Source organism: Henckelia pumila, chromosome 4 (genome assembly GCF_033568475.1).
Source record: "Henckelia pumila isolate YLH828 chromosome 4, ASM3356847v2, whole genome shotgun sequence".
In the NCBI taxonomy this organism is placed as follows: domain Eukaryota; kingdom Viridiplantae; phylum Streptophyta; class Magnoliopsida; order Lamiales; family Gesneriaceae; genus Henckelia; species Henckelia pumila.
The window spans coordinates 197,777,238-197,921,416 of record NC_133123.1 but is presented as its reverse complement, the minus strand read 5'-3'; the positions used below and the strand labels follow the sequence as shown (position 1 = coordinate 197,921,416).

Genomic DNA, 144,179 nt, shown 5'->3' with positions numbered 1-144,179 from the left:
TGAATGATATCACCACATGTGTTCATTTAATAATGAGCAATGCATTCATCTTTTACATTTTTCAAAGTAGTGCAAATGACATAAGATGACCAACACCAATGTAATTGGGTGACAATTTATACGATAATGAAAACTTATCATAAGCATTATAACGTGTGTTATGTACCAAATCATAACATTTCTGTGTATGTGCAGAGCCTCTTTCATACCCAATCGCTTCTTTGTTTATGTCGTATCGAGATTGTTTGAATTTAATATGGAATGATTCAGAATCCGGGACAATTTGAACCTAATTTATTTTTACTTGGCAAGGTTGGTCTTAGTAGCCTAAAATTTTATCCCGATAATTAGAATAATTTGTGCTAACTTAGGTCTCATTGGCATGATTATTGTTCATATGTTGTGTCAGACATCATGATCAGGCAGACTCTTTTAATAGTGAAGTTCAAATATAAGTGTTGTCTTACAAATTGGCCTAATTAATGCTTAAATATCATATTCAATAATTTTTTAAGTTTATAATTACATCAAGTTACACAATTGTAGATATTGGACATTGAATTATATCACCGCATGTGATCTCATTCATTAATGAGTAATACATTCTTCTTTTACATATGCCAAAATAGTGCACATGACATTAGATAACTAACATCAATATAATTGAGTGACAATTCATACAACAATAAAAAAATCAACATAAGCATCATAATATGTGTTATGCACCAAAGCATAACATCTTCGTGCGTGTGTAGAGAATGAGTCTCTCTCATACCTAGTTGTTCTCTGTTTGTACCGCAAACGTATGAGATTGTTAAAAATTAATATGGAATGGTTCCGAATCCGGGATAATTTGAACCTAATTTACTTTCACTTGGAAAGGTTGGTCATAGTGGCCTAAAATTTTATCCCAGTAAGTAGAACAATTGATGCTGAATTAGGTCGCATTTGTACTCTTATTGTTCATGTGTTGTGCCAGACACCATGATCAGACATGCTCTTTTAATAGTGGAGTTCAAATATAGGTTTCGTCTTATAAATTGGACTAATTGATTCCTAAATATCATATTCAACAATTTTTTATTTATAAGAATATCTAGTTACGCAATTGTAGACATTGGACAATGAATGAGATCACCACATATGATCTTATTTAATAATAAGTAATGCATTCCTCTTTTACATTTTTCAAAGTGGTGAACATGATATTAGATGACTAACACAAATATAATTGAGTGACAATTCATACAACAATGAAAACTCAATATAAGCAACATTGATGTCACCCTGGAAAATCACGTAGTCGGGGTGGGTGATTTTCCCGTTAATGGGTGGAAGCTTCGACTGGATTGAAGGAAAGAGTAGTGTAATCAAGGTCCTGTCCTCTCGAGCCCTGCACACACTCGAACAAGAAAGGGTTAGTGAGACGCCAGAATATTTTCTAACCACTCTGATGCTTAAGTCAGCAAAGTGTACACACACAAAATGAGAATAGAATTAATGTAGATAGTATTTTAAAAGCTAAAGTGAATTCCATGTTTACCTTTGCTTGAGGTATTTATAGGGCCTTAGAGTCAATGGTTCTTCCTAGATTCTCGGGTAGTGGTCATGATGCTGAGTCATGGACCATGTTTTTATTCATGCCCAAGAGGGTGGTCATGGAAGGGAACGTGTCCCTGAATTATCGTTGGATATGATCCACGACATCTTGACCCAGTCTCCTCACCAGGGTAGATTAATCCAGAGCTACCACACCACCCTTATCTCACCCCTTAAGCCCAACTCATTCCCGATTCAAGATTCTCGAGGCTTCCTCTTCGGGATAAATTTCTGCCCAGGTTATCCTGCCCTTCTCACTAAGGCTCTTTGTACCCGTTCCAGGACCGGTGATTGCCTAAGAACCTCCTGGGGTATCGCCACTCCCTTCTAAAATAGTCAGGATAAAGCATTGCTCACTGTCCTGATTGATTAACCTAGGACCTGGGCGGGAAACGTCTCTGTTTTTTTATTTTTTGGCGGGCTAGGGCTGACATAAACAAGACGTCGGTCCTAGAAGTTGAAGAGGTACATCCTTGTCAAAGGTGTTGTTAGATGTCCTTTTGCCTGCTTGACTCATCATTTCGCCTACCCAGCCTGCCCAGTTCAAGTTTCGAGGATCATCTCTTCCGTCCATTTAACCCGCATTGGATGGCCCTGATCATTTCTCTGCGCCTATAAATATCCGCCCCAACCATTCCACACTTTTGCTTCCTTCTATTCCTTATCATGTAACTTCCGTGCTTCCAACGTTCTTTCTCCTGCGATTTGCGGCTACCTTTTTCCTACGCATCTCTTTTTTTCCGATTCAATTGTAAGTTTCTCATTCCCTTTCTTACAATATGTCACTCTACTTCTTCAAATTATGGTGCCAATGCGCGTGGCTCGTGTGGATACGAGTCTCCCGCCCTACGCTCTGATTCTCCTCCCCTAGTCTCCTCCGTCACCCGTGTTGTTATTTTTAAAAAACCTCCCCTCAGCCCAAAAACACTCAACCGTATTTAGTCAAACCCTATGGAGCCCGAGGCAAGGGCAAGGGAAAATAGAAAGTACCCTCGACCTTAGCCCTCACTCCTACTAAGAAAACCAAAACCCTGGATGGGCATTGGTTTTCTGAGGTAAGGAACACCCTCCATCCGGAGTCCACAGAGGATCTTTGGTCTTTAGGCTCCATACCTCCCTCCTAATCCATTATTATATATGGCCCTTTGAACTGAGTTGATCAGCCCCGGAGGCTTCTATACATTTTTCTGGGACCAAGTTAAGAGTTGTCTCTGTTTCCCGATCCCTCCTTTCTATTCAAAGGTGGCCCGATACCTCCTGGTTACCCTTAACCACCTTCACCCAAACTTCATGTGTGCGTGAAAAGAATGAGACTCTCACACTCAATTGCTTCTTTATTTGTGCTGCAAATATATAAGATTGTTCTAAATTAATATGGAATAATTCTGAAGATGGGATAATTTGAACCTAATTTATTTTCACTTTGCAAAGGTCGATCTTAGTTCCCAAAATATAATCCCAATATTTAGAACACTTTATGCTGAATTAGGCCGCATGTGTACTATTATTGTTCACATGTTGTATCTTATTAATTCGAAATTATTTCGCATTATTTACCATTTGATATTAATTTATTTTAAGAAATGAATATCACAATTTAACAATGAATAATGAGATTACACATATAAAAAAATTTGACGATGAGATTATATGTATATATATATATATATATATATATATATATATATATTTACTTACAAGACTGGAATATATATATATATATATATATATATATATATAGTTTCTATCACATGGGCAATCACCATTGGCAACTACGTGAGCAACAGCTGACGTGACAATTACTCATTGGATGTACAAGGTGTCACATCAGCTGTTGCTCACGTAATTGCCCATGGTGGTTGTTCATGTGATCATAACTATATATATATATATATATATATATATATATATATATATATATATATATATAGAGAGAGTTTTGTTATGCTGCCCACCTAGCTATCGTGCCCACCTCATGGTCTTCATCACATCCAATTAATGAATGTCACCTCATGGTGGGCACATTAGATGGGCAGCATAACAAAACTCTATAAAATATATATATATATATATATATATATATATATAAATATATATATATATATATTAGACCAAACCATAACTATTTGTGCAGTGAATGTCAAATGTTGTATATTTTTAATTTGAAATTATTTCGAATTGTTTACCATTCGATCTTAAATTATTTTTGTTGGAATATTCAATCTTAGTAAGACTAATTTCTTAACCTGCAAAAACTTATGCTCAATTATGCAAAAAAAAAAAAAAAAAAAAAAAAAAACTACTATTATCTAGCATTAGCTTGGTTTCACTGAAGCTTAAATAACATATCTTGACTACTTGAGTTTACCAAATTTCTTCGTATTAATTAATTATTATCGTACTTACATCAATCATAACACTCTTTTCCTTTTAAAATTCTTCAACACTAACATATTTCCCTTAAATATTTCACCATCACAAACATTTTTTCTTTCAACAAATCATCGATAGAACTATGCACAAACACATCAACAAAATCATCAAAATGACCTCCTACATCACCTGATAGATTAAAAAGTCCTCTTCTTCAGTGGTGTTATATCGACCTCATCAACATCTTCACCAAAACTCGGATAATTATTGATAATAACACCCCTTCCCTTACCTTTTCATGAAACTTCTGTCTCCAATTCGATATTTCTATCTCACGAATCAGCTTCCTCTTCGCTCAAAGTCTTTTAATTTCATGTTGAAATTGAGCACAAATTCGTTTCAACATTTTTTTTTCATTCATTTGTTCTTTCACAATATTTTCCAGTTCACAAGCATCTGAAGTGCCTTCTTGTTGCTTCAAAACCCATCGCACAAACTACAATGTTATGTAATTAATAAAGTCTGCATTTTAAAAAAAATTAGAAGAAAATATGGACGCTGCTCGAATTACCTTCAATTTCAAAAATATATAAAAATATATTAACCTTATCACAATATAAAATATACAATAACAAAAACAAATATATAAAATTTGGGAACAATATAATAATAATTGAGCACTATATCAAAATTTATAATCTTAAATTGCATTCATGCATTTCGAAAAATTGATCAAATACAACCACGAAATACATTAACAAGCAGTTTTAGAAAATTTTCTAGAATCAAAATAAATTTTGGCAAGATGGATTTACCATATTCGTTCAAACATTTCAAATCAATAATATTTTCATTGAAAAAGCCAAGAATATAAACAAAAACCACATAACAAATTCAATAACAGCAACATAAAAATTTTAGATAAACACATGAAAACAAAGAAATAAAAAATAATTTGTGAACCTTAAGTTAATATCGAAGGATTTCGAGTAAATACTTCACTGCGACAACTGAATAAATAAATAATTAAGTTTTTATCAAATTAAAAAACAAAACCCAAGAAATTGGGATGACCAAATTAATGTCAAGCGTTATAACAAAAAATTATGAACTTTAGCATAATTATTCAACAATTCGAATAAGTAATCAAAGAAACAAACAAATAATTTGGACAATAAAAATACAAAACAATCAACTAAAAACCCTAATATTTTGGGAGAAAGAACACAATCGGGAGAAATAAATAAATAAAAATAACACAAATATGATAAAACCATTAAAACTAGTAAAAAAACAACGAAATTTTGGTCAATTTCCAAGATGAAAAAATATTTTAATATAAAAAACTTCGAACGTTTTTTAGACTTTACATTTGACGATTTTTTGTCCTTCGTAGTGTTCACCACTTTATTCTCTTGAAAGTTTTTTTCGTGATGATAGTGTGTGTATTAAAAGCTTTTAGCTCGTGATTGTTGTTTTTCCTTCTCAAAGATGAATATATTATGAGAGAGGAAAATAACAAGATTCTTTAGTCTCTTTTATTAATTTATTCAGAAAATGAATAAAATATATTGGGTTTCAATTAAAATGGAGGGCAATTTTGTATGTTAACTTAAACTAGGAGAGTCCAAATAAATGACAGACTTTTGTCAAGAAATTGGAACAAATAAACAGTTACCTAGAGAGTGACAGCAAAGTTAAAGTTGTAGTTAGGGTTTTATTGCTCATTTTTTTCCTAATAATAATGACAATAATAATAAAATATCTATTCTTTCTTGTAAAATTCAATGTAACCGTTGGCGGCTTTGCTTAACTGTCTCATTCGAAAGCAATCATAACGGTCCACAGAAAGGTTGAAAAATTCAAAACACGCTTTCAAACTAAAATTGCCTACTCAACTACCAACAGAACCTTTCAAATTGGATGAACATTTAAATGTCGTTATCAAATCAGTTTCCGGATCATTCAAGTGTTGTACACTATCTTGGCTTTTGGGCATCTCATATCCGTTCTTGATGTAAATTTCATGAGCCGATAGATGCAAAATCAATGCTTTTAAAAAAAGTTTTATATACATTACTACTTCAAATACATATCTATAACCATCATTATTGTTAACTTATCTGACATCAAGATCTTAAATGTGAAACAATTGAAGATCTAATTGTAACAAAAATCTCTCATCCCCAACTCAAAAAAAATAACAATAATTATTGATTATTCTACCATGAGAGGCCAACAATTTTACAGAGAACATATCGACCGTCACTTTTCTTAACCATATATCTAAATATATCAATCTTATGACCGTCACTTTTCTTAACCCTATATCAAAATATATCAATCGAAAATTTTTTTTATTATCTTATTCAATATGATATCACACTATGACACTAACAATTGATTTAGGTGATCGAATTTTAGCATTATAATTCTCTTTTCATTATTAGATTTTGATATCGAGAATTTGCGAAGGATTTTTTTTAAAAAAAAAAAAAATTCATGATTATGTTCTTGTTTTGTTTTGGATTTATGTCCAACAAATGATAATAATTTTAACAAAAATTTCTGCATTTTATTTATATTTGATAATCACTCAATAATTATTCAAAGAACGAATAATCTCCTTTTGGTTAGTTTCATTAACGAACAGAATATTAAATTATACGAGTGGAATATATATATATGCACTATTGGGATGCAATAATTGTTCATGCTGGTATAGTGATGGAACCATGGTTCTTGAGTTGCTTTGCGGTTTAAGAGATTTGAGTTGCACCAATATCACCAACTATAGTTTTTGGTAAAACGGCAAGCACTCGATCCTACCATGTTAATTTACAGATACATTGAAATTATAAGTTATACAATAGATAGAATTTATTTATTTGTAGATATAATCAATGATACCAAAACATTTTTTAGATAACAGAAAATATCGAAGAAACAACGAAAAATAGTATTAATTCAGATCGAAAACCATACGTATAGATAAATATTTTAGTGTCATAAATAAAATAATGAGGAAAAAATTGGTAATTTGACGGACGTGGACGAGAAAGTCAAAGCAATAATAATGTTAAAGAATTTGATTCATCTATAATTTATACATGATAACAATAATGATATAAAAAAAAAAGAATTATTCAAATTAACTCTCACATAACGAACTGAAGATGATAATATTAATATCATCGAAGATGTTCAACATAAAAATGTAAATTAACATAGTTATTTTGTCTCTATATATTCATAACCATATAGGTAGGAAGAAATGTGAATTGGGATTAATCTCACGAATGGGGAAAAGAGTAATAAGACTTGTGTCCAATCCGTGCCAAAAATAATTAAAAATATCAACTTATCATCGTTAACCTTTCACTTCAGAATTTCCATTCTACATAATTTTTGTTTTATTGAATTTTGTATCGGGTCGATAAATTTTATTTTATTTTTAAAAAATATCTTTATTATACTTATATTTTTCAAGAGTAAGTTTTTTACGAAACGGTTTAACCAATTTATATAGACGGATCAACATTTCTTGTATTTATAATAATAATTAATACTCTTGGGTAAAAATCAATATTTTTTTATGGACTTATCCAAATAAGAGATCTGTTGGATAAAATTGATTTATGAGACCGTTTCATTATGAGTTTTAGTTTGTGGTTTTTCTAAAATCTTTAAAAATCACAAAATTCTAGCTTTTGAATAAAAAAGAAATTACTCGGATTTCTAGCTTTTGGTAGTTCGATCGTGGAATTTATTTCTTTCTGTATTTCCGGAATATGAGTGTGTGACTTGTTATAATGGATAGGGGTGGATTTTCGGTATCCGTATTAAAAATATCGGTATGAACAAAATTCATATCGGTACTGATACTGAAATTTTAAAATTTTGATATAGAAAAAATTCATATTGATACCGTATAGATATCAAAAAAAATTCTGTATACTGAAAAAATGTCTGTATATCGAAAAAATTTCGGTACGGTATGTCGAAAACTCGGTATTTTGGGTTCGGTATGTCATCCCTAATAATGGATTCTATTGATAGTACAGAAAATTGGTCTGTCACCTTGATAGAGATGGTTCTACTTCGTCGGATATTTATCCGAGTATCTGGAACACGGACTATATGAACTAGATTAAGAAATATTTGAACTATGATTCATACTTAATATTATTTATTATATTTGACCTCGGTACGGACTCCAAAAAGAATTTCAAATAGTTTAAAAAAAGATTTTTCTTTTTTTTAGTCATTCTATCTAATTCATGGAATACATGATGATCCCCATGGTTCTTACTAAAAGAATCCTTGACATAGCTTATGATTTATTAATGAATTAAATCATCGTGGACCCGTGGTTCTTGCATGAATATGAGGTTTTAATTTATTTTATAGAGGCTTAACAAGAGAATTCCTCTTATTTGGTGAAGTTAAAACTTAAAAAAAAATCTAGATTACGATTTAGGATAGTTGGAGAATAGCATTGGTGACAACAATTGATTCACTTTACAAAATTCAAAATTTCAAATATTAAAAATTTAATTTAATTTTTTGTTCAATTAAATATAACTTACGGATCGGAATTCTCAAGTTACCTATAAATCTCAATGAAAATAAAACCTGAAATAGTTTTTAAAAATTATTTTCCAATTTACGACGGTTTAATAAAAAAAAACGTCTCAAAGTTAGCGACAATTAGTCAAAAAATCCGTCGCAAACAGAGACAGTTTGTTAAATAGTTTCGTTGCTATTAGCGATGGTTTTCGGGTATAATTTCGTCGCTAATACTGACGATTTCATGTATTATTTCGTCGCTATAAGCGACGATTAGTTTCATATATAATTACGTTGGTAATAGTGACGGTTAATTCAAATAATTAGTTGTTAATAGCTACAAATTATATAATTCGTCGTTAATTATCAACGACAAAGAAAATACAGACGCTTTTGAAATTAGCCGCAAAATCGTCGCTAATTTGAAAATAGCGACGATTTTTTACATTAAAAACCGTCGCTAAACATCGATTTTTTTTGTAGTATATATAGAAATTGAAATAGCGTAATTCGGTTTTACATTTATGATTTTGTGATTTTTCTATCTTTTTCTTTGATAATTTTAATTGTTTTTTCTATGTGACGTTGATCTGATGTTTATGTGTGAGGTAATATATATATTGTTACGATGGAAAAAAAATATTAAAATCGAATAATAAATAATAGAATAAAGCTCAATTTCGACAGCGCAAAAGATTAAAACTAGAAATCATCAAAAACAAAAATACATGAATGATCCAAAAAAAATTACATGAAGAAATTAGCAATTCTCCCAATAGAAACTCATGGTCTCTTTGGTTTGTTTTAAAGTCACTTGACCAAAATGCTTTTATAGTTAATATTGATATAATGAGATACTGTTCAACTTTATCTCCAGTTTTGACAGTTGACTCTGGACAAAGAAAAAGTCCTCGATGTTTAATTTACAAAAATTATATTACTGATTTCCCTTTACCTTAACACTTAACATTATCATCCAAGATTATATGATTAACGATATAATTATGACTTATTATGACTTCATTTAGACAAGTAATTTTAAAAAAAAATTAATACTTAATAAATAAAAAAATTAAATTAATTTGGACAAGATTTTGTAAAAAGTTTTCGAAATTCTTTTTAAAATATTTTTCTCCAATTATAATTTTAAAAAAAAAAGAGTAGGTATCTTGTGATACGGTCTCACGGATCTTTATGCGTGAGACGGATAAACCCTACTCATATTTACAATAAAATAATAATAATTTTTAGAAAAAAAAAACTCCTATGAGACGGTATCAAGGGTCATTTTTTTTAGACGAGTCTCTTATATGAGTTATCTATTAAAAAATATTACATTTTATGTCAAAAGTATTACTTATTATTATAAATATGGGTAAGGTTGACCCATCTCACGGATGAGACCGTCTCACATGAGTGTTACTCAATTTTTAATGAGTGACCCAAATAAGTGATCCGTCTCACAAAATTGACTCGTGAAACCATATCACAAGTGTTTTGTGTATAAATGAATTAGAGTTATGCAAGTATGCTACAGATACAAAAAAATTTATACACCAAATTTTACAATACAAAAAATTTAATACAAAAATTTAAGTTATCAAAATCTCGCGATATATTAAATATAAAATCTCACTATATTATTATTATTGTTGTAAACATGTGTTTACTTGTGAATCGAAGTCCTAATTTATTATCCGGTCCACTAATCTTTCATAAAATGATTATATGTTGGCCCAATAAGAAGGTACAACACCAGTGAACATTTCCCCAGTTCTTGTTGTACTCAAGGCGAGGGTTTAATCAATTTCAATCTAAACCCTAGAATTCAATTTCAGAGAAGAGGGATCGAAGATGGATGGCGTCTCGTACCAGAGATTCCCAAAGATAAAGATTCGTACGGTGAGAGATGACTACATGAAGTTCGAGCTCCGCGAAACTGACGCCAGCATCGCCAACGCGCTGCGGCGTGTGATGATCGCGGAGGTGCCGACCATCGCCATCGACCTGGTTGAGATCGAGGTGAATTCTTCCGTGCTCAACGATGAGTTCATTTCGCACCGCCTAGGTCTGATTCCGCTCACCAGCGACCGGGCAATGGCCATGCGCTTCTCCCGAGACTGCGATGCTTGCGACGGTGATGGGCAGTGCGAGTACTGTTCCGTTGAGTTTCATCTGCGTGCTAAGTGCATTAACGACCAGACGCTTGATGTGACCTCGAAGGATCTTATTAGCTCTGACCACACCGTTGTCCCTGTTGATTTCTCCGATTCCTCCGCGGGTTTTGACAGCTCAGAAAACAGGTGTTTGTTTTTCTTACGTTGAGAGTGTTCCTGCATGTTGGGTATGTTGTCCGATTTGATTTGTGGTTTTTTAGTTCCATGATTGTTTGAATTGGAATTCAATTTTGAGAGCCTAAGAGTACAATTGTGGCGATTCCATTTGTTCTGCAGAAAGAGATTTTGTTTGTGTTGTTCTGGTTTTAAGGGTAGATGATTTGAGAATGATCGGAGATTGTAATTCTCTTAGCTATCAATTATTGGTGGAACGATATTGAGGCTGAAGTAATTAACTTGACTTCACTGCGCCCTTTTAATATTTTGATACTTGTCATGCAGATAGGGATAGGGGAAAATATGATTTGGGACGTCCAGTTTACCTTATTACCTTACGTAACAAACTGGCGGTGGTAGATATGATGTAGGAGGTGGTTTGAGAGTTGAGATAATTGTGCTGTGGTCATTAAGAAATATCTGTGAATTCATATTTTGCACGTGGAAGAAGAATCCCGAGGAAAACAAATGGTACAAACCTAAGTGTCAGGGGATACCGCTGCATAGAGCTGCTAGAGAAAACAAGAAGTAGAGAGAAATTGAAAATAGATCGGCAAAGGATTACTTCAGGAATTTTATTTAGAACCTCTAATTTAAACTTTACATTTAATTGCGAATTTTATCCGGCTAGTCTTCATTTATAGATTTTTGGGATCTTTCCTTATGTTTCAGCTAAGCTCAACAATTTTCCCATGTTTAATCTAATACATTGAGAAATGGGGAGCCATACTATTGTGGTGCCATCTGTAAGACATCATCTTTGAGTTGGATGATGATGGGAAAAAGAAAAGAAATGGTTTGCATTTACTGGATTTGTTCCTGAATTCAAGTGTGTGTGAGAGTTTATTTAACTTTGAAATTAGTGGAGGATGAAGCTGACGTAGGCTAGACATTTGCATTAGAGTTTTACGGTGTACCTTACAGTATATTTTGTTTGTAGCATTCAAATAAGATAATAATCTAGGTCTATACTTGATTTAAGTTAGTTTAAGTTATCATCTTTTTGTTTACATAAGTAAAACAATTACCATTTTTGGCCTGTTATTGAGTTTTGTGAACGTACGTAAAAATATCCGGAATGAATTATGTGATTATCTCTTTGTATAGGGGAATCATTATTGTGAAGCTTCGTCGCGGTCAGGAGCTGATTTTAAGAGCCATTGCTCGTAAAGGAATTGGTAAAGATCATGCTAAATGGTCACCTGCGGCAACTGTGACTTTCATGTATGAACCTGACATTTATATCAATGAAGAGTTGATGGAGACCTTAACCCTCGAGGAGAAAAGGGAGTTTATTGAAAGCAGCCCTACAAAAGTGTTTGAGATTAATCCTCAGACACAACAGGTAGCTCATAAGATCATATTAGCTTGCTAGGCTTGTAACCTTGTCATTGTCACCGTGAGTGTTTTTTAACCACTTCAGTCTTTATTCGTGGTGCTTTAAAATAGTATAAATTGGTGGTCTTAGCTAGTAGCGTCATCATGCTGCTTAACGGTGATATCTACTGGTGGGGAATGACCTTCAATGTTCCAAAAGTTGTATGAATAAATATTTTTATTGCAGATGGTGGGAGCAAAGTGTATTTTATTCAAGATAAGTCCTGATTTTACGCACGCCTCTTGATTACCCAGTGGATTTTCATTTTTCTTTTGGGTGAGAAACAAAGTCAAGGGATGTTCACTATTATAACTTAAATCAGTTAATAGTATTCCAGCTCAAGAAGTTTGCTCAAAGACAAACATTTAGGTGGATTTATATTGGGGAATTGACCTTGAACTCATAAAATTTATTGGTTCTTGAAAGATGACATTTTGTTGTGAAGGGTTGGGATTCATTACAGTTCAACTTTTAAATGCCTCTGGATATATTAGTTGGTAAATTTTTATTGTGGGGGATGGATTACAAGTAATATACGTAGGATATACTCGTTTTTTAAGGATTAAAGTTTATGGTTTTCTTTCGATTTTCCAAAGAATTTGTCTCATCTTCTTTTTTGGATACAAGAATTGGTCTCATCTTGTAACCACTTTTTAAGTTTAACATTTTAGGTTTATGTTCATGATGCTGAGGCATATACATATGATGATGAGGTGATCAAGAAAGCGGAAGCTATGGGGAAATCAGGGCTAGTGGAGATTCATGCGAAGGAAGATAGTTTCATTTTCACCGTAGAGTCTACTGGCGCAATAAAAGCTTCGCAGTTAGTTTTCAATGCTATTGAAGTTCTGAAACAGAAGTTAGATGCAGTTCGCTTGTCTGCAGACACTGTGGAAGCTGATGAGCAGTTTGGGGAGTTGGGTGCACATATGCGTGGAGGATGAGTTGTGTACTTGGATTACAAATCTGGCATCTAACTCGTAGGTATGAGTTCAGGTCTGACTCGTATAATTATTTCAATTTTGGAATCTCTCTACCTCCTCCCTGCAGTGGTGCATTATCGTAATATTGCCTGGCCTATATTAGCACCTTCCCTAAAGTAGTGGAATGTATGGATTTCCCAGAATGAATGAAACATTATTGCCCCTTGTCAAATCTTGTTTCTGGTCTGTTGACACATTTAAGACTTTGGTTCCTTATTTCTTTCATCGCACGTTCGTTAAGGCTGAGTGCTGAAAATGGTTGATTTTAGTTTCGTATCATGTTCAATCGGTAGACTGGAGCTGGAATACGAGTAGTTAATTAGTAATGCACAAGCAATGTTCTATAAATTACTGTTTCCTCCTATTCGTGCAGTATTTCCTTCTACGCTCATGTAGAATTTGTTTGGCTTGTAACAATTTTCTTTTGTAAATGGCAAAAGTGGACAGCAGAAATTTTTGTACATGATTAAAATTTTTATGGCAAAATAAACAAGAAGCAAAGGATTTCATTTCGGTCATTGGGGTCATGGTCATATAATTGGACGCAGTAGGGTTTTATTGGGGTCTCTTTGTTGATATGTGGAGAATGTGCTGTGTTTTACGTTTTTCAAGGGTCTGAGAGGGATTAATAAACTTAAATTCTTAATGGTTTTGGGCTTTGGGAATCAGTAATCAGTATTACTCTCATGTTAGTATTCTTGTACCAAATTTTATCAACATGTTATCGAGTGTATCGTATCTTGTCGAGCACCAAACCCGATAAATTTTGTCGTTTATTATTTTGTTTTGATTGATATTTGTTTTCGGATTGTTTTGGACAACACTACTCCAAAACACTACAGAGAAGGAAGACTATATAATCGTTTTATATATTTAGGTATGGTTAGTTGACATTGAAATTAAATGGATTTGACCCTAGGTGTCTTGTCGAGCCCGATTCATATTCCAAGATTAGATCAAGGCTTGAAAATCTAAAAAACAATCATCATTTGGTTATTTCATTCTCATACGGCACACTAAATTCATTCTCATATGCACGCTCATTTGACGAACTTTTAGGTTCCATCCTGTGTAAGATTTATGATAATATAAAGATCATAAATTAATGTTTGTGGAAAATTAGTTAGATTTATAACTTTAATCTTTGGTGGAATTTGATTAATTTCAAAATATATTAAAAAAGTGGAGTAAAATTTTATTGTGAGTCATTACAACACCAAAAAAAGGGTAGGTTCTGGTCTGTTTTTGGCATTGGCCCACCTGATATAAGAGAAGACGTCCTATAGATACCCAGATCTTTGTCTGACCCGACCCACCACCAACCAACTTTCACAGTTTAATTATTATATGGGCCTCAGTCCATGTGGTCCCTATATCCAAATATGCAACATTCTGAATCGCTACTTTCCATAAATAATCTTTTCAAAAAAAAAAAAAAAACGGGTATAAAAATTTTATAGATCACAAAAGATATGCATATACAAACTTGAAACTACAAAGTGTTCTGGCTATACACACATTAGAGGTGCGAATGATCCGGTTCGAGCTCTCGGCTCGATTTAAATTTTGTAAACTCGAACTTGATCGCTCATTCAATTCGTGAAATAATCAAGTTACTTGAGCTTGTGCTTAAAAATGTTTATAGCTTAATTTTAAGGTTTAAATATTGTAATATATGAACAAAAATATTTTTAGCTTATATATCTTCTTTAAAAAAAAATTACTAATATATAGTCATTTGCGTAGCTTATTGAGTCAAGTTACTCAAGCTTCAGTCGAATTTTGATCGAGTCACGTATGAGCTACTCACAAATAGCTCGGCTAATTTGCATTCCCTAATACAAATAAATACAATTAAATTTGGGTAAAAGATTATGAATTAAAATACGTCTATCAAATGTATTAATTTTTTTATCTCTCAATTGTATCACAAATACCATATTTAAATTTTAAACTCCAAATCAAGTAAATATGGAAGTTATCTCATTTATTGAAATCTTAATTGATTTTTAGAAACAAATTGGACCACTTCCACCCATAACACTGGACTCCCCATTATTACACATTCAATGCTTCTCGTCTTCGTCTTCTAATTTTACATGAACTTCGACAAAATATTTATGGATAATTCATAATGTTTCATCCAATTGTGGGCACACTTTATATTTTCTAAGGTCCCATTGGATCTATTGATTATATATGGGAAATGCGTATCCAAATTTTTTTTCCGTCAAATATTTTTATTTGTAGAAAATTAAATAAATTTATGTGCAATTTTATTTTTTTAAAAATATAATATAGATTTAATAAAGTTCACAGTATTTATGTCAGGGAGGTAGTTTTGGGAAACAAAACTATCATTGAAGCTTAAATGATATAGATAAGTATTACGTGTAAATTTCAACCATTTCGTGATGTGTTATCTGCACAAATTCGAAGTTTATCCCGTGCACATAATATTACAACCAACCACGCGCGAAATATTTATCAAAAATCATAAACTTCAGACAATTTTATTGTGATTTTTATATATAAAAAAAATTGTGACGAGAACTTATTGAAAAAGAATCGATTTTTCACGGGGAAAAAAAATAAAAAAAAACTAGTATCTGTATAGAATTCAATTTCAGGGCTTTTAAGCAATTATTCCACGAACTTTCTAATTTCTATCACGGAGAATATGGGAAATAATTAAATGGTCTCTGAATATATTCTATTACGATGCTTTTTTATTTTATTGTTTCATGCATTTATTGAAGTTTTGAAGCAGCGTTGTGTAGCGCCAAGCTGCAATTTGTTCTATATTTTTTCAATTTTTTTGAAATTTTAAGTATTTAATAATGTTAATTATTAATTTAATAAATAATTTTAATTTCTTATATACAAACAATTATTACTATCAGTTTGTGTTAGTAGTCAATAATTGTTTTTTGTAAGAATAACGTGCAAATAATTTTTTTTTTTTGGTTTTAAATAAACATAAAAGTAAGTAAATGAAATGTTTGAATAAATTAAATTATTTATTTAATTAAGTAATTAAATTGATAAATACATTAAATATTTATCAATAGATACTTGATAGAATGAAAGATTTGTATCAATAAAACAATAAATAATATGAGGATATTTTTCTAAAGTAAATTTAATAAGATAGATAGGTCGACTCAGTTTATATTTATAATAAAAAATTAAAATTTTAACCTAAAAAATAATAATTTTTTATGTGTTGAGTCATAAGAGATATTCTCATAAAATTGACCTGTTATACTATCTCATAAGAATTTTTGAGTAAGAGTATATTCTTATTAAAAAATTAAATTGTTGAATACGGATTCGTGATTTACGAAAAATCGCACTAGTTATGTCAAATTTTTCATCAAATGTGGAACTCCTAGACTCGTGGAAGGAGATAATAAATTTAAAAACAAAGATACCTAGTTGTTTTATTTAAACTTTAATTATAATAATTTAAGCCAAATATGAAATGATTTTAAAATACTTCGCGCAAGCAATGGCTAATATTGGTAGGAGATAATCTAAGGTAATTTTGGAATTGCTTTTGAAAAATACTTTTGAGTACAGGTGTCAAAATGAGTTAGAGGGTGGGTCGGCCGACCCACAACCTTTCGTAACTCAACATTAGGCAGGACGGGGCGAGTTGTTTTACCTTTTAGGCGGGTTAAAAAAATACCAACCCGACTATCTTAGGTAGCGGGAAGGGCCAAACAGGCGAGCTTACGTGTGATTTGGTAGATTTTGACGGACCGATCCGCAACCCATCATTATGTAGGGTGGAACGGAACGACCAACCTTTTAGACGGACTGAGAAATTGTCAATCCAACCCACCTTATTGATATCAACCATTCTTGTTACTCAATTGACTCCATTATAAAGACACAACATTTGTCCAACGGGTAATTTGCAAGTGGTTAATATAACGAGTTTTCAGCAATCTCATGATTTTATAGGGATGATGTATGTAATTATTCGTCTGAACATTATTTAAAAAAAATTAATTTACATTCACTTCTTCTATACTTTTTTTCCCTTTTTTTCATTCACCCCCTTTACTTTTAATAATTAAAACTTTTCATACTTGTTTAAAATTGAATCTAGTCATCAAAATTGGGATTGGTAATGATTCGAGCTAAATGGCACAGATACACACACATATTTCTATAAATATAGATACAGTAAAAATAATAATAATAAATGTAAAATAAATAAAAGAATAGAAACAATAAGTTGAATCACAAGGGGAGTGTGTGGGCATATGAGAATGTAAATGAGGTCAGTTTCAGATCCGTGTAGGCCCGCTGAGTCAGATGTTGCTCTCACCAGCCCACCTGGATCGATCCTGGGCCCATTTAGATTTCTAAATTCAAACATTTATTTTTATTATTATTATTATATATTTTGATTTTTTTTATAGTATTATATATTTTCCTTCTAATAAAATAAGAGATAGAAATTCATTTTTCCTTGAAAAAAAATCTCGAATTTTAATAAACGTCTTCTATAATCATCCGGACATGCCTAATTACAAAACGATATAAGATCTTATAATGTTGTTGTTAGCACACAAAATTTGGCGAGTGAGAAATGTTGCAGGCGTGCAATGCACATGATGTGCCAAAATACGAAAAAAGTGAAAAAAAAAAAAACAATCTAACTTTTAAATCAAATGAATATAAAGCACCGGTTCAACCGTCGGTCTCAGTTTTTCCGGTTAAGCTCAAAAACTAAGGACAATAATTTGTAAAAGTGGTGAAAATAAAGTTGAAAGATTCAATAATGACAATCGAATTAACTTAGCCATTGATTGAACGAAAATATGCATAAAATTCATAATAAGAGAAATTGAAATAAGCTGTTGAAAAGCATGAGGAACTACGAAAATAACAGTAGAAAATATGTATTGAAAATTCAAAAAATAAAAGATGAAAACTCGGAAACTTGAAATCTGCATAATTTTGTTGTGAAATTGAGAGCAAATTGAGTGATTGTTCATTGTTGAATGAGTGTGTCTTGTATTTGCCTTTGTTTCTTTCTTTTAATATGTCGTTTTATTCTAACTGTCATCCCACAAAATCAAAAACATGAGTCATGTCACCTCTCCACTTTCTCCACTTTTGTTTGACTTGATCTACTATTGTAACTAGGGATGGCAAGTTTTATATAAATCCCGACCTGTCCCGATTCCCAACCCGATCCCGTTCCGAAATTTTCCCGACCCAAGTGGTCGGGATTTTTTCCGACCCGATTAATTTCGGGATCGGGATCGGGATAGGCTACTCTTTCCGACGGGATTCCCGACCCGATCCGAATATAAAAATAATATTTTTTTAATAATATTTTTTAATTAAAAAATAATTTTTTTTTAAATTTTATGTTTTAATATTAATATTTTTATAATTATATACCATATATTTTTTTATATTTATCTTTTTTAATATTAACATTGAGTTATAAATTTTTATTTTGTTTTTTTATTATTATGAATAATTATATGTTTTTTTTATTAATTAAGTAGTTGTTTTAGTTTATTTGTAATGTACTAAAAAAAATTTTTAGTTTTTTAATGGTTATATATAAATAAATTTTAATTTATTTGTAATGTATTAAAAAATTGTTTGATTTTTTTCATAATTTTTTTTAAAAAAATATTTTCATAGAATTTTTTTTTAAAATATTATTCGGGATTACCCTCTCCCGACCCGACGGGATCCCGAATATTCGGGTCCCGACACTTCTCGGGTGCGGGATCGGGAGAAAAAAAAATCTCAATTTCTATCGGGACAGAAAATCGGGTAAGGGTGTTACGGGACGGGTCCCGACCCGATTCCACCCCTAATTGTAACTTCTAATTATGGCCTATATTCAACGAGGATAAAATTGATTGAACGAAAATATGCATAAAATTCATAATAAGAGAAATTGAAATAAGTTGTTAAAAAGCATGAGGAACTACGAAAATAACAGTAGAAAATATATACTGAAAATTCAAAAAATAAAAGATGAAAATTCGGAAACTTGAAATCTGCATAATTTTTGTTGTGAAATTGAGAGAAAATTGAGTGATTGTTCATTGTGGAATGAGTGTGTCTTGTATTTGCCTTTGTTTCTTTCTTTTAATATGTCGTTTCATTCTAACTGTCATCCCACAAATCAAAAACATGAGCCATGCCACCTCTCCACTTTCTCCACTTTTGTTTGACTTGATCTACTATTGTAACTTCTAATTATGGCCTATATTCAAAATTTTTCTGAAGTCTTGCTTTAATTGTCAAGTTCCTTGAGCTGATGCACCAATCCACATGCTCCACTAACTGTCCCACTAACTTCAACATGCCCCACTTTCTTGAAACTGTTTTGACCTAGTCTTGTTTTTTTTTTTTGTCTCTGATTAGTTCCTCAACATGGTTCTCCGAGTGCTCGACTTCACTCCGCTAACTTGTAATTATTTTGATCTGGTCTTCTCCTTTGTGCCTACTTAGTTCCTCAAGCTGGTTTCTCACGCACCCAAGGTTCCTCGAGTTGGTTCCTTGACTTTTCGGCCTGAATTAGGATTGGAACTGCATAATACTATAATTCAAATAAATAATTTAGACATTAATTAGTTGGCCTCTAAAATAATTAAATAATCTATTTTCTGGTCAAACAGTTGTTTATTCAACGACAGAGGTGTGAATAATACTCAAATCATTCATTCAAATGTCCACATCTCAACACATATGCATAATTAATATTATAAGATCGACATGACAAATCATGAGTTGTTAGATCTCCTATTAGGGTAATACCCTTAAGGTATGTTGAACTAAACCGTGTTGGTTTGACATATTGTTTGCTTGGTAGAGTTCAACCTAGCATATGAGTATTACATCAATGATAGATCTAATGTCTCATGATTTGTCACGTCAACAATATATCATTAATTAAGCTTATGTGTAAAAATACGAACTATTGGGTGCATGATTTGAGTATTATCCTTAGTGTAGGATCTCATTAACCCGTTTGCTTCTATTGTTAATCAAATTTCGACACAAAACAATTTTTATGGTTCATTAAATAACATACCAAATTACATGAATTATATATATATATATATATATATCATCAAACTAAACCTCAATACTTTTCGATTTAGTTTAGTTTTGATGATATTCTCGATCAAGCCTACCGACATGACTTGCTTAGTGTTATTTACCTAGTTAATATGGTTTACATGTTAATACATTAATTAGCCCAAAGATTTTATCTAGTACTCACGGAAATGTACATGTAAGACGGAAAATTTTGACATCATCAAATAATAATAATAATAATTAATAATTAATCTGATGGTGCTATATATCACCATTAAATGCCTTATTAAATTATAATTATTATTCTTAATTACCAATATACACCATGCCGACGTTGGGTATGCTATTTGCCTAGCTCCTTATGGTAGTTAAATTAAATTACATGGTTGGTTCATCACCTAGTAACCTATTATAGTTTTCCAAAAGAGTATGTTGCACTTGATAACAAAAGCGCCATTAGCTTTTTGACCTAAATGGTTGCCTGCTGTTAGGTTTCGGGTCTTCTATTGGAATGATTGATCCATTAATTAACGCCAAATAATATATATATATATATATATAAATTTTTTTATGTCGATTTTAGTGTACTAAAATCATCGGGTTAAGGTATATAGATATTGGTGAAACTGAAATAAAGTAGGAAATTTTTTCAGTTTTGAAATGGAACGAGGATACGAAGACTAATCCCAATATTCCCACAAAAACAATTAAGAATTAATTTCAACTCCGTGTATACCAATTATATATGTACGTAGTTAAACAATCAAATTTTGTATTTAACCCTATCAAATAATCCTTAGAAAAACAATTAAGTGAAAATAAAATTTATTTCATATCACGTGATTAGAAACCTAATTTGATAGATATAAAATAGTGGGGGAAAAAAAATTCTTCATGATAATAAAAGCAAAAGGGTTGTTAATCCTTCCATTGGAAAGTCAAAAGAAACAATAATATGTTGTCCACAGTACTCGATGAAGGGCATGAAAGGTATTGACTTATGAAGTACTTCCAAACAAATTTTGGTCAAGTGATCAGTGTAAAATCAATACAAATAAATTGAGGGACCAAAACCTAGATTATATTTTTTTTACATTTTTAAAAGGGTGAGACATAATTTTTTCTGTCTCATGCAGCTTTACAGCTGTGGGCATTGCCCAAAAAAAATAAAAAAAAATAAAAAAAATTAAAGAAGTTGAAAAAGAAAAGGTAAAAATTCCATGCAAGGGGTTTTACTTTTACTTTTACTTTTCATCATAAAATAAATTATTGCGCTTTATTAATTATAATAATAAGCAAAAAGGGGAAGAATATAGAAAGAAAGAAGAAGGTAAACTCCGTAAGCAAAAAGTATTGCGTGGAGTTTATCACTGCTTAGACTTTTTAGCTAGGAAGGCATTGGTAATCATCATTTGAGCTACAAGAATTGGTCTAATATTTGTCCTCCCTCAAATTTTTGTCACCAAATATATATATTTATATATTGTTCGTCTTTGAATATTTTTTCCATTTTTCTTATTCATGAAAATTTTGAAATTAGAAGCTTTCTCAAACATTATATAAGTACACGATCGAAATTGTATGCAAAGTGGTTTTATTTTAATTCCATCTTCTATTTGAATCGGAACCATTGGTTCCGGAATCAAAAAATCGTGGCTTTAGAACCGTGGTCAGATCTGTGTACATATATATAAAAGGGGTCGAAGCACATATGTTACATGTGTAAAAATTAATGATAAATCCGATGCTAGAGATTTGGGGGTGATTATTTTTATTGTTATATATAATATTAAAGATATAAATAAATCTAAATCAAAATTTTGAGAGTAGAAAAAAATTAAGTTACTTTCATATAAAACTTTTAAAACCATTAGATCTGCTACATCTGACTAATGCTTCGACTATTGCTTTAAAATTATAGATTATTTGTCCTTCTGTGATCAAATGATCCACAAGATCTTTGATCAATCACAAGGGAAAATCATTGCCAAGATTTATTGAAATAATTTAATCAATTATCTTGGAATTATCCCGCAAATATATATGTTGTTCTCCTGAAAGGAACTAGAAAAAAAATGACGAAGAAAATGATATGCCCTTAATAAATTCCAAATTATACATGTATTATTTACTTGATAAACCACAAAATTAAGCAGATGTAATATTTAATTTGTAGATTTTGGAAAAAAAATTAAACCACAATTATCTTTAATTATTTTAAATTAGATCGAACATGGAATTGTGTCCTCCTATTGAAGGCTCGATAAAATTAGAAAATTGAATAATCGATCTATATCATAATTCATATTTCATTTTTTCAATAATAATTTTATCATCCAAAGTCCAAGTGCAACATAGAGATTTGATTAATTTAATGGTTTCAAGAGAATATATTAAATCTTTGAATTATAGAAAACTCTAGTCTAAATGAAGCTATTATTAGTGTAGTGGAAGTGTATTCCGAGTTTTTTTTATAGAGTAAATATTTATATATAAATAAATAATATTTCAATGTCCGAATATAAGTTTTTTTATTGAGATAATCAACATTTATAGTTTTATTATAGTAATTTTTGTAAAAAGAAAAACCAGCATATATAGTGTGTGTGATATAAGTTTGAAACCTTAATACTTTTATCATAGAGAAAATGAATAAATTAAAAGGGAAATAATAATAATAATAATAATAATAATAATAATAATAATAATAATAATAATAATAATAATAATAATAATAATAATAATAATAATAATAATAATAATAATAATAATAATAATAATAATAATAATAATAATAATAATAATATGAAGAAACAGTCAAACAGTTATATATAGAATGGTCTACAACTCTACATCCTGCTTGCTTGCTTTCTTTATGCAAGCAAATCACTATTGTGATAATTTTGTCTACCAATAGAGGCATTAATTATTAACTAATTAGAGAGATAGAATATATTTTTTAAAAAAAAAATGAAAGCGAGCACTTATATTATATATTAAAAAAAATATTTCTTAATATGTCACCTTAATTTAATTCTGCATCAGAATTATTAAGGAATTTTTTAGACTAGAATTATTAAGGAATTAAAACTAATAATGTGTGCGTATTTTTGGGGTTTTTATTTAAAAAAAAAACGTTTCTATATTGTCTATTGTGTGATATACAGACCGAAGATATACATATTTAGAGTTAATAAAATAGTAAAGATATAACAAAAATATGATGGTCACGCATTAATTATGTAGTACAGATCTTCCACTCGAACTGATTCACAACAAAATATTACATTTTATGTCAAAAGTATTACTTTTCATTCTAAATATTGGTCGGTTAATACGTCCCATTGATATAAATCCGTATGACAATTTCACCAAATATCTACTCGATAATATTATTTTTAAGAATGTTAATTTAATGTAACAAATACTAACAATAAATGGGATTATACCCTTTTTCATTCCCGTTATCTAGAATTTATCTTCGGTACATATATAAGATAGAAAAATTTCTAAACCGACATAGCTGAATAATTTTTTGTTATATGCTTTTGTTTTTAAGAATAAAATTATTACTCCATATGTACCAAATATATACCATTGTTTGATTTTTCACACAGATTAAGATCATCTTTATAAAAATAATTTTTTTTAAAAAAACTCAATTTATATTTATTAAATTTATTTGAAGAAAATAACGGCATGTTTTCCAATACTTTGTTAATATGTCGATACTGGTAAAAAAAAAAACAAAAAACAAAAACAAAAACAAAAACAAAAAACGTTACTAAAGTCTAATAAAATATAAAAAGTAGATTATATATTTATTTCAACAGAAAAACGAAAAAAAAAATATATGTAAGTGGAACAGATTAAATGTAATATTTTATATTCAAAGTAAAGTGTGAGTACGTAATATAAAAGGGAGTAAATATATGATGATACAATAATTATTTGTGCAGATTTTTATTATTAGGCGGAGTTGCAAACTCCAAAAAATCTTAGATATAATAGATGATTTATTTATTATGGGTTAATAAAGTGTCGAATCAGACATACTTTATTATAAGGATTTCGAATGTGCATGGAGAACTGGCATGCACAATCTATTTCATCGTGTGTTACATTCAATTGGTATACAATAATATAACATAAAACATTCGGGAAAAATAATCTTGCAAGAAGATCACTCTCAGTGTGTTTGGTTAGAAAAGCCAACGAACTACAACACTATTAAAAAGATAAATTTTTTTAATTAGAAAAATCTAGTGTTTGGTAACAAAAACTGTTTAAAAAACATTTAAGTGTTTTTTAGAACTAGAATTTTAGTTTTTTTTTTTGAAAAAAAAATCTGGTTCTACTTCTATTAAAAAATAAAATAAAAGTATTTGTCAACATTTATCTAATTGTTAAAACTCCTTCTTATTTTTTAATTAATAAAATCACTTTTTAAAAACTGGACTTGTTTATGTATTTTTTTCCCAAAAAAATAGATTTTATATATCCAAACTCACCGTATATCTGATATTATTGTCGAACTTTAGATTTTAATCTAATTCACACAACAATAAACTTCATAAATTATTTTTTAAAGAAAAGTTACAATCCACCATTCTGAATTTGCCCAATGAATTGGCAGGCTCAAGTCAAACCCAAGATTATATATCATGTAAAAGAGAAAATATGGGAATGCATGCATAGTTCAGAAAAGCAAATAAAAGAACAAATTATACAAATGAATGTTAAACAAGACAAAATAACACCGGCAAATAAATCATGGATAATTATGTTATTACCATCTTTGTGATTTCAATCTACTGCCAAAATTAGTTATTAGTCATACATAGAGGTGCAAACGAACTGAACCCGTTCGTGAGCTTTACGAGTTCGCTCGATAAATATTTGATTCGTATTCGAGCTTATCGAACTCGAGACAAATTCGAACATGTTCGAACTTTTTTTCGAGCCGAGCTCGAGCCGAAATTATTCTGTTCGATAGTTCGCGAATAGTTCGCGAGCCTTAATATTTTAATTAATTTAATATAATTATATAATAAATATATATATATTTCGAACTTTTTCGAACCATAATATCTGAATAGTTCACGAATAGGTTCGAATATTTCGAGCCGAACTCGAACTTCATTTCGAGTCGAACTCGAGCTAAAATATTTGAAATTATCGAACTTCGAATCGAGCTCGAGCTCGAACTCGAATATACTCTTATCGAGCCGAATTCGAACCTTAAAATTTTACCATTATTCGGCTCGATTCGATTCGTTTGCACCCCTAGTCATACACCTTCCACTTTTGAGAATTTCGGTAATTTATTTTATAATTTTAGTCATTATTTTTTCTATGGAAGTGTTATAAAACAATATGAAAAAGCCAAAAAGCTGGGACTAGGATGGGAAAAAAACAAACACACACAAATATATATAGTTTACGAAAAGTGAAACTTAATAACATTTAGAAAAAATTAACAAAAAACTAATATAAAATATCGAAAGAACAAATTTTGACAGTGTATTATTATATATAACTATAGTATAGAAAATATTTCGTAAACTATTATTACTTAGACTAAATATCATGAAAAAAAAGCAGCATGGCACCAAGATCTATCTCTCGACTTGCAGAATATCGAGAATATATATATATATATACTAAAACACCATAAATAGAGCAACAGTTGTGCAGATATTCTTCAATGTTTCTCTCATATATGTTTTTTTTTTTTTTTTTTAACTTAAAAATTTGACTGTAAACAAAATGCCAGCTCTTTCTGCCACCACCAACTCTGTTTGTTTTTTTCCTCCTCTTCTAGTGCAACAAATAGGCAGAGTTTTAATGAAAGCAGATTTAACTTTACTCAACCATTCAGAATATTGCAGAATAATTGTAAGTTAATAACTATAAAGGAATATATATGGAGATATGAATAATGTTTCTTGGAAGAGGTAAAAAAAAAAAAAGCAGAGTTCTTTTTTCTTTTTCTTTTTTTTTTTTAATTAATGAGGGCTGCTCCATACGGCATCTACAAAAACTCTGCTGCTCAATGATCCCTGCAGCTTCATGTGCTGTTCTTGAACCCTCATTTTCTTGAGAACTGGCTGGCTAGGGGACGAAGAAGATGAAGCTTCCCATTGATCGTTTGAGCCATTTGGGATATTGATGCTTGAAGCTTGGCTGGATTTGCGCTTTGGGGGGCTGTTTAATATGTGTGAGATAAGATTGTAACAATCATCCACTTGTTCCTGCCAAAAAGAGGACAGTTTTTTAAAGAAAATGTTTTGGTTTTTATGGAACTGATTAGCATGAAAAATGGGAGAAAATATGGCTGTTTATACAAACCTTTCTGGTTTTGAGGACAAGAAGAAGCTGGTTTTCATAGTCAATGGAATCATCACAAGGCTCCAACCCATGAATCACTTGAAGCATAGTGGCAGTGGCCAACACAGATGGCAGATAGTGTGCGATTCTTGAATCTGTTGAATCCAAATCTTTGGTCAATAAACTGCTCATTTAATTAAACATCAATCATTCTGTCTCAAAACTAATTACCAGATATTACTGAGAGCAGAAGATTTTCACAGCTCCTGAGAAATTCCCAGTGGATATAGTTATAGCCCTTCATCCCAAGCCTCCTCACAATGTGATCGAGAAACGAAAGTGGGGTCACTGGATTCATCCTCCATTGGAGTGATGAAAGAACCAGAAGCTCCATTTTCTGAATGGTTTTGGCATCAAACACACACTCTGAACACTCCACCTAAAGTTGATCAAACAGAGAATTAACAGCAGATTAAAGACTACAAACAAAAACCCACAAAGAATAATAAGATCCAACTGAAAAAATGCTGGTTTCGAAACATACCTGAAGATCTAAGAGAAGGGGGGCATCGGTTTCTTCAACTTTAGCAGCCAAGGAGAGACAAGTAACAACAGCAAGCTGCATCATCCATGGTTTACTATCTGTCCGTAAATTTGAGCTCCAAAGAAACCTGTCGAAATAATTAACAGCAAGAATAGCAGTGGTGGGTGAGAATCCATAATAAGCATTGACTCTCAGTATCCACTCCACAGATTCTTTTCTTGCTAGTGAAAGGGGACAAATGGTTTCGACACTGCTGTCGGATTTAGGACAAGATTCTTTCTCTTTTCGGAAAAGGGATTCAAGTTCTTCATCTTCCGAGAACAAATCTTGTTCCAATACATGGAACAAGGGGGGAAAGGATGGATTTTTGGGATCGGGACTGTTCTTGTTTAAGGTAACTTGGCTTTCTTGTTCTTCTCCTTCAAATTCAACCCATTTTTCTTCTTCACAATAAAGGAAATCGAAGCAGGAAAATGGAGCATTTTGTTGTATATTCATCCTCTTCTGAGAAGAAGGGCTATTTCTCCTGCGTTCATTATACTCGAAAAGGGGAGAAAATTAAAGGTGAAACCATTCGCTCTCTCTCTCTCTCTCAATCTGAGCGGTGACCGAAGTACTCAGTTCTCAAAAAACAGAGATATAAAAAGGGAGAGAAATTTTATTTAAACAGAGTGGGTGTCACGCTTGTCTTTTCTTTATGCATATGGATAAATGGTAATCAAAATATTTGTTTTTTATATTGGATAATTGCAATTTTTTTACCTTCCCTCAAAGAAATTACAATATTTAGTGGATTTTTATTATTCAATTAGGTTTGACGATTCTTTTCATGTCACGCTTTGAAATCGAGACATGTCATCGGCATTATTTAACGCATCATAACGTGAAACAACAAGCCACGTGGTATATACAAAATAACCAACAACAGTCTTTTGCATAAACCATAAATTGTCTTTATAATGTAAAAACACAATTGCGACATTGTGGAAGCGAACTAAAATTTAAAGTAACAAAATCTAGACATGATTTATCTTGAGCTGATTCGTCCTCACCAGCACCAAAACATATTTTGTTCCTCGTCATCTAACTCATCTTCATCCTTATCTGGGGAGGAAAAGAAGGGGTGAGTGTTTTGGAAAACACTCAGGAAGTGGGGGCCGATCGAGCATGATAAACACCAAAATATATTTACATATACACATGTACATTTCATAATCTCGAAATGAAATAAGCATGTTGAATCTAACTCAAATACAAAACAAACTTAGCACTGAAAATCATCTCATTTTTTCATGGTTTACTGATAAGTCCCCTATATGTTACTCTTCTAAGGGTCGAGGCCAAATGAACGGTTATTATATCTCACCGCATCAGGACCAAATCAAATCAAATCATCGAAAATTTCCTTAGCCACTTCTAATTCGAATCTTAACAGTGCATTTCAAATAATTCAAACATGCTTCGAATATTTTATATAATATCGAACAACCAACGAATTCAATGTAGTATATCAAGTCAAACAAATATATATCATGCCGATCGAGTTTTCAAAATCATATGTAATTTATTTTGTAAAACTTAACTCACACAAAAATAAATATAAGTATAAAGACTTATATCAAGAATATAGGTATAAAAGCCCACTTACTGTATTCAATTTCTATGAAAAAAATCGTGTAGGAGTAGACGTTGTTTAAAAACCTTGAACTTGAGCAAATCTCGAATTTGGTGAAGGCCAGAATCTGCTCAACCTTAGGGGAACTAAACTGCTCGGTTTTGGACAAAAAAAGACAGCTTCTTCGGTTGAATCCCAGGCTTCTTCTTTCGACTTTTGGACAGACTTTTGGCTTAATATCCGCTGCTAAAAACTCCGATGATTGCTGCAGGTGCTAGCTTCGAAACTTGGACAGATTCCAAGGCTTCAAGGACAGAATCTTGCTCTCAAAATGTTGCTCAAAGGTTTTGAAAATGGCCAGAAGCTCTTTTCGAAACGATGCCGAGTTTTTTGAGTTTTCTTGACAGCACTTGTGCTCGAAACTGAAAAGAATTCTCTCAACTTTTGCAGCGCTTTGCTCACTTGAAATTGACAGAAGTTGCTGCTCGAAAATATGTGTTGCTGGTGCTTTCATTGGTGTGATTTTTCTTTCAGAATCTGCCATTATTTATAGGATATAAGTAGCAGCTGAAGAGCCTCCCATTTATGGTCAATAACTCTCATTAACAGCCATTATTCCTCATCATTTACAATTCTTGGCTGCTAATTTCGAAATCTGTAGCATATTCCATCAGTTTCAACCTCTTGATTGCTGATATAGGCTGTTACAACTCCTCATATTCAGCTGATTATTGTTTCCTTGTAATGCTGTTGAAAATTGAATCTCCACATTTCGTCTCACAAAATGAATCCATTTTAGAATTGCAATATTTATGGGATTTTTGTTAAGGGTGAGGCCCATATTAAAATCTCACATCTGAAGATTATCAAAACTGAATGAGAAGACCTCCTATAAATAGAGCTCCCTTATTTCAGTTATTGTATCCCATTCTTCTCTTTTGTATTGACATTAGAGAAGAAAATAAAGAAAGAAAAAAAAAGATTTGTTTTTTTTTTCGGTGATCTCTTGTGTGAGTTAGAGAAATATTTTCTCGGTAATACTCGAGGCTTGAGTGTGGAGAGATATAATGTTTTGTATACACTTGTAATATTTTTCCGGTAATAAAGATTTGCAGCAGCTCCGTGGACGTAGCCTATATTGGGTGAACCACGTAAATCTTTGGTGTTTTTGTTGATTATTTTATTCCGTAATTTCTATTATCGTCATGTTCGCTTCGGTATAATCCATAACAACTGGTATCAGAGCTGTTACGGTGTTCGAGAGCCTTGGTGAAAAATTTCTTAAAATTATGAGTATGCTCCGTGGTTGCAGCTTTGTCTGATTTTCCACATCAAAAAAGATTTTTTTGAAATTTTATTAAGGCAGGAGAAGCGATGGCCGGAAATGACGGATCGGGACCTGGAATCAATAAGTTCGACGGTACAGATTTCACGTTCTGGCGGTTACAGATTAAAGATTATTTGTATAGCAAGAAGCTACATCAACCTCTATCCGGGGTGAAGCCAGAAAAGATGGAGGATGATGAGTGGGAGCTCCTTGATCGACAGGTGTTAGCGGTAATATGATTGACCCTAAAAAAGAACGTGGCACACAACGTGGCGGAGGCAAAAACCACGGAGGAGATGATGTCCATTTTGTCGGACATGTACGAGAAGCCATCAGCAAATAATAAAGTGTTCCTCATGAAAAAGTTATTAAACTTGAAGATGGAGGAAGGTGCTTCGGTGGCGGCACACATCAATGAATTCAACATGATTGTTTTCCAGTTAACATCGGTGGAAATCAAGTTTGATGATGAGATCCGTGCACTTATTCTTTTGGCATCTTTACCAAATGTTTGGGAGCCAATGCGGGCAGCGGTTAGCAATTCTGCTAGAAAAGGAAAGTTACAATTCAATGATGTCAGAGATCGAATCCTTGGTGAAGAAGTTCGCAGGATGGATTCGGGAGAAGCAACATCATCGAGATCTGCTCTAAATCTGAAAAATAGAAGTAGGGGCAGGAGTAGCAAAAAAGGTTCTAACCGATGGCATGACAGATCCAAATCAAGAAGTGGAAAAGACAAAAATACATTTGAAAAGAAATTGAAGTGCTGGAGCTGTGGTGAAACCGGTCATATGAGAAAGGACTGCAAATCACCCAAGAATAATGCAAATGTTGTTACTGAGAATGCACATGATGCCTTAGTACTATCCATGGAAAGCCCGGTTGATTCTTGGGTTATGGATTCGGGAGCTTCGTTTCATACCACTGGTGATCGTGAGCTATTCAGTAATTACACTGTTGGTAATTACGGAAAAGTTTTCCTGGTTGATGGAAAACCTTTGGAAATAGCTGGTATGGGTGATGTCAATTTGAAAATGTCAAACGGATCTATCTGGAAGCTCAAAAAAGTGAGGCATGTACCAAAGTTGACCTGGAATCTGATCTCAGTGGGACAGCTTGATGACGAAGGCCATAAAGTGACCTTTGGTAATGGCTCTTGGAAAGTGAGCAAAGGAGCCATGATTGTTGCTCGAGGAACGAAAACTGAAACTCTTTATATGAATTCCAGTTGCAGAGACATGTTAGTAGCTGTGGATGCTGGAGCCAACTCAAGTCTATGGCATTGTAGACTTGGACATATGAGTGAGAAGAGAATGAAGATGCTGATGTCAAAAGTTAAGCTGCCGGAGTTAAAAACTGTCGAACACAAACTGTGTGAAAGTTGTGTTCTTGGAAAACAGAAAAGGTGAGCTTTTCGAAAGGCGGTAGAGAACCAAAAGCAGCAAAGTTGGAGTTGATTCATATTGATGTATGGGAACAATCTCCTGTGACATCCCTTGGCGGCTCACGATATTATGTCACATTTATTGATGATTCGAGCAGGAAAGTTTGGGTTTATTTTTTGAAAAATAAATCTGATGTTTACGAAACATTTAAGAAGTGGAAAGCCATGGTGGAGAATGAGACCAACTTGAAGGTGAAGTGTTTACGGTCTGATAACGGAGGAGAATATGAAGATTTTGAGTTCAAGAAGTATTGTACACAAAACGGGATCAAGATGGAGAAAACCATTACTGGTACACCTCAACAGAATGGTGTGGCTGAAAGAATGAACAGAACCCTGAATGAACGTGCCAGGAGCATGAGATTGCACGCTGGACTGCCGAAATCATTCTGGGCTGATGCAGTTAACACTGCAGCGTATCTGATCAACAAAGGACCTTCGGTACCACTTGATTGCAGAATACCAGAGGAGGTCTGGAACGGCAAAGGAGTAAACCTTTCGTTCTTGAAAGTATTTGGTTGTCTCTCATATGTTCACATCGATTCAGCCAGTAGAACGAAACTTGATCCGAAATCAAAGAAATGTTTCTTTATTGGTTATGGAGATAATGATTTTGGTTATCGGTTCTGGGATGACCAAAATCGAAAGATCATTCGGAGCAGAGATGCCATTTTCAATGAGCAAGTTTTGTACAAAAACAAATCAGACATTCCAGCTGGAGATAAATGTCCTGAAGTCAAGAAAACAAATGAAGTGCCATTAATAGATATTCCTATGAATGAATCGGAGGATAGTAACCAGGAAGAAGAAACTGCACAAGAAGCTGATCCACAAACTCCGGTGATTGAACTGAGGAGATCTTCAAGAACAATAAGACCACCTGATAAGTACTCCCCTGCACTTCATTATATTTTGCTGACAGATAAAGGTGAACCAGAGACCTTTGATGAAGCGATGCAAAATGATGATTCAATCAAGTGGGAGTTAGCCATGAAAGACGAGATGGATTCACTATCATCCAATCAGACTTGGGAGTTAACAAAAATTCCGGAAGACAAAAAGGCATTACACAACAAGTGGGTGTACCAGATCAAAAAAGAAGTTGATGGTAGCAAGCGGTACAAGGCGAGACTTGTTGTGAAAGGTTTTCAACAGCGGGAAGGCGTTGATTATACCGAGATTTTCTCTCCAGTGGTAAAGTTAACCACTATCAGAATTGTACTTGGACTAGTGGCTAAGAAAGACTTACATCTGGAGCAGTTGGATGTAAAGACGACGTTTCTTTATGGTGACTTGGATGAAGAAATTTATATGAAGCAGCCACAGGGATTTGAAGTACGAGGGAAGGAGAAAATGGTATGCAAACTTCAGAAGAGCTTGTACGGTCTCAAACAAGCTCCAAGACAGTGGTACAAAAAGTTTGATGAATTCATGAATAACAACGGTTTCCTGAGGTGTCAGGCGGATCACTGTTGTTATATGAAGAAGATTGATGGTTCTTATATCATTCTACTGCTATATGTGGATGACATGTTGATAGCAGGATCGTGTCTGGAGGAGATTGATAAACTCAAGAGAGAGTTATCAAAAGAATTTGCAATGAAGGATTTGGGAGCTTCAAAGCAAATCCTTGGAATAAGGATCTCAAGAGATCGGGTGAACGGAGTCTTGAAGTTATCTCAGACAGAGTACGTGAAAAAGGTGCTTAGCAGATTCAACATGGATGAAGCTAAACCAGTGAGTACTCCTTTGGCTAGTCATTTCAAACTAACCAAAGTCCAATTACCATCGACGGAGCAGGAGCATGCTTATATGAATAAAATTCCTTATGCCTCTGCTGTCGGAAGCCTCATGTATGCAATGGTGTGCACCAGACTAGACATAGCACATGCAGTGGGAGTTGTGAGCAGGTTTATTAGCAATCCGGGAAAACAACACTGAGAAGCAGTGAAGTGGATTATCAGATACTTGAAAGGTACTGCTGGTTTATCTCTATGCTTCAGGAGGACTAATCAGGACTTACAAGGATATGTCGATGCCGACATGGGTGGTGACCTAGATGGCAGAAAGAGTACTACTGGATATGTGTTCACATTGAGTGGTACGACAGTAAGTTGGGTGTCCAAGTTGCAAAAGATTGTTGCACTTTCGACTACTGAAGCTGAGTACGTTGCAGTCACGGAAGCGAGCAAAGAGATGATTTGGTTGAGATCATTCCTTGAGGAATTGGGTCTGAAGCTTGAGGATAGTACATTACACTGTGACAGTCAGAATGCTATTCATTTGGCAAAGAATCCTGTTTATCATGCTAGGACGAAGCATATACATGTTCGATACCATTTCATCAGATTAGTTTTGGAATATAGAATCTTGATGCTTGAAAAGATTCCTGGAAGTAAAAATCCAGCTGATATGTTCACAAAAGGCGGTGACCACTGACAAACTGAAGTTATGTTCGACTTCAGTTGGATTGCAAGTATAAGCGAGGAGGCATGAGCTGCTGTGTAGTAGCCCGTAACCAAAATCAGTAATTAAGGAATTAATCATAATTACTTGGGTAGAGTTCGGAAGCTCCGAAGATGAGTTCGGAAGCTCCGATCAGGATCGGAAGCTCCGAACAGGATCGGAAGCTCCGATCGATATTACGTCAGGCATGACATGTGGCAAGATCGGAAGCTCCGATCAGGACCGGAAGCTCCGATCACCCCTATCCGGAATCAACAAGTGATATTTTGACACGTGGCAGATCAGGATCTTCGGAAGCTCCGATGGCAGGATCGGACGTTCCGATCGAGGTTCGGACGTTCCGATCGAGAATCGGAAGTTCCGATCGTTGTCTATAAATAGAAGGCCGAGGCTTCACTTTCATTTGCCAATTCCGAGTTCTCCTTTCCATTCTAGTCCTTTTGGAGCTGTTCTAGTCTTCTTAGGCTTGGTCCGGAGGTCGGCGAGGCATTCGGTAGTCGTAGCGGAGTTGTGCCCAAGTTCTGGAGGCATCGACATCAAAGGGCTAACGACGGACGAAGGTATAGCTTTTGCTTCCTATAAATATTTGGGAGTATGCAATAGCTTAGTTAAGGCTTTTAGAGCACTTTAATGATAGTAGTATCATTTGGCAGTGTAGAGCAGACTATAGGCGTGGACCTAGAGTTGGTAGAGCTTGCACTGTTTTGAGGTACGAAAGTACTGTTCGAGATATCCTGACTGAGTATGCATGTATTATGTGACTGCATGATTTATATGCCATGATATTATGCTGCATTCATTTGCATCTTGCTGTATCTCTTTCGAGATGTCTGTTAGTAGGGTTGTACCCTATCCTGTTAGTGGATGGACTTCCATCGATTTGGGTCCGGCGTATCCACGGTTATCTCGGTATGGGAGCCACCTCCTGAAGCGACGGCACAGCGTGCTACATACCAGGGCCCGGTCTGTCTCTGTTATCTGATCCTTGACCTCGAGTCTATAGGGAGTTCACTTTGCATGCATGTATACTCATACTCTCGTACTGAGCGTTTTATGATCACGTCTCGTACTCTGTATTTTCTGGACACCCTATTCCATAGGGCAGGTTTGCGATTGGAGGAGGAGGGTGGATCCAGGAGGGGCTAGTCAGTGGTTGGCCAGCTGGAGCTTCGCTTAGGTTTTATTACTGTTGTTTTGGGTTTATACAGCTATTCGATTTGGTTGTATATTATTGGATAAATTACAGATTTCTTTACTTGGGATTGTATATTATTTATGGTTTTTGCAGTTTTATTCTGATATCTGTTTAATTAAGTTAATTGCATGCTTAAGTTCTGTTTAGTAGGTGATCCGGGTAAGGGTCACTACATTTATGGTATCAGAGCATGCAAAAGAATTCTTGGGATTTAGTCTCATCTTGAGGTATTTTTGTAGATGTCAAATCGTGACGACCGGAGTTCTCATGGCAGTGTTGGTGGGCGTTGGGGTGATGCCGACCGGGAGCCTCGTCGAGAACGGCGTCATCGTCACCATGACGACGAGCGTTTCACTATGCGTCGATTCTTAGCTATGGGTCCTAAGCCCTTAGTTGGAGGTGAGTCTCCGGAGGATGCGGAGAACTGGTTAGACCGCATGGAGATGACTTTTCAGACTTTCTAATGCACAGAAGAGCAGAAGGTGGAGACCCTTGGCTATCTTCTGGATGGGCGTGCGCGCAGGTGGTGGAGGTTTACTTCTGCACCTTTTGTTGCTGCGAGAGGAGTGGCCACCTGGGCCGAGTTCCGCACAGCTTTCCAAAAGCGGTATTTTCCTCCTGCACTCCGTCAGTCGGAGGCAGGCGAGCTACTGAGTCTGCGATAGGGAGCCATGTCTATCGATGAGTATCAGCAGAGGTTCTTTGATCTGCTATCCTATTGCCCCGAGATTGCTGATAGCTCAGAGATGAAGTATAATCTGTTCCTTCAGGGCCTTAACCCTGAGATCCATGATCGTGTGGCGGTTGGCGACGACATGTCCTACGAGGGTTTGGTGAGCCGTTGTCACCAGGCGGAGGACAACATTCGGCGGAACAGGTCTTTCCCTCAGTCGAGGCCTGCTAGTTCTTTGGGTCCCCGTGCCCAAACTTTCAAGAAGTCTGGATCTTCTTCTCCCTCTGGTTCTGGAAGTGTTGTCCGTTACGGTAAGAAGGACAAGTGTGATCACTGTGGGAAGAACCATCCATCCGACAAGTGCCGTAGAGCTTCTGGAGCTTGTTTCCGTTGTGGGGAGACTGGTCATATCCGGAGGGATTGTCCACTGTCTGGGGGAGGCGGTTCTGGTTCTGGTTCAGGATCAGGTTCTCAGGCCACCGTTCAGCAGAGGTCGCAGGGACAGTCTGCTGGGAGTTCTCATTTGAGGCCACGAGCTTCTGGCCAGGTGTTTGCCCTGAGACATGATCAGGCAGTGGAGGAGAATGAGAAAGTCATCGCAGGTACATTTCTGCTTTATGGTATACCTGCTCTTGTACTTATAGACACTGGTGCATCTCATTCCTTCATTTCTGCACGTTTTGTTAAGAGGCATAAGTTACCATGCATTGCACTAGACGTAGTGATGTCTGTTTCTACTCCGACGGGCCGATCTGCTTTGGCTAAGCGTCTAGTGATGGGTTGCCCCTTAGAGTTTGAGGGTAACATTTTGATTGCGAATCTCATGGTCCTGGCGATGGACGACTTTGATTGCATTCTGGGAATAGATATGTTGACTACCTATCGAGCTTCAGTGGACTGCTATCAGAGATTAGTACGCTTTCATCCAGAGGGGAATGAGAGTTGGTTTTTCTATGGTGAGGGAGCGCGACCTCCGATGCCTTTGGTATCAGCTTTGAGAGCCTGTCGAGCTCTAGAGTCTGGCGGAGAAGGCTACCTTATCTATGCAGTTGATTTGTTCGCTGAGAGTATTGGGATAGAGAGCATTCCTGTTGTGGATGAATTTCCAGATGTGTTTCCTGATGGGATTCCGGGTTTTTCTCCTGCTAGGGAAGTTGAGTTTGGCATAGAGTTGATGCCGGGTACTTCGCCTATTTCTAGAGCACCGTATCGTCTGGCTCCGTCAGAGATGCGTGAGTTGAAGAATCAGCTACAGGATATTTTGGAAAAGGGGTACATTCGTCCTAGTGTATCTCCTTGGGGAGCTCCTGTTCTCTTCGTGAAGAAGAAGGATGGGTCGATGCGGCTGTGCATTGACTATCGGCAGCTGAATCGAGTCACTGTGAAGAACAAGTATCCGTTGCCTCGTATTGATGACTTGTTCGATCAGCTGCAGGGCACGTCAGTTTACTCCAAGATTGACTTGAGATCTGGGTATCATCAGTTGAGAGTTCGTGATCAGGACGTAGCCAAGACTGCATTCCGTACTCGCTATGGGCATTACGAGTTCCTAGTTATGCCATTTGGTTTGACCAATGCGCCGGCTATATTCATGGATCTGATGAACCGTGTCTTCAGGAAGTATTTGGACAAGTTTGTTGTGGTCTTCATTGACGACATCTTGGTTTATTCGCGTAATACGAAAGAGCATGTTTCTCACTTGCGGTTGGTACTACAGACTCTTCGAGATGAGCAGTTGTACGCCAAGCTGAGCAAGTGTGAGTTTTGGATGGATAGAGTGGTTTTTCTTGGCCATATCATATCCAGGGAAGGGATTTCTGTTGATCCAAGCAAGATTGAAGCGGTACTTAATTGGTCGCGTCCGACGACAGTTGCTGAGATCCGTAGTTTTTTGGGTCTAGCAGGGTATTATCGTCGATTCATTCTGAACTTCTCTCAGTTAGCTCGACCTTTGACGCAGCTTACCCGCAAGGGTGTGGATTTCGAGTGGTCCTCCGAGTGTGAGGAGAATTTTTGTGAGCATCGACGGCGGTTGACTTCTGCGCCGGTGTTGGCATTATCGTCCGGATCTGGAGGGTATGTGGTTTACACGGATGCTTCTCTTCAGGGGTTAGGTTGTGTCCTGACTCAGAATGGGCATGTGATCGCATACGCTTCGAGACAGCTGAAGCTTCACGAGGACAACTACCCAGTCCATGATTTGGAGTTAGTAGCCATTGTGTTCGCTTTGAAGATCTGGCGTCATTATCTGTATGGCGAGAAATTTGAGATCTTCTCCGACCATAAGAGTCTCAAGTATTTGTTCACTCAGGAGGAGTTGAACATGAGGCAGAGACGTTGGATGGACTTGCTTAAGGACTATGATTGCGAGATTAAGTACCATCCGGGAGCTGCTAATCTCACCGCTGATGCTTTGAGTCGCAAAGTGCGACTATCCGCACTTCAGACTTGTTCGATATCTAGTACGATTAGTGACTGTTGTACTTCAGGTTATACCTTCAAGCATAAGAAAGGTATGCAGAGTATCCAGATGTTTGCGATATTATCTGAACCAGCCTTGTATTCGCGGATTCGAGATGCTCAGATGTCTGATTCAAAGACCCAGCGTTTAGCTCGTCTAGCTAACGAGGGTAGCTCGTCTGGATTTCATTATCAGTCAGATGACTTTCTGTGTTTGTCTGGTAGGCTTGTGGTTCCGCAGGATGAAGAGTTGCGAGAGGAGATTTTGTCTCAGGCGCATCGCACTAAGTTGAGTATTCATCCTGGGAGCAACAAGATGTACAAGGATCTACGTACTCGTTTCTGGTGGAAGGGAATGAAACGCAGTGTTTATCAGTTTGTTTCGAGATGTTTGGTGTCTCAACAGATCAAGGCAGAGCACCGACGACCTGGAGGATTGCTTCACAGTCTGCCTATTCCTGAATGGAAATGGGAGTTTATCACAATGAACTTTGTGACCCATTTGCCGGTATCCCCGAGGAACTGTGATGCTATCTGGGTTGTGGTGGACCGACTCACCAAGTCAGCGCATTTCATTGCCTATAGCCGAGAGTACTCTGTGGATCGCATGGCACGGATGTACATTCAGGAGATCGTCCGACTTCATGGAGTGCCTGTGAGCATTGTCAGCGATCGAGACCCCAGGTTTACTTCTAGATTCTGGGGGAGTGTTCAGCGTGCGATGGGTACTACTCTTAGTTTGAGTACAGCCTATCATCCGGAGACTGATGGTCAGTCAGAGCGCACTATCCGTACGTTAGAGGATATGCTTAGAGCGTGCGTCATGGATTTTGGTTCAGCATGGCAGGATCATTTGCCGTTGATCGAGTTCGCTTACAACAACAGCTATCACACTAGTATTGGGATGGCACCTTTTGAGGCGTTGTATGGGCGACGTTGTCGTACTCCACTCTTCTGGGAAGAAGTGGGGGAGAGACAGGCTGAGGGGCCGGAGTTTATCCAGCAAGCGATAGACATTGTTGATCAAATCAAGAAACGAATTAAGACTGCACAGGATCGTCAGGCCAGCTATGCTAATATCAAGCGTAGGCCTTTGCAGTTCGAGGTTGGGGAGAAAGTGTTTCTAAGAGTGTCACCTTTCCGCAAGATTCTCAGATTTGGCCTTAAGGGCAAGTTGTCTCCCAGATTTATCGGTCCGTTTGAGATCTTGGAGAGCATTGGCGATTTGGCTTATCGACTAGCTTTGCCACCGCATCTATCCAGTATTCACAACGTGTTCCACGTATCTCTGTTGCGACGGTATGTGGCGGATGAATCTCATATTCTGCAGCGGTCTGAGGTTCAGGTAGACAAGGATTTGACTTATGTTGAGAAACCTCTTCGTATCCTGGATTATAAGGATAAGGTTTTACGGAACAAAGTCATTCCTTTGGTTTTAGTTCAGTGGCAGCGCCGAGGCACTGAGGAAGCTACTTGGGAGCTTGAGGACAGGATGCGTAAAGACCATCCTGAGTTGTTTTGATTTCATTCTTTAAAGTTGTATTCAGTTGCAAACTCTGTAAACGTTTGATTTGAATAAAGAATGTTTCTGATTTCTGTTTTTGCATTCGGTACTTAAGATCTGATTTCGAGGACGAAATATCTTAAGTGGGGGAGAATGTAGTAGCCCGTAACCAAAATCAGTAATTAAGAAATTAATCATAATTACTTGGGTAGAGTTTGGAAGCTCCGAAGATGAGTTCGGAAGCTCCGATCAGGATCGGAAGCTCCGATCGATATTACGTCAGGCATGACGTGTGGCAAGATCGGAAGCTCCGATCAGGACCGGAAGCTCCGATCACCCCTATCCGGAATCAACAAGTGATATTTTGACACGTGGCAGATCAGGATCTTCGGAAGCTCCAATGGCAGGATCAGACGTTCCGATCGAGGTTCGGACGTTCCGATCGAGAATCGGAAGTTCCGATCGTTGTCTATAAATAGAAGGCCGAGGCTTCACTTTCATTTGCCAATTCCGAGTTCTCCTTTCCATTCTAGTCCTTTTGGAGCTGTTCTAGTCTTCTTAGGCTTGTTCCGGAGGTCGGCGAGGCATTCGGTAGTCGTAGCGGAGTTGTGCCCAAGTTCTGGAGGCATCGACATCAAAGGGCTAACGACGGACGAAGGTATAGCTTTTACTTCCTATAAATATTTGGGAGTATGCAATAGCTTAGTTAAGGCTTTTAGAGCACTTTAATGATAGTAGTATCATTTGGCAGTGTAGAGCAGACTATAGGCGTGGACCTAGAGTTGGTAGAGCTTGCACTGTTTTGAGGTACGAAAGTACTGTTCGAGATATCCTGACTGAGTATGCATGTATTATGTGACTGCATGATTTATATGCCATGATATTATGCTGCATTCATTTGCATCTTGCTGTATCTCTTTCGAGATGTCTGTTAGTAGGGTTGTACCCTATCCTGTTAGTGGATGGACTTCCATCGATTTGGGTCCGGCGTATCCACGGTTATCTCGGTATGGGAGCCACCTCCTGAAGCGACGGCACAGCGTGCTACATATCAGGGCCCGGTCTGTCTCTGTTATCTGATCCTTGACCTCGAGTCTATAGGGAGTTCACTTTGCATGCATGTATACTCATACTCTCGTACTGAGCGTTTTATGCTCACGTCTCGTACTCTGTATTTTCTGGACACCCTATTCCATGGGGCAAGTTTGCGATTGGACGAGGAGGGAGGATCCAGGAGGGGCTAGTCAGTGGTTGGCCAGCTGGAGCTTCGCTTAGGTTTTATTACTGTTGTTTTGGGTTTATACAGCTATTCGATTTGGTTGTATATTATTGGATAAATTACATATTTCTTTACTTGGGATTGTATATTATTTATGGTTTCCGCAGTTTTATTCTGATATCTGTTTAATTAAGTTAATTGCATGCTTAAGTTCTGTTTAGTAGGTGATCTGGGTAAGGGTCACTACATGCTGCATTGACTCTGTGAAGCCATGATTGAAATCAAGTCTTCAAGTGGGAGAATTGTTAAGGGTGAGGCCCATATTAAAATCCCACATCGGAAGATTATCAAAACTGAATGAGAATACCTCCTATAAATAGAGCTCCCTTATTTCAGTTATTGTGAGACCTCGGTTCTAAACAGCTAATCTCGGGATTAGACAACACTAAGACATACAATAACCAAAGGTTAAAGAAATAAAAGAATTTTTTTTTAAAAAGAGAACAGTGTCGCGCTCGATCCGGCAAAAAGCCAGGATCGAGCGCACCACTTCTCTCAACTCTCTGCCGAGAAAAATTAAGGTTCCGCGCTCGATCCGGCAAAAATCCAGGATCGAGCGCACCATTTTTCTGAAACCTCTGCCTCAAACAAAACAGGGGCTGCGCTCGATCCTGGCTTTTCCTAGGATCGAGCGCACCCTGGGCAGCAGAAAAAAATCAAAACAGGGCAAGCTAACCAACTCAAACCAACAATATTCATAACAACATGCATCAATCCAAATTCAACATAATCTCGACTACTTGATACAAAATCAATTCTTCCAACTAGTACATAAAATTCTTGAGTTCAACAACTGTTCAAAGTAGAGGACATGCAACAACAACATAACGATGAAGTTCGATATCTAAACATGTTCCAATATCACTAGGTAGACATGCTGACACGACTTCTAAACCGAGTCTCACTACTAGCTCTCCCTCTTGATGTTAACCAGGCCTTCGCTGACTTGGTCCTGCCCCACTTGTTGCCAAGTACACATACAAAACAAAGCAACAGCCGGATAACTGGTAAGAATGATAATCCCAGTAAAAGCAACATAACAAGTAATACAACAATAAACATGCTTTCAAGACAACGAAGAAATCAATAACAACTTAATGAAATGCATGTCTTTAAACCGGGATATCAAATCTGATAAACGAGGGATTGCTGCTGTGCTTTTGGGATCCCGAGGATGAGATCACGTAATGACTCACCGACTCTCCCAATCGAGGTGGTTCCACGTATCCCACTCCTCTAGACTTTGAGAAACTATAATGAGTATGCTAGCACCAGGCAAAACGACTACGACCTAGGCCACTCAATCATAGTTTCCAAACGTTTAAACAAAAAGGGGCGGTTCTGCTCGCTAGAAACAAGATTGGCTCAAGATGAATGCATATCAAAACATAAACATAAGCCACATAAACAACTCAAATAACAACCAAAATACAAGTTCCACATGCAAGAACAAGTATTGATGCAATATGTGATTTGAAAGAGAAACTCGAGAACCAATTGTCCCGAGTATGATATCCCGCTATAATGACTGCTTTTACCTTTCAAGGCAGTAGTTCCAACTTCTGGGAAGCTACAACAAAAGATTGTATCAAAGTCTAACCAATCTAAACAACAACAAGGCTCAAGGTAATTCTCTATACCGTTCTTCGTCCAAATCTCTGAAACGAACAAATGCTGTTAACCCCGGGCTTGACAAACTCCAAACGAATCTGTTCAGATACAAAACAAAGATCAATAACCATGATCAACTTACAAGCCAAGTTCAACAACTCAAAAATGGTTCGAAATCCCAAAACTCAAACCGACGGCATAACGGCTATAACTGAACAAACCGACAACGCAGATAGCAGTTCAATAGCGATAACAACTCATAACAATGCTAAAACAACCTTAACAAGGCAATCCCAACAAATCTCAAAATCAATATTTTCGAAAATGGCTTCCAAAAATCATATCAAATCCGAACGTCGCTCCATTTCAAAACCGACAGATAATAAACGATCACTCTGTCAAGAACAACATACTCGAATCTCGAACAATTCTAACAACATCCAAAAACTAGAATGTATCCGATCGTAGAGAAACTTACAATATAACGGAGCTCGCGCTGCAGTGATTGCTAATCTGCCTTCAGAAATAAATTCCAACTGACGGATCGAGCTCGGACTGAAATCTGGGAGCTTGGAGAAACGTTTAAAGCATTTCAATGGAGGGGAGGCGGCTAAGGGAAGGTGATGAATGAATAATACAAGTCATTGCCCTGATAAATATCTAATAAAACCGATATTTGCGTTTTAGTCCCTGAAAAATCCAAAATTTGCAAAAAGGACCCTGATCAAAATCAAGTCGGCTCTTGAACTCTGCAAATTTCCGATTAACTCAAATAAACTCATTTAAGATAAAAACGGGGAGTTACAATTCTCCCCCACTAAGAAGAGATTTCGTCCTCAAAATCAACAAGAACCACAACTCATAAGATAGAATAAAGAACTAAAGACAGTAAGAAGAACTCACGTCATCCGAATAACTCCGGAAATCGCTGTCTCATGTCAGATTCTGTCTCCCAAGTCGCTTCCTCGACGCCGTGACGGCTCCACTGCACTTTCACCAACGGAATCAACTTGGTTCTGAGTTGCTTTTCTTTTCGATCAAGGATCTGAATCGGTCGTTCAAAATAGCTCAGAGTCTCATCTAACTCGGCTTCGTCAGGCTGAAGAATATGAGAAGGATCTGGATGATACTTTCGCAGCATAGAGACGTGAAAAACGTCGTGAATACCAGATAAAGACGGAGAAAGTGCAAGTCTGTAGGCAAGATCGCCTATCTTCTCGAGAATCTCGTACGGCCCGATGAATCTCGGAGATAACTTCCCTCTCTTACCGAATCTGACAGTGCCTCTGAACGGAGAAATTTTCAGAAAGACTCGGTCTCCCTGATCAAAACTCAGAGGTCTACGCCTGACATTCGCATACTTCGCCTGTCTATCTTGAGCTGACTTCATTCTGGTCTGAATGATCTTAACCTGCTCTGCCATATCTCGTAGCATATCTGGCCCCAAATCTGGTGACTCGGACAAATCATCCCAAAACAGCGGAGATCGACATTTCTTACCGTACAATGCCTCAAAAGGCGCCATACCGATACTCTCTTGGAAGCTGTTGTTTTAAAAAAACTCGACAAGAGGCAAAGAATCCTGCCAACTAGTGCCAAAGTCTAGCACTATCTCGCTCGCAGCATATCCTCTAACGTCTGAATAGTCCGCTCTGACTGTCCATCGGTCTGAGGATGATAAGCTGTACTCAGATGCAATCGAGTACCCAGTGCCTCCTGAAGACTGTGCCAGAAGTGCGAAGTGAATCTTGGGTCTCTGTCTGAAACGATCGACTTCGGCACCCCCATGCAATCTCACAACATTGCTAACATACAACTCAGCCATCTGATCATGACGATACGTCATCCTGTACGGAATAAAACAAGCAGACTTCGTCAATCGGTCGATCACTACCCAAATAGCATCGCATCCTCGAACGGATCGTGGTAGCTTCGTGACGAAATCCATGGAAATGTGATCCCATTTCCATTCAGGAACAGATAGACTGTGCAACAGACCTTCTGTTCGCTTCCGCTCTACTTTCACCTGCTGACAATTCAAACACCGAGATACAAACCTCGCAATGTCGCTCTTCATTTTCTTCCACCAGAACTGAATCTTCAAATCGTTGTACATCTTACGACCTCCAGGATGAACGCTGAACCGATTGCAATGAGCCTCTCGGAGAATACGTTGTCTCAACTCTGGAATATCAGGCACAACAATACGGTTATTCACCAACAAAACATCATCTCTAACCTGGAATTCAGACTGATGTCCCGATTTGACTTTCTCTACTGAAACCTGAATGCTCGGCTCAGACTTCTGTGCTTCTCTGATTGCAACAAACAACTCCGGCTTGGCTTGAATAGCAAACACTCTGATAGTCTCCCTATCTGTTTCAAACTCTAAACCAGAAGTGCAACAATCATCGATCAACTGAGAAACACCGATAGTAGAAAGAGATAAAGAACAAAGCTTTCGGCTCAAGGCATCTGCAACTGCATTTGACTTTCCCGGATAATACTTGATTTCACAGTCGAAATCCTTCAACAAGTCCAGCCATCTTATCTGTCTCATATTCAGCTCTGCCTGTGAAAACAAGTACTTAAGACTCTTATGATCAGAAAAGATCTCGAAAGACTCACCATAAAGATAGTGAAGCCAAATCTTCAGAGCTAATACAATCGCAGCTAGTTCTAGATCATGAACCGGATAACGAGTCTCGTGCGGTTTCAGCTGCCTCGATGCATACGCTATCACATGCTTATGCTGCATAAGAACACAACCCAAGCCTCGGTTAGAAGCATCATAATAGACTGTGAAACCTCCAGTACCCTTCGGAATAGAAAGAATTGGAGCACTGGTCAGTCTCCTCTTCAGATCAACAAAGCTAGCCTCACAATCTGGAGTCCAAACAAAAGGCGCATTCTTCTGAGTCAGCTGGGTAATTGGCTTGGCAATAGACGAGAAACCCTCGATGAAACGACGGTAATAACCAGCTAAACCCATGAAGCTTCGGATCTTCGGCACTAAAGTAGGTCTAGGCCAATTCATAACCGCTTCAATCTTGCTGGGGTCGACAGAAATCCCATCTTCAGAAATAATATGACCGAGAAAGACAACTCGATCTAACCAAAATTCACACTTAGACAGCTTGGCAAATAACTGCTCAACTCGCAAAATCTGCAGTACGGTTCTCAAGTGCTCTGCATGGTCAGTACAATTTTTCGAGTAGATAAGAATATCATCGATAAAGATAATGACGAACTCATCTAAATAACGCTGAAAGATACGGTTCATCAAACCCATAAAAACCGCTGGAGCGTTAGTCAAATCGAACGGCATGACTATAAACTCAAAATGACCATACCTCGTTCTGAATGCGGTCTTAGGAATGTCTTCCTCTCGCACTCTCAACTGGTGATAACCTGACCTCAGATCAATCTTAGAGTAGACAGAAGAACCCTGCAGTTGATCAAAAAGGTCATCTATTCGGGGTAAAGGATACCTGTTCTTAACTGTAGCCTGATTTAATTGGCGGTAGTCGATACAGAGCCGCATAGAACCATCCTTCTTCCGAACAAAAAGCACAGGAGCACCCCAAGGCGATACACTAGGTCTGATGTATCCCTTGGCAATTAAATCCTCAAGCTGCTCCTTCAATTCTCTCAATTCAATAAGTGTCATACGATACGGAGCTTTGGAGATAAATTGAGTACCTGGCACTAAGTCAATGCTGAATTCGATTTCTCGAATAGGTGGCAAACCAGGAACATCTTCCGGAAACATATCAGCAAATTCTCTAACCACCGGTAAATCTACCAAAGCTGGGCTAGATTTCAGTACATCAACTGCATACACTAAAAATCTTTCTGCACCTTTCTGTAGCAAACGAGTCATAGATAACACTGATATCAAAGGAATTCTAGATCGAGAACCCTTACCAAATAATTTCCACTCGTCTGCCATTTTAGGTCTGAACCTGACAACTTTCAGAAAGCAATCGACGGTTGCCCTGTACTTGGTTAAAGCATCTATACCGACAATACAATCAAAATCTGACAATCCAAGTACAATACAGTCGAATTCTAACATATTTCCTTCAAAACACAGTTCATAGTTCCTGACTAATCTGACAGAAACAATTCCTCTACCCAAAGGTGAAGTAACAGCTACTGTTGTAGGCAACAACTCAGTAGGCAAAACATGCAATAACACAAATTTCTCAGAGATAAAGAAATGGGAAGCACCTGTATCTATCAAAACATGAGCAGAATAACCAAAAATCGAACAGTTACCTGCTATAACATCGTCAGGTGCTGCCTGAGCTTGATCCTCTGTCAAAGCAAAGATTCGTGCCTGCTGTCTTGGAGGCTGGTTCGCACTAGAGTTACCTCCCTGTCTGTTCTGCTGCTGAGGCTGGAAAGAGTGCACTGCAGAAGACTGCCTCTCGGGTTGAGCTGCAGGTCGAGATGAACTTCCGCTCTGAGCTCTATCTCTGCTACGCTGAGGGCACACCTTAGAGAAGTGTCCCGGTTGCTGACAGGTGTTACAATTACCAAAGACTCCCACACACTGATCCGGTGAGTGTCTTCCCCCACACTTGCTGCAGTACATGGCTGAAGATCCAGAACTCTGTCCTGAACCGAATTGCTTCGAACCACTGGAACTAGAAGAACTGTTCCCCTGCCTCTTGAACTGTTTACCTCTTGCTTTGTACTGATCTTTTCTGTTTCCCCCACTGTTTCCACCTTTATACCTTTGCTGCTGGTTCTGATGATGCGGTGGCTGATTCTGATACTGAGATGGTTGGTTCTGATACTGCCTCTGCTGCTGAGGTGCCACCTGATTACCTCTTTTCCTCCACAAGCCTACTTCTGCTCCTTTTGCGTGATTCATGACATCCACAAAGTTGTTAGGCCTGTTGGTGTTTACCAACGTGAAGACGTCGGGGTTCAAACCATTGATGAACTGATCTGCCTTAGCTTCTTCATCTCCGGCAATTAGCGGCGCAAAACGCAACAGACTATCAAACTTAGCCACGTACTCTTCAATGTTCAGATTACCTTGCCTCAGGTTGGCAAACTCTGCTCTCTTATATTTGTGATACGAGATAGGGAAAAACCGCTTATAAAATTCAGATTTAAAAAGAGTCCAAGTAACTTCCGTACCTCTACTCTCCATTGCTTTCTTTGTCATGATCCACCAGCTCTTAGCAACCCCACGTAGCTGAGGAATGACTAACCTGATTCTACGGTCATCTGTGTAATCAATGGAATCGAACAGCTGATCAATATCATCCAACCAACTCTCGCAGTCAACTGGATTTTTTGAACCCATCAATAACGGCGGATTGAACGACTGAAACCTCTTCAGCAAGGTTTCCATAGGCGTTGCTGAAGCATCCAACTGATCAATTTCAGTGCTAGCTTGCTCAGTCGCAGGGATAACTGGCGGTGTGTTTCTGTTTATCACTCGACGAGGACCCATCTTATAATCAAAGGTTAGGACACGAGATATCTCAATCGCTACAATCAGTGCCCTTACAACCGCTTGGAATACCGGATACCAGTCGATAACAGAAACAGTTATATCTCAAGTAGATCATGCTTTATAAATTAAATCACATAACCATGTAATTCAATAATTCTCAATAATAAAGCATGCTCGCATGGAATTAAGTACACAGTTAAAATAATTCAAACACATGCGAGGAGCCAATACACGCAGACTCAATCTACCCGCTCACTCTAGTTCGATCAAGAATCTTAACTCTCTGATACCACTTAATGTGAGACCTCGGTTCTAAACAGCTAATCTCGGGATTATACAACACTAAGACATACAATAACCAAAGGTTAAAGCAATAAAAGAATTTTTTTTTTTTTTAAAAGAGAACAGTGTCGCGCTCGATCCGGCAAAAAGCCAGGATCGAGCGCACCACTTCTCTCAACACTCTGCCGAGAAAAATTAAGGTGCCGCACTCAATCCGACAAAAAGCCAGGATCGAGCGCACCATTTTTCTAAAACCTCTGCCTCAAACAAAACAGGGGCTGCGCTCGATCCTGGCTTTTCCTAGGATCGAGCGCACCCTGGGCAGCAGAAAAAAATCAGAACAGGGCAAGCTAACCAACTCAAACCAACAATATTCATAACAATATGCATCAATCCAAATTCAACATAATCTCGACTACTTGATACAAAATCAAATCTTCCAACTAGTACATAAAATTCTGGAGTTCAACAACTGTTCAAAGTAGAGGACATGCAACAACAACATAACGATGAAGTTCGATATCTAAACATGTTCCAATATCACTAGGTAGACATGCTGACACGACTTCTAAACCGAGTCTCACTACTAGCTCTCCCTCTTGATGTTAACCAGGTCTTCGCAGACTTGGTCCTGCCCCACCTGTTGCCAAGTACACATACAAAACAAAGCAATAGCCGGATAACCGGTGAGAATGATAATCCCAGTAAAAGCAACATAACAAGTAATACAACAATAAACATGCTTTCAAGACAACGACGAAATCAATAACAACGTATGAAATGCATGTCTTTAAACCGGGATATCAAATCTGATAAACGAGGGATTGCTGCTGTGCTTTTGGGATCCCGAGGATGAGATCACGTAACGACTCACCGAATCTCCCAATCGAGGTGGTGCCACGTATCCCACTCCTCTAGACTTTGAGCAACTATAATGAGTATGCTAGCACCAGGCGAAATGACTACGACCTAGGCCACTCAATCATAGTTCTCAAACGTCTAAACAAAAAGGGGCGGTTCTGCCCGCTAGAAACAAGATTGGCTCAAGATGAATGTATATCAAAACATAAACATAAGCCACATAAACAACTCAAATAACAACCAAAATACAAGTTCCACATGCTAGAACAAGTATTGATGCAATATGTGATTTGAAAGGGAAACTCGAGAACCAATAGTCCCGAGTATGCTATCCCGCTATAATGACTGCTTTTACCTTTCAAGGCAGTAGTTCCAACTTCTGGGAAGCTACAACAAAAGATTGTATCAAAGTCTAATCAATCTAAACAACAACAAGGCTCAAGGTAATTCTCTATACCGTTCTTCATCCAAATCTCTGAAACGAACAAATGCTGTTAACCCCGGGCTTGACAAACTCCAAACGAATCTGTTCAGATACAAAACAAAGATCAATAACCATGATCAACTTACAAGCCAAGTTCAACAACTCAAAAATGGTTCGAAATCCCAAAACTCAAACCGACGGCATAACGGCTATAACTGAACAAACCGACAACGCAGACAGCAGTTCAATAGCGATAACAACTCATAACAATGCTAAAACAACCTTAACAAGGCAATCCCAACAAATCTCAAAATCAGTATTTTCGAAAATGGCTTCCAAAAATCATATCAAATCCGAACGTCGCTCCATTTCAAAAGCGACAGATAATAAACGATCAGAACTCTGTCAAGAACAACATACTCGAATCTCGAACGATTCTAACAACATCCAAAAACTAGAATGTATCCGATCGTAGAGAAACTTACAATATAACGGAGCTCTCGCTGCAGTGATCGCTAATCTGCCTTCAGAAATAAATTCCAACGGACGGATCGAGCTCGGACTGAAATCTAGGAGCTTGGAGAAACGTTTAAAGCGTTTCAATGGAGGGGAGGCGGCTAAGGGAAGGTGATGAATAAATAATACAAGTCATTGCCCTGATAAATATCTAATAAAACCGATATTTGCGCTTTAGTCCCTGAAAAATCCAAAATTTGCAAAAAGGACCCTGATCAAAATCAAGTCGGCTCTTGAACTCTGCAATCTCCGATTAACTCAAATAAACTCATTTAAGATAAAAACGGGGCGTTATAATTTATTGTATCTCATTCTTCTCTTTTGTATTGACATTAGAGAAGAAAATAAAGAGAGAAAAAAAAAGTTGTTTTTTTCGGTGATTTTTTGTGTGAATTAGAGAAATATTTTCTTAGTAATACTCGAGGCTTGGGTGTGGAGAGATATAGTGTTTTGTATATACTTGTAATATTTCTCCGGTAATAAAGATTTGCAGCAGCTCCGTGGACGTAGCCTATATTGGGTGAATCACGTAAATCTTTCGTGTTCTTGTTGATTATTTTATTCCGCAATTTCTATTATCGTCATGTTCGCTTCGATATAATCCATAACAATTTTTAAAGATTTTTTTTTCTTTTTGATATTTGGAAATAGTGATTTTTATACGGATCTTGAAGCCAAATCACCTTGTCCTATGTTATGATAATGAGCCATTGGACAAAGAGACCTATGACGATTTTTGTGTGAACTGGCGAGAACGAAATTAAACGATACACACCAACATAATCACACAAAAATCGCTTTTTCGTTAGAGCAATATTAAGATCAATATTTTTCAAGCAATCATATTATAAAGGGTTTATCTAATGCAATTTAGCTAACTAATATGTACGAGTGTCAAAAATGAATTTGATTCACTAACCCGACATAAAGGTTAATGTTGAGGTAAGATCGGGTTGGACTCGATCGAAAAAATGGGTTGAGTTGGCTTCGGATTTACATGAATGAAAAATCAGGGCATCCATCAAATCCTGTCCAATCCATTTATATATATTTTTTCATTGACGCAAACATCACAAACCTTTTTATTTTAACCCTATTTCTGTACTAAGGTATTCACATTTTCTTTTTGTTATGCTTAAGAGTGTTTTTTTTTGTATCGTGTAATATTTATTTTGTGAAATATTTCAATTTTTGGAGTAAATAATAATTTAGACAATTAGACTTTTAAATTTAAAAATCTAAACACATGAAACATAATTATCAGATTTAGGAGATACTTTGTTATTATGTGTTTAAATTAAAATATTATTATTATTGCGTATTTTGAATTTTTATTTAATGATTTTGTTAAATAATAATAATGTTGCATAGTAAAAAAAAAATCAGGCACAGGGTTGGTTTGATTCAGGTTGGGAAACTTTTTTAATATTTCTTTCAACTTAACCCAAACTCACCTTAATCGATATACCTACAGTAATGTGGTTTACAACATACTGTATTAGCCTTAAACTTTATTTATTGTAAAAAAAAATTGATTCGAATGAGACACCATCCCACATGAGTCAAAAGTCCATTCTTAAACTTTATCTAGCAACATTAAAAGACATCTATTATCGATTTCATCTTTTAAAAAAAATATGAGGATCAAAGACTAGACCCAGCTAGCTATGATCCTATTCATCCTATTTTTATTTTGATAAAAATTAAATTCGTAATTGTTATTGTTAAGTAATTAATTTGAAATACTTTAATCATCTCAAGAGATATCATTATTTTGTTTCCTGAATTGTAAGGAACAAACTGCAATCTATACGAGTTCGAACCTAAACCAAAACATATGGACGCACATATATAGTCATTATATATTTATACGCACTCTATATACATATCATAAAAAAATTTATGAGATCGTTTCACGAGTCAATTTTATATGATAGATATCATATCTTACTCAATCCGTATCAAAAAAAAAAAGAGAACCGTGAGATCCGTGAGATCGTAGGAAACCTACTCCATGTACGTAAGTAGAGTAATAGGTAAATAATAATTTAATATTTCAAATGGATATCGAATTTTATGAATGATGCGATGAAGAGGGAACATGTGTATTGTTTGGGGAAAATGATTGGATTAGGTAATGACTAAACCAAAGTCTAAATCCGCTTTAATAATTAATTAAATAACTAAAAACCACCATCATTAATTAAACCATCAAAAGTAGTTGCACTCGTTTGGTCCAAAGCGGCCCACAACTCAATAATCAAAATGCGAGTACTCCTCAACTTTTCAAAATCGTCAATCATTATTTATCTGCCACTCAACATAACTCAATATATGTGTAGCTTATCTGACATCAAGATTCAAGATCCCAAATATAAGATGAGACCTCGAATTCGAGACCCAATTGTAACAAAAATCCACTTCTCCAACTCAAAAAAATAACAAAAGTTTGTTTTCAGGGCCTGAACCAGTACCGCCTACGGTATCTTGAACCTGAACCCGAACGCAATCGAATGCTCTCACAGATATTTCACTCAAATTAATAAACATCTTATCTTATTATTTGGATTGGATTAATGGCCAAAAGCCCATTCTAGGCGACCACGGCCAACACAATAATATATAATTACGAAATATATACACACTTCTGAATAAAAATACCTAGTAAATAAACCAAAATGTACTCAATTTCTATATCTATTTACAATGTGCTTCACGCTAACGGTAAAAGAAACGCAAAAATATGAAATAATTCTTAACAGCCACCACACATGGAAACAGCCACAAGAAAAACGAACTCAAATACCGGCCGAGAGAGGTGGATAGCGGGTGTGGAGCAAAGCTTGTTGTCTTAGTATTGCGGAGGATGATAAGGAGTCGGCGGATATAAACCTGTTACAAAGGATAGACTGGATTAATTTTTGTAAAAAATAATATAAAAAGTCAGCCATTCGTCTCCATAAAAGCTATAAAATAGGTAACGCTTACCTGGAGGATAGTAGTGTGGGTCATTGGATGGTGGAGGATAAATTGACTGCGGAGGATACACCGAAGGAGATGGTCCCGGTGGATAAGTTGGAGGATATGTTGGCGGTTGATGATATGAGGGTGGAGGATATACTGCTGGACTAGGAGGGTACGACGGAGAAGGAGCAGGAAATGGGGGATATATTGCTGGATTAGGAGGGTATGATTGAGGAGCCGAAGGTGGGGGATATACTGCTGCATTAGGAGGGTATGCCAGAGAAGGAGCCAGAGCTGGGATACTTGTTGGAGGATACGAAGAGACTGAAGGTGCTGAATAGAGAGGGACTTGAGGACCTGGCATTACCGAATATGGCGAAACTGATGGAAGGTGACTTGTAACTGGCTTCTGAAATAACAAGACGTGTTCATAAGCTTATAACAATCAATAGGACTCATATGAAAGACAAAGACGATTATTGACTTACATAGGCATTAGCATAGTGGAGTATTAATCGAACTTCTCCAGCATGCCTATAGATGAAAAAGCATACATAAGCTGTCTATAAATACGCATTTGGGCTGGGCGAATATGTGGATAATCGCAGCGAACTTAAGTTCATCATACAAACAAAATTGAGTGGCAAGTGTCATAGCAAAGGCATACATTTAATTGAAGAAGGAGAAGTTTTGTGAACAAAGTTACATAGTGCATTTAAACAATCTCATGCAGTATTTCCAAGAAAAAGATATAGTCATCACAGGATCCACTCGGTGCTCGCAAAATTGATGTATGATCAAAACGAGGTACACTACTATCCAATCTACAACAATCTTTAATTTTATGAGACTCAATCACACAAGGATTCAAGCTCTCTATATACACAGTGACAATCAGGGGCTAATTAAACCAACTGAAGGGCTAAAAGGCTTCTGCACCTCAAAAGGGAAAAAAATTATTTATATTTTTTAATTTTCGAAATTCGTTAATTTTGCCTGAATGCCTGAATGCCAAGTTCCAAAGGAATTGAGTAGCCCAACTAAACTCTTCACGCACCCTCAATACAAGTCACGATTCACAGCCAATTACAACAAACATTTTAGAAAAACTTTTGAAAAGCACAAGCAAACTATGTGCATTAAGCTCACTCACAATGCTGCTAAAGCAATCTCAAGCATCCAAGCTCTCTACGTACACATTGATGTTCGGGGGTAGACCCAGCAAAGGGGGTAAAGGGGGCTCCTCAGAAGGAAAAAAAATTATTTATAATTTTCAAAAATACTAGTTTTGCCTCCTCCCAAATGAATTGAATCACCTTGCTAAACTGTTGGGTCGCCCTCAAACACAATTCACGATCAACTGCTGATAACACTCAACATTCTAGAATAACTTTCAAAAAGCACAAACAAACAACTACATTGATTTAAGCTCACTCAATGTGCCGCTAATGCAATTCGTAATGTAGTTTTATACTCAGATTTTACCTTCCCCTTTTGTCCTGAAGAGCCCACGCGCTATCGTCGTAACCACTGGATAGAACTTTCTGTAATTGAATTCTACATACACAAAATTCAAAGGTAAAAACTAATGAAACAACATTTTAAAAAGAGCCGTAAAAGAGAGAAAAAAAAAATATTACTTTCCGCTGCCTATGAAATCGTCGTAAGTCAGAGTATTGCTGTTCCACACATTAACACTGAACTCCCTCAACCCTTCTATTAAAGAAAGCACGAATTTCTCTTGAAAAGTAGGATTCTTCCCTCCATCTACACAAATTTCACCCAACAAAATGATTCAAACAAAAGATAGCAAAACTCCTGAATAGAACCGAGACAGCAATAGACACACAAAATTTCATGTGAATATACAGAGACAAACCTGTACAAGTACGCGTACGAAACTTGGAGCCACCATATTCAATACAAACGTAGGGATCTTGCCTGGAGATCCATTCGGTATTTTTCAATTTGTTACAACCGACAACTGAAAATCCAATCCAAAAACGTGATAATAAGCAAATCAAACATGAAAAATATACATAAAAAAGCAAAATCTAGACATCAATCGTACCTGTAATCTCCAACGGTTGACCTTGGATGCCGAAAGTCGACATTGAGCAATCGATAAAGGGGGAAGAAACCTCGGATTATTCAAAATTGCTTCACCGCAGTAACAATGCAACTTGCAATTAAAGAACTCAAAAATTGACGAATTGGATTAAAATAGAGTTGACCAAGGAAATTCGGAAAGGGGATTTGTGATGGAAGGGTATTTATAATAGAGGCGCCGCGTCTGAGCGTAATTGATTTGCCGCCATCAATTTATACTGTGAAACGCGTTAGGAGATTAACGAGTAAGTTCTTATGTTCCAAGAAATCTCCATGCAACCTTTTCCTTCCACATCATTTTTTTCAAAAAAATAATTAAGGAGACGTACGTGCTAAAAAGATTTGAAAACATATGGAGTAATATATTATTCTTTTTTTCATAAGATTTTTTTAATATAATTTTTGAGATTTCACAATAGTGATTTATGCAATTTACCCATAAATAAATAGGGTAAATACATTATTGAGCCTATTCATATATTCATGTGTCGAGATAATTTGTAAAATTTTTAAATTATTTAGATATAAGTCTTGAATGATATAAATCGGGAGAAATTCCTTTTATTTTTCCCATGATATATTGGATTTCATATTTTTTTGCAAATTATTATGAGTGTGACACAAACAAATTATACATTGAAAGTAATTGCAAAATGTTATTTGAAGTTTGTAAGCACACAGAGAAGTGAGAACGAGTGAGTGACAATGACGAGGTCCGACACATCGTAGAATATACGTGAGCTGACTAGCGTGTTCAAACATCAGCTTCGTAAATCCTTTTGGACAATTTCATGTTATTGTTCCACGTAGGGGTGTTCATTCGGGCGGTTTGGACCGAACCGAACCGAACCGAACCGAAATTTCGATTTTTCGAAAAGCCAAACCGAAAATCGAACTGGGCGGTTCGGTTCGGTTCGGTTTTTAACCGAAATTATTTCGGTTTTTCGGTTTTTTTTTAAAAAAAATCTTTGAATTTTTTTTTTTTCTAAAAATCGGTTTTTTGAAAAAAAAAAACTAAATACTTTTAGTTATTCGAATAGTTTTTTGGAAAAAATTAATGGTTAAATCAAATATTTGTGATTTAATACTTCGAAAAGTATATTTGAAAATAACTGCGCTTGGAACAAAAAAATTGCTAACGTTTTTAATTTTAATAATAATAATTTATGAATTTATAAAAATAATGTAATATATAATGCAAATATGTGTATATATAATATAATAAAATAACTTTATTAATTTTTAATTATTTCTATTTCAAAAATCAATATTTTTTAAAATCATTAAATCAATACATTTTTCAAGTTGAATCCACAATTCAAGTATGTTTGAATAATTAGATAAGTAATTAAACCAATTATGTTTTTTTTAAAAAAGAACGAAGGATGACTTTTGTTCTTTCAGTTTTTTAATAAAATTAATTTTATGGGCACACAATATTGATGTACATATTAATTGATTGGTAAAAAAATTCAAATTCAAATTCAAAAAAAAAGCAAAAAAAAAAAATGGCTTTTCGGTTCGGTTCGGTTAACCGCGAAAAAAACCGAACATAACCAAAAAACCAAAAATCCGGAAATCCGAAAACCGAAAACCGAATTTTTGGTTTCGGTTCGGATCGGGCGGTTATCCGAACCGTGAACACCCCTAGTTTCACGGAAGCTCAAGAAAAAGTAATGGGACCCCATTAATCTTTTATTCATTTTATTATCATAAATAATATAATATATTTTTGTTTGGATAAACAAAGTTTAAGGTGCAAACCAAAATAATCGAACCGAATAATACTAAAAAATTAAAGCTCGAGTTTGGTTAGACTTGGCCAAAGCCCAAAGGCTGGGTCTAACCTAGACTCGGTTAGTGGTCAACGGGCTGGTTAACCGAGTCAACGGGTTTGACCCGAAACCGAGACCAAACCAGCCCTTAGGCAGTCTGGTTATGGTTTACAAATGTCAAACCAGTCGACCCGACGGATAGGACGGGTTTGACCCATCGGACCGGTCTTTTTTTAAAAGATATATATATATATATATTGCATATATAATGAAATACGAGTGAATGTGATTGAATATACTGAAAAAATAATAGATTTTTTTATATAAAATGTTAAAATTAAAATGTTATATATTTTTTTATTGAATAAACGTAAAAGAATTTTTATTGAGATAATGAAATATTTGATAGAGTTTTTATAAGGTCAATTGTGCAAAACCTTATTTTTAAAATTTATTTTTTATACTATAAATATTTATTTAAAAATATTTATTTTAAAAATAAAAGAGTCGGCTCATAACTGGGTTCGAATCGTACCGTAACCAGCCACAAGCAAGCCGGTTAAGGGTCGGACATAGAGACGTCAAAATGGGCTAGGCGGCCGTCCCACCATAAAAATAGGTGGGTTAGGTTGGCAATTTACCAACTCGCCTAAAAGGTGGGCCGACCGCCCCAATGGGGTTGGTGGGTTGTGTTGGAACACGTTTTCAGATCATAGATCTGATACCAGGTGCAGCGGAAGTTTAAAAATTTTATATGAAACGATTCCATATCATGAGTATCAAATCCTAACGATTAAATTATGCAAGTAAAATAATAATAACAATTAATATTTTACCTCTTCAAACTATGGCTTGATTATGGACTCCAACAGATTAAATCTGCTCTTGTTGTAAATCCCAGGAACTGATGACTTGCTCGATCAATATCCGGAATTAGGTCCACGAACAGAAAACTAAAACCCTCTTATTGATTGCACTAAAAATCAATAAGATGTTTATCGAAGAGATTAAACAGATTTGATCTGTCAATTCAGAATGTAATTTTTCATAAAAATCACAGACTGAATTCTCTCAAAAAGGAGACAGGATTTTCAAAAAATCCTTATTTTATTTTGTGTAATTTTCGAAAATACAAATTAGAATAAAACATGAGATTTTTGAAAATTGCACCTTATATTTATAGATAATTTCTAGACTGAATTAAGTTATATGTCTATTAGGACACTAACTCCTTAGGCCCATGATCCATAACTTAAGCCCAACAAGCCAAGCCTGTTATTATAGAAATTAATATAAAATTCATCATGACTCCGATTGATAAACTGATTTTACCAATGTGCACAGAAACCATTTCTGCAACTTTTAAAGTCAAGATAATTTTTCTGAATCCGAATTCAGTGATTTCCAAAAATGTCCATCCCTATGTCATTTTAAAAAATTCCACTCCCTTTAGTTAAGAAGTCCAACTTCTCTTTCGCTAAATTCAACTCTTTAAATTTAACTATCTCAACGGGGATTAGTAATCCATTACTTGTGTGACCCTCAATGGTTCAGGGATACAGCTAGCCGTGGGCTCACAAATCCTTGTGACTCAGAACAACAATTTCCGACTTACCCATCGAATCATGGTAAGAGCGCCTAGCAACATCGCTCCATGATTCCCTAGGTATCACTAATAGTGTCTGCAAGAACCAGTGGGTTTTGGTTAGCATACAGTACGGTCCCTTCATCCATATATCCCAATCGAATCAACAACCATTGGTACATCGAGAGTCATTCGAGATTCGATAACTATGAATGCATCTTGAAGATCAAATAGTGACATCGCATGTGCTACTAGGAAACCAAGTAACCTAAATCACATCGAATACTCTGGCCAGAGATTTGTCACACTAATATCTTCTCAAATCGCATAGGATATCCACACTCGCAAGCGTGTGGTGAATCCTTGACAACAAAGCATTGACTCCTATATGTGTCATAACTGTACCCAATCCCGACACCTGATGACCCTCATAGAGTCGGTAAACGAGTCAAAGTATAGTACTAGCATATAGAGTCTCCATGATATTTCAAGTAGTAAGGACTAATGATGTACAACCAAAACCGCGGACTTATCCACTCAATTAATAATAACCACTTGGAAAATCCGAATAGGGTAGTTCGATCATTCATCATATGAATATCCATTTGCATGCTTTGAACATCTCTATGCTCCATACTAATGAAACATGGTACTTGGCATCGCAAATGCTAGTCTCGATCTCGAGCGATCCTTATCCTTATTTGCGGACGGCTCAATTGACTAGGAACTGTTTAGAATATACAGTGACTATAAGATGTGTTTCATGATAGTGATCTCTCTTTATTCACTATCTCATCTTACTTACACTATAGTATATTCAAGATTTTTATCAAAACAACAATAGTATATCACAATATAACATTATGAAGAAAGATAAAGAAAATGCCATTAATGAATGTAAATTATATTAAACAAAGATTGTTTACAATAAGAGACTCTCAAAGCCCTTAGCCACAACTTGGCTAGCGGGGCATCAACTCTTTCAATCTCCCACTTGCCCTATAGTCAACTAGTCATACTACGTAGTCCCATTACTTCGCGATGGTTGTCAAACAATGGTCCTGGTAAGGGCTTAGTAAGTGGATCAGCGATATTGTCTGCAGAGGCCACTCTCTCGACAGTGATGTCTCCTCTTTTCACGATCTTCCGGATGATGTGGTATTTTCTCAGTACGTGTTTGGATCTTTGATGAGACCTTGGTTCCTTTGCCTGAGCAACGGCACCAGTGTTGTCACAGTACACTGGGACTGGACTAACAGCTTCAAAAATTACGCCCAACTCTTGGACGAAATTCCTCATCCAAACGACCTCTTTAGCAGCAGCTGATGCTGCAATGTATTCTGCCTCAGTGGTGGAATCCGCTGTGGTGTCCTGCTTGGAACACTTCCAAGAGACAGAACCGTCATTGAGCATGAATACAAATCCAGAGGTTGACTTTGAGTCATTCATGTTACTTTGGAAGCTAGAGTCGGTATAGCCTTCCAATTTCAATTCTCTTCCTCTATAAACCATGAATATATTCTTAGTCCTTCTCAAGTACTTTAGAATATCCTTCACAGCTTTCTAATGCATTTGACCGGGATTGGCCTGATATCTGCTCGTGACACTCAGAGCAAAGGCTACATCCGGTCTGGTAGATATCATCCCATACATAATACTACCTATGGCTGATGCATATGGTATGTGTGTCATTTTCTCTATCTCTTCGTCAGTCTTGGGAGACATAGACTTGGATAGAGAAACTCCATGACACATAGGTAGATGTCCTTTCTTGGACTCATCCATAGAAAACCTTTTCAATATGGTGTCGATGTAGGTTGCTTGAGTGAGTCCTATCATTCTCTTAGATCTATCTCTATAGATCTGTATTCCTAGAATATAGGACGCCTCACCCAAATCCTTCATCGAGAATCTACCTGATAACCATATCTTTGTTGACTGCAACATCCCTACATCATTCCCAATGAGTAGGATGTCATCAACATAAAGTAATAAGAATGTCACAGCATCCTTAACTACTTTCTTGTACACGCATGGTTCCTCCGGGTTCTTGATGAAACCAAAATCCTTTATTGTTTCATCAAATTTCTGGTTCCAACTTCTTGATGCCTATTTGAGACCATAAATTGATCTCTGAAGCTTGCATATCTTATACTCGCTTCCCATGGATGTGAATCCCTCGGGCTGCATCATATAGATTTCTTCCTTAATGTTTCCATTAAGAAATGCAGTTTTCACATCCATTTGCCATATCTCATAGTCATACCAAGCTGCTATGGCAATAAGGATTCTTATGAACTTGAACATTGCGACTGGTGAAAAGGTTTCATCATAGTCAACTCCTTGTCTTTGAGTATAACCTTTTGCTACCAATCGTGCCTTGTAGGTCAGTACCTTACCATCAGGCCCAAGTTTTCTCTTGTAGATCCATTTACACCCTATTGGAACAATTCCATCGGGAGGATCTACTAAAGACCAAACTTGGTTTGTATGCATCGAGTCTATTTCCGACTGCATAGCTTCAAGCCATAACTTCGAATCCGCATCAGAAATTGCTTCCTTGAAGTTTCTTGGATCACATCCAATGTCGGGTTCACTTTGATCCCCTTCAAGAAGTAGACCATATCGAATAAGAGGTATAGAAGTCCTCTCGGATCTTCTAGGAATAGGCGTGTCGTTTAATGGTTCCTGAGGTGTAGGATCGTTATTTTGTATCTTGGGTTCTTCTCGAATTTCTTCGAGTTCCATCATCTTGCCTTTCTTATCAAGTAAGAACTCCTTCTCCATGAAGGTGGCATTCCTCGAAACAAACACTTTTGTTTCAGTAGGATGATAGAAATAATATCCGATTGAATTCTTCGGATATCCTACAAAATAACATAAGGTGGATCGACTATCCAACTTATCTCCCACTGTCTGCTTCACGTAAGCAGGACATCCCCAAATCCTTAAGTACGAATACTTAGGATCTTTGCCATTCCATAACTCGTATGGAGTTTTATCCACTGCTTTAGTGTAGACATTGTTCAACAACAATACCGCCGTTTCAAGCGCATAGCCCCAAAACGAAGGTGGGAGCTCAGTGAAGCTCATCATAGATCGAACCATGTCCAACAAAGTTCGATTTTGCGATGCTCCGAAACACCATTAAGCTGAGGTGTCATAGGAGGAGTCCACTGAGAGAGAATCTCATTCTCTTTTAGATAGTCCAAAAACTCGGTACTTGCTACAACTTAAATTGTAATTCACCCAAGTGTAGGTTGTCTGCAAGTAATATACTCGTGAGTACGAGATTGATCCACGGAGAGGATGTTGTAAGTTTAATTTTAGCAATAATATATTATAGATGAAAATATTATTATAAAACTTCAAATACACAAATTATAAAATTGTCAAGGTTTCAAAGGTTCATTGTTGGTTTATTTAAGATTGCTTAATAAAAATAAATAAAAGAAACTAAAATAAAAATAAACATAAAAGAACAATGAAATATTTAAACAAGTATATCATATAATATAGTTCCCACTATATTAATATCAGATTAACCGATATTTAATACATGGTACCCATAATATATATATAGATGAATAAATATAAACATAAAAAGAACAATTAAATATTTAAACAAGTATATCATATAATATAGTTCCCACTATATTAATATCAACCGATATTTAATACATGGTACCCATAATATATATATAAATGCATAAATATAAATTGACATAAAAGTAAATGTTAGATCAAATCACAATATTTTATTTAGAACAACCGGCAGAGCCACGCTATCGTCTAAATAAAATATATGACTTTATGTTAGATGCGATAAAGTAAATGTTAGTTGCGGAAAAGTAAAAGTTAGATGCGAGAAAGTAAATGTTAGTTTCGGAAAAGTAAATGTTAGTTGCGATAAAGTAAAAGTTAGATGCGAGAAAGTAAATGTTAGTTCAAATCACAATATATTATTTAGAACAACCGACAGTGTCACGCTATCGTCTAAATAATATATATGACTTTATTATAAATAGATACATATTTATAGTATATAATTATTGTAGTATTTATTGTATCATATTTGACAACAAATCAAGGTAACCACATTCAAGGTACCAAGCATTTGATGTAAATAGATAACAACAAATCATCCAAAATTATACCTACAAATAAAGATCAATTAGTAAAAATAAAAATAGAAAAGAAAAGAATATACAAAATATAGACAATCTTACTTGACCAACAATGAAACCTTTTCACCTTGACATAAAAAGATTTAGCTTTCCATGAACATGAAACTCAAGAATAAAGATAAAAGAAATTTCATACTTGAACTTGAGAAACTTGCACACTCAAACTTTTATTCTCACACACACAATATTTATTTTACAAATGAAGAATTCTCTATACTCTTGCACACTACAAAGCTTATACAACACATCTATTTATAGGCCAAATGAGAGCAAGAGTCCAAGGCTCATTAAATGTGAAATAGTAAAGTTGGTGGGTGCTTGTCTCCTTGAATGTCAATACCATGACCCAATTTTAATTGGCATGTTTGATGCCTTAGACCACCGATTCAGCCTTTCTTTTCAACATAGAACACGTAGGATATTTTGTGTAGATGTGTTTGGACAACTCATTCATCCCTTTTGGATAAAATATGAAATACTTATGATATTTTTACTTCAAGCTGGTCATAGTAAAAGTAAATCTATCTCCATTTTGATGTTTGATTATTTTGATCATCTTAATGAAGTTTTTGGAATTTTTTGTCTTCTACAAAGTTGAAGACGCCTTTTTGTGATTCTACAGGTTTTGAAATTACTCCATTATAACCTCTGTAGCTTGAGTAATTTTATTTTTACCAAACCTGCGCAAACCGTAAAATACAACATTTTAGTAAAACATTTAAATATAAACACATAATACTAAAATAATACAACTTCATAATTTTAATTAAACTTAAATTTTAAAACACACTTTTTAACATATAAATAATTACAAATTTTAAGTTTCATCACACCCCCAAACCGGCTAATTACTAGTCCCTTAGTAATAAAATATCATAAAATATCATAAAATATCATAAAATCACAAGTTAGATTTTTATTCCTTAATATATATATTCAAATTTGCAAACTTTGAAATTTTAAAAACACACTTGTGAGGAGATAATATGTTTATTTATAAATCTCATTATCAACCAATATATCAATATGTAATTGGATGGGCTATACATATATATTTCACACAATATCAAAATATTAAATATATATAATATTTTTTTTTACATAAATATTTTCTAAAAACTTTGAGAATAATATAATCAAAAGGATAATAGAAATCATTTTCATAACATGTATATCATCAGGAATATTAATGTAAAAGTCTCAACTCCATATTCTCTCGGGTTAAAGTATTTCATATATAGCTGTTTTTCACTCATGGAGTTGGAAGAAATTATACACTCTTTGAAAATGGCTAGTAAAGCAGACAATCAAATAACCTAATATTGAAAATAAGATAGGATGATTTACAAAGAATAAACCCATTTTTTTTTGTTTTTTTTTGTTTTTTTGTTTTTTTTTTTTTGCTTGGCTGCAAAATTGTTTTTACATAATCAAATACCTCCAATAAACTTTGAAAATGTAACATTTTTTTTTTCAAAGTTTATTTATTTTTTTTTATTTTTTATGAGGTAAATCTATTACATTAATAATTATAGTAGAGATATTAATACTCTACATCTTTACAATCAAACTTCAAACAACTTTGCAGCCAATTTTCATTTTTCATTTTTTTTTCTTTTTTTTTTTTTTTCAAAATGGGTTTAATCTAGTAATCAACCATTTCTTAATAATCAATAAAAGCTTATAAGTTGTTTTCTCAATTCTTACCCCCCCACTCACAAAATTTATGTGAGTAACTATTGCACTTTTACAAATTAATTCCCTCAATTATACATGTTATTATTTATTCAATCAATATCACTTTAATTATATACTCATAAAAGTTTTAGAAAATATGTATTTGAAAACACACAATTATATATTATTTATAACTTATATCCCATCAATTATATATTTTCTATTAAATTGATAAAAAGAAGAATAAATAAACATCTATACAAAAAGACTTCATTTTCTTAGTAGTTTGCAATTTAAATATATACGAAATATTAAAATCTAATCTATTGTGATAAGATGATAAATAAAAAATAATGCGTGTCAGGAGTTTTTGACTCCTTACTCTGTCATTGAAAAAGAAAAATAAATATTATTATAGAAATATATATATTTTTTTTAAATTTTAAATTTTTTTTTTTTTTTTAGAGATAAACCCTCCCCCAAACCTGAATATGACATTGTTTTTAATTTTTTTTTTTAAGAAAAATAAAGAGTACATGATGAAAGAGATATCACCTGGAATTATTGAAGATGAGGAACAAACACAAACCATTTCATGACATGTTGAATCAATGATCCAGTTTTCTTTTCTTACTAGTTGGTTGAGACCAATTGATCTTTGTTATAGCTGAATCAGGTTGATGAACAAAAGCTTGGAGATCATCAATTAATTGGTCTTCATTCGAAGCAGAGATGAGCATCCTTCGTGAATTTTCTGAAATAAAATTTTGTTCCACGGCTACATCGAGAAAAGTCAACAAACCATCATAATATTATTGATATTCAACAAGCCAACAGGTTTATTATGGATATTAAGTTGTGCCCAAGAAACAACATGAAAAATTTCTTCTAAAGTACCAAAACCACCAGGTAAGGCAATAAAAGCATCAGAATTTTCCATCATTTTAGTTATTCTCTCGTACATTGATGAAATTTTCAACTCTTTCCCAACCGTAACACCTGTAATATTTCCTTCAGCTAAAGCTGTAGGAATAATACCCAAAACCTGACTACCTCCAAGATGAGCTGCTGTTGAAATAGATCCCATTAACCCAATATTGCCTCCTCCGTAAACCAAGTGAATTTTTCTCTCTGCTAACTTTTTTCCAAGATTAATTGCTGCATCAACAAATATTTCATTTTTTCCAGTATTAGAACCACAAAAGACACAAATATTTTTCAATTTTTGTGAAGAAGATCCTGTCATGTTTTTTTCTTTTTTTAAAAAAAATATAGAGAGAGTTGAGTGATTTTATAAGGAAAACAAGGAATAAGACAGAAATAGGAATACAGATGTGAACAAAATGATGAAAATAGTAAAAAAAAATAATATATAATAATAACATGCATGCGTATAAACAGTGATGTGATTGTGGCTCACAGTGTTCCTTCAATATTTATGAGTCGAGGGTTGGCTTACCATCCAATTTTCTTATAAATTGGCAAATAGGGTCTTTTTTAGTCAGATTCCCAAGACCATCACCATGACACTGCGCTTGGAATAGTTTCCATAAATGGAAAAGTTGACCTTGTACATCTCCACTAGAATGCGTCTCAAGAGTCAATGAGATATCATCCAATGACTCTTTACTCAGCCCATTCTTAATGAAATCAATTTTATCTTCTCTATTTGTGGAAACATATCCCAAAGATCTGCATTGTCTATTACAAGTCCATCTGGCACAATTATGACAAACATCTAACCTTTTAGCCCTTCTTTTCTTCGCATAGGTACTTTTTCCTAGTCCAGACATATTTCGAACAAGTAAGAATTTTGGAACTTCACCACCTAATCGAACCTTGGCTTCAGTTATAAGACGAATATCCTCCGGGATTCCTTTTTGCATAAGCATTCTCAATCTTTCACATCTGCCTTCATAAATCATTCTCAGAACTTTTTTAGAAACAGATGGAAAATATTTACCAAGTTTTTTGATAGCTTCATCCATAATATATATTTATATATATATATATTCAATTATTTTGGGAAATTGAAATAAAACCGACTGAAAGTAGTCACGGAGTACCGTTATCCGCCACTTAACCGGGAAGTGAACTCAATTCTGCAAAAATAAAATAAAAATATAAGTAACAATTAAGTTGGATCATATAAAGGCATAAACTCTTCATTAAGAACTTCATTTTCTATAAACGGTTTAAGTCTTTGCCCATTAACTTTAAATACATTATTATTTTTAGGATTTTCAACATCAACAGCACCATGAGGATAGACAAATTTAACAATAAATGGTCCAGACCATCGCGATCTAAGTTTTCCTGGAAACAAATGCAAGCGAGAATTATAAAGTAAAACTTTTTGTCCGATTTCAAAAGATTTTCTCATAATATTTTTATCATGAAATGCTTTTGTTTTATCTTTATAAATCTTTGCATTTTCATATGCATCATTTCTTAATTCTTCTAGTTCATTTAATTGCAATTTTTTTGATTTAGATGCATCATCTAAATTAGTATTAAACGCTTTAATTGCCCAATAAGCTTTATGTTCAATTTCAACAGGTAAATGACAATGCTTTCCAAAAACTAATCTATATGGTGACATCCCCAATGATGTTTTAAATGCAGTTCTATATGCCCATAATGCATCACTTAATCTTAAAGACCAATCTTTTCGATTTGGATTGACTGTTTTTTCCAAAATTTGTTTTATTTCTTTATTTGCAAGTTCAACCTGACCATTCGTTTGAGGGTGATATGGAGTAGAAACTTTATGTGTAATACCATATTTTCTTAACAACGAAGAAAATGATTTATTTATAAAATGACTTCCCCCATCACTTATTATAGCTCTAGGTATTCCAAATCGACTAAAAATATTTTCTTTCAAAAATTTTATCACAACTTTATGATTATTAGTTCTACATGCAATTGCTTCAATCCATTTTGAAACATAATCGACAGCTACTAAAATATAAGTGAATCCAAAAGATAATGGAAATGGACCCATAAAATCTATTCCCCAACTGTCAAATATTTCAATAATCATGATTGGATTTAAAGGCATCACGTTTCGTTTTGAAATTGAACCCATTTTCTGACAATTTTCACAAGATTTTCAAAATGAATGTGTATCTTTGAATAAAGAAGGCCAATAAAATCCACATTGAAAGATTTTTGCAGCTGTTTTCTTTGACGAAAAATGACCTCCACATGCCTCAGAATGACAAAATTTAATGACACTACTTACCTCATTGTCGGGTATGCATCGTCGAAAAATTTGATCAGGACAATACTTAAACAAATAAGGATCATCCCAATAAAATTTTTTGACCTCTTTCAAGAATTTATTTTTATCTTGTGAACTCCAATGAGAAGGCATTTTATTTGTCACAAGAAAATTTACAATATTAGCAAACCAAGGCATAGTAGTAGCATAAAATAGTTGATCATCCGGAAAATTTTCATTTATTGGTATTTCATTTTGAGATGATTCAGAAATTATTCTTGATAAATGATCGGCTACTACATTTTCTTTTCCTTTTTTATCTTTTATTACAAGATCAAATTCTTGTAACAACAAAATCCATCTTATTAATCTCGGCTTAGCATCTTGTTTATTTGATAAATATTTTATGGCAGAATGATCAGTGTAAACAATAGTAGTAGAACCAATTAAATAGGATCAAAATTTATCTAATGCAAACACTACTGAAAGTAATTCTTTTTCAGTTGTTGAATAATTGATTTGAGCACTATTTAAGGTTCTACTTGCATAATAGATCACATAAGGTTTACCTTCTTTTCTTTGTCCTAACACGGCTCCTACAACATAATCACTTGCATCACACATTAATTCAAATGGTAAAGACCAATCAGGAGGTTGTAAAATAGGTGATGTAGTTAAAAGATTAATTATTTTTTTAAAAGCAGTTTCACATTCTTGAGTCCATTCAAATTGTGCATCTTTTGTTAAAAGATTTGAAATTGGTTTCGATATTATGCTAAAATTTTTTATAAATCTTCTATAAAATCCCGCATGACCCAAAAATGATCGAATTTCTTTGATCGTGTTTGGTGATGGTAGATTAGCAATAACATCAACCTTAGCTTTATCAACTTCAATTCCTTTTTCAGATATGACATGCCCTAACACAATTCCGGATTTAACCATGTAGTGACATTTTTCCCAATTTAAAACAAGATTTTTTTCTTCACATCTTTTTAAAACTTCTTCCAAATTTTTAAGACAGTTTTCAAATGAGTTTCCAAAAACAGTTATATCATCCATAAAAACTTCCACAAATTCTTCAATCATGTCACTAAAAATACTTAGCATGCATCTTTGAAAAGTAGCCGGGGCATTACATAAACCAAATGACATTCTTTTAAAAGCAAAAGTTCCGAACGGACAAGTGAAAGTAGTTTTTTCTTGATCTTCTAATGATATTGGTATTTGATAATACCCCGAATACCCATCAAGAAAACAATAATAAGGATTACCTGCCACTTTCTCTAAAATTTGATCTAAAAATGGTAACGGAAAGTGATCTTTTCTAGTTGCATCATTTAATTTTCTATAATCATTGCACATACGCCAACTAGATGGAATCCTAGCTTGTAATAATTCTCCCTTTTCATTTTTTATAACAGTGATGCCTGATTTTTTTGGTACTATTTGTGTTGGACTTACCCATTTACTATCCGAGATTGGATAAATAATTCCGGCATCTAATAGTTTTAAAACTTCATTTTTAACAACTTCTTTCATGTGTGGATTTAATCTTCTTTGTGGTTGTTGATATGTTTTAGCATTTTCTTCCAAGTGAATTCTATGTGTGCAGATTAAAGGATTTATACCTTTTATATCTTGCAAAGTCCATCCAATTGCATTTTTGTGTTTTTTAAGTAGTGTTATTACATCTTCTTCTTGTTTTGGTAAGAGGGTAGAAGATATTACAATAGGATATGTTTGATTTTCACCAAGAAAAGCATATTTTAGTTCTATTGGCAAGGGTTTTAATTCAAGTTTTGGACGATCATTTTCTTTTACTTCTTCAAGTTCATTAATTTCTTCAAATAACTTTGATTTAAAAACATTTTTTGAATCAAAACTTTCCACTAAACAAACTTCAGATTGTTGATTTAAGTTTTCTTGGTGTATATTTTCTTCCACAATTGTTTCTATTGCATTATCATCTTCATCTTCATTAATACTTGGTTGTTTACATAAATTGAACACATTAAGTTCTAAAGTCATATTTTCAAAAGACAATTTCATTATTCCATTTCGACAATTAATTAAAGCATTTGAAGTTGCTAGAAATGGACGTCCCAATATTACTGGAATTTCGTTATGTACTTCTATTGGTTGTGTATCCAAGACAATAAAATCCACAGGATATATGAATTTATCGACTTGAACTAACACATCTTCTACGATACCTCTAGGTATTTTTATTGACCTATCGGCTAGTAAAAGAGTGACAGATGTAGGTTTTAAATCTCCCAACTTAAGCTTTTCATAAACTGAATAAGGAATTAAATTCACACTTGCTCCCAAATCTAACAAAGCTTTTTTAATTTTATTTTTTTCAATAATACATGAAATTGTTGGACAACCGGGATCTTTATATTTCAAGGTAGAATTATTTTGAATAATAGAGCTTACTTGCTCCGTTAAGAATGCTTTCTTCTTTACATGCAATTGTCTTTTCACAGTACATAAATCTTTTAAAAACTTTGCATAAGAAGGCACTTGTTTAATAGCATTTAATAATGGAATATTTATTTTTACTTGTTTAAAAACTTCATAAATATCAGAATCATTTTTTTGTTTTTTATTATTTACTAATGCATGAGGAAAAGGAACATGTTTATTTATTTTATCATCAATTTTCTTATTTTTAGGACTCAAAGCATCATCTTTCTCAAAAGTATCAGGATTTGAATCCTTACTCTTTGAGTTTAATTGATCTTTGTTTTCATCACTATATGGATCATTAACTATTTTACCACTTCTAAGAGTAATAACAGATTTTACTTGATCAAATTTTTCTTGATTTTGATTTTTAGGATTAGGTTGTGGTTGAGATGAAAATTTTCCTTTTTCATGAATATTAAGTGCAGATGCAAATTTTGCAAGAGTTTCTTTCAAATCATTCATAGATTGAATGTTTTGAATATTGATAGACTCTTGCTTTTGAATGTATGCATGAATTTCATCTTCAAAATTTTTTCTTGGAGGTGGGATATAAGGAGCATAACCTTGATGATTTTGGTTATTTTGAAGAGGTTGTTGTGAAGGTTGTGCATTATTATCGTTCCTCCAACTAAAATTGAGATGATTTCTCCAACCAGGATTGTATGTTTGTGAAAAAGGATCTAATGTTGGTTTTTTAAAATTGTTAACATAATTGGCTTGTTCATGGAGACATTCTTTAAATGAAGGCAAAGTAGGACAATTTTTTGTAAGATGATCATGTGTGTCACATATATGACAAACAATTTCTTGAACACTTTTTAATTGATCACTCTTTTTCATTTCTAATGACTCGATTTTTCTTGCTAAAGATGTAAGTTTAGCTTGAACATCTACATCATCTTTAAGATGATAAATACCACCCCCATTTGTTGAATTATTGGTTTTACTTGGTGGTTCAATTGAGCCTATATTATCCCAATTTTGAGCATTTTCTGCTAATGACTCCAAATATTCCATAGCTTCATTTGGGTTTTTATCTTCAAAAGTTCCATTACACATGAATTCTATCATTTGCCTATCTTTAGGTATTAAACCTTCATAAAAGTGAGAAACTATTCTCCATATTTCAAAACCATGATGTGGGCATGTATTAAGTAACTCTTTATATCTATCCCAACATTGATAAAATGTTTCCCCTTGTTTTTGAGAAAAAGTTGTAATTTGTCTTTTAAAAGAGTTTGTTCTATGGGAAGGAAAAAACTTTTTTAGAAATTATTGTTGCATTTCTTCCCATGATCTTATTGAACTTGATCTCAAATTTTGCAACCATGTTTTAGCTTTATCTTTTAAGGAAAAAGGGAAAAGCTTTAATCGAACAGTATCCATGCTACAATTTTGATCATTATAAGTGTTGCAAACCTCCTCAAATTCTCTTAAATGCAAATATGGATTTTCAGAATCTAAGCCATGAAAATTTGGTAAAATTTGAATGACTTGTGGCTTAAAATTGAAATTAGATGCATCAGGAGGAAAAACTAAACAAGATGGTGTACTAGTTCTTATTGGATTCATATTGTGCCTAAGTGTTCTTGGTTGTTCATGTTCTTGATGATGATTATTATTATTATTATCATCTTGATTATTAGAATTATCGTCCATGTTTAAAATATTTTCAGTTACTCGAACAAGTCTACCACTTTGTTTACGACTCCAAACAATCATACAATTAAAAACAACATACTATTTACATAATAACAAAATTAAACTTAATTTATACCTCCCCGGCAACGGCGCCAAAAACTTGCTACAACTTAAATTGTAATTCACCCAAGTGTAGGTTGTCTGCAAGTAATATACTCGTGAGTACGAGATCGATCCACGGAGAGGATGTTGTAAGTTTAATTTTAGCAATAATATATTATAGATGAAAATATTATTATAAAACTTCAAATACACAAATTATAAAATTGTCAAGGTTTCAAAGGTTCATTGTTGGTTTATTTAAGATTGCTTAATAAAAATAAATAAAAGAAACTAAAATAAAAATAAACATAAAAGAACAATGAAATATTTAAACAAGTATATCATATAATATAGTTCCCACTATATTAATATCAGATTAACCGATATTTAATACATGGTACCCATAATATATATATAGATGAATAAATATAAACATAAAAAGAAAAATTAAATATTTAAACAAGTATATCATATAATATAGTTCCCACTATATTAATATCAACCGATATTTAATACATGGTACCCATAATATATATATAAATGCATAAATATAAATTGACATAAAAGTTAATGTTAGATCAAATCACAATATTTTATTTAGAACAACCGGCAGAGCCACGCTATCGTCTAAATAAAATATATGACTTTATGTTAGATGCGATAAAGTAAATGTTAGTTGCGGAAAAGTAAAAGTTAGATGCGAGAAAGTAAATGTTAGTTGCGGAAAAGTAAATATTAGTTGCGATAAAGTAAAAGTTAGATGCGAGAAAGTAAATGTTAGTTCAAATCACAATATATTATTTAGAACAACCGACAGTGTCACGCTATCGTCTAAATAATATATATGATTTTATTATAAATAGATACATATATTTATAGTATATAATTATTGTAGTATTTATTGTATCATATTTGACAACAAATCAAGGTAACCACATTCAAGGTACCAAGCATTTGATGTAAATAGATAACAACAAATCATCCAAAATTATACCTACAAATAAAGATCAATTAGTAAAAATAAAAATAGAAAAGAAAAGAATATACAAAATATAGACAATCTTACTTGACCAACAATGAAACCTTTTCACCTTGACATAAAAAGATTTAGCTTTCCATGAACATGAAACTCAAGAATAAAGATAAAAGAAATTTCATACTTGAACTTGAGAAACTTGCACACTCAAACTTTTATTCTCACACACACAATATTTATTTTACAAATGAAGAATTCTCTACACTCTTGCACACTACAAAGCTTATACAACACATCTATTTATAGGCCAAATGAGAGCAAGAGTCCAAGGCTCATTAAATGTGAAATAGTAAAGTTGGTGGGTGCTTGTCTCCTTGAATGTCAATACCATGACCCAACTTTAATTGGCATGCTTGATGCCTTAGACCACCGATGCAGCCTTTCTTTTCAACATAGAACACGTAGGATATTTTGTGTAGATGTGTTTGGACAACTCATTCACCCCTTTTGGATAAAATATGAAATACTTATGATATTTTTACTCCAAGCTGGTCATAGTAAAAGTAAATCTATCTCCATTTTGATGTTTGATTATTTTGATCATCTTAATGAAGTTTTTGGAATTTCTTGTCTTCTACAAAGTTGAAGACGCCTTTTTGTGATTCTACAGGTTTTGAAATTACTCCATTATAACCTCTGTAGCTTGAGTAATTTTATTTTTACCAAACCTGCGCAAACCGTAAAATACAACATTTTAGTAAAACATTTAAATATAAACACATAACACTAAAATAATACAACTTCATAATTTTAATTAAACTTAAATTTTAAAACACACTTTTTAACATATAAATAATTACAAATTTTAAGTTTCATCAGTACTTAAATATTCTCCACCTCGATCCGATCGAAGTGCTTTAATACTCTTACCTAGTTTGTTTTCTACTTCAGCCTTGAATTCTTTGAACTTTTCAAATGCTTCAGACTTATATTTCATCAAATATAAATATCCATACCTAGAATAATCATCAGTAAAGGTAATGAAGTAGGTGTGACCAAATTTAGTACCAATACTAAATGGACCACAAACATCTGTATGGATCAAATCCAACAGATTTTGACTACGCTCAGGTTTTCCTTTGAAAGGAGATTTAGTCATTTTTCATTTTAGGCAGGACTCACAAGTAGGTAGAGAGTTAATATCAAACATATCAAACATGCCCTCTCCCACTAGCTTGTTCATCCTCCTTGAGGAAATATGACCTAGCCTAGCATGCCAAAGGTTTGCCGGGTTTTGACTATCATTTTTTCTTTTATTTGTTGTTGCCGATTTATCAACATAATTAATTGGTAAGTCTTTTAATTTTAAGTTATATAGATCGTTTTCAAGTTGTCCATTTCCAATCAAACATTCATTCTTGTAAATATTGCAAATCCCATTCACAAAATTGCAATAAAAACCATCTATATCAAGTATAGAAACAGAAATAATGTTTTTAACTAAATCTGGCACAAATAAAACATCTCTAAAAAATAACTTAAAATCGTTCTGCAAAACTAAATAAACGTCTCCCACAGCTTTGGCTTCAACTCTAGAACTATTTCCGAGCCTTAGCTGGGTCTCACCCATCCTAAGCTTACGACTTCTTGTCATCACCTGCAAATCATTGCAAATATGAGATCCACATCCGATATCCAATACCCAAGAAGTAGTATTAAGTGAAACATTTATTTCAATATAAAGCATACCCTTTGCAGTTCGCAACTGCTCGAGATATACTTTGCAGTTACGTTTTCAATGACCGGGTTTCTTGCAGTGATGGCAAATGTCTTCAGATCCGTTCCCATTTGAAGCCTTTGTCTTGCTCTTCTTCTTTGGTACAATTTTCTTGGGTGGGGCATAACATTTCTTACCCTTTCCACTTGACCCTTTCTTAGAGTTAGAAGAGGAACCAACCAAGAGTACCGATTTATCCTTCTTTAATGTGGCCTCATAAGTCACAAGCATATTGATCATCTCTTCAAGGGTGGCCTCTATCTTGTTCATATTGAAGTTCATCACAAAGCCGTCAAACGACGAAGGAAGAGAAAGAAGTAACAAGTCCGCGTTTAGTTCATGCTCCAATGTCAAGTCGAGTGTTACCAACTTTTCAATGAGCCTAATCATGTGTACCCCATGCTCACGGACCGAAATCCCATCTCACATGCGGCATGTCATGAGCTCTTTGACGGTGGCATACCTATCCGATCTTGACTGAGCTCCAAAAAGTTTCTTGAGGTTCTTGTGAATGTCAGCAGCATTCACGACATCCTCAAATCGCCTTTGAAGTTCATCAGACATCAAAGCCTGCATGTAGCTTTTGGCCTTGATATCATGGTCCAACCATAGATCAAGTTTGGCCAACTCTTCTGGACTTGTATTAGCCGGGGCTTCCTTCGAAGGAGGCTTTTCTAACACGTAGAAAGCCTTTTCCGAACTAATAATAATCTTTAACTTACGGAACCATTCCGTATAGTTTGCGCCAGTCAGTTTGTTTTATTCGAGAATTGAGAATAGTGGATTGCGCGAATTCATTGTAATGAAATACTGAAAAGAAACATACAATAATCAGTGATTGCTTAATTAATTTACTAAGACATAAAATATGGCGAGATTTAATTTTATGAATTTCACTCCCACTATTTTAACGATTTCACTACCCTCTAGTGAAAACGAGAAACCGATTTCCTTAGTGGGAACATGGAGTCCAATTGACAAATCATAGTCCCGAATAATATCAGCCAACCATAATTTTCAAAAGGTAGAGCCCAATTGCTTCCAAAGAAACCTCCATGTTTTTACCTCATGTTCAATAAGAGCCCAATAATATGACGCCGTTTATTGTGACATGTCAAGATGACCCATCAATATTAAGTTGTGATGGACGGTCGCCATGTGGATCCTCAATAATATGAGCCAATCCCATGGAAGTTCCACCCAACTTACAACATGTGTCGATCCAATGTACAGCTTTCCGACGAACGGCCCCCCCCAATAATATGAGCCGGACCGTGCCCGCGGGTAGCATCTCATACATTGATCGTTGATGGAAGGTAGGAATATTTAAACAATATTTAAATTCCCTTTTGTTTATCTTGATATCAATTTTAAATCATATTTAAAATGAGGGATTTTTAATTTTGAAAAATTGTCTCATCTTATCATATTTGTATGCTTGCGGGATTCATGCAATTTAGTCTAAACATGAATACAACAATAATATCATATATTATATTTAGGATGATCGACCCCAAAACTAATCGACCCGTGGTTGCCAATCACGAGTCTAAGTCCAATCCTAGGTGATATGCAAGTATGAAATGCAATCCTATTACATTGAGCTTCCAATTTACATTTCTTTGGTCTTTATTGTCTGCTGGACCCACCTTTGTCTTCAAATCTTTATCTCCCACTAAGTCTAATAAATTTACAATAAATTTCGATGACAAGTAGGGGATACATATTTAAGGGTGAGAACGGGCCATAAATCAGACCCACTTTTTATTACAAATGACAAATCAAATTGGGCCATAAACCAAGCCCATTAATAAAACCCAACAACAATAACAAAAACCAAATGTAAATTTCCTAACATACACCTACAAAATTGGTCATGGCAATCAATCATCATTTATCCAATATTTAATTCAATAATTAAATCATTGGATAACATGCAATGACAACATAATTAAAAGATAAAATCAAATTTTTTTCTAATATAAACATAAGATCATATCTTATCATCAATTGTACCAAAAATAATTAATTTTATAAAATCTAATTTAACGGATAAAATTTATAAATTTTCCAAAAAATTCAAATTTATCCAAAAATCAATTTTAAAAATTTCGGACTCAAACAATTTGATCCGATGCCTCGTGGACCAATCAAAAATAATTTTCGATCGGACCAAAAACTAAAATTTCAAAAATCTAAAATTCCTTTTAAAAAATCAAATTTTAATTTTCCGGGCTGCCCGGGACGTTCCCGGGCAGCCCCGCCTCCATGTGGGACAGGGCTGCCCACGTGGAGCTGCCCAATCGCTGCCCTTTGGGCAGCGCTCGTTGCCCTTAAAAAAAAATTTAATTTAAAATTTTGTTTTGTTTCAAAAACCGAGGCTAAAAATTTTGTACAATCGATTAATTTTAATCGTTTGATCTGAGAGCAACCTGTCTCTGACGCCACTGTTGGAACACGTTTTCAGATCATAGATCTGATACTCGGTGCAGCGAAAGTTTAAAAATTTTATATAGAACGATTCCATATCATGGGTATCAAATCCTAACGATTAAATTATGCAAGTAAAATAATAATAACAATTAATATTTTACCTCTTCAAGCTATGGCTTGATTATGGACTCCAACAGATTAAATCTGCTCTTGTTGTAAATCCCAGGAACTGATGACTTGCTCGATCAATCTTCGGAATTAGGTCCACGAACAGAAAACTAAAACCCTCTGATTGATTGCACTAGAAATCAATCAGATGTTTATCGAAGAGATTAAACAGATTTGATCTGTCAATTCAGAATGTAATTTTTCATAAAAATCACAGACTGAATTCTCTCAAAAAGGAGACAGGATTTTCGAAAAATCCTTATTTTATTTGTGTAATTTTCGAAAATACAACTTAGAATAAAACATGAGATTTTCGAAAATTGCACCTTATATTTATAGATAATTTCTAGACTGGATTAAGTTATATGTCTATTAGGAAACTAACTCCTTAGGGCTCATGATCCATAACTTAAGCCCAACAAGCCAAACCTGTTATTATAGAAATTAATATAAAATTCATCATGACTCCGATTGATAAACTGATTTCACCAATGTGCACAGAAACCATTTCTGCACCTTTTAAAGTCAAGATAATTTTTCTGAATCCGATCAGTGATTTCCAAAAATGCCCATCCCTATGTCATTTTAGGAAATTCCACTCTCTTTAGTTAAGAAGTCCAACTTCTCTTTCGCTAAATTCAACTCTTTAAATTTAACTATCTCAACGGAGATTAGTAATCCATTACTTGTGTGACCCTCAATGGTTCAGGGATACAGCTAGCCGTGGACTCACAACTCCTTGTGACTCGGAACAATAATTTCCGACTTACCCATCGAATCATGGTAAGAGCTCCTAGCAACATCGCCCCATGATTTCCTAGGTATAACTGATAGTGCCTGCAAGAACCAGTGGGTTTTGGTTAGCGTACAGTACGGTCCCTTCATCCATATATCCCGATCGAATCAACAACCATTGGTACATCGAGAGTCGTTCGAGATTCGATAACTATGCAATGCATCTTGAAGATCAAATAGTAACATCGCATGTGCTACTAGGAAACCAAGTAACCTAAATCACATCGAGTACTCTGGCCAGAGATTTGTCACACTAATATCTCCTCAGATCGCATAGAATATCCACACTCGCAAGCGTGTGGTGAATCCTTGACAACAAAGCATCGACTCTTATATGTGTCGTAACTGTACCCAATCCCGACACCTGATGACCCTCATAGAGTCGGTAAACGAGTCAAAGTATAGTACTAGCATATAGAGTCTCCATGATGTTTCAAGTAGTAAGGACTAATGGTGTACAACCAAAACCGCGGACTTATCCACTCAATTAATAATAACCACTTGGAAAATTCGAATAGGGTAGTTCGATCATTCATCATATGAATATCCATTTGCATGCTTTGAACATCTCTATGTTCCATACCAATGAAACATGGTACTTGGCATCGCAAATGCTAGTCTCGATCTCGAGCGATCCTTATCCTTATTTGCGGACGGCTCAATTGACTAGGAACTGTTTAGAATATATAGTGACTATAAGATGTGTTTCATAATAGTGATTTCTCTTTATTCACTATCTCATCTTACTTACACTATAGTATATTCAAGGTCTTTATCAAAACAACAATAGTATATCACAATATAACATTATGAAGAAAGATAAAGAAAATGTCATTAATGAATGTAAATTATATTAAACAAAGATTGTTTACAATAAGAGACTCTCAACGCCCTTAGCCACAACTTGGCTAGCAGGGTATCAACTCTTTCAGGTTGTGGGTCGGCCCGCCAAATTACACGTAAACCCGACGGGTTGGGCTATCCCGCCACCTGAAATAAGTGGGTTGTGTTGGGTTGGTGTTTTCTCAACCTGTTTAAAAGATGAGCCGACCCGTTCTACCCCGCGTAATGGTGGGTTGCAACTGGTTGTGAGAAGGCCCAGTGCTAGCCTGTTTTGACGTCTCTAGTCGGACCTTTGTCGAATTGGACCAGGCGGGTCTGACCTGAACCAGAACCCGACACGTGACCAGGTCTAAGTTCGGCTCGAATTAAGTATATTCGAGTTCGATTCGAAACACAAAAATTTCAAATATTTTGGCTCGAGCTCGGCTCGAGATGAAGCTCAAGCTTGAGTTCGACTCGAAATATTTGAACGTATTTTTGAACTATTCGAACTATTGCTTGAATATTAAGGTAAAAAAACTTCGTTCAAAAGCTCGAAATTCGAAAAGGTTCGAAATGAATATATTTTATTATATCATTATATTATAAATTATAAAATATTAAAGAACGCGAACTATTCTCAAACTATCGAATAAAATAATTTTAGCTCGAGTTCCGCTCGAAAAAAAGTTCGAACATATTCGGATTTAGTTCGAATTCGATACGTCCAAACACGAATCAAATATTTATCGAACCGGTTCACGAGCTATTTATCAAGCCGGTTCGTGCCGGCTTGATTCGTTTGCACATCTATGCTGGGGTATGATCCAACCCACAATAGCTCTGGTTATAAGTGATGAACCGTGACAATTACTTCTATTATATATAATAATAATTTCAATTATGCAATCTTATATTAATCAAATCATTAAATTTAAATTATTATATTACTTTTTATTAATAATATTATTTATATATTATTTATTGTTAAAAGAACAAAATGAACATTTTACATTTTTATATAAAATTTATTCAATCAAATCAAATAAACTATAATCTATCAATCAAATCCAATACTCTATTAACAATAATTTTTTATTTATTTTTTATTACATTATATTACTTTTCTATGTATTATTTATCATATCCCTCCACCAAACAGTACCCAAGGTTATAAAGAGTTACACCAATCTTTAATATCAAATCTTTAAAAGTATATTAAAATAGTATGTACATGCGACAAATTCAGAATTTGATCCAACCGCAAAAGCATTCCCGAACAAAGTAACAAACCATTTAACCCTTAAAATAGAAAGGAATGAAATGAAATGCACACCACGGTTGCCGAGTTTATGAGCATTCACAAGCATGTATATACATAAACTACTCACTTTCAGTGTCATCGTCATCTCCAAATGAAAATATCGAAGCATCCGCAGCCATTGCTTTGAACTCACTCACCCCCTCCACCGGCTTTGATGCTTCGCTTCTCGACGAATTTACTCCAACAGCCTCTCTGCTTGGCTCAGATCGAGTTGAACCTGAAGTTCCTATCGAGACTTGTTCGGTTTTGTGCGTCAAATTTGCTATTTGATTTGAGCCATCTTTGCTGTTCGGTGCAGCATCTTTGGCCGTCATAGTTGAACTTACTTGGGGAGGCTTATCAGACTGATTGGATTTTGAAGATGCGGATACTTCATCTTCATTGTCGGAGAACACGTCGTCCTTGTCTTTATTCGAGTTAGTCGCAGCTGCAGGCTCCTCAACTGGGATGGGACTAGGTTTCGAGTTTGTACTTGCACCGGAAGTTTGGATAGATTCATCACTAGCGGTTTCAGCTGGGGTTCTTGGTGAAACAGCAGCAGCATCATAATCAACGAGGACAACTTCGACTTGGAAGCCGGGAGATGGCAGTTTTCTCTGCACACAAATGGATGTTAGTAATATTTATTATGCGCCACAGACTGAGCGAGTCCTGAAATGAAAGAAGGAATACAAGGTTGTCTGCAACAAAATGCCACTGTCATCATTCACAGATAAGATAACCAGTAACAATTATCATCATCTCTGAAACCCCAGAAACTAGGACATGAAGGAACCCTGAGAGTCGAGTTGGGAAGAAAAAGATCAACACATGTTTGACAAGCTAATAATAGTGCGTTCACAAAGTTGCAGTAATCTTGTAGCAAATAATGAAATTTACCTTGTCAAAACCATCAAGATCACTCGTGTTCAGAACTTTCCGGTTCTCAATCATTGTGGTGTTTAACCAGCTGATAATCGGGAAACCATAAATGTTACAAAACGAAGACAATAATATCACCTCTCCTTTCTTAACCAGGTTTTGACAGGGAAAGGAGGAGAAATATCATCACAACAGGGAAAAAAATAAGACGACGTTGATTTATTATACCAATAGAAGTCTCCTTGGCGATCATGAAAATGGATTTTGAAATCGCCAGACAACTCAGTCAGACCAGGCTCCCCGGGAAGGGCAAACACCATTATCCCTTTCTTAGGTGCACTAAACCAATAATCTTCAGGCTGCAAAAAACAGCACAAGACAAATAAAAAGTTCATGAAACCAAATATGCAACCACATAAAAAAAAGTTCATGAAACCAAATATGCAACCACATTGCAACAAGTCATTGCTATGATTTTCTGATGGTTCAAAATGACCAGTTCATAAAGTCATTCAGAATTTCTAATAGATGACAACGGAAAGCCAACTAAGGGATTGATGAAATCCCTCCCCATAAAATAATTCATAGACCTGTGAAGCATAAGCAGTTGTTATGTGATATCTGTGAAAGAATGGAATGATAAAGACATGAACACATGCCAAAATCTGAGACTGGTTGCCAGAAGGATGACTAACCGATAAATCCTTGGTTCTAGGATGTTTTTTCGTTGTGAATAGCACACCTGCAGAGTGGAGGTCGTTAGGTTAGAGACAAACAATTGAAATATGGTTTTAAAAAAAATGGTGTCATGAAGCTACATGAACTAAAGTGGTAAAAGATATAAGCTGATACCAACACTCAAAAACTAAGAGAAGTGGTTGATTTACAGCATAACTAGCATGCACAAGTCACAAGATCACATATGACAAAGAGATAGAGGTTACCATTATGATCAGAAACTGTAATTGAAGGCCTGATCCAGTATGGGCATCTGTGCAGCCGGAATCCTCTGAGCATGCACCTGCATCAATGCAATTCTTGATGATTTGAAACATCAACTCACAGAGGCTATACACACCCTTGATTTTCCTTGAAACATTCTATTTACAGCATCCATGATGATGCAACATCCATCATGAGTCCGCTAATATGGACACAAATACTAAATTCATTGTTTCCTAAATGGTAAATACCTACGACCGGGCTGATTTTCTCCATTGAAGTAAATTAAGATTCGTTCAAAATACTTGACGTATCTCTACAAGAAAGACGATTGTCAAAAGGCGTTAAGTATTAACAAAAAGACGAAAGAAGATTAAAAATAATTGAGACAGCTCACAATCTGACTAGGCAGAACAAGTCCTTTCCCATCAATACATCTTTTCTGGTTGTAGTAATCGATTGATTCCTCTGCTGTGGGAAAGAACTGAAAAATAGCAAATGGTAATACAAAGATGGTCATAAACAGCACAACGTCAACAAGGCATTACTATTAATCTGAGAACGTACTATCAGTCTGAGAACAGCTTATGAAGCATTCAAAGAACCATGATAATACTAACCTTCAGGTACAGAAGAAGACTAGATATCATCAATCCCGTCCTTGCCATTCCTGCTTTACAATGCACGACAACGACATTTTCAATATCTTCCTTCAACCATGAATATGCACTTTGACAAAATAACAGAATGAGCTGAATAGGAGGGCAATTGTGATCATCAAAAGGAAAGCTAGCCACCTGTAGAAATAGAAAAAAAAGAATAATGTAATAATGACAGAGTAAAACCAACTTCCCGCCTCACATATGCAAACTTTGCTGCTTTTTTCCGAAGCAAGACACATCAAAATACCAAAGTAAGCAAGACACTATTTTCTACTATTACTGATAGAGCTGAAAAGTTAGCTACACCTCCATTCACTAAGAAATGGGAGTTGTAGCAAGATTTATCTTGTTTTGCATTACACTGTGGAACCTAATATAGGCTACACAACAGTAAACTAGAGAACAAGAGGGGAAGAGGAAGATAAAAAACGTGAAAGGTTGTTAAAAGGGGAGAAATCATCTGAAGGAAAGCACATCTCACAGCATCAAAGAACAAGACATCAACCATAGTAACAACTTTAAGTGGTGCCAGCATATTAAAGGCGAGTATAGCACCTGCTGCTAACAAGAATAACGGGGCAAAATTAAAGAAGGAAATTAAAAGATTCATAATTTAATATAAGAAATGATAAACGATAACAAACCTTTCCCTCAAACAATGATGCATCATACAATCTTTCAGAACAAAGGTTGTATACTTTGTATTTCCCCTGCACAATTTGAATATAGTAATCAAGTAATAGTAGTGGCCATGAAATGCAATGACAAAAAACTTGTGGGCAAAGACAAATACACCATAATCATTCGAGGGTTGGGTGGTGACAACAAGATGCCTGCCATTCATTGATCATGATTATACTGACATTTAAAGATACCACAATAATTTCTCACCTTGTGATAAGTTTCAAAGAACCTGATTACTTCCTCCATGTGGTTCCTGTATAATCCCTAAACACAATCCTAATTCAGTTCAAATTAGAATGAATTAGCAATTATTTGTGTGCCATCTTTCAGAAATAGGATCTGGTACCTCAACATAACCGAAAAATCCAGAGCTCATATCACCAGCAGGGAAGCCCATGGCAATAATGTTCTCTGTGATGTAAGTCATATCTAAATCAAATCCTCCTTCCTATAAAAATAATTGTTGTAAGAGAAACACACCAATTTACAGGAGCATAGTACAACCAGAAACACATAATGATAACTTTGACAGGCTTCATATTTTTATAAAGCAAACAGAAATTAATTTCCACCAACAAAGAAAATAAGCATATCAAGTTACACATCACTGGCACCAACGGAAGCATAAAGATAATTTTAATGTTTCATAACTTTTTGGAACAAACAAAAATGGACTTCGACCCACAAAGAGAACAATTAAATTCTAAAAAGCATTCTGCCTAAACAAGGAAACAATTGAACAGTCTACACTTATGATAATTCCGTACAAATGTAAGCACCTGGTATCTTCTTTTATTTTGGGATACAACATGGCGAGCTTTGACCTGCACCGCCTTCACTGCACTCTTAGATGAATCAACGAAACCTTTTGTAATGGTACCAATAAAGCTGGACTGGTTAGTTGGTGAATTTACGTCAGAATTTTCATCTGATTGAGGAGATTTTGGAGACATGCGCAATCCAAACCCACTAGTGAAACGTGAAAAAGTTGACTGCCCTGAATTTCCAGAGGGTGATTCATCCTTGGAACCCACAAATGGCTGGGGAATTTTTAGATTCTTTGCCCAAGTGGAGATGCCAGAAGCAGAAAACTTCGAAGGCGAGCCGCGTTGAGAATAATCAGGTGCAGATTCCACAGGATTCGAAATTGGTACATCTGCAGTCTTAATATGCTGAGGATTTGATGAATCAGAAGATTCCGAACTCATTTCAACAGCTGAAATGTTTAACACTCAGGGAAGCACAGGAACTTGGCAGCAAAAATGAAATTATGCTCCTTACAAAGAAGGGAGGGTGCATTGATCATTGCTCGAGTACATTTCACACTGAAAACATGAAGACAGAGAAAATAGATGAGGTTATATGCATGTAGAATATACAACGTGGCAATAGCTTCCACATATGAGATAAGGCCTGGCAACTAAGTATAAGGTTGGAAAACATTGTTGCAACCTGAAGCAAACTCAAGTAACTCCCTCCAAGCTGATCAAAAATTGAATAATGATCACTGTCAACTTAAAAATGTAAACTCAATCGTAGCTGTATCAAACTCCAAAAACACCCCTATTTTCTTTGATACGGGATAAACAGCAATAGAAAATAGAGATACCCTATAGTTTGATAGGAAAGATTCAGGGTTCATCATATGAGAATATATATGCAAATTATTAAGTTCCTCTCCATCTCTCGAAACTTTGACAAAAAATCTTGTGAACAAGTTTACAAAATTCACCCACCCAATTAACTGACATCCCCTTACCCTAAATAAACATCAAAATAAATAGATAAAAACCTGTTAACTGGTAAATTTGGCTCTAACTTACAAAATTAAGTAATTAACATTCCATTCATATCCCAATAGAATTTTTACAAATGCCATTGCAATCAAATATCTAACGAATTCCAGCTAGACATAATCCATAACATGTGACCAAAGTGCTAATCATCCCCACGATTCTTGACCGAAAATGTTACCAATAACTCCCATACTTCACCACACCCAATATACTGGCAATGGCGAGCAATCAAATCACGAAATATGGACAATATTATCATCCTAAGCAAAAAATGAATATCAAGCCGAAACTACGTTCTATACATGGCACAATATAATATTATTAATCCAATCCTGTCGCATAACCGAAAAGAGAGTTAATTTGCAGCAAAAATTCCCAATTCATGAAACTGTTGATTGATTCCTCCACCGATCCAAATTACACACCCATTTGTAGCAGGAAATTAAATCAATTACAGATACTAACCAAAACCACTCTTAATTTACAAACACACAGAAAAAGATGCGAGCAGAAATATAGGTCGGTAACCTGAATCAAAGTCAACGGCGGCGGAAGGCTTCGAGTAGCGGTGGCTGCTCACTGCTGGAGTTTTTTCGTATACAGAAATCGCCCTATATTTTCATTCCGATCCCAAGAAAAAAATATTATATTATACTAATTATTAAAAACAAAAAAAGACCTTCAATTATCCAAATAAAATTCTAGCTATAATAAGGACAAAAAAAGATCCCATACTTCTGTTACGGTTTTATTATTCCTAGCATTTTGTGCACGTAATGCGTGTGTTTATCAAATTATTATATTAAAAAATAATTTATGATAAAATTTGTATCTTTTTTAGAAAAATTTAAAATCAATTATGTTATGTACGTAATATGTGAGAAAGTTAGTTTTTGAATTTTAAAATTAAAATATGTGCAATCGAGGGAAAATTGTATGAAAATAAATTGAAAATGTTAAATAATATATTTATTTATTGAATAAGATTATTTTTAAAAGTTCATTTAAAAATATTAAAAGTTAATTACTATAACATGCTCTTACTTTATTAATAATAATAGATAAATCTCTTTTTTTTAGTGATTTATTATTATAAATCTGATACTGAACGATCACATTCTCTAAATTGGGCCCATCTACTCCACAGCCCAAAAGTATTGTGTGCCAGATTGAAATAAACCTTGTAGTCAACCAGATACTGTCGCAAGGTATCCACCTCACGTTGAACTTGTCACAATTTGTGTTGTTGGATCTAACATTTGAATATTATTTTTATTAGCGCTGGCCGCTGTGTACACGTATGTTTATCAAATTATCATATTAAAAAATAATTTATAATAAAATTTGTATTTTTTTAAAAAAAAATTTAGAAATCAATTATGTCATGTAGGTAATATACGTGAGAGTTAGTTTTTGAATTTTGAAATTAAAATATGTCACACGTGAAGTATGAAATGGTGAAAAATTTGTATGAAAATAAGATAAAATTGTTAAATAGTATATTTATTTATTGAATAGATTTATTTTTGAAAGTTCACTTGAAAATATAAAAAGTTAATTACTCTAACATGCTCTTGCTTTATTAATAGTAATAGATTAATAGTAATAGATGTTAAAATAGTAATAGATCTAAATCGCGTGATGACATGTTGGATTTAACATTAAAGTTATTATATTTATGATATTTTTGTCTAGATCCAAAATACGCAATGAGAAACGGATGTCTCAAACTTCAAGTTTTGTAAGTTTAATAGGAGATCAAACGTGAAGAAACATTTTTAGTTTTTACAATAATTTTAATTTTAATTATTTCAAATCAATAAACAGATTAAAAGACCCATAAACACAAATTTTAAGAGTATAAAGGTATACATCTTAGAATTTTGTTTGGAAATTTTTGACATTGGATTTGGAAGGATAAACAAGGTTTTTGGTGGAAATGGGCGAATGACGAAACTTGCCTGCACCGCGTGGTTAAATAACTTAGTATGTCTGAATTCCTTTCTTCAAGATGGTTTGGGTTTTCGACTTGTGTTGCAAATGGTGGGAAGTGGAGGAGCAAATATTACATGTACACATTGGTTGGTGACTCAGAGAACTCTGTATTACTCACATGAGATACAGATGATCACAATTCACACAAAGTTATGGCTCATGTATCCTCAGTGGAACAAGATTTCAATCTTTCTAATTCTTGAGCCTGGTTTTCTTCCTTGAACATAGTGAAGAATATGCGGTTTTTTTTTTTTTTGCTGGGGTCAAGAACATGTTGCTGAGTCGGTTAATTTAGTGATGAATCGAATCAGTCACATACTTTCTTCCCATTAATGGCACATTGCCACATGACACAAAGCAACAAATGGCCAAATTATTCACGTCGTCAGGTGTGAAAAAATCCTGCATTTTCAGAACCCATAACAAATGTCTAAAAATAGGGGTTTGATATTGGTTTGAAGATGATCAAATTTCCCACCTCAGGCGTCAGGATTGCCTGATTATATAGCGAGTTTTAACCCAGTTCATCACGGATGAATAATTGGAAAGTTTGCGAAACCCTTGATTCGCTGCAAGAACCAGTTGAGAAAGTCATCCAAGAAATCAATTCCGGTTGTGTTGTTTCTGACATGTTCTGGACATGGGATTGTTGGTTCTGCTGCAAAATTCTGTACCCCGAGATTGGTTTTCCATGGAACCAGTTTCTTTGTGAGGTGTGCTTGAGAACAACTGAGGCGCTATGCTATCAAAGTCCTTACAACAAATGTTGTCTTGTTCAGAACCATTTGTTTTGCCCGATGTTTCGCAACAGTTGAAGCTTGTGGGAAGCTCAAGCACCTGAGTTTCAACAATGGAATCAAGAGTCAGTTATCGTTAAACAGCTTATAGAGCTTGAGCTGCATTATACTGATCAAGAAGTTTCTGGGAGGAGGGTCTGGAACATAAGCCCCTATTGTTGTGTAACAATGGAGATGAAGAAAGTACAAAGAGGGAAGAAATCAACCATTGATGTGCAATAATGCTCGACGTGCCTGGATTCCAAGAAGCCCAATTCTGTTAGTTAATTGTTTCGGAAGCACGGCCAGTTAGAAACTTGATTCATTACATGAAACTGCAAAAACGATTGATGCCTTTCATTTGGGAAATGAGAAAAGGTGAAAAGTAAGACGAAAGTAAAGATGGCAGAAAGAAAGGCAATGGGATAATGATAATAGTACGGGCACCCCAAATGGTGATTCTTCATCCTCCAGCCATCGGGGCTTTTGTGACTGACTCGTTGTGGATGGAATTCATCAGTAGAGGTAGTGTGAGCAGGTTTGCATATGCTAGTATAGCTCATGGTTGCTAGACGGTTTTTTTAATGAGACATTGGTGGCAAGTTTACAAGAATTAGAATTTGGAGTTTCTTTAGGCAGTAAGAAATGGCACCACCACCTTGGCAGAGGAAGTGCAGCACAACATGGTTGGAGAAGCATATGAAATGAGATTCCCAGCAAAGGCTTCCAAGGAAATGACAAGAAAGGCAGTGGGAGGTGGTGGATCGTATCACAAAGATTTTTGTGCTTCAATTGCGGAATGGAGCACCTCAGGCACGTGCAAACGAGTTTTAAAGTTTTAGATAAAGCGACTATATCGAATAAAACCAACCCCAGTTGATGGATGAACCATTAGAAAATTTTGGAAGGATAATTCAGTAATTTTTGCATAATTATCTTTAGTCGTATTCGTTAAAAGATATTATAACAGAAAATAATGGAATTTCAGGGCAGCAATGATTTTTCTGTTCTCAATTTGATCACAAGGAGAAAGGAATGAAGGGAAACAAAAACAAACAGCCAGAGAGTTCAATACATTATCTACCAAATGCTAGGTGTGCATTTGAATTTTCAAAAATATCTAAAAATGCTCCCAAATCAAAATAAATAAAACTAACTTTGTCCGAGTTAAAAAACAAATTTTCGGTAAAATTTTCATGCAACACAAAAGTCCTTGAATCAAGATTGGAATTTCAAAAGTTAACATCATAAGGTAACAATATAACAAACATACCTGGCGTGTCATCTTTCCATAATCAGCATTCTTACTATATCCTCGGTTCATAGTTGGTACACAGATTTTCCTAGCAAATACACAGCACAAATATTGATTATTATTATTAATTTATTTTACTATATGAATCTTGTCATTTTAACAACACATTCCATTCCATTATATGACTTTTTTAGTCAATGAAATCGTAAGACACTAAGACTATATCATTAGTCAGCAAAGGACAAGCATATATTTTTTCTCTATTATAAGATTACTGGTTATTTAGTTTAGCAACTAGTTGGATTTATTCGAAACCAAAATATAATAAATGGTATATCTTTTTTTTGTTAGTGGAAATTCAATCATTAGACAAGATTAACACTTGTTTCGTTAAGTTCATTCTAAGTCCATTATCTTTAGCAGGTATTACCCTCTCGCCGACAACCGAACATAACACTTGTTTCGTTAAGTTCACCTTCCTCTCAGGAAACAAATTACAGCGGCTCCATGCAACAACCTGAGCAAAAAAATCTTCGAACTTTGAATTTTTACGAGTCTAACATCCTGTTAAATATGCAACAATGTAGAACATCTCAGACAGTCCTACGTGAGTGAGAAAGTTCATCAAACTTTATATCTTAATGAGTCTGATGTCCTGTTAGAAAATCCAATAACATATTCTAGAATCATTTTTAAAAAATCTTAGCTGTGTTCTTTAACTTAGTGAATCTACATAGAAATAGTTTATTTGCACACCTTGTTCAGACAATTTTGCAGTCATAACTAGTGGACAGAAACTGTCATTAAATTAGTTAGCCAAATGAGAATCTGCAATAGAGAAAAGTTCACACCTAGGTACAGATCAGTCAGTACAGTTTTTCGCTCACTTCCTGATTCCAATGGTTCTTGCACATCACTATCTGAACGTAACTAATTCTTCGTTGATGGGATATTAAGAATTCCACCATAGTATTCACTCATAGATGCCTACATTCCAAAACGTCGCAAAACACATTATAAGTACATTTAAAGTTTAAGAACAAGAAAAATTAAAGAAGGCTTGGTGAAAATGATAGCAGGATAAAAACGGTGAAAATCTGAAAGAAACCACCACTGCCATCAAGTTTGCTTTTTTTTCATTTTGTACGATCGTGGGGAATTTCGGTGGAGAAAATGTAAAGAGCTGATGGAACCTGCAAATGAGGGAGGATGCTGTTGTAGGCTTGCACAAAAAGTTTCGATCTCTCTGTTAACCTGCGAAACAGGGCAATGAGCAATTGGTGATTAATTCACAGAAATGCAAACGCAGATACAAGCCACATAGACTAATTTAAAATATTCCGAGTTAATGATACACGAAAAATTACAAAGTGGAAAAGCGTTCATAGTTTTCATAATTGCAGGTAAAAAAAATTATAACAGCAAATATGATGCAATTTATAATATCAGAAAAAGTATGACCAGGGCAAATGTACATTCCATTGAAATTAAAACTCTTTTAACCTCAGATTTAAAAAATTGACAGCATGTCTCAACCTAAAGCAAAATCTTGAACTTAACAATTTTTTTGTTTGAAGGTCATATCATTAATATTCCAACATTATATCATGGTTGAAAACAACCTGACTGGTTCAAGCCTAACCTAAAGTTCAAATTTGTACTTTGTATGAGCTCATAATAAGAACTTCTAAGTACTGATCAACCTAGAACTCATATATACTCTTTATAAACTACTAAATTCACTAGTTAGAACTCAGTTCTCACGCACAGCACTCATTACGACATGCAACAAATCTATACTTACCTTCTCAAAAGGCATAAACAAAAATGAATCTCCTCCATATCTGTTTCAATCTTGAGATCAACATATTGCTTGAAAAGCTCATGCATGCAACTAGCCGTATTATCTAGTTCATCATCGGTCACTTCTGAGGACACCTTAATCTCAGACATAATCTGCTGCAGTAAAGAGGACAAAGGACCACAGGGTCCAGACTCATACAACTTCGCAAAAAGGTTCAACATACAACTGCAGCTGGTTTTGAACTTGTCAACCCATCGTGGAGGATTTCCGATCCAAAGATTAATGTTTGACTCCAAATCCCCAAATTCAGTCCAGTTATTGGTTAAGTTACTGGAAGAACCTTTAGCAAATTCTGGTCTTCTGTGGGCAGGAAGATGCTCAAGTATGTCTTTTCTCAACTCTTCAGGAAGTTGTAGCAAAGTGGAGCAATCTACTTGACTAAGAGATGCGGGCATTAGAGTTTTAGGAGAAACTGAAGAGGATACAGAAACGAGGGTTGCTTCATCACCACACTGCTTTTCAACAGAAAACAAAATATATGATCAAGCAGCCTAATAAAGAACAAGGAACACAAGCATCAACAACATTACCTGAATTTTCTCATCTTGCACCAATAGATCGAATGAAAGCTCAGGGACAATTCTTTTTCCTTTCAAGTCCTCTTCCTGAAGAGAATAATGATGGAAAGACACAAAATTAGTGCAGAAAAAAATGTACATAATAAAATAAGTGTATAGAAAACAGTGATCGGATCTAAAACACAACAAAATGATATCAAATATTATCATAATTTTTAATACAAAATATATTTATCATAATATTAACTAAAGTCCAAAATTGGTTCCAGATATTATCCTTAACTTCATTTTAATCTTATAAATGGTTTATATGCAGACTGTTATAAAACATGCAGCAAGGTAACCATATAAGCATTTCAATAATTACACATATGTAACAACGGTTCAAATTACAAAGTGGATCATGCTTTGGATGCAAAGTTTTAATGAAAAACCAAGACTAAACACACAGACTTTCTTCACTGTTGCGTTCATGTCGAAAGCAGGACATATCATCGGACAAAAAGGATCAAGTAGCGCAGCCAATACCTCATTGCCAACAGCAGTAATATTTGATTTTACTGGATGAGCATGACGAGATTCCTTTTCATCGAATTTTATGCCTAACACTAAAGAAAATTCTCATAAAAAACTTACAAACACAAAAGCCTCCGTTACAGAAATTATAAAATATTTACCTTTGCCGCTGAGTGAAGCATCACATATAACGCTTGTATTAACAAAGTTGCCTTTATTATCTGATACAAAACCGAATAGCTTTCCACCATACATATCATTAATTTCTGAAACAACTTCAGGTGGAAGAGACTTTATAACTGTCATATCCAGGTCGTGAAGAGGAGGAAGGGTTGCAATTTCAGAGCTGGACAAGCCGGCGCCTGTTTCAACAGAGAATCGTGTACTGATATTAGAGTGTAGTTGACCCTGAACTTCATGAGATTCAGTAATCAAGAAACCATATGAAGCACAAAACCTTTAGAATGAAATCAAGAAAAGATAAATGTAAATTAGTGTTGTATAAAAGAAGCTTTCTTAAAATGCCTTAAACCAGCACAGCTTTTCATGCTATATAATTAAAATTTATCACGAGTATAAGTAGAGTTCCTAGTACAGACACAGGTTATAAGAGTTACACGGGAATACTACAATGGAACAGCATTCAGCAACATGGGGTAAAGTATGAAGGAGATGAAAAACATGGTGTCATGCACAGAAAATTAACAGTAAGAAAATAACGCAAAACAGATGGAATTAAATAATGAAGTGACGCATGAGGTGGAAAATTGCTGCTTTGTGCCTGGTTTCACGTTTCAACCCCTCCTATACATGCTAGAGGGAAGGAAGTAGGATGAGTAGAAAAGGAACTAGAAGGAAAGAATAATGAAATCTAGATATAAAACCCTAAAAAAAATTTCAACAGCATATGAAAGAAAGATGAGGCTGGAAACTCTACAAAAACATGGGGAAGCCTCATTATTGAGTAAGGAGGGTGGTAGATGCTCAAAAGACATTAAAATTTATTCCAACTATGTACATTTAGGTGGAAAAACTGACCTTTTTCTGTTTTATTTTTCGGAGAAATTCTAATCCCAAAAATCGAAACAAACACGCATATTCAGTCTCCCCCCTCAAATTTTCTTTTTCCTCCTTTTTATAACTCACGACATAATCATTAATTTTAGCGACTGCCGACTAATCCTTTTTACTTCTTCAGAATATAATTTTCTTATCTCGTATTCAAACCAAAAGCTTTGAAACTTTACACTAACGTTATGTCACAATGTGATATGCCATGATTTGAGATCTACTAGAAAAAGAAATCTCTCTCAAAGAATGTGCAAATATACTAACATATTTCTGCTAATAAGTTTGATCTTAGAAAGTAAACACCAAACATTAAAAAGGGAACCCCTGTGATAAATTTTAAAAATCCATTTAATAATTGATGCTCTACTTGGGACAAAAAAATAATTCATCACGAAATCTTTGGTCACCTGAATCACCATGGTTGGAAAGATCACCACTTTGGATTCTATCCTTTTTCGAGGAGGAGGCAAGCCAAGAAAGAATTGAATTTCTCTCTTGAACTTCAACACCAAGTAAAGAACCAGTTATTAAATAAAACAATTAAACAACAAAGACGAAGAAAAATGGAAACTGCACTAACAAACTCGTGTTCTTAAAAATAATACAGTTCCGAGAAGTGATAGAGGAACATACCTTGCTTGCTCTCATCCGAACCTTCAAGTTTCGAGACCTGCAAGCCCATGCCTCGAATATCTCTAACGTCTGCACATCAATCGTCATGTTATCTAAAAAAATGAAGCAATTTGAATGGAGCTAAAGCAGGACAGGTGAAATAACAAACAAAATTTAGAAATCAGCGTGTAAAATCATAGTGATGATTACAAGAGAGAGAGCATCAACCAGTGGACGTTTAAACCAAATAAAATTACTAGTTTTGTATTTAGTATCAACATGTAATGCACACAAACATGCAAACTGAACAAATAAGAAAGCAGAGCTACATTTCATTTCCAACAAGCCACAAGGACGAATGATCAAAAAAATGAACAAACATGCAGAAGTTACCCAGTAAGTAAACGAGGTCCAGAAATAACAAATTATTGTGGGAACAATAAAATAAACTGTAATTGACTACCTATATGGAAATACCCAAAGAGCTTAGTAGCCAACCTCTGAAGCACGCCCACATCATCAGTTGCATCCGGAATCTGTCATGAAATCATAGCTATAAGAACATGTGCAAGGGTTTCTTATTATAAATACACCAAAAGGATAAAGGTTGACGCGAATACAACATTACCGACATAGAATGGCTAAGATTCTCACAGTCTCCACAGCCCATATACTTCACTGGCTCCGCAGAATCAGCTCTTCTCTTCTTTATCTGAATCGACACCATTGTTTTTTTAAATCGACACCATTGCTTAATGTATCAAAGATGTGATTCAATGGCTAAAATTGTCTTGCATCTCTTAAGTTTTACATCTATCCAGGTACGTGGCAGTACAATAACACCACGCACACTTCTAAAGCCTCAAAATGATTAAAATAAGGGAAAACCTTGATAGTAAAAGACCGCCCTTGCACTCCACATCCCTGCAATCGCAGCGAAACCTCCTTGCACAGATTCGTGAGAAAATGCTGAGTCTGAAACCAGGAAAAAAATTAACAACAGGAATTTGGTCAAAAAATAAGAAAGGTTGGTAAGACTCGAAAAACAATATGAAGGTTAGTAAGACAATGGACCACTGACATCCTTCATATTCCTGAACCTCACACCCCAATTAACTTCAGCGCCAATGGACTTGCTTCCCTGCAAAAGGGCAAACCACATACACAGGACAAAACCACAAATTTAAGACAGTTCGGGAAAAATAAAAATGAAATGGGGGGTGATAACTTACAAAATCCATCTAAATGCTGCTCCCACGTTGGGGCACATGTTACATGACTAGACAGTATGCACTAACACATGAACCATGGAAAGCTTATATATATGGATGCTATGCAACATCCACCAAGACATAAAAATATTTGGCCTGTTCTTTAAGGAATAGGCTAAGATGTGGTATTATATGGCTGCTAACCCACATAGAGCAAAACATGCAGAATAAAGGTGTTAAAAGCCAACCGGTACTGATTCCTAAAGAATACAACATTCCATGCAACTGGGAAATATTATCTGCGGTTCTATGGATGTTTCATGTACCTATAACCTACCTGAACAAATATTATATTTTTTCCCCACACATTTGGAATGATATAAAAAATTCTGAAACCATGTCTAACACACTAGGCACCACACCAGCAATGTCTGTTCCTTGATAATAACAACAACCGACATATGGAAAGACATCAAGAAGTAAGAATGTAAGTTTAGACATAAAAAATTGATCAAAGCATCTGAAGAACACTACTCGACTTCATAAGAAGATGAAGCTTGAAATGCCACAAGAAAGAACCCTAGCCTACCCACCTGAATAACTCCAACCACTCTATTGTCTACCCCTCTACAGTAGTTCCACAGCATCTCTCCAGTTTTCATTCCGAAATCCTTTTGAAGAGACTCCTGAAAACATCAGAAAATAGAAAGTCGAAAAAACAAAAAACAAAAACAAAAAATGTCCAGTAAATGTGATAGCCATAAATCCCCAGAAATCAATTTTTTTTCTATTAATTCCATCAGCAGTAGATTCATTCAGTTCTGTTACACTGTTAACAGACTTGGCTTGAACCAAGTTTCATGCGGTTCAGCCAATAGTGGGACCACGAATATTGAATAGTGAAAGCTTGAGAGTAGACAGTGAACAGATTCTAATAAAATTTTTACAGAGAACTAAAAAACCTAGAGGTATTAAATTTATGATAATTTGACATCTTTGTGAGGAAATTAATTTGCAGGCAATCTAAAAAACGATGGGAAAAATGAATTCACACTGCAATTGCGCATAATGAAAAGTCACATGAATGTTCCAGTGAGAAGGAAGGGATACAACCATTAGTCTGTGCCAGAAATTTATTGCAAAATTTGGTTTTATTTTGGGTGTTTTGGGAGAAGATTTTTGGAAAATAATTACGTTTGGTTTTGTATTGGGGAAATGACAGTATTAATTTTTTATAATTATACCTGAGAATGAGAAATTGTTTCTGGAAAATGAAACAAACATTGAATACAATTTATTCTTCGATCAACATGCTTTAATAATACAAGGTGACAAACTGGTAAATTTGACAAAATGCAAGAATACAAGAAAACTGAAGTCGAGATATATATTTGGGTTTTAAAAGGCATCAAACAAAGACATCCAATCGACTTAAAGTAAATGACCACCTTGGAGAGTAACCTGAGCTCCCCACAAGTTTCCACGCGTATTTTCTTCAACTTTTCCTCCAAAACATTACCAATTCCAGGAAGCGCCTTGACTGGTAGTGTGCATAAATAATCATCAACCTGAAATATGAAAAGGTTTAGGACAACCTTTACTAGTTTAAACTTAAGAGCACGCAAATAATTTGAGGTCCTGTAAATAACTCAACTTAAACAGGATAAAAAGTAAGAACACTTTTTTGATGATATATCAGTATTAAAATTTCCTAGAATTCACTATATCTTAACAACATGTAATCATATTCTCAATCATTTGTAGATACTGAGCCTTAGATAATTTCTGAAAAGAAAAAGAAAGCAGGAACATGCCATTTTATCATTCACCAACATAGGATTTTAAGCCATAGATATATTTCTTGGGGCTAATGTAAGATTCACCATCAGATAAAAAAATCTGATGCATTCCTTGACCAATCAAGTTATTTTACGGCAAAAGGCTGTAGTTTTGGATTTGCCTGCCCATTGTCAACAACTAAAGTGTCCAGATAAATTGGACTGCACTTTCCTTTCTCTTTTTTGGCCTTTAACTAACCTTGGTTTTTCCAAGATAGCGGGTCTATGGAACTCTTGTATCAACAATAAAAAGTGAACCTCGGATTGCATGCAAGGATTTCCAATTAAGTTTCGTGATACACAATATGCAAACAAAAAATTGTGAAAATTTCAAAAAGTGGGAAAAAATAAAGCTTCATACAAGCATACAATCAAGGACTTGTCAGTGGAACCATCTGTCAATTAGAAAGAAAAGAAAAAAACAAAATAGCATCACTTGAAAGCAGTAATTTAGGGCATCATTTGACTGCTCTTTTCCCTAACTTGCACACCAAGTGAAAAAATGCTCTGAATCCAGAAGAAAATAATGTGGGCTTAGAGAGATGTGGCGTAAAATTTATATGTGATGTAACTTTCAGTCAGTTTCTCAACTGAAAGAACATTACCAAACAGGCCAAATAAATCTGAAACACAGTAATTCTTTACTTTAATTTTATACTTTTTCACAAAACCATATGATGAAGGAAAAATATCTTGTTTCCAAACATTACCACTTCTCCCGATTGACGTAAATTATTTTATATTTAAAAAACTAGAAAAAAACTCAACATCTTTAAAGTAAAACCTCAGAAAAAGCAATAGATTTTCCTGCATGGCTGACTTAGTATTTCGAGTGTTATGGTGGCATTGTTAAATCATTGCTGCAAAAATGATTATGGACTTATTTCCATTCAATTTGCATAGACCAGTTTATAGCTGTCGCACAAAGAATAGGGCACGCCTCCAGATAAATAGAAAATACAGGAAAGTGAATGAGGAAGGTTGCTAGTGAAAATCTGCGAATAACAGCCAAAAGACGAAAACAGACTAGTCACCCAAGGTGAGACTTTTCTGAAGCAAGTATAATAACAGGACATTTTAGAGCTGGTATTTACCTTTTCAGGAGGAAGGTAATACTGGCCATTAGGTTTTGCAGATTTTGTGGCAAGGCGAGCCATAAGCATGTTGCTTGAGATTCCCGCACTTACAGTGCATCCTGTGGTGTCAAATATCTCCTTTCTAATTACTGAAGATAAGCATAGAGGGTCCCCCACTTCTGACTCAGAAATATCCAAAAAAGCTTCATCACAACTGACAGCCTGCATTAAAAACTCTCATATTAAGATATGAAAGGTCTGAAACCTCCTTAAAAATGTTTTCAAGGCCCCACCTGCACCTTCTTGCAGTGCTTGTGCAAAATGTCATAAAATTGATCTGCTACCTGTAAAGCGAGATGTGTCACATCAAAGAGCCATGTAATGCACAGTCATGAAAGATACGAGAGTTAGGTTGATATAATTACAATAGAAACATTAGATTTACAAAATCCACAAAAAAAAGCCTAATAAATACCTTCTCATAAGCTCCAAAATCATATGGAACTATAATTAGCTGAGGGCATCGAACTTTGGCATCTTTAACAAACATTCCGGCCTTTACTCCTAGAGACATGCAATGTATCAAACACCAATATACATGAGAGAAAACGAAAAGCTGCAGTTTCAGATGACAAGCCAACCATGATCTCGAGCAGGATAATTGGCAGATGAAATTTCAGCAGTACCACGGGGATTATCAGAATGGGATACTGCAACAGGTTTGTTCTGTAATTCAGGATGGTTCCTGATGACCACTGATACAAAGAAGCAATCCTGGATAGATATACAATTTTGCAAGATTATTTTTGAAACAAATGATAGAAAGAAAGGATAGGGACCGAATGACTATAATATAACGAGCCAAAAGAAGACATATACTCTTACCATTTTCATTTAAATTAATTTGGCAAGAGTTGGGAGATAAATCATGTATGCAAATAGGAAGGAAAAATCAAGAGAAGGAAATTATACTGAATCCTAACTTCCCTGTATCATACATACCAAGTCCATGTGTACTACGACTGTCTTCTGAGTCTTTGCAGCAGAGTTGAGAATAGAATTTTTGTGAGTAAAACCACTAGAAGAGCTAGGAAAGCGGTTACGGTAACGGTTTCTCCAAGTGCCAATAAAATGCAGTCTAGAACTCTGAGGGGAAAATCTAATTAGACGCTCGACAATCAATATTATTTCAAGTACAAAAGCTAAACCATTTGACCAGGAAAGTATAGTTAATCTGAATGAACAAACAGTTCAAAAGATAAAACAGAATCACCAAGGAAACAAACTGAAGCAAATAAAAAGAAACAAGATAGAGAATCTCAAATCAAAAAAGGCGAAAAATAATAATCCTACAAGTATAGAAAACAATGCCTGATTGCAATCTTAATCATACACCAATCAGCCACAGAACAAGTCAACTATAGTACTGTATATCAAATGCATTAGACATCAGAATACCAGCACCCTATAACAAAATATTTAAAATATCCTGATTGAGGAAAACAAATTATTTCCCTCAATACATCAATAAAACTTTGCTCAATTAATTCTACGAAGCAAAAGAAGCAACAGATTGGACATGGAAAGAAATAAACCCGCTGAATCACAAAAAAGTTCGATTGTACAGGTCAAAATGCTATGCATTGAAGCTCCCACGTCATATTAAGGCTTCTTAATCCAAGTCTACAAAGTGTATAATAATACAAATTCTGCAGAAAAAAGTTCGTACATTCAATTCAAGGGACTTTCAAAATTACAGACTAAAAATTTTAATCCAAATATTTTAAGTTCAACGTAAAAAATGAAGCTAAAGTATAAATGAAAATTAGCTCATTTTTTGATATATCACACCAGGTTCAAAGGTCCACACCTTAAGACAGAAACACATAATAAGACCTAACAAAATTATTTACAGAGGTACATTCCAGATCTTTTCAACTGCTTTAATTCGTATTTAAAACAACTATTCAATTGATTCTTTGCAGAGATGATTATGATACCCACCCCCAGGCTCAAACAATTGTAAAACCCCATTTATTGGATTATTTATATTCATAAGAAGACAGAAAAATTCAGGAGAAAAAACTTCGAAACACCAACTTTGAGGCCTAGAGAAAAGTTAAATTTCTCTGTCCGCAGTGTTAGAAAGTCATGCTTAACTGGTGAATCTTACTATTTAGGGCGTTCAGATTTCACAAACATCTCAAACCGATGCTTGTGCAGATTTTTTTAATAGTGTGTGAAAGTGATAACAAAAGGTAAGCTGAAAAAAATTATTTCCAAGAATTACAAGTTCTTACTTTAAAATAATTATCTACAAAATTGGGATCTGTCAGAGTTGAATGACGTTGATTAGGAGGCAAATTAGTCCTTAGGCTTGATGCTTCATCAGAAACCTCGCAATTGCTAGACATGGGCCTAATTTCACAGCGACTTTCTACACTGCATGCTGACTCTTCAGCTATCAACTTATCTCTGTTCCCTTGCCAAAGTTCATCAAGTTCCACACTGCTCTGGTCTCCCTCCTCTAAAGACTTGTGCTCCTCAGATAAACTAGAATCCATCTTGTTCAATGATGGATTATCATATTCAGTCATTGATTGACCATCGAGAAATGAAGATTCGATATCAGATACTCGACTGTTCTTGACAGTGAAAAAGGCAGATAACTTAGGTTGGCCATCACTCTCAGTTACAACCTGCTCCAGCTGATAAGGAATCCCTACGAGAATAATAAAACAAGGGACATGATGGTTCCACATTTTATAGTTAAACAGCTAAAGTTTTTCTCCAAATTTAAGAGGGAAATGTATTGTTCGATTTAAAAACACACCAAGTGAAAACTTCAGATATAGGTTCATAAAAACATTTTTCATGAAGTGTTAACTTCATTCCATGAGGAACATTTAGAAACAAAATTGCCCTATGGTCAATAAATTAATTGAGAAGCATTCTCAAATCTCAATAGTGTTGTGTCATTATTTATGAAGTATTCACGACCATGTCATGCCAATTCTTATATATTCAGAACTAAAGGCTAAACAATGAGATATCATACATACCACACTGGCACGCTACAAGGAATGATTTACTGCAGCCACTGAAAAATTAATTACAAGAGAAGTATACTGCATTTCAAGGTAACTTTTATAATTGATTACGCTGAAATGCCAATACTTCTAAATGTTAAATGTGCTATAGAAGTAGCTAAGACATATCCAAACCAGTAGAAAAGTTAATTACTTTTCACCAACTCTCCTATCCTGGTAACATTTAGGGTAGTTCTTCAATGTCTTGACCAACGTATGATCCCAGGTTTCTTTTGATTATAAAGAATCAAAGATGAATCAAAATCACGTTACATCTAGAATTAACAGAGAAACCTAGCTGAAGTATCCTTTCAAATAAAACTTACAACTCAAAAGTTCATTGGCAGCAACAGAATCCAGAACCCATGTAGGTTTCACTACTGGAAGTCCGCCACTGAATGCCCTATATCATTGACAAATTCATCTTAAGAAACATCTATCTTCACTTTTGATACGCGAATTAACAAACTGCATAACGAACCTCAAGTTCTTGATTTTACTGTTGGGGAGATTACTGCAGATAATATGAGTAACATGATGCCTAGAAAAATAATTTTCAAAACGCCCTCCATACTTCAGCATGTATCCACGAAGCTCCTGTGAAAAGATAATTTGTGTGTAACTTCAATGTGTTTCATACATAAGTCCAAGCACGATTCTTTTAAAGAAAGCTGAATGGATGGATAAAAGCACATATCCCAAATGCAACATAGACGTTATTAAGGGGCAAACCAATTAACTGAAGATCAAATTTTGAGTAGTTCAGCAATCTTCAGAGTGAAAATGTAAGACTGGAAAGGATCACACCTGACTAGAAGGAACAGTGTATCCATCAACAAAAATTGAAACTCCGGAAAAGATGGACCTCCCGGAACTGAAACCACTACGAGAAGAGCTTGAAGCCGCAGCATCAAACTGCTCATGCAGTTTCTGATTCTTCACAACCATGTAACTACACCAAGGTTGCACCCACAAAGTTATCTCCAAAAAAAACAAACCAGAAACAATAGAAGCTTCTTGGCCTCATGAAACAAGTTTACAAATAATACTTTGAAATTGATAACCAAAACAAAAGTTTACCTGCCGAAATCGGAGAAGGGGGAGTTTCCGAAAGCGGAAGAGCGAGAATTAGCGCCCCAAGCCATGCCTAGGGTCTTTTGGGCGGCCTTCTTCCTGTTCTTAGCGTTCCTGTCATCACTGCTACGAGAAGAATTATTTGAGGAGACCGATTTGAAACTCCGCTTTGATTTGGAGGCTGAATTGGAACTCATACTAGCTTGGGATTTAGCAATTACTTGAAGTAATTAAACAAATCGAGACTTTCTTTTTTTGGGCAGAGAAGGAAATTTCGATCTTCATGGGCATTGTGTAGTTGTATCGAGGAAGACTCTTTTATGCCTTCCAGATTTTAAATCATTTGCCCGGCCTAGCTAACACAAGTTGAAGACGGATTATATATCCGTCAAAGTGTTGTCATTCTATTTATAAATTGTTCGTCACCAGTCAACCAACCATAAAGAAATTCTCCTTCCATCCAAATAACAAACGTGGGAAAAGAAGAAGCAAAACTAGACATTCAGTAGAAAATTTATAGAAATAAGCCTCTCTACATTTTCATTTAAAAAAATAGACCTATTAGAACAAATTCCTTATTTATCCCCCTGCTTAAGCTTTCCCAACTAATACAAGCCGATAAATCGGGTCATTTGCAAAAATGACCCCTACACAAAAAATTTTTTAAGTTTAAAGGTTCCGCACATTTTTCTTTTTTTGGGTGAATACCCCTATTTTAAATTAATATTTTAATATTAAGTTTAATTAATCTCTAATAGGATTTTGACCCACCAAAATCACAACGGCTTCCTTCTTCTTGCTCCTCATTCTTGATCGCTTTTTTCTTATTCTGGTTCATCGGCATTTTTTTTTTCTCCTATATTTTCACTCTCAATCTTCATTTAATTTGTAGCATTCTCAACCTCTTCATTTTCTTACCAAAGCTTAATGAAATTATCATTATCACAAAATGTTTTTTCATAGGATGATTGGAAGATAAGGTATTTTGTTTGTTTATTTATTTTTCATGTTTTTGGGTTATCCATTTAGCAAGTAATTTTCCACTGAAGGGTCAGTCGCAAAAATGACCTCCACACAAAAAAATTTTAAGTTTAAAGGCTCCGCACATTTGTTTTGGGTGAATAGACCTATTTTAAATTAATATTTAATATTAAGTTTAATTAATCTCTAATAGGGTTTTGGCCCACCAAAATCACAACGGTTTCCTTCTTCTTGCTCCTCATTCTTGATCGCTTTTTTCTTATTCTGGTTCATCGGCATTTTCTGTTTTTTTCTCCCATATTTTCATTCTCAATCTTCATTTAATTTGTAGCATTCTTAACCTCTTCATTTTCTTCTCTCCAAAGAAATGTAGATGAAAACCAAAGCTTAATGAAATTATCATTATCACAAAATGTTTTTTCATAGGATGATTGGAAGATAAGGTATTTTGTTTGTTCATTTATTTTTCATGTTTTTGGGTTATCCATTTATCAAGTAATTTGACATATTCATTTTATTGAAGTATTTATTTCAGTCGGTTACATTATATAATACAGTAGGTTGAAAACATTAAATCAGTTGGTTACCTTTAAGTAAGTTAAACCATATATTACAGTCGGGTATTAGCATTCAATTAGTTGGTTAATTTCAATAGATTATTTATTAATATTTTATTTTAAAAATATATTTTGTGAACTGAGCTTTGATTCAAATTTTAATTAATTTTGATGGTTGAGTGGAAGAGTAACTTGATATATCATTCCGTTTGTTGAAACATTTATTTCAGTCGGTTTAGTTATATATTACAGTTGGTTTAGTTATATATTACAGTCGGTTGCAAGAATAAAATCGGTTGGTTGTATTTCAGTAGGTTAAGATTTATATTAAAGTCGGTTAATATCATTCGATTAGTTGATTAATTTTCAATTGGTTATTTATTATTCTTTTATTTTTTGTAACAGATTTTGTGGACCGAGATATGATTCAAATCTTAATTAATTTTGGTGGCGAGTGGAAGGTGACGGTGAACATAAATATTCATGGTGTGATGGAAGTAATTCGAGATGACATGCTATATCTATTGATGAGAGTAATGTGAGTATTGAAGATGTTGAAGATGCAATTTTTGAAACAGTTCAATTGGATAGACATGATAGGGTGTTGAAGCTAAGTTACTTGCCAAAATTTGAGGCATGCAATCTGAGACCAATATATATAAAAAGCTCACGTGCATTGGCAACATATCTGTCTTTTGGCGTTTCAAATGTTAGATCTTTGCTTCATGTTGAATTGATAGAAACAAGTGGCTTCAGAACCATTGATGAAACAAATGATAATGCTAGAGATGTTGAAGTTTGTAAAGATCTTAATGATGAGAGGGTTGCCAATTATGATACTGAAATATATGGTGGTGATAAGAGAACATATGATGAATATTTTGACGGGGTATTTTTTGAAAATGAGTTAGACGATGGAATGAATGAACATGAAGTTTTTATGGATGACACACAAGAGAGATTGATAATGCGGTGACCGAAATAGTTGAGCTTGTTATGAGTGAAGAGAATCATGTTGATGAGCTTACATTGTGTACTCCAAGAAATACACGAGTTGAATCTTCTTATCATGAAGAGAATCATGTTGATGGGCGTATATTGTGTACAACACAGAATACACAAATACGAGATGTTGAAGGGAATGCGACTTATTCATTTAATGATTTGTCTAACTTTTTTGTCGGTTAGGAGTTTGAGAGAAGAGATGAATTTCAAACATAGTTGTTCAAGACTCGTTTAAATTCCTTCTTTGAAATAGATGTTCGAAAATCCAACAAAAAAGTTTATGATGTTAAATGTGTGACACCAAGCTGAAGTTGGAAAATACGTACATCACAAATAAAGAATTCATCACGATTCTCGATACATGTTTATCGCAACGTCCATACTTGTGACCTTTCACATCGGAGGAAAATGCATTGGCAAGCAACTTCAGACTTTGTAGCAAATATTTTGGTTGAAAATTTTAAAGGACAACTCAGCTTGCCTAAACCAAAAGCCATTATCACGATGATGCAAAATAAAGGTGTTGAAATTAGTTATTTCAAAGCATTGAGGGGAAGACAAGTTTCTTTGGATAAGTTACTTGGAAGTCCTGAAGAGAGTTATAGAATTTTGCTTTCGTATTTGCATATGGTGAAGCAAGTGAACAAAGACTCAATAACTGATTTGGTGACAGATTCGAAGGGTAGATTTAAATATATGTTTCTAGCATATGGGGCATGCATTGATGGATTTCGTAGAATGAGAAAAGTTATATCTGTTGATGGAATATTTTTGAAGTGCAAATATAGATGTTGTTTACTTGTTGCTACTGCACAAGATTGTGACTTTCATCAGTATCCTATAGCATGGGCCATTGTTGAACCTGAGAATGATGATTCGTGAGCTTGGTTTTTGCAGAAATTAAAGGAGTTTATTCATGATGATCCTGACTTGGTAATCATTTCTGACAGACATATATCTATTATTAATGATGTCCGTACTATATATGAGCATGCGTCACATGTACATTGCTCGTGGCATATTTCACAAAATCTTAAGAGAATATCTGGCGGAAAAGATGGGATTGATTTGTTTATGAGAACAGCATATGCATACAAACTATCCTAATTTGAAGAGTTGTACAGATGTTTGAGAGAAAGGTATCCTAACATTGCATCGTATCTCGAAATGCATTCATCTCCTGACAAATGGTCTAGAGCTCATTCTCCCGGTGCTAGATACAATATAATGACGACAAATGGAGTGGAGTCAATAAATGCAATACTTAAAAAAGAAAGAGAGTTACCTGTTGTAGCGTTGTTGGATGAAATTCACAAATTAACTTCAAAGTGGTTCAACAAGCCTCGAAATGTAAGTCGGTTAATAAAATTATTTCAGTCTGTTAAGTGTGTTTATTAAGTAGGTTGATGCGTATATTTCAGTCGGATAAGTGTGTTTAATCAGTAGGTTTTGATATTTCAGTCGGTTGAGTGTGTTTAATTAGGTTGGTTAAGTGTGTTTAATCGGTAGGTTTATGCTTATATTTCAGTCGGCAAAATTATTTCAGTCGGTTGTGTGTTTAATTAGCGGGTTTATGCTTATATTGCAGTCGGAAAATAAAATTATTTCAGTTGGTTAAGTGTGTTTAATCAGTAGGTTTTATACTTATATTTCAGTCTGTTAAGCGTGTTTATTCAGTAGGTTGATGCGTATATTTCAGTCGATTAACTGTGTTTAATCAGTAGGTTTATGTTTATATTTCAGTCGGAAAATAAAATATTTAAGTTGGTTAAGTGTGTTTAATTAACAGGTTCAGCTACGACGACACTTACTCCTTCTACAGAGGCTATCTTGAGAGCTAATTTTACATTGTCACAACGTTTAAAAGCATCTCAGCTGAATGCATTTGAGTATCAAGTATTTGGTGATGGGAAGATTGAAGTTGTTAACTTATCTAACAAATCTTGTAGTTGTCGAGTGTTTCAAGTTGATAAACTCCCATGTGCTCATGCAATTGCATCAATTTACTGGGCAAAATTAGATTTGTATGACTTTTGCTCGCCCTACTACTCATCTCAAATGTGGGCTCTCATTTATGTCAGTACTATATATCCGGTGCCTATTGAAAGTGAATGGAACATTCCAGATAATTTTCGATATGATGTACTTCCCCCGGACGTCAAGAGGAAACGTGACAGAGCACAAAAAGAAAGAATACCCTTTATAAGAGAGTTTGGTCGGAAGAGGAGTAAAAAATGTGGTGTGTGTCATGAATCAGGCCATTATCGAAAAAAATGCCCACATAAACAGACTCATATGTAAAAAATTTGTTTAGTTTCTTGTTTAAAATGTTGTATTTGGATGTTGTTTAGTTTTTTCGAGTAGGTTGTATTTTGTAAACATGTTATCAAACTTTGTATTGGAAAATGATCTAATTTTTCTTACAATCAGTCGGTTAATGAAAATATATCAGTTGGTTGGATGTGTGAAATCAGTCAGTTACTGTACATATATCGGGTGGTTCAATGTATTTAATCAGTCGGTTAATGCAAATATATCAGTTTTTTGAATGTGTTACATCAGTCGGTTATTGTACATATCGGGTGGTTCAGTGTATTTAATAAGTCGGTTAATGCAAATATATCAGTTGGTTAGATGTAAAATCAGTCGGTTAATGCAAATATATCAGTTGGTTGAATGTGTCACATCAGTCGGTTATTGTATATATCTTCAATGTATTTAATCAGTTGGTTAATGCAAATATATCAGTTGGTTAGATGTAAAATCAGTCGGTTAATGCAAATATATCAGTTGATTTCACATCACAAATCTTTAGTATTAATCAGTCTCTGTTGGCCATTAAAGTATTTTAATTGGTTCAATGTGTTAATCATATTTCAGTTGATTCAATGTCTTGATATCATAACTATATAATATAGAAGTATGTTACACGATTTACATATGATAATATAATGTACAATCACACTTCAATTGGCTGAATCCTATATGTCAATTAGTTCAATGATATAAAAATATGCTACATTTGATATATTATTAGTTTCGTATGTTCGTCGATGCGAACGAAAGAAGATTGTCCGAAATTTTGTAATTATATTTTAACTTCGTAAACTATATTTTCAATTGATTCAATGAGATATATCAAATAGTTCAATGTGTTTATTCAGTCTGTTTTAATTAGTTCAACGTGTTAATCAATCATTTATGCTTATGATCTATTAAGTATGTCTTTTCAAAGAATAATATATGATGTAGAAGCAAATATTACATTTGATCATGATTGTCAAGGATTATTAGTTAAAACTACAATCAATCGGTTTATAGTATTATCAGTTGGTTTATAAGTATGTTTCAGTCGGTTTATGCATATGTCGGCCATTAAAATATTTCAGCTGGTTCAATGTGTTTAATAAGTCATTTAATTCAAATATAACATTTGGTTGAATGTGTTAAATTAGTTGTTTGAATGTGTTAAATCAGTTGGTTAGATGTAAAATATAAAAGTATGCTTATATTTTAGTCGGTTAATAAAAGTATTTCAGTCGATTCAATGTGTATATTCAGTCGGTTAATGCTTATATTTCTGGCGGAATAAAAAATTTCAATTGGTTCATTGTGTTTAATAAGTCGGTTTATAAAGGTATTTTAGTTGGTTCAATTTGTTTAATCAGTCGGTAAATGCAAATATATCATTTGGTTAAATTTAAAAGCAGTCGGTTAATTCAAATATAATAGTTGGTTGAATGTGTTAAATCAGTTGGTTAAATGTAAAATATAAAAGTATGCTTATATTTCAGTCGGTTAATAAAAGTATTTCAGTCGGTTTTAAGTGTATATTCAGTCGGTTAATGCTTATATTTCAGGCGGAATAAAAAATTTCAATTGGTTCATTGTGTTTAATAAGTTGGTTTATAAAGGTATTTCAGTTGGTTCAATGTGTTTAATCAGTCGGTAAATGAAAATATATCATTTGGTTAGATTTAAAAGCAGTCGGTTAATTCAAATATAATAGTTGGTTGAATGTGTTAAATCAGTTGGTTTAATGAAAAATATAAAAGTATGCTTATATTTCAGTCGGTTAATAAAAGTATTTCAGTCGGTTCAATGTGTATATTCAGTCGGTTAATGCTTATATTTCAGGCGAAATAAAAAATTTTAGTCGGTTAATGATAAGGGTCGTTTCAAAGGAAATGACTTATGCTTATATTTATCGTGTATTCAATCAGCCAATTTCCACAAAATTAATCATTCTGAATTCCATCACAGCAACATCAGTCCAAAAACCATCACATCAATAACATCTTCCAACTACACAAATAGATCGACAAAATAATTCCAAATATATAATGTGACGCCCGGGGCTGAAGAGGCAGGGAGTGATCGCCGGTGCCAAGAGGTTGCACGGACAATGAGCGGCTCCTGGTAGGCTTCTAGGCGGAGGGAGACATGAATGAACCGATCCCGTGCCGGAATGAGAGAGATTCTGAGACTGTGTAGGTATGGGACTACATTGTTGAGGAGGGCTTAAAAAATTTCATATGTACTATTCATATCAATAAGGTGCGTCTTCTTTTCGGGAGCTCATCACATAAGAACTCCAAAGTTAAGAGTGCTTGACTTTGGGGCAATTATAGGATGGGTGACCCCCTGGAAAGTTTCTCAGGGTGCGTGTGAGTGAGGACATAAGCACGCTGAAAAGACACGTCTTGATATAGTGGGCCTTTACAAATGGTATCAAAGCCGATCTCTCTTAGTACGGTATGGTTCGGGGACGAACCAAGCGGAAGCTGGTGGGCATGTGACGCCCGGGGCTGAAGAGGCAGGGAGTGATCGCCGGTGCCAAGAGGTTGCACGGACAATGAGCGGCTCCTGGTAGTCTTCTAGGCGGAGGGAGACATGAATGAACCGATCTCATGCCGGAATGAGAGGGATTCTGAGATTGTGTAGGTATGGGACTACATGGTTGAGGAGGGCTTAAAAGATTTCATATGTACTATTCATATCAAGAAGGTGCGTCTTTTTTTCGGGAGCTCATCACATACGAACTCCAAAGTTAAGCGTGCTTGACTTGGGGCAATTATAGGATGGGTGAACCCCTGGAAAGTTTCTCAGGGTGCGTGTGAGTGAGGACATAAGAACGCTGAAAAGACACGTCTTGATATAGTGGGCCTTTACATATAACATCAGTGCAAATCTATAAAATCCATTCACCATACTATACATATGTTGCTAAATATTTTCTATATGAATTCACAATATTATCATTCAATCCATATGGAGACTGCTGAGACAACTCCACCTCAAAAGTCTTCAGCATCCATGCACCGCAATCAGAACTGTAAAAATGAATTATTTTAGACTCCCGCAAAATATATTGAGTTCAAATGAAATGGTAAATTATGTTTTGTAATAAAAATTCAAGAAAATTCAAGAACATACATACCTGCTCATATTTTGCGTGAAATCTTTGGGGCGTTCAACTGTCCATATGTCTGGGATCTTGACTTTGCAATAATGTAGAAGATGTTGAACCACATATTCTACTAGATCAATATAAGAAGTCATTTCAGCATCGGTGTAACAACCGTGGTTGCAATCAAATATAGTGTTGATTCCATCCTTCACGTTCACTACAACTGCTACCCAATGTATAGGCAAATTCAATGGAATCAATATTGAATATGCATTTGCCCATGGTACTGAAGTCCAACGACGACAATATCCATCAACGTAGCCAAATAACTTCTTCCAATGCTATCTCTGAAATCATCACGAGCATTCCGATATGCAAAACCTATATCTTGAGAGAAATATGGACTCATGATGGCAACATCCTGTTTCACAAATGTGGGTATGTCTTTTGCAAGACAGATAATCCATACATGCTCTCGTATACATGCTGCATGTTATGGAAGCATATTATATATAAAAAAAATATTATGATTAGAACACGACTAGAAAAAATATCCTACTCACGCTTTCATCAAACCAGTGCCTCGGATTAAGAAGGTTTGTAAATCATGACTTGCCATATGATCCATATGTACATGATTTAAATCCATCATGTAATCTATCTACTTCTTTAGTGACAGTGGACAATACTTTCTTGATGGAAACACACTGCACTGGTTCAAATGAACCGGTGTAAGGACCGGTATATCCAAGTGCAGTCAAAGAAGGTGTCTCAGGTAGTTGTACAAATGGAGAGCGAAAAAATTGAGACTTTTTACTCCTTCGAGCATCTACATATGGAAAGAAAGTGTTTTAGATAGTGATTCATACCTTCAAAACTTAAATTCAAACAAATTATGACAAAGTATAATGCATACACTTTTGAACTGCAAGGGATGGTGTGATCTCCTTTGGTAATGCTTGATCATTCATAGCTGCATCATCATCAACTGTGATGAGATTTGCATCATCATGTTTGAATGAAATCTCCGTAGTAGCAGCATCTCGTTCATTCACACTACAACCAGAGATAAGATTCTTTTGAGACTCAACTACATCTAAAAGAAAGTAATGTATCATACACAAACAAACAAATGTTTCAAATATATAATTTCATGAATAAATGCACACATTACCATTTTTTTTCTTGGAACGCGTGTAGAAAATAATCTCTTTTCCAAATCTCTGTCGCTCATTGGAAGGTGGCTCGTCTATGATGAAACGAATTAATCAAGTTAAATAAAACTACGAAAATAGTTAAATTGAAGTTTGAAAATAAAGCATACGAGGTGGATCAAACAAAACATCTGGTTCATTGGTCACTTCATCATCGACCACCACTTGCTCACGACTAACTCCTTCATTCAAGTCTCGATCGACAAAAGTTGTTTCTTTGACTGTGTAATATATGATTTAAAAAATTAAATAATTGTAATTAAAATAAAAAAAAACATACTACAATTTGGATGTAAAAGAAAATATACCGAGAGATGTCAAAGGAGATGTTAATGGCGCCTCTTGCCCAAGAACCACTCCTTGATTGAAAAAAGGCGTCACCGGCTCATCTACAATTCAATCAATCATATTATTAAAAACAAATACATTATTATCTCTAACATTTTAAAATTCACAAAACTTACATTTGTGGGTCTTATTTCTTTTAGATCGTGCAAATATAGTGGTTGGTTCATTCGAACGCCTTTTGGATGAACTTGAAATGTCCTAAACTTGCATTACACGTTCAATCTTGCTATCCAAATTCGAAACCATATTTTCAACTCCACAAAATTTTTATCCATGTGCTCTTGTAAAGCTTTTACTTGTCTAATAATATTTGATTCACCGAGGACTTCAACTCGTTTAGCTTGATGAAATTGTTTTTTTGGTGCTTTCTTGGCTGAATCAATTTTAGAAGACCTTGTTGACTTATTTTTGAGACAAAGTTTACTTTCTTGATCTTCTTCTTTGGATTGTAGAGTCTCTTTAGATTCACAAAGAGCGGAATTCCTAATGCAATAAACAGATTTTCCTTCCAACAACAATGAATTGATAAATGACAAATCAGAATCTATGGAATCTTCAATGAAAATATTTCTAATGTAAGGAGCGGTAGATTCTTGATCTGTTGGTGACAAAATACTTCTAATAATCTGTAAATTTAACATATTTTAAATTAGTAAATAAATACATAGAACTTAATCATATAAATCAATCATATTTTGAATGCACTAACCTTTTTACCGCTTTTTGATGCATTTAAAATGTCAATATACCTAGGAGATCATTTTTTTGGCCATTTGTTTGGAATCCATTGGCACATGCGTGGTAGAGATGTATTGTCTCCTTATCTTTGTTTTGCAAATCGCTCTCCAATACCATAAACACATTCATATGCAAGAATCTAAATTCAAATTCAATTCAAAAATTATAAAACACATATAATCAATCATGTTATAAACATATGAAAAAATACAAAAATATTTACTTGCCTGTAGCGGATAAATAAATCCCACCATATCACGGGTTCCACTGTTCGAACGCTTAACGTTTCCTATTTTTTCGCTCAATACAACTTTTTTCTTCAAGTCACACTTCAAATCACGAATAGCTCGTTTGAAAGATATCGTACCCCAAGGATACTTATTAAAAGCATCAAAATCATCAATCAAGCTGAAATTTTTTTTATCAACTAGAGGATTCTTAACTGGCACTAGAGGCCACAATACACTACTGACAAAATACACACAAGCCATCTTCAACCCTCTCTATAGTCAACAACTCATCCACACTTTTCAACTCCTTCAACTTCATTTCAACTTCCATCAAAGAAACTTTATTTCTGCCTTGAAAATATCTATCACAAAAATCAGAGACTTCAAGTACTCTTCAGGAAAATTATCAGAACATTCCAACCCTGTTATCAATCCATACTCCATTCTAGAAAATCTTATTGGTCTATCATTCACAACAAAACATATTTCATCATCATCATCAGTTACATAAGTTTGTCTCATCATCATAAACCACAAAATCTGACTAGATAAATTATATTCTGCAGCATATTTGATCAAATTGCCAAACTGTGTTTGTTCAACCATGAATATCATTTCCTCCTCGTTCTAGCAATCTAATATGATCTCACTTACTTTCTGATATTTGGAATTTAAGCTAAATTTGCAACTAAAATAATTCTCCTCTGATAGTTGAGATTGAAGATTAACCTGCACAAAAAAATAAATCAAGTCAACTACTAATATCAATTAATTAAACAATCAATTATGTTCAAGTGATTTATAGAGAAATGTGAAAAATAAATAATTTTTATAACAAAAACGAACATACCCAAGTCTTTTGTGCAGTCATATCTGATATTATTTCTTCTATCAGCAAGAAGTTTCTACGAGAAGAGATCTTGATCGAAAAAATAAAAAAAACAATCAATTTCAAAATTGGTGGAGGATATTAAATATTTCATTTTAAAAAATTGAGTCGAAGAGTTAGGAAATGCATCTACTAAAGATCGAGTCAAAAATATCTTAAAAGACAACCAACACATTACATTGATTTCAAAGAACAACCAAAACCATCCAAATATTCATCACACATACAGACAGATGCTTACAACTTTGAGTTTGGTACTGTCTAATCAATACCCATTTCACCTTTATGAATTAGGAATAATGAGATTTAAAAAACTGTAATAATTATCTAACAATGTAATTCTCACAATCACAATCACAACCACAATCACATAAGTTTTCCTAGCCAATTTCACATAAATATCATACACCATTAAATAAAGAGCAAAATATTTTCAAAACAAACGGTATATTTTGGAATGTTTCATGTCCTATCTTGGTAGATAGCCATAGTCCACATAAACACACAATTCTCCAACAATCAAGCACCATAAGCTGCAAGAAATCTTTTCACAAGCGTTATCACCATACCTGACAGAGGAAGAATGCGTTTAATATTAGTGCATTTTGAACCTCAAGTAGTCCATTTATTGTTTCAGGATTGCCTCCACTCTAAGAGATGAACGAAAAGTGGCAGGTCAGCAGCATACAAAATAGTTCTAACCAGACAAGCAATTTGACAATGGAAAGATAGATGATACATTTGAAACTACAATGACAAGTGCCGATGCTAGCTCAGAGCCAAGTTGCGAGATTTGATGATCGATTCCAGCTGTATCTGTATTGTCAATGAATCTTATCTGCAAATATTATGATTAGACAAAATTAGGAGGACAAAACATAACACAAAAACAACCAAAATCTATCACAAATGAATTTCAATAGGTCAAAGAAAACAATCAAACCCGAGGGTTCTTAGAGATACTGATAATTGATGAACTCCCACTAAATCAACTATCCACTGAATGTGCTAAACATGGTGAACTTTAAAAATAGGGAAGAAGGGCTGCCGCTGTGGCAACGGGCAGGGCGTGGCACCGGGAACAAATAGGGATGAGACGAGGGTAGGGTTTGGCAGCTGGCAGAAGAGGGAAAAAGGATTGGGTGTGGCAGCAGGCAAGAAGAGGGAAACGAGAAGAGGGAGTAACGAACAGAAGAGGGAAATATGTTGGTCACAGGTGGAGAGTAGTTGGGTGTGGCAACAGACTAGAAGAAGAAGAAAGCGGGAAGAGAGAAGAAGAGGAGAGTTAGAGAATAATAAATGAGGGTTTATCGGATTGTATTAGTTGGGAAAGCTTAAGCAAGAGGGTAAATAAGGAATTTGTCCTAGTAGGTCTATTTTCTTAAATGAAAATGTAGAGAGGCTTATTTCTCTAAATTTTTCTTTGACATATTCATTGTATTGAAATATTTATTTCAGTCGGTTACATTATATAATACAGTCAATTGAAAGCATTAAATCAATTGGTTAACTTTCAGTAGGTTAAACCATATATTACAGTCGGGTATTAACATTCAATTAGTTGGTTAATTTCAATAGGTTATTTATTATTATTTTATTTTAAAAATATATTTTGTGAATTGAGATTTGATTCAAATTTTAATTAATTTTGATGGTTGAGTGGAAGAGTAACTTGATATTTCATTCAGTTTGTTGAAACATTTATTTCAGTAGGTTTAGTTATATATTACAGTCGGTTGCAAGAATAAAATCGGTTGGTTGTATTTCAGTAGGTTAAGATTTATATTAAAGTCGGTTAATAACATTCGATTAGTTTATTAATTTTCAGTTGGTTATTTATTATTCTTTTATTTTTTGTAACAGATTTTGTGGACCGAGATATGATTCAAATCTTAATTAATTTTGGTGGCGAGTGGAAGGCTGACGGTGAACATAAATATTCATGGTGTGATGAAAGTAATTCGGGATGACATGCTATATCTATTGATGAGAGTAATGTGAGTATTGAAGATGTTGAATATGCAATTTTTGAGACAGTTCAATTGGATAGGCATGATAGAGTTTTGAAGCTAAGTTACTTGCCAAAATTTGAGGCATGCAATCCGAGACCAATATATATAAAAAGCTCACGTGCATTGGCAACATATCTGTCTTTTGGCGTTTCAAATGTTAAACCTTTGCTTCATGTTGAATTGATAGAAACAAGTGGCTTCAGAACCACTAATGAAACAAATGATAATGCTAGAGATGTTGAAGTTTGTAAAGATCTTAATGATGAGAGGGTTGCCAATTATGATACTAAAATATATGGTGGTGGTAAGAGAACCTATGATGAATATTTTGACGGGGTATTTTTTTAAAATGAGTTAGACGATGGAATGAATGAACATGAATTTTTGATGGATGACACAAGAGATATTGATAATGCGGTGACCGAAATAGTTGAGCTTGTTATGAGTGAAGAGAATCGTGTTGATGAGCTTACATTGTGTACTCCAAGAAATACACGAGTTGAATCTTCTTATCATGAAGAGAATCATGTTGATGAGCGTATATTGTGTACAAAACAAAATACACAAATCCGAGATGTTTAAGGGAATGCGACTTATTCATTTAATGATTTGTCTAACTTTTTTGCCGGCCAGGAGTTTGAGAGCAAGGATGAATTTCAAACAGAGTTGTTCAAGACTTGTTTAAATGCCTCATTTGAAATAGATGTTCGAAAATCCAACAAAAAAGTTTATGATGTTAGATGTGTGACACCGAGCTGCAGTTGGAAAATACGTGCATCACAAATAAAGTGAAACGACCCTAACTCTCTAATAAATAAATATGCGGAAAATTTTTTTTTTTTTTATACTACTAAATAAATATATGTACATATATGCCCATACATATATGCACTAAATAAAATACTTAAAAATAAAAGGCATTCTTTAAATTAAATAAATATCTGAGTCAACCCTATAATTTAAAATATACTGCATAAATAAAATAAAATAAATAAAAATTGTGTGCATGCACTAAAAATACTTAATAAAATATTCAAACATCTCAACCCATAAAAATATTAAAAATGTATCACATGACATCATGCACGGTGACTCAGAAGCTGTCACGGTCACGGGGCTACTGCAGCGCTGCTCATACGTCCTCACCACCGGTAGGAGTAACCTGCTCCTCTACGTACTCACCTGCACCATATCAGTGTAGTGAGCCTAGAGGCCCAACATGCATACTAACAAGGGTTTAAAATAATTTAAACCAATTTATTACTAATACATACATATACATGAATGAGCATGCTTAAAAATTACATAACATAAATTACATAAATAAACATACATAACATACATAATATCATACATACATGAGTTGTTGAGCGTTTATTTTCTTAACATCGAATGGTCCTATCCGTAAGTGTGACCCATAGTGCGACTGATCAGTCTAAGAAACCATCGTACGAGGCTGGTGGCGAACCACCCATACATAAATGGCAGAAAACTGCCCATACATAAATGGCAGAAACTGCCCATACATAAATGGCCACACCACTTCAATTTTCACCTAAAATATTTTATTTGCTCAACCATAGAAATTAAATCATAACATAAAAATTGATTTCATGAATGCATGTACTTAAATAAATTGTGTGTCCTTCATATATATTTAATTTAATTTTCTTACTAACATATAAATATTAAAATAACTTAAATGCATAAAAATAATTAAATATATAATCAGGACACATGCAATTTTCTCATGGTTTGATACAGCTGCTGGCCCTAGACATGCAAGCCCAATAACTTAAGACTTGGCCCATAAATCAACCAAAGCCCATTAAGACTAACTTAGGCCCAATAACACTGACACTGGCCCAATGGGCCCAAAAGCCCAATAACAGGCCCAATAACTTTCATGGGCTCCCAAGCCCATAAAAATTTCTGGCCAACTTAAAAATTTAAATAAAATTTATTACAAGCCCATAAATAAATAAATTAACCCTAAATAATTTAATGGAGCCCAAATAAATTAAATGGTACTAATTAAATTTTGAGAATTTAATTAGTCCATTAAATTCCTAATTAACTTAAAAACTTAAAAATAAAAATACCCGAGCCCATATAAAATAACCCGGACCCGGACCCAATTAACTTAACCCATATTATTTTAGACCCGACCCGGACCATATGACCCGACCCGGACCCACCATAAACCCTAGAACCCGAAACCTAACCTATCCTTCTTTCCCTTCCTCCTCGGCTGCGCGAGCAGCAGGCCTTCACGGCCTGCTGCAGCCCAGCTCCGGCCACCGTGGCCGGAGCCCCGCCGGCAGGACCTTCCCAGGGTCCTGCCGGTTCGAACCACCCCCTGGTCCGAACCCCATGCTGCCCCCTTAGCCTACCCCGAACCCTCTTCCACCATAACCTAAACTGCGCAGAAAAATGGCCGATCATGGTTCAGTTCGAACCAGCCCGGTCCTAGCCCATTCCAGCCCTTGTCCGACCCTACCATTCGACCTTAGGGACCCCAAAGAACCCCTCTAACCGTGGACCAGCAGCCCACCTAGCCATGGACATGAAAACGTGAGCATGCAATCACAATGTCAAAACCGAGAGCATTAGAGGAGGAAAAATCGAAAAGTTTGCTGTCAAATATATCGATTCTGATGTTACACACCCACACGCATACATACACTGATATAGGTTTGAAAAGTGAAGAAAATCATGCCTTTCACCGTAGGTATTGATTTAACACGCGTAGGAAGGACTTCGGGACGACGGGACGACTTCGGCTTGCTTGGAACCTTGAAAACCGACCTCCTATGTTGTTTTAGGGCTGAAGACCGATTGGAGAAGATGATGAATGGTTGGGGTGGGTGTCGGCTGATGGAGGAGGAGAGGCGTAGGGTTTGATAGTTTAGGTTTAGCTTTTTAGGTTAATTAGAATTTAATTAGGATAATAACTTAATTAGAAATATATTATACCATAAAACACTTATTTAAAAAAATCCTTAATAACAAAAGTAATCTGATGGGAAAAATAAATCCCAAAATATTAGAGTAGGGAATTTTTTAAAAATACTAAAAAGTCAATATTTTGACTAATTTTGGATAAAAAATGACCCCTAAAATTAAATAAAATTAAATACTTAAAATTTTGAGATAATAAAATTCAAAATAATATTTTAAGGCTCCAAAAAGGCTCCTAAAATAATTTGGCTAGAAAGTTGTCATCTTGTCCGTCCACGGTCCCGTCTACGCGATTAAATAATAAAAATACTAAAAATCATAAAAATCACTAATTATGGGTTAAATGCTTAAAAATAAATTAAATCATGCATAAATAATTCACATAATTATTTAACCCATAAATCATAAATTTAAATAATTAAATATCCTAATTATGCAGGCGGATTTATGTAATTAAAAATACCGGGTGTTACAATTCTCCCCCCCTTAAATTGAATTTCGTCCTCGAAATTAAAGTACTTACCCGAACAACTCCGGGTAGCGAGTCCTCATATCCTCCTCGGTCTCCCAAGTAGCTTCCTCCTCCGAGTGATTCAGCCACTGGACTCTGACCATCGGTATGACCCGCGTCCTAAGCCTCCGCTCCTCTCTAGCCAAGATCCGCACTGGTCTCTCCTCGTATACAAGATCTGGTGGCAACTGTAAGGGCTCGAAATCCAACACATGCGACGGGTTGGAGACATATCTCCGAAGCATGGACACATGGAAAACGTTGTGCACTGCCGCTAGCCCCGGTGGTAGAGCTAAACGGTAGGCCAATGTGCCAACTCTCTCCAAGATCTCGAATGGCCCTATATATCTCGGATTAAGCTTGCCTCTCCGTCCAAAACGCGCTACTCCCTTCATAGGTGACACCTTCAGAAATACGTGATCACCGACTGCGAACTCCAAATCGCGTCGTCTGGCATCTGCATAACTCTTCTGCCGACTCTGCGCTGTCCTCATCCTGTCTCGAATCTGCGTCACTATGTCAGCTGTCTGCTGCACAATCTCCGGACCCAACAAAATCCGCTCGCCAACCTCATCCCAATGCACCGGAGATCTGCATCTCCTCCCATAAAGTGCTGCATATGGAGCCATACCTATAGACGACTGAAAGCTGTTGTTATAGGTAAACTCCACTAATGGCAGTCTAGTCTCCCAAGATCCTCGAAAATCGATGACACAAGCTCTCAAAAGATCCTCGAGAACCTGGATCACTCTCTCGGACTGACCATCTGTCTGGGGATGAAATGCTGTACTGAACAAAAGTCTAGTCCCCAAAGCTGTGTGCAGACTCTTCCAAAACGCTGAGGTGAACCTCGGATCCCTGTCTGACACGATTGACACTGGTATGCCATGCAGTCTAACAATCTCTCTGACGTAAAGCTCTGCATACTGTGTCAAAGTGTAAGTAGTTCTTACCGGCAAGAAATGAGCTGACTTGGTGAGTCTATCCACAATCACCCAAATCGCTGTACACCCTCTGGTACTCCTCGGTAAGCCAACCACAAAGTCCATCGTAATATTCTCCCACTTCCATTCCGGAATAGGGAGAGGTCTAAGAAGTCCCGCTGGACGCTGATGCTCTGCTTTGACTTGCTGACAAGTCAAGCACTCTGACACCACTCTCCCGATGTCACTCTTCATCCCGGGCCACCAATACAATAACTGTAAGTCTCGGTACATCTTCGTACTTCCGGGGTGAATGGAGTACGGAGATGCATGAGCCTCTGCTAGAATCTCGGCTCTCAACTGATCAACGTTCGGTACCCACATCCTCCCACGGTACTGAACGATGCCATCCTCCACTGTATACAAGAGATTACCTCTGGCCTCATCTCTCTGTCTCCATCGCTGTAGCTCCTCATCAGTGGACTGTCCCTCTCTAATCCAATCTCTCAACACTGGCTGCACCGTCAACACTGACAAACTTGGTGCATGGCCCCTCGGATAGCACTCCAAACCAAATCTCTGAATCTCGGTCTGTAGTGGTAACTGTGCAGTCAAACATGATACCACTGACGACTTTCGACTCAAAGCATCTGCCACTACATTAGCCTTACCCGGATGGTAGCTAATGTCACAGTCGTAGTCCTTAACAAGCTCAAGCCATCTGCGCTGCCTCATGTTCAACTCCTTCTGGGTGAAGAAGTACTTGAGGCTCTTGTGATCGGTGAAAATCTTGCACTTCTCGCCGTAAAGATAGTGCCTCCAGATTTTCAACGCAAAAACCACTGCTGCAAGCTCCAAATCATGCGTCGGATAGTTCTGCTCATGAATCTTCAACTGTCGCGACGCATATGCGATAACTCTGCCACTCTGCATAAGTACTGCGCCCAAACCAAGCTTGGACGCGTCGGTGTACACCACTAACTCCTCATGTGGCACTGTCATAGCTAACACAGGTGCTGAAGTAAGTGCATCCTTCAGCTGATCAAAACTCCTCTGACAATCTGGACTCCAACTATACTTCGCGTTCTTCTTGGTCAAGGAAGTCAAGGGTACTGCAATAGAGGAAAAACCCTTGATGAACTTCCTATAGTATCCTGCTAAACCCAAGAAGCTACGAATCTCCGAAGCATTCTTTGGAATCCCCCAATCCTTCACTGCCTGCACCTTGGACTGATCCACTGCAATCCCATCTCTAGAAATAATGTGGCCTAAAAACGCCACCTGCTCCAACCAAAACTCACACTTACTGAACTTTGCAAACAGTCGATGCTCCCTCAAAGTCTGCAAGGCTGTATGCAAATGCTGTGTATGCTCCTCAATGCTCCTCGAGTAGATCAATATGTCATCAATAAATACAATGACAAACTGATCTAGATACGGCTGGAAGACACGATGCATGAGATCCATAAAAACTGCTGGAGCATTGGTCAACCCAAAGGGCATCACCAAAAACTCATAGTGTCCATACCGTGTCCTAAAGGCAGTCTTAGACACGTCTGAATCTCTGACTCTCAGCTGATGGTAACCAGATCGCAGATCGATCTTGGAGAATACCGAAGCTCCCTGCAACTGATCGAATAAATCCTCTATCCTCGGTAGTGGATACTTATTCTTCACTGTGACTCTGTTGAGCTCTCGGTAGTCAATGCACAATCTCATGCTGCCGTCCTTCTTCTTCACAAACAACACTGGAGCTCCCCATGGAGAAAAGCTAGGACGAACAAAGCCCTTCTCCAACAACTCCTGAATCTGCTCCTTCAACTCTCTCATCTCTGTAGGAGCAAGTCGATACGGTGCCTTAGAGATAGGCACAGTATCCGGCAACAACTCAATACTGAACTCCACCTCCCTCACTGGTGGAACTCCTGCAACATCGTCAGGAAAAACATCTGGATAGTCACGTACCACCTCTATATCTGATAACGATCTGCTAGAAACATCTGAGGTAGTGACCACACTAGCCAGAAAACCCTGACATCCACTGCGCAACAGTTTCCTCGCACGGACAAGTGATATCATCTGAGGAATACTGCTAGACTGAGATGCAAAGAAAGTAAACATCTCACCTCCTGCTGGCTTCACTGATACTGTCCTACGTCGGAAATCAATCGAAGCTCCATTAACTGCTAGCCAGTCCATACCCAAAATCAAGTCAAACCCAGTCAATGGAAGAACCACTAGATCTGCTCGAATGGAGTGTCCCTGCAACTCCAATGCCAGATCCCTGATGACACTAGTGGTAGTGATAATCTGTCCGGATGGCATGGTAACATCGTAACCACTGTCTACAACCTCTGGTGTAATGCCTATCCGTCTGATAAAATCCCGGGAGATAAACAAATGCGTGGCTCCTGAATCTAGCAACGCAAACGTGGAGTTGCCTCCAACTAGAATTCTCCCTGCACGCAGAAGATTCCCAACAATTCATACCACTATGCTCCCAAGGTTAAAACACTAAAATCCTTAATTCTAATCACAAAGAAACAAAATTCTTATTCTAGCATGCTGATAATTAAACTCATGTAACAGGCATTCAGATATAATCGCAATAAACAAAAACAAGGAATTGAAAAAGTTCTAGGGGTTAGGTATACCAGTGATCAAGGAGGTATCTGGGTCTGCCTCCTCTGCCTGCATCACATATACTCGCCCACTGACATTCTGCCTCTGCGGGCAGTTGGCAATCTGATGCCCTGGCTCCTTGCAGCGATAGCAGACTCCTGCTCCCAATAGACACTGCCCGGAATGCATCTTCTGGCACTTCGGACACACTGGATATCTCCCTGGAGTAGGGGCCTCACCCCTAGTCTGCTGCTGTGGCTTCCCCTGAGGCCTCTGCTGATTCGGGCCCTTAGATGGCCCTGTAGACTGCTTCTTCGCAGGTGGCTGCGAAGATGCTCGCTGATACCCTGTCTGCACAAACTGCCTCTTACCCTGCTGCTCTCTCTGTATCTCCCTCCGTCCCTCCTCGGAACGCAAGGCCCTGCTGACTGCAGACTCATAGGTAAAGACGTCTGTCATACGTACGTCATGTCTAATCTCAGCCCTCAGGCCCTCAACAAACTGTCGCAGCTTCTCCTGCGGACTATCAGCAATCATGGGCACAAAATGACAGCCCCTCTCATACTGGCTCACATACTCAACCACAGATCTGTCCCCCTGACGGAGACTCATGAACTCTCGGATCATGCGACTGCGCACATCCTCAGTGAAATATTTGGCGTAGAAGATACGCCTGAACTCAGCCCATGTCAGTGTAGGTAGATGGACTCCTCTGACTGCACCCTCCCACCAAAGGGCTGCATCGCCTCGCATCATGTAAGTAGCACAGCTCACCCTGTCGGCGTCTGTGATCCCCATATAGTCGAAGATGGACTCAAGAGAGCGAATCCATCCCTCAGCCACCAAAGGATCGGTGGTCCCCAAAAACTCCTTAGGCCCCTTCTTCTGGAACCTCTCTGCGACGTCCTCCTCGTGGGACAGTCTGGGACGGGCAGCCTGCTGCTCCAGCAAGGTAGTAATACCCGCCATCATCGTGGCACTGGCCTGCTCCAGTGCTGTCATGGGGTGCTGTTGAGGTGGCGGTGGAGGTGGAGGTCTCCCACGTCGGTTCACTTGTCTGGGAGGCATTCTGCACCACCACATATTTATTTACGTAAATCGCCATGCATAACTAAGTGTTTAAAATTAAGGCTAACTTTAAATTCTAGAAATTAAATCATACTATAAACATTTAAAACTTACAGACCGGTAGCGTGGATTTCTGAGCTCGCATAGCAGTTATGACCCCTCCAAGGACCGTGCTCTGATACCAACTGAAACGACCCTAACTCTCTAATAAATAAATATGCGGAAATTTTTTTTTTTTTTTATACTACTAAATAAATATATGTACATATATGCCCATACATATATGCACTAAATAAAATACTTAAAAATAAAAGGCATTCTTTAAATTAAATAAATATCTGAGTCAACCCTATAATTTAAAATATACTGCATAAATAAAATAAAATAAATAAAAATTGTGTGCATGCACTAAAAATACTTAATAAAATATTCAAACATCTCAACCCATAAAAATATTAAAAATGTATCACATGACATCATGCACGGTGACTCAGAAGCTGTCACGGTCACGGGGCTACTGCAGCGCTGCTCATACGTCCTCACCACCGGTAGGAGTAACCTGCTCCTCTACGTACTCACCTGCACCATATCAGTGTAGTGAGCCTAGAGGCCCAACATGCATACTAACAAGGGTTTAAAATAATTTAAACCAATTTATTACTAATACATACATATACATGAATGAGCATGCTTAAAAATTACATAACATAAATTACATAAATAAACATACATAACATACATAATATCATACATACATGAGTTGTTGAGCGTTTATTTTCTTAACATCGAATGGTCCTATCCGTAAGTGTGACCCATAGTGCGACTGATCAGTCTAAGAAACCATCGTACGAGGCTGGTGGCGAACCACCCATACATAAATGACAGAAAACTGCCCATACATAAATGGCAGAAACTGCCCATACATAAATGGCCACACCACTTCAATTTCCACCTAAAATATTTTATTTGCTCAACCATAGAAATTAAATCATAACATAAAAATTGATTTCATGAATGCATGTACTTAAATAAATTGTGTGTCCTTCATATATATTTAATTTAATTTTCTTACTAACATATAAATATTAAAATAACTTAAATGCATAAAAATAATTAAATATATAATCAGGACACATGCAATTTTCTCATGGTTTGATACAGCTGCTGGCCCTAGACATGCAAGCCCAATAACTTAAGACTTGGCCCATAAATCAACCAAAGCCCATTAAGACTAACTTAGGCCCAATAACACTGACACTGGCCCAATGGGCCCAAAAGCCCAATAACAGGCCCAATAACTTTCATGGGCTCCCAAGCCCATAAAAATTTCTGGCCAACTTAAAAATTTAAATAAAATTTATTACAAGCCCATAAATAAATAAATTAACCCTAAATAATTTAATGGAGCCCAAATAAATTAAATGGTACTAATTAAATTTTGAGAATTTAATTAGTCCATTAAATTCCTAATTAACTTAAAAACTTAAAAATAAAAATACCCGAGCCCATATAAAATAACCCGGACCCGGACCCAATTAACTTAACCCATATTATTTTAGACCCGACCCGGACCATATGACCCGACCCGGACCCACCATAAACCCTAGAACCCGAAACCTAACCTATCCTTCTTTCCCTTCCTCCTCGGCTGCGCGAGCAGCAGGCCTTCACGGCCTGCTGCAGCCCAGCTCCGGCCACCGTGGCCGGAGCCCCGCCGGCAGGACCTTCCCAGGGTCCTGCCGGTTCGAACCACCCCCTGGTCCGAACCCCATGCTGCCCCCTTAGCCTACCCCGAACCCTCTTCCACCATAACCTAAACTGCGCAGAAAAATGGCCGATCATGGTTCAGTTCGAACCAGCCCGGTCCTAGCCCATTCCAGCCCTTGTCCGACCCTACCATTTGACCTTAGGGACCCCAAAGAACCCCTCTAACCGTGGACCAGCAGCCCACCTAGCCATGGACATGAAAACGTGAGCATGCAATCACAATGTCAAAACCGAGAGCATTAGAGGAGGAAAAATCGAAAAGTTTGCTGTCAAATATATCGATTCTGATGTTACACACCCACACGCATACATACACTGATATAGGTTTGAAAAGTGAAGAAAATCATGCCTTTCACCGTAGGTATTGATTTAACACGCGTAGGAAGGACTTCGGGACGACGGGACGACTTCGGCTTGCTTGGAACCTTGAAAACCGACCTCCTATGTTGTTTTAGGGCTGAAGACCGATTGGAGAAGATGATGAATGGTTGGGGAGGGTGTCGGCTGATGGAGGAGGAGAGGCGTAGGGTTTGATAGTTTAGGTTTAGCTTTTTAGGTTAATTAGAATTTAATTAGGATAATAACTTAATTAGAAATATATTATACCATAAAACACTTATTTAAAAAAATCCTTAATAACAAAAGTAATCTGATGGGAAAAATAAATCCCGAAATATTAGAGTAGGGAATTTTTTAAAAATACTAAAAAGTCAATATTTTGACTAATTTTGGATAAAAAATGACCCCTAAAATTAAATAAAATTAAATACTTAAAATTTTGAGATAATAAAATTCAAAATAATATTTTAAGGCTCCAAAAAGGCTCCTAAAATAATTTGGCTAGAAAGTTGTCATCTCGTCCGTCCACGGTCCCGTCTACGCGATTAAATAATAAAAATACTAAAAATCATAAAAATCACTAATTATGGGTTAAATGCTTAAAAATAAATTAAATCATGCATAAATAATTCACATAATTATTTAACCCATAAATCATAAATTTAAATAATTAAATATCCTAATTATGCAGGCGGATTTATGTAATTAAAAATACCGGGTGTTACATAAAGAATTCATCACGATTCTCGATACGTGTTTATCGCAACGTCCATACTTGTGACCTTTCACATCGGAGGAAAAATCATCGGCAAGCAACTTCAGACTTTGTAGAAAATATTTTGGTTGAAAATTTTAAAGGACAACTCAGCTTGCCTGAACCAAAAGCCATTATCACGATGATGCAATAAATGTGTTGAAATTAGTTATTTCCAAGCATGGAGGGAAAGACAAGTTGCTTTGGATAAGTTACTTGGAAATCCTGAAGAGAGTTATAGAATTTTGCCTTCGTATTTGCATATGGTGAAGCAAGTGAACAAAAACTCAATAATTGATTTGGTGACAGATTCAACGGGTAGATTTAAATATATGTTTCTAGCATATAGGGCATGCATTGATGGATTTCGTAGAATGAGAAAAGTTATATATGTTGATGGAACATTTTTGAAGTGCAAATATAGAGGTTGTTTACTTGTTGCTACTGCACAAGATGGTGACTTTCATCAGTATCCTATAGCATGGGCCATTGTTGATTCCGAGAATAATGATTCGTGGGCTTGGTTTTTGCAAAAATTAAAGGAGTTTATTCATGATGATCCCGACTTGGTAATCATTTCTGACAGACGTATATCTATTAATAATGCTGTCCGTACTGTATATGATCATGCGTCACATGTACATTGCTCGTGACATATTTCACAAAATCTTAAGAGAATGTCTGGCGGAAAAGATGGGATTGATTTGTTTATGAGAACAACATATGCATACAAACTATCCGAATTTGAAGAGTTGTACAGATGTTTGAGAGAAAGGTATCCTAACATTGCATCGTATCTCGAAATGCATTCATCTCTTGACAAATGGTCTAGAGCTCATTCTCCCTGTGCTAGATACAATATAATGATGACAAATGGAGTGGATTCAATAAATGCAATACTTAAAAAAGAAAGAGAGTTACCTGTTGTAGCGTTGTTGGATGAAATTCACAAATTAACTTCAAAGTGGTTCAACAAGCCTCGAAATGCAGCAGGTTAAGTCGGTTAATAAAATTATTTCAGTCTGTTAAGTGTGTTTATTCAGTAGGTTGATGCGTATATTGTAGTCGGATAAGTGTGTTTAATCGGTAGGTTTATGCTTATATTTCAGTCGGCAAAATTATTTCAGTCGGTTGTGTGTTTAATTAGCGGGTTTATGATTATATTGCAGTCGGAAAATAAAATTATTTCAGTTGGTTAAGTGTGTTTAATCAGTAGGTTTTATACTTATATTTCAGTCTGTTAAGCGTGTTTATTCAGTAGGTTTATGCGTATATTTCAGTCGAAAAATAAAATATTTAAGTTGGTTAAGTATGTTTAATTAACAGGTTCAGTTACGACGACACTTACTCATTCGACAGAGGCTATCTTGAGAGCTAATTTTACATTTTCACAACGTCTAAAAGCATCTCAGCTGAATGCATTTGAGTATCATGTATTTGGTGATGGGAGAATTAAGTTGTTAACTTATCTGAAAAATCTTGTAGTTGCCGAGTGTTTCAAGTTGATAAACTCCCATGTGCTCATGCAATTGCAGCAATTTATGGGGCAAAATTAGATTTGTATGACTATTTCTTGCCCTACTACTCGTCTCAAATGTGGGCTCTCGCTTATGTCGGTACTATATATCTGGTGCCTATTGCAAGTGAATGGAACATTCCAGATAATCTTCGATATGATGTACTTCCCCTGGACGTCAAGAGGAAACGTGACAGAGCACAAAAAGAAAGAATACCCTCTATTGGAGAGTTTGGTCGGAAGAGGAGTAAAAAATGTGGTGTGTGTCATGAATCAGGCCATTATCGAAAAAAATGCCCACATAGACAGACTGATATGTAAACAATTTGTTTAGTTTCTTGTTTAAAATGTTGTATTTGGATGTTGATTAGTTTTTTTCGAGTAGGTTGTATTTTGTAAACATGTTATCAAACTTTGTATTGGCAAATGATCTAATTTTTCTTACAATCAGTCGGTTAATGCAAATATATCAATTGGTTGGATGTGTGAAATCAGTCAGTTACTGTACATATATCAGGTGGTTCAATGTATTTAATCAGTTGATTAATGCAAGTTCAATGTATTTAATCAGTCGGTTAACGCAAATATATCAATTTTTTGAATGTGTTACATCAGTCGGTTATTGTACATATCGGGTGGTTCAGTGTATTTTATCAGTCGGTTAATGCAAATATATCAGTTGGTTGGATGTGTGAAATCAGTCAGTTACTGTACATATATTGGGTGGTTCAATGTATTTAATCAGTCGGTTAATGCAAGTTTAATGTATTTAATTAGTCGGTTAATGCAAATATATTAGTTTTTTGAATGTGTTACATCAGTCTGTTATTGTACATATTGGGTGGTTCAGTGTATTTAATCAGTCGGTTAATGCAAATATATCAGTTGATTAGATGTAAAATCAGTCGGTTAATGAAAATATATCAGTTGGTTGAATGTGTTACATCGGTCGGTTATTGTATATATCTTCAATGTATTTAATCAGTTGGTTAATGCAAATATAACAGTTGGTTAGATGTAAAATCAGTCGATTAATGCAAATATATCAGTCGGTTTCACCATCACAAATCTTTAGTATTAATCAGTCTATGTAGGTCATTAAAGTATTTTAGTTGGTTCAATGTGTTAATCATATTTCAGTTGGTTCAATGCCTTGATATCATAACTATATAATATAGAAGTATGTTACACGATTTACATATGATAATATGATGTACAATCACACTTCAATTGGCTGAATCCTACATGTCAGTTAGTTCAATGTTATAAAAATTTGCTACATTTGATATATTATTAGTTTCTTATGTCCGTCGATGCGAACGAAAAAAGATTGTCCGAACTTTTGTAATTATATTTTAACTTCGTAAACTATATTTTCAATTGATTCAATGAGATATATCAAATAGTTCAATGTGTTTATTCAGTCTGTTTTAATTGGTTCAACGTGGTAATCAATCATTTATGCCTATGATCTATTAAGCATGTCTTTTCAAAGAATAATATATGATGTAGAAGCAAATATTACAATTCGTGATTGTCAATGATTATTAGTTAAAACTACAATCAATCGGTTTATATTATTATCAGTCGGTTTATAAGTATGTTTCAGTCGGTTTATGCCTATGTCGGCCATTAAAATATTTTAGCTGGTTCAATGTGTTTAATAAGTCGGTTAATTCAAATTTAACAGTTGGTTGAATGTGTTAAATCAGTTGGTTAGATGTAAAATATAAAAGTATGCTTATATTTCAGTCGGTTAATAAAAGTATTTTAGTCGGTTCAATGTGTATATTCAGTCAGTTAATGCTTATATTTCAGGCGTAATAAATAATTTCATTTGGTTCATTGTGTTTAATAAGTCGGTTAATAAAAGTATTTCAGTTGGTTCAATGTTTTAATCAGTCGGTAAATGCAAATATATCATTTGGTTAGCTTTAAAATCAGTCGGTTAATTCAAATATAACAGTTGGTTGAATGTGTTAAATCAGTTGGTTAAATGTAAAATATAAAAGTATGCTTATATTTCAGTCGGTTAATAAAAGTATTTCAGTCGGTTTAATGTGTATATTCAGTCGGTTAATGCATATATTTCAGGCGAAATAAAAAATTTCAATTGGTTCATTGTGTTTAATAAGTCGGTAAATAAAGGTATAGGTATGGCAACGGGGCGGGTTCGGTCAAACCCGAGACCCGCCCCGCCACCCCGTGGACCCGGCGGGTCCAATCCGGGTTAAACCCGTTGGACCCGCCAAATTAAATATAATTTAAATTTTATTAAATAAAAAATTTAAATAAATTAAAAATTAACAAAAAAATCATTAAATTTATTTTTCAAATTTATATTAATAATATTTTTGGACAAAAAAGTATTCTTACAAGTTAAAATATATCATTTTTAATTTAAATAATAATTAATAATAAAGAAAAAATCATAATATTATATTTTTATATTAAAAATATAATAATATTAAAATTATTTAAATCCAAAAATATTATAAACTTAAATTAGGGATAAAGTATTGATAATGTAATATAAATAATATAATTATATATTATTAATATATATACATATATATTTTATATTTATATTTAATATATATATTTTTTGCGGGGCGGGTCCGGCCAAACCCGGGACCCACCCCAGACCCGCATATGGACCCTCTTTGCCGGTTCTAGACCCGCCCCACCGGGCCGGGTTCAATGAGGGGTCGGGTTTAGACCCAACCTATTGTCATCCCTATAAAATTATTTCAGTTGGTTCAATGTTTTAATCAGTCGGTAAATGCAAATATATTATTTTGTTAGATTTAAAATCAGTCGGTTAATTCAAATATAACAGTTGGTTGAATGTGTTAAATCAGTTGGTTAAATGTAAAATATAAAAGTATGCTTATATTTTATTCGGTTAATAAAAGTATTTCAGTCGGTTCAATGAATATATTCAGTAGGTTAATGCTTATATTTCAGGTGGAATAAAAAATTTCAATTGGTTCATTGGGTTTAATAAGTCGGTTAATAAATGTATTTCAGTTGGTTCAATGTTTTAATCAGTCATTTTGCTAGATTTAAAATCAGTCGGTTAATTCAAATATAACAGTTGGTTGAATGTGTTAAATCAGTTGGTTAAATGTAAAATATAAAAGTATGCTTATATTTCAGTCGGTTAATAAAAGTATTTCAGTCGGTTCAATGTGTATATTCAGTAGGTTAATGCTTATATTACAGGCGGAATAAAAAATTTCAATTAGTTCATTGTGTTTAATAAGTCGGTTTATAAAGGTATTTCAGTTGGTTCAATGTGTTTAATCAGTTGGTAAATGCAAATATATCATTTGGTTAGATTTAAAATCAGTTGGTTAATTCAAATATAATAGTTGGTTGAATGTGTTAAATCAGTTGGTTAAATGTAAAATATAAAAATATGCTTATATTGCAGTCGGTTAATAAAAGTATTTCAGTCGGTTCAATGTGTATATTCAATCGGTTAATGCTTATATTTCAGGCGGAATAAAAAATTTCAGTTGGTTAATGATAAGGGTTGTTCAAAAGAAAATGTCTTATGCTTATATTTATAGTGTATTCAATCAACCAATTTTCACAAAATTAATCATTCTGAATACCATCACATCAACATCAGTCCAAAAACCATCACATCAATAACATCTTCCAACTACACAAATAGATCGACAAAATAATTCCAAATATATAATATCAATGCAAATCTTTGAAATCCATTCACCATACCATACAGATATTGCTAAATATTTTCTATATGAATTCACAATATTATCATTCAATCCATATGGAGACTTCTGAAACAACTCCACCTCAAAAGTCTTCAGCATCCATGCACCGCAATCAGAACTGTAAAAATGAATTATTTTAGACTCCCGCAAAATATGTTGAGTTCAAATGAAATGGTAAATTATGTTTTGTAATAAAAATTCTAAAAAATTCAAGAACATACATACCTGCTCATATTTTGCGGGAAATCTTTGGGGCGTGCAACTGTCCATATGTCAGGAATCTTGACTTTGCAATAATTTAGAAGATGTTGAACCACATATTTTACTGGATCAATATAGAAGTCATTTCAGCATCGGTGTAGCAGCCGTGGTTGCAATCAAATATAGTGTTGATTCCATCCTTCACGTTCACTACAACTGATACCCAATGTATAGGCAAATTCAATGGAATCAATATTGAATATGCATTTGCCCATGGTACTGAAGTCCAAAGACGACAATATCCATCAACGTAGCCAAATATCTTCTTCCAAGTGCTATCGCTGAAATCATCACGAGCATTCCAATAAGCAAAACCTATATCTTGAGAGAAATATGGACTCATGATGGCAACATCCTGTTTCACCAAATGTGGTATGTATTTTGCAAGACAGATAATCCATACATTCTCTCGTATACGTGCAGCATGTTATGGAAGCATATTATATATAAAAAAAATATTATGATTAGAACACGACTAGAAAAAATATCCTACTCACGCTTTCATCAAGCCAGTGCCTCGGATTAAGAAGGTCCGTAAACCATGACTTGCCATATGATCCATATGTACATGCTTTAAATCCATCATGTATTCTATCTACTTCTTTAGTGACAGTGCACAATACTTTCTTGATGGAAACACACTGCACTTGTTCAAATGAACCGTTGTAAGGACCGGTATATCCAAGTGCAGTCAAAGCAGGTGTCTCAGGTAGTTGTACAAATGGAGAGCGACAAAATTGAGACTTTTTACTCCTTCGAGCATCTACATATGGAAAGAAAGTGTTTTAGATAGTGATGCATACCTTCAAAACTTAAATTCAAACAAATTATGACAAAGTATAATGCATACACTTTTGAACTGCAAGGGATGGTTTGATCTCCTTTGATAATGCTTGATCATTCATAGCTGCATCATCATCAACTGTGATGACATTTGCATCATCATGTTTGAATGAAATCTCCGTAGTAGCAACATCTCGTTCATTCACACCACAACCAGAGATAAGATTCTTTTGAGACTCAACTACAGCTAAAAGAAAGTAATGTATCATACACAAACAAACAAATGTTTCAGATATATAATTTCATGAATATTTGCACACATTACCATTTTTTTTCTTGGAACGCGTGTAGAAAATAATATGTTTTCCAAATCTCTGTCGCTCGTTGGAAGGTGGCTTGCCTATGATGAAACGAATTAATCAAGTTAAATAAAACTACGAAAATAGTTAAATTGAAATTTGAAAATAAAGCATACGAGGTGGATCAAACAAAACATCTGGTTCATTGGTCACTTCATCATCGACCATCACTTGCTCACGACTAACTCCTTCATTCAAGTCTCGATCGACAAAAGTTGTTTCTTTGACTGTGTAATCTATGATTAAAAAATTAAATAATTGTAATTAAAATAAAAAAAACATACTACAATTTGGATGTAAAAAAAAATATACCAAGAGATGTCAAAGGAGATGTTAATGGCGCCTCTTGCCCAAAAACCACTCATTGATTGAAAAAAGGCATCACCGGCTCATCTACAATTCAATCAATCATATTATTAAAAACAAATACATTATTATCTCTAACATTTTAAAATTCACAAAACTTACATTTGTGGGTCTTCTTTCTTTTAGATCGTGCAAATACAGTGGTTGGTTCATTCGAACGCCTTTTGGATGAACTTGAAATGTCCAAAACTTGCATTACACGTTCAATCTTGCTATCCAAATTCGAAACCATATTTTTCAACTCCACAAAATTTTTATCCATGTGCTCTTGTAAAGCTTTTACTTGTCTAATAATATTTGATTCACCGAGGACTTCAACTCGTTTAGCTTGATGAGATTGTTTTTCTGGTGCTTTCTTGGATGAATCAATTTTAGAAGACCTTGTTGACTTATTTTTGAGACAAAGTTTACTTTCTTGATCTTCTTCTTTGGATTGGAGAGTATCTTTAGATTCACAAAGAGCGGGATTCCTAATGCAATAAACATATTTTCCTTCCAACAACAATGAATTGATAAATGACAAATCAGAATATATGGAATCTTCAATGAAAATATTTCTAATGTAAGGAGCGGTAGATTCTTGATCTGTTGGTGACAAAATACTTCTAATAATCTTTAAATTTAACATATTTTAAATTAGTAAATAAATACATAGAACATAATCATACAAATCAATCATATTTTGAATGCACTAACCTTTTTACCGCTTTTTGATGCATTTAAAATGTCAATATACCTAGGAGATCCTTTTTTTGGCCATTTGTTTGAAATCCATTAGCACATGCGTGGTAGAGATGTATTGTCTCCTTTATTTGTTTTGCAAATCGCTCTCCAATACCACAAACACATTCATATGCAAGAATCTAAATTCAAATTCAATTCAAAAATTATAAAACACATATAATCGATCATGTTAGAAACATATGGAAAAATACAAAAATATTTATTTGCCTGTAGCGGATAAATGAATCCAACCATATCATGGGTTCCACTTTTTGAACGCTTACCGTTTCCTATTTTTTCGCTCAATACAACTTTTTTCTTCAAGTCACACTTTAAATCACGAATTGCTCCTCTGAAAGCTATTGTACCTCAAGGATACTTATTAAAAGCATCAAAATCATCAATCAAGCTGAAATTTTTTTTATCAACTAGAGGATTTTTAACTAGCGCTAGAGGCCACAGTACACCACAAACGAAGTAAAAACAAGCCATCTTCACTCTCACTATACTCAACAACTCATTCATACTTTTTAAGTCTTTCAACTTCATTTCAACTTCATTCACAGAAACTTTATTACTGCCTTGAAAATATTCACCACAAAAATTAGAGACCTCTACTTCTTCTTCAGGAAAATTATCAGAACAATCCAACCCTGTTATCAATGCTTACTCCATTCTAGAAAATCTTATTGGTCTATCATTCACAACAAACCACATTTCATCATCATTGGTTACATACGTTTGTCTCATCACCAAAAACCACAATATCTGACTCGATAAATTGTAATCTGCAGCATACTTGATCAGATTGCCAAATTGTGTTTTTAAACCATGAATATCATGTCCTCCTTGTTCAAGCAATCTAATATAATCTCACTTACTTTTTGATATTTGGAATGTAAGCTAAACTTGCAGCTAAAATATTTCTCCTCTGATATTTGAGATTGAAGATTAACCTACACAAAAAAATCAATCAAATCAGCTACTAATATCAATTAATTAAACACTCAGTTTTGTTAAAATTTCAAGTGATTTATATAGCAATATGAAAAATAAATATTTTTTATAACAAAAACGAACATACCCAAGTCTTTTGTGCAATCATATTTGATATTCTCTGTTCTATGACTTCTATCTGCAAGGAGTATCAAGGAGAAAATATCTTGATAGAAAAAAAAAACAATCAACTTCAAAATTGGTGGATGACATTAAATATTTGATATTAAAAGATAGAGTCGAAAGGTCAGGAAATGCATCTAATAAAGATCGAGTCGAAAGAATAGTAACTGCCTAACAATATATTTCACACAATCACAATCACAATCAAATAGTTTCTTCTAGCCAATTTCACATAAATATCAGACATCATTATATAAAAAACAACATATTTCCAAAACAACAGTATATTTGGCAAATGTTTGATGTCTTGTCTTGGTAGATAGCCATATTCCACATGTCCATACATTTTCAACAGTCAAGTACCATAAGCTGCAATAAATATTTTCACAAGCCTTATCAACATACTTGGGGCTGACAGTAACTTACTCCTAAAAAATTTACTAAGATGACAATGACTTGATAAAGATCATAAAATAATCCAACGATAAAATTAGGACAAAAAAATATTTGATAGCTTCTTACTATAAAATCACGAGTCTTGATAGTTTGTTAATAGAAAAATAACAATACACTTAGTGAATTAAGCTATTTCAAAAATAACATCATCAATATCATTAATTTATTACACAAACCCCAAAAACAGCAGAAATAATGATAAGAAAAAATATACTAACGTAGATTACGAAGAATGTGCGGAGTGGTCTGCCGCGCCAAGTTCAGGCGAGAATATGGCGAGCTTGTCTCTTCGAAAACCTTGAGATAACAGTATAGATAACAGGAACTAAACGAAGAAGAAGAGCGAGAAAGGGAACTGAGTGCGAAGAAGAAGAAAATTGAGCGCCAGCGAAATGGTTGAGAAAAGAAGATTGGCCCGTTGAAGAATGAGGAAGGGAGAGAAGGAAAGATTGGCTGTTGAAGAACGAAGAAAGGAAAATTTTGTTGAAGAATGAGGAAGGGAGAGAAGGAAAGATTGGCCGTTGAAGAACGAAGAAAGGAAAATTTTCTTTTTTGTGAGTTGGGCGGTGAAAAGAGAGAGAATGAAAGATTAGGGTGGGATTAAAAAAAGTGAAGATTTTTGGGAAGATTTAGATTAAACAAATGATTTAAGTGGGGAAAAAATGGGTATTTTAAATAACATGTCTATATTCCTAAATGACTTTTGGTGGTGGTCTATTTTTCTAAAATTTCCCCGATAAACCCTCATTTATTATTCTCTAACCCTCCTCTTCTTCCCTCTTCCCGCTTTCTTCTTTTTCTAGTCCGTTGCCACACCCAACCACTCTCGCCACCAACCTATTTCCCTCTTCTGTTCGTTACTCCCTCTTCTTGCCTGCTGCCACACCCAATCCTTCTTACCTCTTCTGCCAGCTGCCAAACCCTGCCCTCGTCTCATCCCTATTTGTTCCCGGTGCCATGCCCTGCCCGTTGCCATAGCGGCAGGCCTTCTTCCCTCTGTTTAAAGTTCACTATGTTTAGCACATTCAGTGGATATTTGATTTAGTGGGAGTTCATAATTATCAGTATCTCTAAGAACCCTCGGGTTTGATTGTTTTCTTTGACCTATTGAAATTCATTTGTGATAGATTTTGGTTGTTTTTGTGTTATGTTTTGTCCTCCTAATTTTGTCTAATCATAATATTTGCAGATAAGATTCATTGACAATACAGATACAGCTCGAATCGATCATCAAATCTCGCAACTTGACTCTGAGCTAGCATCGGCACTTGTCATTGTAGTTTCAGAGGTATCATCTATCTTTCCATTGTCAAATCTCTTGTCTGGTTAGAACTATCTGTATGCTGCTGACCTGCCACTTTCCGTTCATCTCTTAGAGTGGAGGCAATCCTGAAACAATAAATGGACTACTTGAGGTTCAGAATGCACTAATATTCAACACATTCTTCTTCTGTCAGGTATGGTGATAAGGCTTGTGAAAATATTTCTTGCAGTTTATGGTACTTGATTGTTGGAATTGTGTCTTTATGTGGACTATGGCTATCTACCAAGACAGGACATGAAACATTCCAAAATGTACCGTTTGTTTTGGAAATATTTTGCTCTTTATTTAATGGTTTATGCTATTTATGTGAAATTGGCTAGGAATACTTATATGATTGTGATTGTGATTGTGATTGTGATTGTGTGAATTACATTGTTAGATAATTATTACAGTTTTTTATATCTCATTATTCCTAATTCATAAAGGTGAAATGGGTATTGATTAGACAGTACCAAACTCAAAGCTGTAAGCATCTGTCTGTATGCCTGATGAATATTTGGATGGTTTTGGTTGTCCTTTGAAATCAATGTAATGCGTTGGCTATCTTTTAAGATCTTTTTGACTCGATCTTTAGTATATGCATTTCCTAACACTCTTCGACTCAATTTTTTAAAATGAAATATATAATATCCTCCACCAATTTTGAAATTGATTGTTTTTTTTTATTTTTTTGATCAAGATCTCTTCTCGTAGAAACTTCTTGCTGATAGAAGAAAGAATATCAGACATGACTACATAAAAGACTAGAGTATGTTCATTTTTGTTATAAAAGTTATTTATTTTTCATATTGCTCCATAAAGCACTTGAACATAATTGAGTGTTTAATTAATTGATATTAGTAGTTGACTTGATTTATTTTTTTGTGCAGGTTAATCTTCAATCTCAACTATCAGAGGAGAATTATTTTAGTTGCACATTTAGCTTACATTCCAAATATCAGAAAGTAAGTGAGATCATATTAGATTTCTTGAACGAGGATGAAATGATATTCATGGTTGAACAAACACAGTTTGGCAATTTGATCAAATATGCTGCAGAATATAATTTATCTAGTCAGATTTTGTGGTTTATGATGATGAGACAAACTTATGTAACTGATGATGATGATGAAATGTGGTATGTTGTGAATGATAGACCAATAAGATTTTATAGAATGGAGTATGGATTGATAACAGGGTTGGAATGTTCGGATAATTTTCCTGAAGAAGTACTTGAAGTCTCTGATTTTTGTGATAGATATTTTCAAGGCAGAAATAAAGTTTCTATGATGGAAGTTGAAATGAAGTTGAAGGAGTTGAAAAGTTTGGATGAGTTGTTGGCTATAGAGAGGGTGAAGATGGCTTGTGTGTATTTCGTCAGTGGTGTATTGTGGCCTCTAGCGCCAGTTAAGAATCCTCTAGTTGATAAAAAAAAATTCAGCTTGATTGATGATTTTGATGCTTTTATTAAGTATCATTGGGGTACGATAGCTTTCAAAAGAGCTATTCGTGATTTGACTTGAAGAAAAAAGAAGTTGTATTGAGCGAAATGTAGGAAACGGTAAGCGTTCGAACAGTGGAACCCATGATATGGTTGGATTTATTTATCCGCTACAGGTAAGTAAATATTTTTATGTTTTCCATATGTTTCTAACATAATTGATTATATGTGTTTTATAATTTTTGAATTGAATTTGAATTTAGATTCTTGCATACGAATGTGTTTGTGGTATTGGAGAGCGATTTGCGAAACAAAGAGAAGGAGACAATACATCTCTACCACCCATATGCCAATGAATTTCAAACAAATGGCCAAAAAAAGGATCTCCTAGGTATATTGAAATTTTAAATGCATCAAAAATCGGTAAAAATGTTAGTTCATTTAGAATATGATTGATTTCTATGATTAAGTTCTATTTATTTATTTACTAATTTAAAATATGTTAAATTTACAGATTATTAGAAGTATTCTATCACCAATAGATCAAGAATCTACCGCTCCTTACATTAAAAATATTTTCATTGAAGATTCAATAGATTTTGATTTGTCATTTATCAATTCATTGTTGTTGGAAGAAAAATCTGTTTATTGCATTAGGAATCCCGCTCTTTGTGAATCTAAAGAGACTCTCCAATCCAAAGAAGAAGATCAAGAAAGTAAACTTTGTCTCAAAAATAAGTCAACAAGGTCTTCTAAAATTGATTTAGCCAAGAAAGCACCAGAAAAACAATCTCATCAAGCTGAACGAGTTGATGTCCTCGGTGAATCAAATATTATTAGACAAGTAAAAGCTTTACAAGAGCACATGGATAAAAATTTTGTGGAGTTGAAAAATATGGTTTTGAATTTGGATAGCAAGCTTGAACGTGTAATTCAAGTTTTGGACATTGCAAGTTCATCCAAAAGGCGTTCGAATGAACCAACCACTGTATTTGCACGATCTAAAAGAAAGAAGACCCACGAATGTAAGTTTTGTGAATTTTAAAATATTGGAGATAATAATGTATTTGTTTTTAGTAATATGATTAATTGAATTGTAGATGAGTCGGTGACGCCTTTTTTCAATCAAGGAGTGGTTCTTGGGCAAGAGGCAACCGTTGAACCGTTAACATCTCCTTTGACATCTCTTGGTATATTTTTTTACATTTAAATTGTAGCATTTTTTTTAAAAATTTTAATAAGAATTATTTAATTTTTTAAATAATAGATTACACAGTCAAAGAAACAACTTTTGTCAATCGAGACTTGAATGAAGGAGTTAGTCGTAAGCAACTGGTGGTCAATGATGAAGTGACCAATGAACTAGATGTTTTGTTTGATCCACCTCATATGTTTTATTTTAAAATTTCAATTTAACTATTTTCGTAGTTTTATTTAACCTGATTAATTCGTTTCATCATAGACGAGCCACCTTCCAACGAGCGACAGAGATTTAGTAAACATATTTTTTTTCTACACACGTTCCAAGAAAAAAATGGTAATGCATGCAAATATTTATGAAATTATATATTTGAAACATTTGCTTGTTTGTGTATGATACATTACTTTTTTTTAGTTGTAGTTGAGTCTCCAAAAAATCTTATCTCTGGTTGTGGTGTGAATGAACAATATGTTGCTACTATGGAGATTTCATTCAAACATGATAATGCAAATGTCATCACAATTGATGATGATGCAGCTATGAATGATCAAGCATTACCAAAGGAGATCACACCATCCATTGCAGTTAAAAAGTGTATGTATTATATTTTGTTATAATTTGTTTGAAATATAAGTTTTGAAGGTATGCATCACTATTTAAAACACTTGCTTTCCATATGTAGATGCTCGAAGGAGTAAAAAGTCTCAATTTTGTCGCTCTCCATATGTACAACTACCTGAGACACCTGCTTTGACTGCACTTGGATATACGGTCCTTACAATGGTTCATTTGAACTAGTGTAGTGTGTTTCCATCAAAAAAGTATTGCCCACTGTCACTAAAGAAATAGGTAGATTACATGATGGATTTAAAACATGTACATATGGATCATATGGCGAGACATGGTTTACGGACCTTCTTAATCCGAAACACTGGCTTGATGAAAGCGTGAGTAGGATATTTTTCTATTTGTGTTTTAATCATAATATTTATATATATATATATATATATAATATGCTTCCATAACATGCAGTGCTGTATACAAGAGCATGCATGGATTATCTGTCTTGCAAAATACATACCCACATTTGGTGAAACAGGATGTTGCCAACATGAGTCCATATTTCTCTCAAGATATAGGTTTTGCATATCGGAATGCTCGTGATGATTTCAGCGATAGCATTTGGAAGAAGTTATTTGGCTACGTTGATGGATATTGTCGTCGTTGGACTTCAGTACCATGGGCAAATGCATCTTCATTATTGATTCCATTAAATTTGCCTATATATTGGGTAGCAGTTGTAGTGAACGTGAAGGATGAAATCATCACTATATTTTTTTGCAACCACGGCTGCTACACGGATGCTGAAATGACTGCTTATATTGATCCAGTAGAATATGTGGTTCAACATCTTCTACATTATTGCAAAGTCAAGATTCCTGATATATGGACAGTTGCAAGCCCCTAATATTTCCCGCAAAATATGAGCAGGTATGTATGTTCTTGAATTTTTTGGAATTTTTATTACAAAAAATAATTCACCATTTCATTTGAACTCAACATAATGTGCGGGAGTCTAAAATAATTCATTTTTACAGTTTTGATTGCGGTGCATGTATGCTGAAGACTTTTGAGGTGGAGTTGTCTCAGAAGTCTCCATATGGATTGAATGATAATATTGTGAATTCATATAGAAAGTATTTAGCAACATCTGTATGGTATGGTGAATGGATTTTATAGATATTATATATTTGGATTGTATACATTGAACCAATTGAAATTTTTTATTTCGCCTGAAATATATGCATTAACTGACTGAATATATACATTGAACCGACTGAAATACTTTTATTAACCGACTGAAATATAATCATACTTTTATATTTTGCATTTAACCAACTGATTTAACACATTCAACCAAACTGTTATATTTGAATTAACCGACTGATTTTAAATTTAACAAAATGATATATTTGCATTTACCGACTGATTAAATACATTGAACCAACTGAAATACCTTTATTCATCGACTTATTAAACACATTGAACCAATCGAAACCGACTGAATATATACATTGAACTGACTGAAATATAAACATACTTTTATATTTTACATTTAACCAACTGATTTAACATTAAGATCCAGCCAACTGAACATACCCATTAACACATTGAACCAACTAAAATAATTTAATGGCCGACAGAGACTGATTAATACTAATGGTGTGTGATGATGAATGTGATTATCATACATCAATCGATTTTACCTTAACCAACTGATTTATTTGCATTAACCGAATGATTAAACACATGCAACCGACTGATATATTTGCATTAACCAACTGATATATTTGCATTAACCAAATAATTAAATACATTGAAGATATATACAATAATCGACCGATTTAACACATTCAACCAACTGATAAAGAATAAAGAAATATAAAGATTACAAAGAATAAAATATTACAAGATAAGAGGAAACAAAATATACAATAAATATACAATATATTCCAATAGGCCCCTTCAAGATGGTGGACTCATAGAGACACCAATCTTGGAACATAGTAGACGAAGATGAGAACCAGAGAGCGGCTTTGTTAAGGCATCAGCCATCTGGTCAGAGGACGAGACATGAGAAACACAAACTTTGTGGCTCTGAACCATCTCACGTACAAAATGATAATCCAAAGCAATGTGTTTCATGCGAGAATGCAACACATGATTTGCACATAAATAGGTGGCACCGATGTTGTCACAATAGATAGGAACCTGAGAGGACGCACGAACAACACCAAGTTCAGTAAGAAGAGAGCCAACCCATTGCACCTCCGCAGCAGCAGAGGCGACGACATGATACTCAGCTTCCGTAGAGGATCGAGCAACAGAGCCTTGCTTTTTAGAACTCAATGAAATAGGATTGGGACCGAGAAACACAATATAAGCACCAGTGGACGTGCGATCATCCACATCACCAGCCCAGTCTGCATCACAATAAGCATAAAGTGATAGAGAATTGTGACGCTGGAGAAGAAGACCATAGGAACGTGTACCATTGAGGTAGCGCAGGAGCCACTTGACCGCCCCCCAATGCACAGAGGATGGAGAGTGCATAAATTAAGATAGCTTTTTCACAGCAAAATCAATATCCGGGCGAGTAAATGAGATATACTGTAAACTACCAACCGTCTGACGATACACAGTGGCATCGGCAAGGGGCGAGCCATCTGACTGGTGAAGCGCAGAGGACTTAGACATAGGATACTGTGCCGGCTTTGAGTCTGCCATGTTAACTCGTGTAAGAATATCAAGCAGATATTTTTTCTGAGATAAACGGAGGCCCCCTGAGTAGGAATCCACTTCAACACCAAGGAAATAATACAATGATCCAAGATCCTTGACAGAGAACCGACGGCTTAACTGATCAATGAAGTCATCAACATAGACAAGAAGATACATAGTAACACCCCAAGAACAGTAAATAAAAAGAGATGTGTCAGCACGGGAGGCAGTAAAGCCAAGACTGACTAAAAATTTCCGAAGTGCCGTGTACCAGGCGCGGGGCGCCTGCTTAAGACCATAAATGGCTTTTTTCAACTTGCAGACATAGGAGGGAACATTAGGATCAACAAACCCAGGCGGCTCCATCATATACACATAATCATCGAGTTGACCCTGCAAAAAGGCATTATTGACATCCATCTGACGAAGAGGCCACCCATAGGAAACGGCAAGGGATAAGAGAATGCGAACTGTAGTGGGTTTGGCCACAGGACTAAAAGTATCAGTGTAGTCAAGTCCAGGACGCTGATGAAATCCTTTCGCAACAAGGAGAGCTTTATAATGGTCAACAGAGCCATCAGGTTTCAACTTAATCCGAAACAACCATTTGCAGCCGACCACATTCTGAGAAGAGACAGATGGAACAAGATTCCATGTGCCATTGCAAAGAAGAGCATCAAACTCCTCAGACATGGTGGCACGCCAACGAGGATCCTTGAGAGCTGTAGTGTGTGAGGATGGCTCAGATGAAGTGGTGTCAGTGACAGCAATGAGGGCAAAGCGAGGGTTGGGCTTGAATATATTATTTTGGGAGCGGGTAACCATAGGATGAGAGGTTGAGGGTATGGGTGGGGTGGCTGTGGCTGGGTCGAGAGGTGGATCAAGAGGCCGAGGGGTAGTGGGGCGGGGTTCGGCGACGGGTGGAGATTGGATGGAGCAGGTGGGTGGAACTAGATACGGAGCAGGAGGATAGGAAGGTGAAGAATCTCCAGACGGGGAATCCTCCACAGGGGCACTATCAGGCAGCACTTTAGGAGAAGAACCAGAACCAGCACCAGCGCCACCACTAGAAAAAGGATACTCAGAC

General features: G+C 35.2%; 6 protein-coding genes and 1 non-coding gene across 12 annotated transcripts; 2 read left to right on the top strand and 5 right to left on the bottom strand.

Moving 5' to 3' along the window:
• The first annotated feature begins 10,287 nt into the window (after positions 1 to 10,287).
• LOC140864338 (DNA-directed RNA polymerases II, IV and V subunit 3-like) lies at positions 10,288 to 13,635 on the top strand. Its single transcript, XM_073268467.1, has 3 exons — positions 10,288 to 10,844; positions 11,982 to 12,219; positions 12,924 to 13,635. The coding sequence occupies exons 1-3, from the start codon at positions 10,396 to 10,398 to the stop codon at positions 13,194 to 13,196; spliced, it is 960 nt and encodes a 319-aa protein (XP_073124568.1). The 5' UTR covers positions 10,288 to 10,395; the 3' UTR covers positions 13,197 to 13,635.
• A 12,582-nt stretch (positions 13,636 to 26,217) lies between these two features.
• On the bottom strand, positions 26,218 to 27,831 carry LOC140865861 (cyclin-D3-2-like). The gene is made up of 4 exons (XM_073270685.1): positions 27,199 to 27,831; positions 26,886 to 27,093; positions 26,676 to 26,809; positions 26,218 to 26,578 (listed from the first exon to the last, which is right to left on the bottom strand). The coding sequence occupies exons 1-4, from the start codon at positions 27,694 to 27,696 to the stop codon at positions 26,333 to 26,335; spliced, it is 1,086 nt and encodes a 361-aa protein (XP_073126786.1). The 5' UTR covers positions 27,697 to 27,831; the 3' UTR covers positions 26,218 to 26,332.
• Positions 27,832 to 52,870: 25,039 nt separating this feature from the next.
• LOC140864969 (uncharacterized) lies at positions 52,871 to 55,556 on the bottom strand. The gene is made up of 7 exons (XM_073269427.1): positions 55,367 to 55,556; positions 55,175 to 55,279; positions 54,936 to 55,062; positions 54,781 to 54,852; positions 53,784 to 53,829; positions 53,320 to 53,704; positions 52,871 to 53,223 (listed from the first exon to the last, which is right to left on the bottom strand). Exons 1-7 carry the CDS (start codon positions 55,407 to 55,409, stop codon positions 53,183 to 53,185), a joined length of 819 nt encoding a protein of 272 aa, XP_073125528.1. The 5' UTR covers positions 55,410 to 55,556; the 3' UTR covers positions 52,871 to 53,182.
• A 15,902-nt stretch (positions 55,557 to 71,458) lies between these two features.
• LOC140870050 (small nucleolar RNA R71) lies at positions 71,459 to 71,569 on the top strand. The gene has a single exon (XR_012147033.1). It is a non-coding gene; the product is annotated as a small nucleolar RNA R71 (small nucleolar RNA).
• An 8,756-nt stretch (positions 71,570 to 80,325) lies between these two features.
• On the bottom strand, positions 80,326 to 85,977 carry LOC140894742 (phosphatidylinositol 3,4,5-trisphosphate 3-phosphatase and protein-tyrosine-phosphatase PTEN2A-like). 2 transcript variants are annotated; one of them, XM_073303340.1, is made up of 13 exons: positions 85,841 to 85,977; positions 84,296 to 84,841; positions 83,863 to 83,964; positions 83,724 to 83,780; positions 83,477 to 83,542; positions 82,791 to 82,967; positions 82,568 to 82,654; positions 82,422 to 82,486; positions 82,173 to 82,249; positions 81,924 to 81,970; positions 81,457 to 81,587; positions 81,247 to 81,316; positions 80,326 to 80,963 (listed from the first exon to the last, which is right to left on the bottom strand). In XM_073303340.1, exons 2-13 carry the CDS (start codon positions 84,722 to 84,724, stop codon positions 80,427 to 80,429), a joined length of 1,845 nt encoding a protein of 614 aa, XP_073159441.1. In that variant the 5' UTR covers positions 84,725 to 84,841; positions 85,841 to 85,977; the 3' UTR covers positions 80,326 to 80,426. The 2 variants fall into 2 exon arrangements, with proteins under 2 accessions (XP_073159441.1, XP_073159442.1); XM_073303341.1 differs by lacking the exon at positions 83,477 to 83,542.
• Positions 85,978 to 87,164: 1,187 nt separating this feature from the next.
• Positions 87,165 to 102,628, bottom strand: LOC140860161 (DNA repair protein REV1). Of its 5 annotated transcripts, XM_073263008.1 has the most exons (28): positions 102,214 to 102,628; positions 101,941 to 102,085; positions 101,615 to 101,730; positions 101,460 to 101,536; positions 100,345 to 100,766; positions 99,047 to 99,190; positions 98,686 to 98,818; positions 98,520 to 98,608; positions 98,338 to 98,388; positions 98,063 to 98,266; positions 96,579 to 96,698; positions 95,724 to 95,816; positions 95,001 to 95,060; positions 94,808 to 94,894; positions 94,548 to 94,631; positions 94,383 to 94,455; positions 93,941 to 94,009; positions 93,715 to 93,807; positions 92,398 to 92,598; positions 92,249 to 92,328; positions 91,733 to 91,807; positions 91,143 to 91,654; positions 90,532 to 90,592; positions 90,190 to 90,325; positions 89,769 to 89,855; positions 89,357 to 89,426; positions 88,311 to 88,418; positions 87,165 to 88,144 (listed from the first exon to the last, which is right to left on the bottom strand). In XM_073263008.1, the coding sequence occupies exons 1-24, from the start codon at positions 102,402 to 102,404 to the stop codon at positions 90,269 to 90,271; spliced, it is 3,237 nt and encodes a 1,078-aa protein (XP_073119109.1). In that variant the 5' UTR covers positions 102,405 to 102,628; the 3' UTR covers positions 87,165 to 88,144; positions 88,311 to 88,418; positions 89,357 to 89,426; positions 89,769 to 89,855; positions 90,190 to 90,268. The 5 variants fall into 5 exon arrangements, with proteins under 5 accessions (XP_073119109.1, XP_073119110.1, XP_073119106.1 ...); XM_073263009.1 differs by lacking the exon at positions 88,311 to 88,418 and having other exon boundaries at positions 87,166 to 88,144; XM_073263005.1 differs by lacking the exon at positions 89,769 to 89,855 and having other exon boundaries at positions 87,167 to 88,144.
• Positions 102,629 to 109,962: 7,334 nt separating this feature from the next.
• Positions 109,963 to 134,374, bottom strand: LOC140862568 (uncharacterized). Its single transcript, XM_073265594.1, has 8 exons — positions 134,264 to 134,374; positions 133,670 to 134,180; positions 111,684 to 111,763; positions 111,077 to 111,188; positions 110,850 to 110,989; positions 110,491 to 110,581; positions 110,191 to 110,386; positions 109,963 to 110,083 (listed from the first exon to the last, which is right to left on the bottom strand). The coding sequence occupies exons 2-8, from the start codon at positions 133,827 to 133,829 to the stop codon at positions 109,963 to 109,965; spliced, it is 900 nt and encodes a 299-aa protein (XP_073121695.1). The 5' UTR covers positions 133,830 to 134,180; positions 134,264 to 134,374.
• Between the last annotated feature and the right edge of the window lie 9,805 nt (positions 134,375 to 144,179).

Bases quoted from the DNA above. Each gene is read 5' to 3' on its own strand.
- LOC140860161 (XM_073263008.1), bottom strand. From the start codon at position 102,404: ATGAGTTCCAATTCAGCCTCCAAATCAAAGCGGAGTTTCAAATCGGTC. The intron at 99,191-100,344 runs GTAAGAACTTGT...TTTTCCCCTCAG, and splicing joins TTGTAGATAATTATTTTAAA to AGTTCTAGACTGCATTTTAT. The intron at 98,819-99,046 runs GTATGTATGATA...ATATCTATCCAG, and splicing joins TCGTAGTACACATGGACTTG to GATTGCTTCTTTGTATCAGT.
- LOC140894742 (XM_073303340.1), bottom strand. From the start codon at position 84,724: ATGAGTTCGGAATCTTCTGATTCATCAAATCCTCAGCATATTAAGACT. The intron at 81,588-81,923 runs GTTAGTCATCCT...TGTTTTTTGCAG, and splicing joins CTAGAACCAAGGATTTATCG to CCTGAAGATTATTGGTTTAG. The intron at 81,317-81,456 runs GTATAATAAATC...CCCGATTATCAG, and splicing joins CGCCAAGGAGACTTCTATTG to CTGGTTAAACACCACAATGA.
- LOC140865861 (XM_073270685.1), bottom strand. From the start codon at position 27,696: ATGAATATACAACAAAATGCTCCATTTTCCTGCTTCGATTTCCTTTAT. The intron at 27,094-27,198 runs GTATGTTTCGAA...GATCAACTTTAG, and splicing joins CCCTTCTCTTAGATCTTCAG to GTGGAGTGTTCAGAGTGTGT. The intron at 26,810-26,885 runs GTAATTAGTTTT...TGGATTCAACAG, and splicing joins TCTGCTCTCAGTAATATCTG to ATTCAAGAATCGCACACTAT.
- LOC140864338 (XM_073268467.1), top strand. From the start codon at position 10,396: ATGGATGGCGTCTCGTACCAGAGATTCCCAAAGATAAAGATTCGTACG. The intron at 10,845-11,981 runs GTGTTTGTTTTT...CTCTTTGTATAG, and splicing joins TTTGACAGCTCAGAAAACAG to GGGAATCATTATTGTGAAGC. The intron at 12,220-12,923 runs GTAGCTCATAAG...TTAACATTTTAG, and splicing joins TTAATCCTCAGACACAACAG to GTTTATGTTCATGATGCTGA.
- LOC140862568 (XM_073265594.1), bottom strand. From the start codon at position 133,829: ATGGATAAAAATTTTGTGGAGTTGAAAAATATGGTTTCGAATTTGGAT. The intron at 111,764-133,669 runs GTAAGTTTTGTG...ATTGAATTGTAG, and splicing joins AAGAAAGAAGACCCACAAAT to ATGAGCCGGTGACGCCTTTT. The intron at 110,990-111,076 runs GTATGCATTATA...TTCCATATGTAG, and splicing joins ATCCCTTGCAGTTCAAAAGT to ATGCTCGAAGGAGTAAAAAG.
- LOC140864969 (XM_073269427.1), bottom strand. From the start codon at position 55,409: ATGTCGACTTTCGGCATCCAAGGTCAACCGTTGGAGATTACAG. The intron at 55,280-55,366 runs GTACGATTGATG...TTGGATTTTCAG, and splicing joins TCAACCGTTGGAGATTACAG to TTGTCGGTTGTAACAAATTG. The intron at 53,830-54,780 runs GTAAAATCTGAG...TTTCATCTATAG, and splicing joins CTTCAGGACAAAAGGGGAAG to GCATGCTGGAGAAGTTCGAT.